Source organism: Antechinus flavipes, chromosome 2 (genome assembly GCF_016432865.1).
Source record: "Antechinus flavipes isolate AdamAnt ecotype Samford, QLD, Australia chromosome 2, AdamAnt_v2, whole genome shotgun sequence".
NCBI lineage: Eukaryota > Metazoa > Chordata > Mammalia > Dasyuromorphia > Dasyuridae > Antechinus > Antechinus flavipes.
Window position 1 is genome coordinate 524,552,791 of NC_067399.1, and position 144,179 is coordinate 524,696,969.

Consider the following 144,179-nt stretch of genomic DNA (forward strand, 5'->3'; position numbering starts at 1 on the left):
GAGAAATTGTTGTGGAGAGTAGGCTCACCTTCCTTTTCACTACCAGTAATAAATCTTAACCAATTACCACTATAAGCAAACAGATACAGAAGCCCTGGGAGTGGCAGCCATGTCTCCTTTATAGAAGGAGCCAACTCACTGACTGCCAATCTGTTGTCACATCCAGGGCAGGCAGCCAATTTAGCTAAAACTAAGTTCTCTGTTCCCTCTGGTAAAGGCTTCTTAAAGACAATAGGATTTTGAAAGAAATGATGTAAGCTTTTTCCTTTTGTTTTTTCCTGAGGCAATTGGGATTAAGTGACTTGCCCAGGGTCACACAGCTAGGAAATGTTAAGTGTCTGAGGTCACATTTGAACTCAGGTCTTCCTGACTTCAGGGATAGAGCTCTATCCATTGCTCCACCTAAGTGTCCCTACCATGTAAGCTTTTTAAAAACATAACTCAGATTTCTCAAAAATACTTGAACTTACTTTGTTTACAATGCAATGAATGAGTAGCAGTAATGGCTCTGCTGCTTGGAAGAGGTGCTTACTTTGTCTGCAGGAAGGCAAGAATTTAAGTGTTTTTGCTGGCAAATCCTCCTCTCCCCTACATTCTTTTTGCTGAGACAATTGGGGTTAAATGACTTGCCCAGGGTCACACAGTTAGGAAGTGTTAAGTGTCTGAGACCAGATTTGAACTCAGATCCTCCTGACTTCCGGGCTGGTGCTCTATCTCCCCTATATTCTCAATGAATGAATGGGTATAAATGTGTGGGGTGGATGGGATATCTCAGAAGCTAGGCTCCTTAACCAAGTGGGCTTCCTTCAGGTCTTGATCAGAAACAATACAAGAATAAAAACTACATAGTCATATTTGAGGAATTTGTGGCGGGGGAAGTGGGAAAGGAAGTAGTGAGGGGTATGAAATGGTTGGAGATGAGGGGTAGGGGAAGGAAATGAGAATGTAGGGGAAGAAGAAACCTACAAGCTGAGAGACCTATTAAACTAAAGGGAACATGGATTGGGTGGAAGGGAATGGGACTGCAGCAGGAGACAGGGAATTTACTGAGCAGTGCCATTTCATGGGTTGACTTAAAATTCTGAGAGGCTCTAAGGCTATAAGTAAAGTAAAAATTATCCTCTGGCAGCACCTCATCCCAAAGCAGCTACCCATTTAAAAATATAGCATATATTTTATTTCTCTAGTATTTTTTCTAATTATATGTAAAGATGTTTTTGATATTCATTTTTATATAAACATTCCTCCATCTCTCTTTCCCTTCCCCACCTAAGACAGTAAGCAATTTGATACAGGTTACACATAGGTAATCATGCAAAATGTATCCCTATAAGTCATGTTGTAAAAGAAAGAAAAAGGAAAAAACCATGAAAAAAATAAAATGAAAATAGTATGTTTTGATTTATATTCAGACTGTTATTTCTTGAGTCTTTTGGATTTGTCTTGGGCCATTATACTGAGAACTAAATCAATAGTTGTTCATCATAAAATATTGCTGATATGTGCAATGTTCTTCTGGTTCTGCTCACTTCACTTTGCATCAATGCAGCTAAGTCTTTTCAGATTTTTCTGAAATCCACTTGCTTTTCTTATAGCACAATGGTATGCCATTACACTTATATATTACAAGTTGTTTCAAGAGTCCATTTTAGTTTTTTTAATAATAATTTTTTATTTTCAAAATATATGCAAGGATAATTTTCAACATTCACCCTTATAAAACCTTCTGTTCCAAAATTTTCTCCCTTTTCCCCATCCCTCCTCTAGACAAAAGTAATCCAATATATGTTGTTAAACATATATAATTCTTCTATACATATTTCCACAATTTTCATGCTCTACAAGAAAAATCAGGTCAAAAAAGGAAAAAAAAATTAACAAAAAGGAAGTAAAACCCCAACAAAAAAAGTAAAAATCCTATGTTGTGATCCACATTCATTCTCCATAGCCTCTGCATGCAGCCTAGTGGAATTGGCTTAAATCATCTTGTTGTTAAAAAGAACCGTGTCCATCAGAATTGATCATTGTATAATCTTGTCGCTGTGTACCACGTTCTCTTGGTTCTACTCGCTTTACTTAGCATCAGTTCATGTAAGTCTCTCCAGACCTTTGTAAAATCATGTTGCTGATCATTTCTTATAGAACAGTATTTCATCACATTCAAATATCATGACTTATTCAGCCCTTCTCCAGCTGATGGGAATCCCCTCAGTTTCAAGTTTCTTGCTACTACAAAAAGAGCTGCTACAAACATTTTTGCACATGTGGGTCTTTTTCATGATCTCTTTGGGATACAGGCACAGTATAGGCACTGTTGGATCAAGGTGTATACACAGTTTGATAGCTCTTTGGGCTTAGTTCCAAATTAGAAGCCCATTTTTTCAAGGAGAATTTAAACTGGGATCAAAAGTGAGCCTTGCAACAGTTATTCTACTAGGTTTGTTCTCTTGAAAAAAATTACATCTAATTCCTAGATTCTCAATCAAAATTGCTAGGAAATTCAATTTTAGTAAAGATCAAGGTCAATTTCTCCCTCTTGTGGAACTCTTTTTCAGAAGGTTATTGTGAATTAATTCTCTTGTTTTTTTCTGTCTTTTCTTTTTCTTTTTTTGTAGTTAATAAACTTTGTGCAATTCTGATTATAGTTCATTGGTATTTGACTACTTTGTTCCTGGATGCTTTTTCTTTAACTTGAAAATCCAGAATTTAGCTTATGCTATTTCTGAATGGTTTATTTTAAGTAGTGAATTTGCTCTCTGGCTCTAACAGTTCTGGGCAGTTTTCTTACATGGTTTCTTGAAATCAGTATGAAGGGGAATTTATTGTTGTCTGACAACTATAATTTGCAGGGATTCCAATCTTGTTTTCAGTCAGTTCTTTTTAAAAATAGCTATCTCCTTGTTATTCTAATTTTTGAGTCTTTTGAATTTGTTCTAATATTTCTTGTTGTCTCATTAAATCACTGAGTTATGTTTCTTTTTTATTTTATTGACTATTGACTACTTAGCTCAGGTTGTTTGCTTTTTGCTTTAAAACTGTTTTAAAATAAAATTAGATTACTTGAAAAGAGGATAATCTTAAAAGTCTTGTTTCAACTCTTCCTGAATTTCTTCCATCTACTGTTGAAGTCCTTATAGCCCATCCATTTTTCCTGAGGCTCAGCTTATAATTGTTCAATAACTACCTTCAAAGATTTCATCTTGAGATTCTTTCTTTTAAAATTTTATTTATTTGAAGTTTTCCTACTTGTCATGTTTACAGTTTCTAGTCTTTAGTTTAGATTTTGTGCCACAGCCAAGCTCTATTATTTCCTGCCTTGGTGGATAGAGTGACTAGACCAAAGTCATGTCTCTGAAGCAGGATGATGTACTGGGTCTAGGTCCTTTATCTGTTGAAAATATTGAAAGAGATGTTTTTTAAATTCTTTAGTGGGAGTTTGCCTGGGGGATAGACCCCCTCCTTCTTCTAAAGCCCTAAACTGCAATTACAGTCTAGGCATGGAACCAGGAGCTAGATACAAGTTCTACCTCCCATAGTAGTTGGCAGGTTCTTACTACCTTCTGGGTCCTCCCTTGACTGTGAGTTGCACTTGTCTTATTTCTTTTTGTAATTACCTACCAGACAACCATGGCTTCAGATCCTGGGGTAGCCTGGCTCAAAAACTTCTAGTCTCCTAGGAGGGCTTTAGTTCTCTACCAGACTATCTGTAGGATTTCACTTTCAGACCCTGAGTCCTAGATCTCAGTCCTTGAAGGAGTTCCAAGTGAGTTAGCACTGACCTGTTTCATTGTGCAGTTATGTTTTATGTCTTTTAAAGTGGCCTCACAGAACATGGGACTGAATTCTGATCAATCTTCTAGGTCATTCCTGGAGTTTTGATAATGTCTTTAGTACATGACTGTGCTGTTACCTACTAGGAAGTTTTGATCCCTGGAGAATCCTTTGTTTCAGATTTCAGCTTTGTGCCATATTTGATAGGAGAGAAAAACTCGATGTTTTTCTTTGATCTTGATGTACGGTACTCTTCATTGTTAATAAGATTTTCCTCAGAGGATCTGGTTTTGGCCAAAACCTTTCACATTGCTACCTTAAGAAGTACAGAAGAAGTAACAATAAATTGTTAACTTGTCAAGAGTCTTAATGATAACCATCTTTGTCAAAATACTGAATGAAACTAATTCATTACTTAGTAGAAAATTCAAGAAGTGTAGATAATGGTGAAATCACCCTGATGATAAATCAGTTCAAACATCAAATAATGAGAACTAATTAAAAATGTTAACTACTAATTGGGTAATAGTGTTGCCATTCACATCACAAATTTGTTCTTTCTTTATGACCTTTGGGATCCAAAATATTATTAGATAATTGACTTTTTAGATATTTTTATCTTTCTCCTGAATTTTTAAGCAAAATGATATTATAAGACCACTAAATATGGTGATTATCAAAAGTTGATTCCAAAAAATGGGTAGATGATCAACAAAAATAATGCATTACCCATTTTCAAGAAATTCAATGAATAATCCTTCACAAGTGCTTTCTCAGATTCCTGTTTCAGCTAATAGGCATTCCCTATAAAGAAAAATCTCTCAGTTTTAAGTTCCTGTTGAATGGTAATAACTCAATTTGATGGAAAAATAAACAATTCACTGCTTTGTGTATATTATCTACCATCTATAAATTTTCAAAGAATTTTAAAATATGTCTTTAAATTCACTAATCTGAGCATACTCTTTGACATCATGACATTGCTAGGCCTATATCAAAAAGAAATCTAAGAGAAAAAGGACCATATGTAAGAATATTTATAGTAGCTTTTTTTGTGGTGGCAAAGGGATATCCATGAATTAGGGAATGGCTTGAATAAATTAGGGTTTATATATATAATAAGAATCGACTATGCCTTAAATTACTTGAGATCATTTCAGAGACCTGAAAATCGTATAAAAACAATTTAAAGGCTATCTTATATACAAACTTATTTTTTTCTGATTATACATAGTGATGAGAATTTCTTTTTTTTTTTTTTTTAAATTGGGGAACTGAGGAGAAAAAATAAATTTTAAAAATGGTCAACCATTAAATGCAAAAAAGCAATCTAGGAGTTTAGTAGAGAAAATGAGTAGAAGTCAAGACATGCAGCACCCTCTTTCTTAATGCAAGCATTTTGTGTCTTATTCAGAAAAGAAGTCAATTTAGTTACTGCATTTTAAAAAATATTATTTCATTATACTATACAGGACAGGATGCTCTAATGGTACTAAGGAATTATTAGGATTTCATTGCAATTAAGCTGTTACTTTCCCTTGTCTATATATACTTTTTCACCACAGATAATTATTTCTACAGGTCCTAGAACTAAGCATGAGGCATAAATATATTCGAAGCAAGGATCACATGAAAGCTTTGGAAATAATCACCTGAATTAAAAATGTACTGGTTACTGTTTTTCCTTAATTTCGGTCTAATTATAAAATTCCCTGACTCTAGATGTTCTGTTTTTGTTGATCAGATAGTCTTCTGAGCTATGATATAATATTCCAGATCTGATTTTAACTTCCCATGATTATTGGCCTTAAGGTACTGCCCTTAACAATGTCTATTCTTGAGGTTATGTTTTAGTCTTTCCTTTGCCTTGTCTTAGGTTTTTCAGAAGTGGTTCTTTACCCTGAGTAATCTGCTTCTACATATGGTCCTCAAAAGTACATTTAAATTTGTCCTTTGTGATCTATTTGTGGTCCTCAAAAATACATTTAAATTTGCCCTATATGACCTTTTGCAAGATAGAGGAGACAAGTATTCCTCCTGTAAGCCTACAGAAAAGGCCAGAGTAGATTCTGTGAAATCCATTACATAGTTACAGAAAGATTCTGACCATACACAAATGATTCTTCCAGCTGAATGATATTTTCCTTTATCTTTGGAATAGGAACATTTCTTTTGGAAATGTTATATTTTATCAATTTTACCCTCAAATCTGGCAGTTGCCCAATAAGAATGGAAGGTGAACATGAAGTAGGATGAATGGAGAATAGATTGTAAATGTCTATATGCAAGAAAATTAACACAGTCAAATAATAAAAGTAAATTAAAATTCTCATTGAAAAATAAGGCCCAAATACACATTTAAAAAATTTTTTGCTCATATATTTATGATATAAATAGTAATTTGTTTTCAAAGTACAATTTGAGAAAGTTATCAAGCATGGGATAGCAACTTAATATAAAAACTCTACAGTGGTGATTAAAGGAGAAATCAAACTGTTCTTGGCATGAATTCCTAAAAGGAAAGCAATCAAGGAACCAAATAAGAAGTGATGTAATGATGTGAATTATGCAAGGAATCATTAAAGCAGCATAACCTGCCTAGACTGCAATACTGTTTCAAGACTGGTATATGAGAAGCATTTGGAATAAAGTATTTGAAAAAGAAACTTGTAAAATATGTAAAAATTAAAGTACACATGCTTGCATAGGTGATAAGGAAATCCAAAAGTTTGTTCTCATTTTCAATAACTTAAATGAGTTATCACTTAAAAACACATCACACAGAATTAAAGACTTGTGCATATATTTCAGATTTCAACATTAATGTCAAAAATACATATTATGATTTTACACAGGATTTGTGCTACATTAGAACACTAGACAAATATCACTTTAGTATTAAAGGAAACATTAAATATTAAATAACTGAGAAATAAAATGTGTAAACACTAACCTAACTGGGGATTTTGCTATTGCAACACATCCAATGAAGTGGTTTAAACAGTACAAAAAAAAAAAAAAAAAAAAAGGATTAGGACTTAGGTCTGTGTTTCCAGTCTATTTGGAATATGTGGAGCTCATTCCAGAAATCTTAATGGTCCAGGGTCATAGGAAAGGATTCACTCTCTTGACTAATTTGGTACACTCGGTTCTATGCCATTTTTTGCTCTCAAACTTGACTATTGAGTAAATACTTCAAATTTTTACTTCTTTTAACATCGTGGTGAAAACTGAGGGTTTGTTGGTGATTCAGTGTATGATTTGAGTTCATATGCAGCACCGCTATCAACTTCCATGGACTTTCTAGAGAACAGGAGCCGAACATCTCTATGGAGGTAGATCTTTCCAGATTTAGAGCTCTGGAACCTAAACAGCATAAAATGAAATGCAGTATTTTAACATCATTTAAAAAGAAATGCTAATAATTTAAGTTGAATAACTATATTTTAAAAGCAAAAGAAAATTCGTTTTTAGAAGTACTTTGCAGCTGTTTATTTTAAGGGTAAAACACATTAAGCTTCTGAACTTCAAAGTCTTCAAAAATTGAGTGGTTCTGTGTTAATAATCAGTCATATGTTTACTTGCACTTACTGGACAAATCAGAACAATACATTTTTAAAAATATCCTTCTAGTCAAAAGTAATTTTTCCTTCAAATGAACTCCTACCATAAGCACAAAGTAGCACTTCCATGATATACTTTCACATTTTATTTTTAATTAAAGTATTAATAAGCACATTTTATTATGTTTATAAAATCCTACTTGTACCTCCTCAAAGCATCAAAAGACAGTTTTTTCCACATATAAAATGTTCAACCAGCCAACAAGAATTTAAAGCACCATTACCCTGGCTGAGTTCTTCTTTGACAAAGCAGGTAAGCAAATTCCTTAAGATGTGAAACCAAGACGGGAAGACAAAGACTACTTCCTAAGGTCTTTTAGCTCACAGATCTACTGTCACAAATGGAAAATTTTTTGTAATAACTAAGTTCATCTACTTTGACCCAAAAGTGTACAGAATTCCTATAATTGGAATATTCTTCTAAATCCAATCTGATACTCTCCATTTCTTGCTCCCTCAGATCTCATGAAGGACTTTTATTCTTGTACCTCTATAGTTAGCATACTATTATATGTCTACTACTAAAATATGTTCCCATACTTAGCACAATTTTATAAACTTGTTCAGTCATTCCATAGCTGATAGATATTCCCTCAATTCTTTGCCACCACTAAAAGAGCTGCTATAAATATATTTGTACACATAGGTCCTTTTCCTTTTTTTTTTTTTTTTTTTTTTTAAACTCTCTGGGATACAGACCCAGTAGGGGTATTGTTTGGTCAAAGGATATGCATAGTTTTATAGCCTTTTGGGCACAGTTCCAAATTGCTCTGCAGAATGGCCGAATCAACAGTACATTAGTGTTTTACCTTTCCCACATCTCCTCCAACATTTGTCATTTTCCTTTTCTATCATATTATCCAATCTGATAAGTGTGAGGCAGCAGCTCAGCCATTTTAATTAAGAACTGCTCCCATACTAAATGTGGTATGGGAATGATCATCTCTAAGGCTTTGCGAGCAAACCACAAATTAGCAGATCCTACACCAACTCTAAGAAGTCTTTAAGAATAAGTCAGGTCTTGGCTTCTTGTGTTGTTGCTCTTTAAATTAAACAACTGACTTAATTCCTTTTGAACTCTTAGAGGCACATGACAACATAGGTAGAATGCTAGGCTTTGAATATGGAAGATCTCACCTGAGTCCTGTCTCTTTTACATGACCTTATATAAATCACTTAACTTCTTAGTACGTTCAAGAAACTCTCTTAAAAGTCATGGGGCTCTTTTCAACAATGAGTTGATTCAGGCCAATTCCAATATACTTGTGATGGAAAGAGCCATCTGCACCCAGACAGAGAACTGTGGGGGACTGAAGGTGATCACAAAATAGTACTTTCACCTTTTTTGTTGTTGTTTGCTTACTTGTTTTTTTCCCCCTCACTTCCCCCTCCTCCTCCCCTTTTTGATCTGTTTTTTGTGCAGTGTGATAAATGTGAAACTATGTTAAGAAGAACTGCACATGTTTAACCTACTTTGAATTTACCTTGCTATCTAGGGGAAGGGGAAAGGGAGGGAGGGAGAAAAACACAAGGTTTTGTAAGGGAGTATGTTGAAAACTATCTTTGCATGTATTTTGAAAAATAAAAAGCTATTGTTGAGAAAAAAAAAGACTAAGTCACAGATGGTTGCCCAAACTATACTGATAAATAATTTCACTGTTAGGAGTTTCCTATGAGATGGATTTCACTGAGCCCTCAAAAGAGAAATCATCATCACCATTACCATCTTACCTTTATAACAACTGAGGGTTAAAAAACCACCTTACACATATTGATCCTCATAACAGAGTTAAACACACAGAAAGATTAATAAATATTTTTTGACTGAAGAAAAAGTCAAGAAGTGATGCTCAGAGATTTCTGAATGAACCATTTTATCAACATTTAAGCAACATTTTATTAACAGAGGTACTATACCAAATTAAATTTTATATACCCATGAAAGAACAGAAGAAGTTAAATATCAATATATCCAAAATGACTTCAGAGAAGAGTATCAAAAGAAAATAACAAATAAATCATACAGAACTAAATTAACACTTTTCAGTTACTCATACTGCCTCCAAACTGGGCAAACTGCTTCAACACTATCTTTTCTATAAAAATACATGACCATGAAATATTCATAAATAATAAACAATAAACTTCTACAGTTAAGTAATAAAAACAAAAGCTTTCATTGGCTACCTAGAATTTTTTTTTTGGGGGGGGAGCTGAGGAAATTCGGGTTAAGTAACTTGCCCAGGGTCATACAATTAGTATTAAGTATCTGAGACCAGATTTGAACTCAAATCCTCTTGACTTCAGGGCTGATGCTCTATCCATTGCACCACCTACGTGCCCCTGCCTAGAATTCTTAAAACTCTAAATTTAGTATTTTAAAAATTCAACCCATTTCATGAACTATCATTCATATAGATTAAATGTTTCCATTTCCATCTGAAAAGTTACCTCAGATGTATGAGGTAGCGTAGTAACTTTTCTTCATTATGTCGAATGTTCTCTTTATTAACACTTCTCTTCATTTCTTTTTTTGCAGGTACAGAAAAAGTTCTTTGTCGTAGGAATGTCTGATGATTGGCTGGCATATCTCGCAAGTCATATATCACAACAAACATCTTCACCACAGTCTTGTTAGGATTAAATAAGGTCTGAAGAAACAATAAGAATTATTTATTAAAGTTATAATAAAAAACAAATCTATACCAAATTTAAGGACTTATAAAAATAAAGTGATCTCATTGGCCTTCTATTCTCATTTGGAGGCTCACGTAAATTAAATCACATTTAGAGAAACAGTTCAAATTAATTTTTCCTCTTTTCACAATACTGAAATCAAAAAGGAGCCATGGAACAAAGCAATATGTTTTGAGACAATTTCTCATAGTCCCCAAATTGACTAATATTCAAAATTTTTTTAACCTTTGTCTGCATTATAGTTTTAAGAAATGTTTGAATTCTTAAATGAATAACATCCTCATAATTAAAAATTTCCAGCTTAATCTTTTTTAATCATTAGATGTCAAACACAAATTTTGCAAAACAGAATTCATTTTGATTACTATTTTCAAAGAAGAGCTTTAACAGAATTTTGTTCTAAAATAATAAAAAAATCCTTGAATTTCACTGAATTTAGATGTGGTTAGGTACACAATTTAAGTATAGAAACTGAAAACTACTGTACTTGAAATTTGTTAAAATAATTATTTTTATGTGAAATTTGAACTGGCTGCTTGAGAAAATGGCAATCAATATAATTATAAAAGATTCAAGGGGGCAGCTAATTAGTACAGTAGATAAAGCACCAGCTCTGAAATCAGGAGGACCTGAGTTCAAATCTGGCCTCAGACACAACACTTCCTACCTGTGTGACCCTGAGCAAGTCACTTAACCCCAATTGCCTCAGGGGAAAAGAAAAGATTCAAGACAATAAAATATTTTTCACATTTTCACTTCACACTGGATTATATTCAATTGTTAAAATTGCAGGATGATTTGATTAAACTAATTTTAATTGGCAATGAACAGTAGAATATGGCCAGAAATTTTCAGAAAGAAACTTTTTTAGTGATCTAAGCAAAAAATATCAGTGTGTCAATAAGTTAACTCGGTGCCAATACTCTTAGAGATCCCATCCATGGCACTGGATTTCACTCACTGAATCAAAATGAGAAATACACCAGTATTATGATCCAATTTTCAAATCCTAATGAATGAAAGGATAAAGACTTAATACACATAATAAAATAACTGTAAACCAGTAAATAAAATGTCTGAACATGAATTTTTACTATAGAGGTAATATAGGACATACTTCAGTTTCAGGCTTGAAAATTAGGCACAAAAGTTGATAGCCTTACTCTGGTGGGAAGTAGACTATCCTTATACTCATGTATTTTATCATTTTTATTTTATCAATATACCAAATGATGCTTTACACTGGTCCATATATCCTTAGTTCTATAATAATGTACATAATATTTTATGAAGTATTAAAAGATATAACAAATATTACTTATTCTCTTCAGTCCTGAAATAATGAGGTCAGTGAAAGTGGCTTGATGAAATATTAAGTAAACGAATGCCATTGGGCAGGAAAAGCCCTACTAAAGGCTAATTTGTTTTGATCCTTTTCCTGGAGGTATAAGTTTGTCTAGGATAGATACATTTAGGCCTGAATACCTCTAGGCCAAATGGCCTGCCATTGAATTGTCCCTAGTCTAGGAATACAGGAACTCAAATTGAATTTGGCTTATTATCCCGGAGCTCATTTGGAGAAAACCCAAATCTCTGCCCAGTAAATCAAACTTCCCATCTCAGAAATGTCTATCATTCAAAACTATTCAGGACTAGAAAAGTCAGTCTCCTGGGGAACGTTCCACAGGTCTAGAATAGAACCAGCATAACTCTAGCCTTTGGAAGTAAAGCAAGTAATTAATTTATTTGCCTGGGAAACGTTAAACTCAATGCCAATGGGCAAAACAGTAACATCATTTTAGTTTCTAAGTTTTTCTGTGTAAAGTTATACTATGGTATTAGGTCCTTTAGAACAGAGAGATTGAATATTTCAAACAGCCCACAATATTACGGAGGAAGGGTTGAACCAGATTAAAATGTCATTGGAAAATACTTAACAAAAATAAACACACTACAATATAATGTTAATTTGTGTGGTTTTCTAAGTCAATCTGTGGGTAGTAGGGATTTGCTGAAAGTAAATTTTCCATTTAAATACATTGTAAAATAAGATCTAATTCTAAAGCATTCACCTTGTTTAGTTTATTAATTCTTTCCTTTTATGGAGGTTCCCAAATGGCCATTTCTGTGGCAAAGCTGGAAAGCTCCGAACAGAGCTGCAGCTCTATTGTTACTTACCAAAATTGTTGCAGCAGCAGGAGCAGGAGCAAGTGCTAAGTTCTATATGTATGTGAGAGAATTATTATTGCAATTGTAGGCTATAAAACACATACCACTTGTATTGTTCCTGAAGGAGGTACTCGATAACCCCTTTTACCAAGGGACTCTAAAGTAATCACACCCTTAAAATAAAAGAAGATAAATTTAGTACAAAGTAATGGATTTATATTCTATGTGCAAAATATAGATATATATTTTATAATTATATTTGCAATGAAGGATCAGGTTTTCTAATGAAGACTTCACAACTTAATATCTTGTAATTCTTGTTTAAAATGATATGATGTGCTACATATATGGTTTAGTATGAGCTGCTAGATGTGAATCACAAGTAAGTCCCTTGGCCATAACAGAGAGAAAGCTTGACATCCAAAGGACATAGTCATAATGTTAAATAATGTTTTGCAATACTAAAAGCTGAAGAAATATTATTCTTTTGGTATATGATACAGAAAATTAGAGTCAATTGCTAAAATTTAGTTAGTTGGTTCAAATTATACTAGGATGCAAGTCATAAGAATATATGGTATTTTTAAAAAGAGGCATATGAATGCTATATAAATTTGATGTTTTGAATTATGGTCACATCCTTAAAAAATGAGTTAAAGCTTCTAATATTATCATGTTTTACTTTTAAAGCAAGGTAAAATGGATGCCTACTTTCAAAGTTAAGTTAATATTTTTGAGATATGTTTTGGTATATATCTAGTAAAGAAGGCAGTACATCTATGTAATGAAATGGAAAAAATTCCTTCACTCTATTCTAGATTCTTCAGATTGTTAAGTACAGAAATTAATTTTATTTCATAGCACTCCAACAAGATAAGGAGAATCTGAAGAGACAGATATTGGAGGTATTATCTTTTTTGCAAGAATTATAATTATTTTCTATTCTATAGAAGAACTAGGGTAAAAAAAACAGAAAAAAATAAGAAATTTCAGGTAAGTACAAGGAACAAATTATTAAACAACATGGTAACTAAATGTTGGGAAAGACCTATGACTATTCTTGTAAATAAATTTCAAAAAAAAAATTGGAGAACCACTTATCCTGCATACTTTAGTGATTCAACCATCTAAAGATAGGGGCTAAATTATCTAAGATCATCAGCTTTATGTTTTTATGATCATATGATAGTTTAAAACTCCAAATGATGACAAACATGTATACACAAGTATAAATAGTACTGGAGATTTCTTTACTGGATTGTGACTGGGGAGTCACAGACTTTAGGCCATCTGAACAATACATTAATACTGTAAAAATGTTTCTAGGAATAAGATACTAATAACATGCTAGTGGTCCCTGTTATATCTGTAATGTAATATGATCAATTAAAACAAAACGATGAGCTAGAAAGAGGATCAATTGATTATAATTGTGACAAAAATGAGCAATAACCCTTATGTTAATCAAAATGAGTTTTTAAAACAAAGAAGCACTAAATAGTACCACTATTATAGTAAAACAAAAAGAGCAATATATCTACTTTTAAAAGAAAATTAGAATATTAGGTTCTCCCCTTATTTCCAATCAAGTAAGGGGAAAAAAAAGCATTGTAACAGCTATATGCACACACATTATAGATTATATCCTCCAAGTTCATATTTTATAATATTCAGAACATATTAAATCTAGACTTGTGATTTCATTGGTGTAGAAAACCATCAGTGAGAAAACTTCCTCTGCCAAATCAGCTCAACAACTATGCTGCAACTTATATGTTAAGAGTTATTTGGAGCATTGAAAGATTGAATTGATTAGCCTAGGATCACTAAGCCAGAGAGAAGTCTTGGTGGCTTCAAGGTTGACACTCAATTAATTCACTGTTATGTTGCCACTTTCATATTAACACATTTTATTTAAGCCAAAACCAAATTAATTTTAGTTAATAGTTTTTATTATATCTTTACTACATATCTATGGATTACATGTACTACATAGCTACGTATGTATACAGAATAACATGTGTGTATATAAATATGTATATAAAATGTATGTGTGTGTAAACATATACATAATAAGCATATTCATTTAAATCACAATACTACTTATACTATATAAAAAACAAATGCTTGGTTGGTTTGTTGACCTATTAAAAACAAAAACTTACAGCCAAGCATTGTGTGTATACATATTTTTTAGCTTTGAGGAAAGACAAAACAAACCAACCTATGTTAACAATAAGGTATCTAGAATATAAAAGGACAAAATGAAATTAAGAGAAATAGTAGATTAATTGTTAAAGCACTATACTTTAAAGCAATTTCTAAACTGTATTGAGGCCAATGAGACAAAATTATTAGCAATTCACAATTGAGGGGCCGCAATAGAGATATTAAAGTAAATATATTCATATTCATAATTTTACTATAGTCTTATTCCAATTCCTCTATATGGTAAAATAATCTGGACATTTCAATGACTGTCAGTGGAGTGTAACCTGATAGCCCCTACACTAAAATGAAATGATTTTGGTACTGGCTTAATAGTTGAATATATATCTATTTCTGATGACCAACCTAACAAAGCTCAGAAAATACTCTTAGAGTGGCAGCAGTGACAATTTTTTTTTTTTAAACTCTTGAAAACTACCTGCTGAGTTTATAGAGGAATGATGATTTACATTGGTTGAGAGAATGTCTACACCAATGAAATAACATCTTTCTTATAATATGAAATATATACAAACATAATAAAAATTAGTGGTTTTGTGAACTGTATTTCTTACTAGTTAGAAATACACATACCTTTGTAACCTTAACCTACTAGATTTCATTGGATTCTATTAGGAATCATAGAAGATATGCCCATTTGAATGCTTTTTTAATTATCAATTTACTTTGAGATGGCATGCAAATAGAACTCAAACTTAAGCCATGCGAAACTTGCTCAGAATCCTTCAAAAGAATGCTTCCAAGTTATTATGGAATAGAAACATGAAATACTGAGCTGCAGAACAGAAACCGAAACCTCACTTTTCAATTTTGTCAACTATGGGAGGCTATTTTGATACAACAATTATTTCACCCTAAAATCACAGAAGTATCCACAGATGGTACACAAGAAATCTGCCAATTAAATGGTTTTTCTGTTTTTATAATTTTTCTTTCACTTCAAGCAGTAAGATTTGTTATTATATGACTTTATTACATGTAGAATCCATTTTTTTCCTTCCTAAAGCCTATCCTAAAGGTAAAAACTACATTAATTAACAGAATTTCAACAGTGACTTTATAACATAAAAATGGAAGAAAAAAATTCATCTAACCCTAAATGCCTTTTTTTATTTTTGATGGTAAGCTTACTATGAGAAACAAATTATAAAGCAGAAGAGTGCCTGGTATAATCACAACAAAGAAAACTGGATGTTTTTAAGTACCACTGTCAACAACTTCTTGAAGCTTGATATATTATCTTTCTCCAACTTAGAGATATTTTTATTCAATGATCTGGTATAATTTTAGTTCAATCAACAGGACAAAGTACAGGAACCTTGTAGTAATGTGGCTCAAGCAGTATGTATGATATGAGAAGAAAGGGGAAATTTACAGTATCTAGAAAACCTTAAATGGGGCAATACACCTAAATACAGTTACTGTGGACCAGGGAATCACACAGACCCTAGTGGATGCAATACACTCTTATTCCAAATTCATTCTTCTAGATTTTAATCCAAGTATTTATTTCTGCCTATTTACCTAATTACTCTTTCTAATTACCATTCAATGTGTTAAGAGAACACAAAAATATAATTTTCTATGAATTTACCCAATTAACTTTTTAATTCTACCATAGTATCCATTTGGCCTTGGGACTTTGTTAATTCAATACTTAACAATACAATGTTAAAAACATTGTAGTAGATACCTTGCTATCTTGTGCTCTTATTCTAGTAGCATATTTGAAACAAATCAAGTTGCATATCAAAATAGTATCACACACTTAATTGCTACTGATCTCAACTCCACTGTCCATTCCATAATAACAAGCTACTTAAAAGTTAATATGGGACTTCACCAATCCAACAATTAAGTTCTTTAAGGTGCTACCACATACAAGTCACCTATAGCTTTCTGTGGTAAAGAACTTGGAGATTCTCTTGAAGAGGAGGATCTCTGCCATTTTGACAGTGTCAGAGCAAAGCACAACTCTAGCAAATTGATTTAACAACTTCTTGCATCATTTTTTATAAAAATCTATAAATGTATAATTACTGGCATTGAGATCTTGAATAGGTAACCCTTACATTTGTTCCTATGAAGTGTTACAAAGTAACATCTTTTCTAATTGTTCTAAGTCAAATATGTCAAAGTCAAATAGAATAAGGACAAAGTAGGCCTGGAAATAAGGACCCCTGGAGGGATACTTAGTTTGAGACCAGCCCAGAAGTCATTTACAATAGCCTAGTGCCTGTGTCAAAAAAAGAACTAGGATTCTTAATCTTATGATATTACTATTACCTTTTTTCTTTTTAAATCTATTTCTATTTTAATAGATACCCTTCTTCTACTCTGCAATTTTGAGAAGTAGTATCCCTGTGCCATATTTTAATAGCAGATTAGATTTTTCTCAATACTTGGGAAAAAAGGCACAAGGGAGATAGACGCTCTAGTTCCACAAATCCATCTTAGCCACCAAACAGATTCTAGCTTGAACTTGACTACTGAGAACTCCAATATAATGTTTTAGCAGCACTGAAAATACAAGTAGGTCAAGATTGATAACCAAGAAAGAGACATCAGCAGAGAAATTTATCATAAAAGTTTGGAAAAACCCTGATTATCACACCCTCAATTCCCAAGCCTGACAGGAAAGAAACTGTAAAAGGAGGGATTCAAACTAGAACAGAATCACAATAAATAATGGAAAATGGAAATAAGTCGGAATGCCAGCTGGTCAGTCTAACTAGCCTAAAATTATAAGCAGTTTCAGTTGAGACATTTATAAAATAAATACAAAAACACGTGTGTGTGTGTGTGTGTGTGTGTGTGTGTGTTTGTGTGTATAAAATATATTTCAGGATCATACTCAAATCCATAGGAAGATATATATTGCCAGAATGATCTTACTGAAGAAGTACAGATATGTGCAACACTAAAAACATGCTCTAGCATAAACTTCAGTTTTCTGTTAGGAAATGAGGTATAATATATTTTCAAACAATGTACCAAAGAAACAGTAAAGCTACTTTCATAAGTGTTTTCATGAGTGTGCTAAGTTAAGGAAGAAAAAACAACAAAAGTCGTTTACTTGCCATATAAGGAGAAGGGGCATTATCGTCTGAAACACTGTAGAATGACACTTCAACAGGAAGGGTCATATGAGTAGGGCAGAAAATTCCACTTGCCCCCACTTCAGCTGTAAAACCATCAACAATGCCTAGAGGATCTAAGCGATAGTTCAAGACAGATTCCTGTAAAACAAAAATTATATGCACTAAGAGCAATTTAAATATTTACTTCATTTTCTTTTTCTAACTTAATGGAGTTATTTCACACTCTTCCTTTCATACTTCCCAAATCCCTGTCAAATTGTCTCACTAGCTGTTTCTTGAATGTGGCATGTCCTCTCTAGCCTTTGCCTCAATTTCCCCACAATGGGAATGAGTTCCTTCCTCCCCTCTTTGAATGAATGCTTTTCTTCTTTCAAGGAGCAGCTTAATGGCACAGTGGATAGAATGCCAGGCCTGGGGTCAGGAAGACTCATCTTCCTGAATTCAAATTTGGCTTCAAGAATTTCTAAGCTATGTGACCCTGGGCTAGTTACTTAACCCTATTTGTCTTAGTTACTTAACTGGTAAAATGAGATGGAAAAATAAATAGCAAACTACTTCAGTCTCTTTTCTAAAGAAAACTCTGATGGGATTATGAAGAGTTGGACACAACTGAACAACTTCCTTTAAAGCTTTAGGCATTATCTCCTAACCTACATAGTCATTTCTAATTCTCCCAGTGGTTAGTAGTTTATTTTCCCTCAAATTACCTTATAATTACTTATCTGTGTACATAGTGTATCCCCCAGTAGGATGTAAAAATCTTAAGGAGTTTGTTTTGTTTTACATTCTTATCTTCAGTGCCTATGTGATTTGTTAGCACTTTCTGTTCCCTTTTCTGCTACCTGTTTACTGACAATGCAGAAATAGAAGAGGGGAAACACAGGATTGGAAGTAAGTTTTTATGTTTGTGGGTTCATGAGTTATTATGAATAATGTTGTTATTTTTTCTTTGTTCTCAAAGAGGAACATGACATTAAGTCCAAATGAATTGGATTTAAGTGAGGGAGACTATGCAAGGTCATCTATCAGAACCATATGGGTCTAGTGGTCAGATATAGTGCTTATGATATCACCCTATATGGACAGATGGACGGACGGATGGATGTGCGCGCGCACACACACACACACACACACACACACACACACACAATCCCCCATGTCTGGAATGTATTTCCTCCTCACCTCCACACCTGGAAATCTCTAGTTTCCTTCAGGTATGAGATTAGATACCACCTCCTATAAGTAGCTCTTCTAGATTCACTGCCTAATTCTTCTCTCTCGCTCTCCTACCATAATCCTACCAAATTATTAGAACTTTCTCATTCCTTAAATTATCTTCAATTTACTTCTGGGTAGACATATGGCATCTCCTTAGGTAGAATGTAAAGCTCCTTGTAGGCAAGGAATACTTTGTTTTTGTCTTTGTATCCCCAGGGATATCAAAGATGCTGATTTGAATTAGAGAGATAGCATGTACTCAATAACTATAACAAAAAGTAGAAACAAAGTGCAAAGAATAGGTTCATTTGAAGTTCTATTTATAGATAACTTTAAATTAAAAAATAAACAATTCTTTTTAGAAAATATTGCTATAAATTCAAGATATGGCTAAACTTTAAAAATGAAGTTATGGAATTTTAACAAAAACATAATTGTTCAAATGAAAAGTTAATTTCGCTTTACATTTCACTTACGTATAATTTACATTGTTAAGCAGTTTTTCAGACGTCAAGTACAAATCTGCCATTCTGAAACTTGTACCATTTCCCCCAGTTTTACAGTCTGGGGTTAAAGAGAACAAGTCTAGTAGGTCTTCAAAATGGTAGTGCCTGAGGACCATATATCCCTCTTAAGACTTCTTTTCTCAAAAAAAAAAAAAAAAAAAAAAAAAAAAAAAAAGTTCTTTTCTCCAGGCTATACATTCCCAGTTTTTCATATGACTTGGACACAAAGAGCCTTTACCATTCTGTCTGACTTTCTCTGGATCTTCTTCAATTTATCAATGTCCATCTTAAATAAACTATGGAAACCTAGAACTGAACACAATAACCCAGAAATGGTGTGACAAAGGGAGAATACAGAAAGATTATATCACTTTATATTTGGAATGCTACACTCAATGAAAGTCAGAAATTAGTTTTTTTGGCCACTTACTACTCTATCATTTTATCAAGAATTAGCTTTTTTTTGGGCTGCCTATTACATTATATTAGATGGAGTGGAAATAACTGAGAAGGGAAGGATCTAAGTTAAAGGTCCCCAACTAGTCAATTTCAAAGGTCAGTTTGGACAATTGGTGAGTAGGGAAGCTATCTCTTAAGAGATTCTCTTCCTAAATTTTAAAGGAATTTCCAGTACAAAGAAAGGACCAACACTGATGGGTAAAGATTTCCTCACTTTCCCAGTTCCCCCAGCTCAAGAATTCATGGTTAGTAATACCTTACATATTGCCAGAGTGAGAAGGAAGACTTTGAGAAAATATAAAGTAACTCTTCCCTAAAGAACATTTGGGACCTTGATTCAAATAACATTGTTTAGGAGAAACTTCAGTTCTTAAAAATAAGTCAGATTGCACAGTACCTCAAAATTTCCTAGAAGACTGAGACTGGTTATGGGTGGAGCACTAGAACTCAAAAATGGTTTTCCATGGATATCTGAATCATCTTCAATATTTAAACACTGTTGTGGACTATAAAAGAAGATACAAAAATCACCAAAAAGTCATATTGTTTCAGGTAATTTAGTTATATAATTTTCATTACTTTTGTTTAATCGTGGAATTTGTTATATGGAGAATAAGCTTATTGTATATAAACTATTATCTCTGATGAAATAGCTTCAGATACTGAAATTTAAAGTAAAAATTTTACTTTTTATCTATATGTAACAAGCAATCACAAGTTACTTCCAAATTTCAGATTTAAAAATGGCTAGTCTTATATTTTTATAAATCTACGTTCAATAACAAATTTATTATAATAAATCTACTATCAATAGTATTTTTAAATTATTGACATATGTTGCTGTACAGATAGCTATTCCTTTTTGAATTTTTATTTATATTTATTGGTGAGAATATTTTTCTTTTTAATAGTTATTAATTCTAATTTTTAAAAATTAAATATTAAAAAAACTATTAACATACTTAATCTGTGTTGTGTAAATATGTGTGTATACAAACACACATATATATACATATAATATATATATATGTACACACATACATAAATTAAAACATCATTTTTCCAAAGATAAGATTATAAGAATAAGATTAATAGTTCCTCAAAAACCTAAGAGCTGAAAACTATAAATTCAAAAGTAGCGAGGACTTTTTTGTAAACTAAGTTCTTTTTGATTTGTTCATAAAATAGATTTGGGAGTATTTCAAATTTTGTAAAGAAATAAGATCAAAGTTTCTTAACCATTTTTTTGTATCATGGATACCTCTGGAAATCAAGTGAAGCCTATGGACCCCTACTAAGAATAAAGTTTTTTTAAACATTTGATAATAAAATACATAGGATGACAAAGGAAACCAATTGTAATCAAATAGTTATCAAAATACTAAAGAATAAAAACCAAGTTCACAGAATTCAGGCTAAGAATTGCTGATTTAGATGTTATATAAACTAACAACATTTAATTTAGCAACTCTAGACTCTTAATACCATGCAATGATCATGAATAAATCTGTAATGGTCCATTTAAAAAATGGTTCTTCAGAATACATAAAAACCATGGAGAGTTCAGGAATTAAATGCACAGACACATGCTTAACCATGAAAAAGAGAATCTTTTAATGACTTCTTTCTAATTATATAGGAATCACTGAAATGCTTTATCTAATATTAATGTCCTACACTTCAAACAATTGCTCTTTTTTTATCCTCCAAATGAAAATTTAGCAAATGTAGTTAGAGATTACATCTATTTGTACAAAGATGTTTTTTATTCCAACAAACCTAATACATACATAAACTGGAGCTTTGAAACTAAGAAATTTTTAAGATGCAATGTATCAGTATCTAATGAAAAAGTACACAACTGAAGTCTTCTGACATCATGAATAACCTAGTTAGGAGAGAGAGAACAAAATTATGGGAATGATAGAGAGTCAGGACATCCAAATGTGGAGGGGAAAAAAATCCTAAAGATCTGTTGGTGGGAATATGATAACTGTAAATTTACACATATAGAGAGTTATGAAAATGATAGAAGAAAAAGCATACTAGTAAGGTGCTGAACGTAATTTTTTTTATAGCTACAATCTATTGGATTTGGGCATTATATCTCAGGATTATCATGATCAATGTATGATGGGGTTAGCAGTCACTTATTTATTTCTTGCACACAATTCTGTAAAAATAAGATTTATATTGAACATTTACTTTTCCAGAAGGTATGAGTATTCCCCACTATGAAGTTGTCTGCAAAATAATCTGAATTATATACATGCAAATAAATGAACTTCAGAGTAAATACCTTCTGGATGACAAATTTTTCAAATGCAATAAAGAAGTATCCAGATCAAAGCAGCCTGATTGTGTTTTCCTTTGTGGAACCTAGAATAAAAACAACAATTTCAAATATTCATTAACAAGAAACAAAACATTACCACCACTCTACCACTCCCTCAAAAAACCACACAAGTCTTCATTTAGAAAAGTAGAGCGACTTTTAGGTAAAAAGGTAAGATTTTTTTTTTTAAAGTATCTCCCCCATAAAATTAAAAATTAGATGTTATCTATAGTCAATAATATTATTTCTGAAATAAAATTCTAATTTTGCTATTATTGAAAATAAAGCTAATTTTAAAATATTTAAGCTGTTTAACCACAAACTTAAGTCTAGCCTAGGCTTAGGAAACATAACTTAGGAAAGTTATAATCAAATTGAAACATTACGATAAAACAAATAATTTTGTAAAGTTTCTCATCAAACTAGGAAAAAATTAAAACAAGGGAGCTAAAATTATATAACCCTAACCTATTTGAGGATTTAATATAAGAATTGAAAAAGCCTACAGTATCATTTATATCACCATACTTAGCAGTAATGATTTTTCTCTATAACTCTAGTATTATGAGATATGTCTATATAACCTGAGTAATTTAAAGTACTTACATCTTTATATATCCCCATATCAAACACTCTATGACCTGATATTCAATTCTGGTTCTTTAAATATAAGTTTCAAAAAGGACCATTTTATCTTATTTTTAAAAAATGAAGTGTTAAGATGTATAAAAGTAGCAAAGGACTAAAGAAAAAAAATTAACAAAAAAGCAGAGGTCTAGAGGTTAGAAATAAGCAATATCAAAAAAGTATGTAGAAGAGATTGTTTGTCTTATAAATTAATACCTAAATCTAAATAGAGTCAGTTAGGGCAATCCTGAGATATAATGCCCAAAGAAATTCAGTGGGACTGAATTCTGGTCTATGAATATAAAATAACGTATTCATAGTATTTAGGAATCAAAGGAACCAAAAGATCATTTAAGCTAAACTTTTTCCTCTCTGAGGAAATTGGGGTTAAGTGACTTGCCCAGGGTTACACAGCTAAGAAGTGTTAAATGTCTGAGGCCACATTTGAACTCAGGTCCTCCTGACCTCAGGGCTGGTGCTCTATCCACTGCACCACCTAGCTACCCCTAAACTTCTTTTTACACATGAGGAAAATCAGGCCCAGAGATATTAAGTAATTTGCTCAACATTACTTTGCAGACACTAAATACAGAGCTAGGATTCAAACCTGGGCTCTTTAGTAGCAAGTCTAACATTCTTCCAATTACCCTCCTCACCATGATTAGTAAAACACATAGCAAGTCCAATATCTTCCAACACTCTATTTCAGGGCATTCTTAGAAGTTTGTAATACCATTTTAACCTTACTTTACTACCCACAGAGGAAGTAAACTCAGAGGTAAATTGTGCCATTGTCAGAGATGAAAAATGTTAATAAACTTATATGTTTAAATGAATTGAACAAGTATGAAGGGAAATTATGAATCTTTTCAAAAAAAATCTATTATAATCAAGACATTCTTTTCTTGCAACGATACTGCAAAATCAGATCTATAAATTTGGATCAATAAATCTGGAACCTTGATTGAAGCTTATTGATCAAATTTCATTACATTCTTTTCAACATCAGATATAATTATGTCATGACACAAAATTTCCAGTTAATTATCTAGTTATATTTTATATAAACAGTTCCTAGATGAACTGCTTATAATTTGGCCAAGATAATGTGCTGATTTTCTCCTAGAATAATTTGTTTTTTTTTTTTTTTTTTTTTTATAATAAATTTTATTTTATTTAATAATAACTTCGCATTGACAGAATCCATGCCAGGATAATTTCTACACGACATTATCCCTTGCAATCACTTATGTTTCCTAGAATAATTTGTAATAAACACATAATGTATAGCTTCCCTGGTTTTCTTCAATTGTGAGCTCCAAATCTTATCTTCTGTAAGAGGTCTTTCCCAGTTGTTGCCCTTTCTACCCAAACACATTGGGTTCATATTTCCTCTGAGGTTATTTTCCATTTATATTGCCTTACTTTGCTTATTAGAGTGATTAGAACAGTGAGTGACACACAACAGAGCATTTAACCAATACCTTGATTGACTGGCATCTGTTTTGAAAGCTATGGACAGTACTGCTATTAGAAGCTACAAAATCAAAAACTTGAAGTCATAAAGTGGATCAGAGATCATCTAGTAAAAGTTTTCATTTTACAGAGAATAAACCCAAAATGGGAAAGGTTAAATGACTCACCCAAGATCACCTAGGTGATAAAAAGCAGAGCCAAGACTTAAACACAAGTCCTCAAAACTTCTATTTCTGTGCTTTTTGATATATGGAAATACAACTTAATTAACAAGGATATTCTCTTGGACTATTATAAATGTCAATTTTAGTTGATTCATGGGTCTATTGATGGACTTGATCATAAATACTACACAATCATAGTTTAAAAAAAAACTCACATTGAGAAATAACTCACTTTAAGGAGTAAGTGCTTTCTCATTTACTGTTAAGTAAGTGTACAAGTTTATTATCATCTCCATTTCACAGATGAGGACTGAAGCTCAAAGGAGCTACGTAACTGCCCATGATTAAATGGTTAAAATAGCCACTTAGAGCTGGGAGCTAATCAATTATCTTAATGATACGTCCTGTACTCTGTTCACTCATATAAAGTGATGATTCTGCAATACATAGTCTAAGAAATCACTTATTTATTTATAATAAGAGTAAACAATCTCTGTATGTAAGGATCTCAGGATACTGGTTGCTTGACCAACTTTTCAACGTTGTCGCTATATAATTAATTTCTGTAAGCACAGGACTTGGCAGGTTATAGGCAGAAGCTCTACTGAGTTAGTGCCACTCTCCCTCCTCAACCCCAGTAATAAAAATTTATTAATAATTCCTGGGATAGCTACTACCTTCTCTCCATCTTGGGAGGAAACTAGTTAGAAAGGAAATCACTGAGAAATCACTCAGTCCTTTAATAGGCCTCTAGCAAAATACAGACAGGGGATTAGAAAAAGGAACATTTGTCATTCTTCCTTTAATCAACAAGTTTGGGAAGGTGATGGGTGGTAGTAGAGGAAAATTCCATGATAGTTGGGTAGACTATCTGAGAGTGGAATGACATTGTCTATGGCTACCCAGCTTTAACAGTAGCCCATTTGTACTGCCAGGTAAGGTTTAATATAAGTAAAAAACATGACTTGTATATAAGCTTTATTTCTGTAGAAACTACTCTACACAAAAACTTCATCCCAGAAATTATTAAAATATACAAACTATATTGGAACTCAAAAGAATAAAATACTAGCAGGAACTCAAGCAAAATAAAAAAACAAATCACGATGACCCTGCTATAATACACAATACAAATCTCTATCTCCTCTGCAAAAGGATCATGGTGTAGGACTTAGTGTATAAATATGAGTATGCACATGTTTGTGTGTACTAAGACTTAAGCTTCTTTTCAACAATGAGGTCATTCATCACAATTCCAAGAGACCTTTGATGGAAAGAACCTATATCCAGAGAGAGAACTATGGAGACTGAATGTGGATCAAAATATAGTATTTTCACCTTTTTTTTTGGTGGTTGTTTCGCTTGCTTGGTTTACCCCAGCCCCCCTTTTCTCATTTTTTCCCTCCTTTTTGTTCTGATTTTTCTTGTATAGCATGACGAATATGGAAATATGTTTAGAAAAAATGCACATGTTTAATCTATATTGGATTGCTTCTTGTTTATGGGAAGATGTGGGAAGAAGCAAAGGAGAAAAATTTAGGACACAAGGTTTGGCAATGATGAATGTTGAAAACTATCTTTACATGTTTTCATTTTCTAGGAATAAATTTAAAATTATTTGGTCTATATGCTGAATAACAAACTAGAGAACTTACAGGACTTGAAAGAAGAGGCAATCCAGTTTGAGGATGAAAGGCTTTGGTTGAGGTTCCATCTAATGAATGAAAATTATGTTTCTGCCAAACACTTGAATGCTTCACTGATATAGTTCTCTGTAAGGAAAGAATAAGGCTTTAATTCAAGCTCAATAACTGTCAAAAATCTTTAGTTTTAAGACTCATTTTAGCTGTGGTGAGCTCTGGTATTTTGACCTTAAAAAGACAGACTTTCATAAATATAATATAAAAGAGCTATCACCAAAGTATACAACTATAACTATTTTCTTCTTTTATTACTATTACCACTAGACATTTATATAACATTTTATGGTTTGTAAAATGTTCATTCTTTTACTCAGTAGAAGATGGAGCTGTTTGTCAGAGAACCAGAAAATTCTTACACTTAATACAAATACACTTGATTTTTGGAAATTGCATCTACCTAATCACAATGGAAACACTACCAGGTACAAAGAATGTTCTTTATGGATAAAGATATAAAAAAGTAGCAAATCTGAGGTCAAGTTGAGATTTGTGACAGTTAATAATTTTACAAAACAGGGAAATACTGAAAAAGACACATTTTAGAGATTCAGATTCTTTTCCCATAAAGTATTTTTTTGGGGAGGGGACACGTAGGAGACATCACAAAAGAGGACCAGAGTACTCTTTAAAAAAAAATTAAACATCATTCTGCTTAGGTTCAGGACAGTACAGAAACAGTTAAGTAATTGGGTTTTTCTGTTGTTGCTGCTGTATATTTATTTTTTGGGGAGATGAAGGTTTGATCTGTAAATACTTCTGAAAGAAAGGAAATTTGAGTTGAACGTGGCTTTTAAATACAGATCAATTCTGACATATATATAATAATGCTAGATCAAGAAGGAAAGAATATAAGACTGAAACACAGAACTGTGAAACCTAAATTTTAGTCAATAGTTTTGTCTGCCTCTCCTACCTAAATGAACATGCAGAATTCTACTAGAACTCAGCTCCTTATAAATTGTGGTTTACAATTCCATCCGGAGTTTCATGACTGAATGTGGATATCGCTAAAGTATAGCTTATTAACAGTAAATTTGATTTGCATATCTATTTTATGTACCTATATACTTAATCATGTAAAAATTTCTCACAAAAAGAGGTCACAAGTAGAAAAAGTTTAAGAAGCTCTGTACTAGAACTGCTTAGTGTGTTAATTTGAGTGTATTTTCTGAGTGCTAATCTTGTTTATTAAATGGTAATGGGCTCTAATGAACAGTAAAATAAGCAGCAGCAACAAGTCAACATAAAGAGCTACATGAAACAAAGCACCTGATCATTTTGCAAGTTAAATCTATTTTATGCCATTTTAAACCTACAGACCACCCATAAAAACATTTTGAAATTCTGATCAGAAAAGAACTGCATATTACATCTTTTGAGAGATGACATTATCTTTCAAAATTTTTTTTAAAAAATCAATTTATTGAATTTTTTTTAAACCATAGCTTTACTCCCTGACCTGATCTCTACTTACTGCTCATCCAAAATAAGCTATTTCTCCAGGAGAAAAAGATTACTTATGAAACTATTATTAATGACTATTATTAAATTCTACATATAGGGTAGAAAGAAAATTTAAAACAACACTTTTTTATATTTGTTTTGGATTTTTTTTAAAGGACATGTGATTTCATCATAATAGAAATCTCTTAGTGAGGACCTCTTGTCAATACAGTGAAGCACTTGTTCTGGTGGTTCAGAAGTGGGAGACTAGTGGACTTGTTCAATGCCCAATTCCCGGGTACATGTCAGAGGTAGGATTTGAATCTACATTCTCTTGAGGATCACTATATGCCATGGTACAATACTTTAAACAAAAAACAATGAGATTTAAGAGTAAGGTTTTGAAATTCCAAATATTACCTACCAGCACCTCTGTATTTTTCAGTCGTTCACACCTAGAGGAACAGTCTTCTCTAATTTTTCTCTGAAAACATTTTTGAGATTCTTCATCTGCTGGGTCCTCATTCTCATCCTGTTCCGTTTTGAATTGCTCTAACTTACTTTTACAACATTTGAATGTCTCAGTGTCCTTTTTCTGACAGTTTTCTATGCTAACAAGTTGAGTATTTGGCTCACAAGCCTTCGATGTTTTAGGGTCTTTGTTTGGGCACCTGAACTCATGTTTATGCAGATGATCAGCTGCTGACAACACAAGAGATTTCACTGAACTGTCAAGTGTCTTTGAATCATCTAATTGGTGGTTGTGAAAAAAATCTGGATTGCTAGTCTCACTTTTTACTGTTCTTTCCTTATGTTTATTTTTGCATATCTGTTCATCAAAATTGCTAGAATTTAAATATTGTTTATCAACTCCACTACTAATTTTGTGATCTTTAAACTGACATCTGGAAAGTATGTTTTCTGATTGGCTTGGTGATTCTAGTTTAATTTCTTTGCTATATGACATATTTAAACAAGACAACAAATTTGAAGATCTATTTTGTGTTTGTTGAAATGTACTTTGGATAGTTTCACTAGGATTTTCCTGATGTGCATTTCTTCTGGTTTGAGTTTTTAAAGGTGTCTTTAATTCATTACATTTAAAAGAACTAAAAGATTTATCAGTAATTATTATACTTTTGCTTTCATTATTGTCTCCGGACAAGGACAAATCTTTATTAGAGAAGGAAATAGAGTTTTCCTTGCTTTTCTTTAATGAAGTTTTGTCTTCATATGAACTCCGAAAAACTTTTGAATGAACAGAATTGGAGTCATTCATGTTGAATGAATGCCTGGGGATATGTGATGCAGAAGGGTCGCAATGAATCAAGTGCTGGGCAATCCTTGCAATAATTTCTTGGCGTTCTTGAAGTAGAGAGCCTATCAAAGGATTAGTCTCACCAATAGATTGGTGAGAATAAACATTACTGGAAACATAAGAATCACAGTGAAAGTTTTCTGGTTTTAACTTTATTTTTCCTTCACCATTGTTTTCTGAGGATGTATATTCTGGGCTAACAAAGGAAACTGAGCTGTTTTCCTTATTTTTCTTTAATAAATTTTCATTTTCATATGAATTCCGGAAAATTTTTGAACTAGAATCTTGCATGTTGAATGGACTCCCAGAAACACGTGAAGAAGTTGGATCACAATCAATCAAATGTTGAGCAATCCTTGCAATGACTTCTTGTCGATCCTGAATTAAAGAGCCTATTAAAGGATTGGTTTCTCCTGTAGGCTGCCGAGAACTATGGCTACTAGAAACATTGGGATCACCCCAGGACAAAGATTTTAAAGTTTTCACTGATGTTTCAAATGATTTTGCATCTCCTGTAGCATTAAAGCACTGCACACTTGATTGAGATGTCCCACGGTCAGAATCATGACCAACACCTGAACAAGGTTTGACATTTTTGATAGTTGTGTTAAATTCTGGAGTTATGGATTTTTTTGCACGTAACAAACCTTCAGGTACTAAAGTCCAAGTCTGTTTGCTACACAGATGTGAACTGCGCATATTGCACTGCTCTACTTCCTTGGAATTATAACGTTGATGGGTTTTCAGTTCATGTTCTTGAATTCTTTTTTCATAAAAGTCAATGTTAGTGTGAATACTACAGGTCAAGACTGGATAACTAGATTGTCTAGGCAAGGACTGAACACTGACTTTCAAGGCCACATTGTGAGAAACATTGGGAACAGGAAATACATGCTCAGTGGGAGTCTGGGAAAAATTCCACTGTAGGTCAACATCAGCAGCACTGATTCTGAAACAAGATAGATAATAAATGTTAAAATTAATATCCATAAAAGTTATATATTTCCAGTTACCTATCTTATATCAATATACTATCAATTATCAGAGAAACATATTTTGGAGTCATTTAATTCTATGACTTCCACTATTGACTATTTTTTGTCTATTGAGCAAACCCCTTCCCACTACTGCTAATATTTTGGTCTACAAAGAGAAGCTACTTCAATGAAATCTAGGTGATTCAACTTAAATATCCCATAATTTCCCTCCTCTACTTTTTAAAACGTCCTAATTTTAACATCTCTTCTCAACTGTTTGTCCAGTGTTTTTCAAGGAAAAAATATCTCTTATTTTTTGCCAAAACAAAGTCCCTCAACAATTAAAAATATTTCCACTTCCTGTTTTTTTTTTCACTGCCCTTCCTCTAGCAAACAAAAAAAATTTTTCATTCCTATAATGCCTTTAATCTACCTCTTTCCATTATTCTTTCCCACTGTATTATAAACATTCTTGGATGTTTCAAAATTCTTCTCATTTTTTCTAACTTTCTTATTTCTCCTCTTTTGAATCACCAAATTACTTAAAACATAAACCTATACCTGATAAGCATATTGCCTTACAACCTGTTGGTCACAATACACTGCAATATGATTTCTACTCCTTTCACTTTTTCTCACACATACAAAAAATCACAGCTAATGCCAAAATAGTCAAATCCAATACTCTTTTCTCCATTCTCATTTTCTTTGACCTACCTACAACATCTGACATGTTTAACCAAACATTCTTTCTGGATATGTATCACTTCCCTTGCATTCCTAGATATCGTATTTTTTCTGGCTTCTTCTATTAGAGCTCCTCTTTCTTCACTGTCTTCTCTTTCTCTTGCACAGGCTTGTAGAATCATAAATTTGGAGTTAGAAGGAGCTGCTGAGATTATCCAGCCTATTATCATACCTTAATTTTACCAATAACAAAACTGAGACACAAAGAGGTAAAAATCATACAGGTAGTAAGAGGTAGAGTCAGAATATGAATACATGTCCTTCTCACTCTAGAGCCAGTAATCTTTCTACATAGCCGTCTCACCACCTGGCTGCAGGAGACAGTGTAACATCCTTGGAAAATTTGCGTTCGGGTGCTGCCTCAGATACTTCCTAGCTGTGTGGCCCCTGGTAAATCATTTACTTTTTATTTGCCTCAATTTTCTCTTCTGTTAAAAAAAAGATAATAAGGCACCTACCTCCCAGTAACTGTGAAAAGCAAACGAGATAATACTTGTATAATGCTTTGCGAATGTGAAAGCTCTATGTAAATTCGAAGTATTTATTATTAATGCCTCATACTTTCTGAGCCATTTAAAGTGTGTGTGTGTGTGTGTGTGTGTGTGTGTGTGTGTGTGTATGCATGCATTTTAGACAGGGATTCTTTACTTTTTGGTGTCATGGACCTCTTTGGAAGGCTGGTGAAGCCTATGAACCTCTTCTCAGAATATATGTTTTTAAATGCATAAAATATGTAACTTTACAAAGAAAGAAAAATTATTGAAATCTGGCTACCAAAATGTAAAATAAGTACAGACTCCAAATTAAGAACTGCTCAATCTGTGTTTTTAGCCCTCTTCTCTTTTGGATATGTCATTCATTCCCACAATTTCAATTATAACTTTTTAAAAGGTGATTTTTTTTTGATCCAACCCAGCCTGACTTATTTTCCTGAATTCATTATTTCTCTCAGTGGTAAAACTTATTCCTTAAATTTTCCAAGTTCAAAACCCTGGTATTATCTTTACACTACTTTCCTCATATTCCAAATCCAATTCTTGGTCTACTTTCACCTTTCAATTTGGTAAATCTTAGCCCAAATCACACAACATTGCTTATGTCTCTGCATATCAATTTAACACATACTACAGTCAATTGAGTATTATGTTATACATTCCTATAAGACTGTAAGCCTCATTAAGACAATGAATATCTCTTAACTAATCTTTATTATTCACCTTGTGTTTAATTCATACTCACAGATTGTTAGAATTAAGAAGGAAAACTGAAAATTACTAAATTCCACTCATTTTACAGAATGAAAACTAAAAACAAAAATATGGATGAGTAATTGACATATCTAATGTCAAATAGCTAGTAAATAAACATTTATTGTTAATTTTAGAGATGCAAAGCATGTCATTCTGATCAAAATAATATAAAAAAACAGGAAGGGTAGTGAGTATCAGGGATAGGGGAAGATTAATGAGAAGAATTAAAAATATTTTATTTACTACTAAGTATAACTGGACTTGGGGCAGCTAGTTGGCACAATGTATAGAGGGCTGGTCCTGAAATCAGAAAGACTCCACTTCCTGAGTTCAAATCTAGCCTCAAACATTTCTTAGCTGTGTGACCCTAGACAAATCACTTAATTTTATTTGCTTCAGTTTCTTCATCTATAAATGACCTGGAGAAGGAAATGGGCAAACCAAGAAAACCCCAAATTGGGTTACAAAGAGTCAGATAGGATTGAAATGCCTCAACAATAACAATATTTGGACTCAGATCTACAGAGACCAAAATTTTCAAAGTTTCAAGTTAATTATCTAAGATGTCAATTAAATGTTTCTTCAGCAGCTTATAAAATAAGATTGCACTTGGAAACTCTCCAAACTGTTCATACTGAATTTAGTTTGCAATAAATAAATAAATATTTATTAATGTGTCTAACTCATCTTTTGAAGGAAAGAAACCATATAAATAGGTAAAATTTCCTAATCTTTGGAAAAGAAGGAAACTTAAAAATAAAAAATTAACATGTTATTCAGTAATAGACCAATGGAACTAAATAGATATTGTCTATTTCTACCTCTGACTTACCTGTAAAGAATATTTCGTGGAATAGCACCATGGGAAACACTCAGCCAAGCACTTAACTGAGAAAAAAAGACATAAGAACGCACAGCCAATAGAAGGGTCTTTTCTTCAATAAATCGATCTCCATTTCTAAGTAAAGAAAAAATAATCAAATCTTTGAAAGCATCACACAGCAAAATGCTGAATTTCAGAAATGTAGGTTTTCAAATGAATCAAATTTCTGCAAATAATTATGTTAGAACAATGGACATAATCTTATCAATTTTACCTTGATAATAGCTCTCATATTCATCCCCCTTCTCTCCACTCAAAGTTCCTACCCTAGCTTAGATCCTATCAATTCTGCCACAGCCTCATTGTCCTTACTACTCTTTCCTCTTTTATCCATTCTCCACAGAACTACCAAATTGATATTACTTAAATATTGAACGGATTCTGTTATTACTCTTAATCTCTATTCTAGAGGTTTCTATCATCTTCTAGGATAAAATACAAATATCAGTCTGGAATGTAAAGACTTCCAAAATATGGCTCTTACAGTCTTAGTCCATATCACTCCCCAATACCCAGCATGCATTCTCCACTATAGTTAAATTAGTCTGTTAGCGGCAAGCTAACACAATCTTTTGCTTCTTGTTTCCAGATCTTTAAATATGGATGGCCTTGGATGGAATGGCCCCTCTAGATTCCTAAGTCTCTTTCAAAGCACAACCCAGATGCCCCTTCTTACAAAAGGCTCTTCCTGATTCTCAGTTTGTTAAATGCTATTTCTCAGGTTATAGAACTTTGCAGATACTTTGCATTTATTTCCCTGAGCTATATTGTATCCTCTCCCTCCTTTTTCCCTGCCCCCCTCTCCCCACCCATAGATTTTGAAGTTACTTTAAAATGGGAGCTGTTGAATTTGTCTTTGCATGGCTTACACATCTAATATAATGGCTTACACACAGCAGGTATTTTATAAATGTTTGTGGAGTTTTAAATGTGTGGGTGGGGAGACACCAGCAAATTATCAAACTACGTAAGTATATTGAAAATCTTTCTGGAAAGGATGCTACATACATAATTATAAACACATATAAAGACATGACACACTATCAATGAGACCTAAAAAAAAAAAAAACTAATGGAAAACTCAGAATTTAGTTCTATTTAAAAGCAATTTAAATTCTACCCCTCTAATTGTTTTATATGGAATATAACGGTAATTTTTATTACATAATGTTAAGTTCAAAAAAGCCTAAAGTTTTAGAAATAAAATTCAATGATTTTCCTTAGTCTATGAGTTTGAATTTAAAATCACAGATAGTACTTCTTTGCAACTATAATATAAAATAAAATTATAATTAAAATTGGTATTTTGTGACAGTGCAAATAGCAGTATTTTGCCAAAAAATTATCACTTAAACTATGGCAAGAAATTCGTTGTTAAAAGTGTAGATATTATACACATATATTTTACTTTTTAATTTCTGAACCAAGAACAAATAAATGAAGTCAAAACAAAGAAAATAAAATTCAACAACTTACTGTCGAGGAACGGGTTCCAAGATCCACCTTTCTAACAATAATGCATCTTGTTTAATTGCAGGATCATTTAAATCATTTCCCTCTGTGTTAGGCCCATCATCACTATAGCAGCAGTCTGGAAGTAGCATCACTTCTACCATAACTGGAAGATTGTTTTTCCAAAGCAACATAACCTCAGATCTGGTTCGTCTGGCTTGACGACACTTAATTAAATGACACAATTAAATAAAATGAATATAAGCAAAATATTTTTTAAAAACAAGATGTTATATGTAAAAAATGATTAAACTACACTACTAGATAACTACAATATTTTTATTTCCTGATATAAAAATGAAATTGGATTCGAACTGCCTCAAAACAATTAGTCTGGTGCAGGAATTACAACTGTAGTATTTCCACAGAACAAAGTAAATTTCTATTATGTTAAGCCAGTAGGTGAAAATTTTAGGAAGGGAAGGTTACTTTCCTTTCACAGAAAAAGTACAGGTTTTCTTCATAGTACCTCAATGAACTCTGGCTAGAATAGCTTATTCAAATAATTATTAAAGATGGAAAATGCTATTTAAAGTATTACTCACCCAAACCTGGAATATTTAACATTACATTTAAATGAATCAAATACTGGGGAAAGCAATATGATTAAGTGGCTAAAAATCTGACCTTGGAGCCAGGAAGTCTTGGGTGCAAGCCTCCGCCTCTTATTCATAATGGCTACGTTGGCCAAGTCTTGTTACTATAAAAAAGATGCTGCCCTTCTTTGTAGAGGAATTCATTAGGTTATTCCCTATTCTATTTAAACACTGGGAAATAGACTTTAAACATACATACTAAGCAAGCTATTTGCCCATATTAATTTTATCCTCATATTTTATGTAATAAATTGTACATTTTATTACACTTTAACAATACTATAGCAAGAAGAGTTTATGACTCTATGATAGATAATATATTATCTTGACAGATAATTCTTTACTTTGTAAAATAGGATAATGTATTATTGTAAAAGTAAATCTGCAACAAAAATGAACAAATTTTTAGCTTAAATACTCAGATTGTAGCATATATATAGCTCTACTATGTAAGCTAAATTCTCCTCTTGTCATTCAGAAAGACAACTTTTGATAAATCTTTTTCCTTACAGAGAACAGATGGATGAAGAGACTATTTGTACTGGATCTGTATTTAATAAAAGAGACCTAAGCCAGGGGGTCCGAGGTATGATCAAGGACCCAGCCAATCAGCATAGTTGTTGAAGACTGAGAGAAAAGGGAACAAAATGGGTAATCGTTTCCCAAAATATATATATTTTTTAAAGTTTAAAAGGTCAATATATATAGCATGATACAATATTAGAAACAATAATGTAATAAGAGATCTTTAAAAGGATCTAAGAAAAATGGTGACCAGTATAAAACCAAAGTAATAACATATTTATATAGTCATACCTGGGCCAGTTTATCACTGCATTCATGTTTTGCTGTTACTGGATAACTTGACTGAGTTGGAGGGCAATGAAAGCTTTCCGTTCGACCTTTTACAGAACATTCAGGTGTTCGGCCTTCTGTAATTAACAAGGCCAGAGAGACCAAGAATTCCTCTGCATCATATTCAAAGTATTCATCTAGTGTATCTGTTGTGGAAAAAAGTTTTCTATCAATATATTTTAGAAAAAAATTTAACTTTTGGGTAGCATTCTTTAAAATGCTTTTAATAATATGTAAAACATTTCAATATCTATAGCATTACTTATTTTCAGCATAAGAAAGTAAACATATCTCAGTTCCAATTCTATAACTGATTTAATGTATTATCCTATAGAAGTTATTCTTTGTGTGCCTTAATCAAAAAAAAAACAAACCATTTTATGTATCTACTTACTATGAACATGTTATATATGTCACAAATTTTCTCAGACAGTACCAACTTAAAATATTTTTTCTTTTATCCCTATAAACCATCAAAATTATGCAAGAAATGCCAAAATTTTGGCAAATAAGTTTTTTAAGGTACAGAAGGCACATTTTCAAAAGAATTCGATAAAAGTGATAACAAGTCAACTGATATAATAATAAAAATATTCTTAAACTAAAAAAGATAGAAAATCTTTTGATTTTTGATTAAATCAACAAACATTTATTAAGTGCTTGCTATATGTCAAATATCAGATGTGGTGAGTGTGTTAGGGATATTAAAAGGGGGGTAAGAGGGAAGAGATGGTCCTTGCATTTAAGGACATTTTATCCTCATCACATTCTAATATGGGGAGGTAGCGTGCAAATAATTATGAACATTTAAGATACATATAGTGTAATGGGGGAGGGAAATTCCAGATGGAAGGCACTATGTGGAGGTTGGGGGAAAGACAAGGAAAGACTTCTGGGGAACTGATGATAATAGACCATTATTGCTAAATTTGTAAAATGGAAAAATCATATGCACAGAACCGATAACTGAACCAACAGGAGAGAACTAGATCATCAAGAGAGATAGTATAGAAAAGGAAGAAAAGAGGTTCTAGGGCCTAGGACAGAGTTCTGGGTGAACACCTAGTTAGTGACTTGACTTGGATGAAGAACCAAGAAAAAAGGCTGAGAAGGAGCCTTCAGATGAGAAACAGGGGAGAGTAGTATCAGAAAAAGCAATTACTCATGAAAAGGCACATATAATACCACCTATAATATAATATATAATGCAGATCTATGTAGTTCAGGGAGAGGAGACACTGTTTAGCCAGCCTAACATTGTAACATTTCTATTTGTAAAGTCCAGGAGAATTGTGTTGTGTTTGCTAACAGAAATGCCTATGTAATTGTGGTAGCAAGGCAAAGCTAACCAATTCATGTTGTCTTGATTTTTGGTTTGGAAAAAAATAATTATAATTATAATGTATTAAGTTAGAATGATATAGGCTATTGTATTATTGGAAGTAAAATAAGTATAAAATAAGATGATATCTCTGCCCACAAGGAAATTATTATCAAGTTGAAGCTTATTTGTGCATAAAAAAGTACCCAAAAGAGATGATAGTGAAAAGAATACTAGATTTTCAGTCAGAAGATCTGGATATAAAACCAGGTTCTGTTCCTCTCTACTTAACCTCTGAATCATATTTTCCTTTTATGTAAAAGGAAGGAGTTAGAATAGAGAACCTCTCTAAGGTCTCTCTATTGCTTTAAATATACACTCCTATTAAACTGCATGAAGCATTATAAAAACAAGTGCCAAACTCGTGTTTTAAAAGTCTAAAGAATACCATGGACTGGGTTGGGATTCTGAAGCAAAAGAAACTACAATCAGGTCTTGGGATGATAGGCAGGAATAAGGCAGATAGGAGACGGAAAAGATAAAGTAGAGACCTAGAGGCAGGGATATACATGATATGTTTGGGAAAAAAGTGAGTAAAATCTGACCCTAAAGACCAACTAGTTAGGCACAAGAGTCTGAGAAGTTAAAACTGGAGGGCTAGATTGTGAGCTTTCAATGCTAGCTAGCTAGGCTCAAGAGACTGGACAATGGAAAATTACATAAGATTGATGAGCAAGGAGTGATTGATTAAAGTAATATTTTACAGAGATTAATGTAATGGTAATATTCAGGATGATTGGAGCAAAGGAAATTCAGAGAATTGAGGAGATTTGATAATTGGTTGAATAGGACTATACAATTTTATACCTGGAAGCAAATACAGAAGCCATATAGTTCAATTCCTCTCCATTTCACCCCCTGATCTTACAAAGAAACCATGGTCTAGCGAAATAGTGACTTTCCCAAGGTCATATGACAATTTGGAACCAGAATCTCAACCTAAAATACAATATATCCCTTCCAATACAAGTTTCTACTGTTTGGACTGAAAAGATTGCAGGGATTTAAGGAGTAGTGAGGAAATGAAGAAAGAATATTAACTATATATAATAATATTAATCACGCCTCCTGAATCACTGTCTTGTTGGGGCAAAAGGGCTTACATAGCTCAATGAAATTATGAGCTATGTACTGTGCAGGGTTATCTAAGACAGATCATAGTGGAGAGTTCAGACAAAAGGTGATCCCTACTGAAAAAAGAAATGGCAAACTATTCCAGGATTTTTGCCAAGAAAACCCCATGGACAGTATTGAAATGATTTTTAAAAAATAGGCTACCTGAAAATGAGCCCTTCAGGTTGGAAGGTGTCCAACATATTACTGGGTCAGAATGATGAACAACTACAAGTAGCAAAGACTGAAACAACTGGATCAGAGATAAAAGGAAGCTCAGTTGGGGATGTGTCTGGTGACAAAAGGACAATCTGCTGTTATAAAGATCAATATTGAAGGAGCAGCTAGGTGGCATAGTAGATAAAACTACTAGCCCCGAAGTCAGGAGGACCAGTGATTGCAAATCCAGCCTCAGATACCTAATACTTAACATACTAGCTATATAACCCTGGTCAAGTCACTTAACCCCAATTGCCTTGCCAAAAAAAAAAAAAAAAAGATCAATATTGCATAGAAACCTCTAAGATCAAGGCCATCTAGATATAGTCAAAGAGGAGATGGAAAGTAAACATCAACATCTTGGGTTGTCACTGTAAATGGATGGGAACAGGTGAATTTAATTTAGGAGATTACTATATATCCTATTTTGGGCAAGAACCCCCTAAAAGAAACAAAGCAGCCCCAATAGTCAATAAAAGGGTGAGAAATGCCCTAGGATATAATCTAAAAAAAAAAAAAAAAAAATGACAGAATGATAGATGTTCAAATCCAAGGCAAACTGTTCAATATCACAATAATACAAATCTACACTCTAAAGTTTAGAGGGGTCCTCAAACTTTTTAAATAGGGGGCCAGCTCACTGTCCCTCAGACTGTTGGAGGGCCGGACTATAGTAAAAAACAAAAACTTTGTTTTGTGGGACTTTAAATAAAGAAACTTCATAGCCTTGGGTGAGGGGGATAAACATTCTCAGCTACCGCATCTGGCCCATGGGCCATATTTTGAAGACCCCTGCTCTAAACACTGATATGAAGAAGTCAAAATTGTTCAATTCTAAGATGATCTACAAAATCTTCTAGAAATAATACCATAAAAAGATGTCCCATTATCATAGGGGATTAGAATGTTAAAGTAGAAGATCAAAAGATAATTGAATAACAAACAAATCTGGCCTTGAAGTACAAAATAAAGCAGGGAAGAGACTACTAGAGTTTTGTCAAGACAACTAACTGGTTGGTCCACAGCACTCTTTTTTTTCCAACAACCCAAAAGGCACTCCACATGTGGACATCACCAGATGGTCACTACTGAAATCAGATTGATGTTGTACTTTACAACCAAATGTAGAGAAGTTCTTAAAAATCAATTAAAAAGAGTGCTGACTGAGATTCAGATCATTTATTTCTGACTGCAAAATTCAGACTTACATTAAAGAAAATAGGAAAAAAACATTAGACCATATAGGTCGTATGACCTAAATAATATTCCTTATAAGGATGAAGTGGAAGTAAATAATAGGAATTAAGGATTAGATCTGATAACTGAAGAACTATGGACAGGAAGCAATATTGAATAGGAGGCAGCAACAAAAATGTTTGAAAAATGAAGAAAAAGATGAGCAAGAAAACTGTGTGGTAAAAGTTTTTTACAAGTACCCAAGGGAAGGAGGAAAGCAAAACATAAAAGAGAAAGGGAATAATATATTCAAATGAATGCAGAATTCTAGAGAATAAGAAATAGAGGGTTTTCTTAAATGAGGGGAAAAAAAACTAGAAGGAAAATAATCAAATGAGAAAAACAAAAAAAAATTCTTTAAAAATGATATCAAGGGAACATAATACAATAATGAGCATGATAGACAAAAATGATAGGGAATTTAACATAAGTAGAAGAGATTAAGAAGAGGTGCAAAGAATACACGGAAGACCTACAGAAAGAAGATTTTAACATCACTGAAAACCATGATGGGTATGGTTACTGATGTAGAGTTACATTTCCTAGAAAATGAAGGCAAGTAGGCTTTAGAGAACCTTACTAAAATAAGGGGACAGAATCACGGTGGAGCTATTTAAAACCTTAAATGACGATCCTGTTAAAGTGCTACGCTCAATGTTATAGTCAATTTGGAAAACTCAATAGTGATTCCTGGATTGGAAAAGATCAGTTTATATCTCAATCTTAATGAAGAGTAATGCCGAAGGATGTTCAAATTACTTAACAATTTATATTCATTTCATATACCAACAAGGATATACTTAAGATTCTGAAAGCTCGGCTTCAGCAATATATGAATAGAAAATTACTAGAAGTGCAGGCAGAGAAACTAGAGACCAAATTGCTACATTATGGAGAAAGCAAGGAAGTTCTAGAAAACAACTATTTCTGTTTCATTGACTAAAGCATTTGACTATGTTTACAACATAATGTGGCAAGTCCTCAAAGAGATGGGGATACCAGATCATCTTATTTGTTTCCCAAGGGACTAGTGATGGATTTTCTTCTATTCATGGGAAGGAAAAGTTTAGAGTGTGAGATATTATAGTGGAAGGTCTCAGGTAGCAATGGAGTGGAACAAACTGAAGGCATGGAAAGAGACAATATGTAAACAACTATTTACAAACACGTTATATATAAGAGAACTTGAGATAATTAACAGAAAGAAGGCACAGAATTAAGGATCAGAAATAGATTTTTGTAGATCTGAGGGCTTGAAGGGAAACAAGGAGATAGAGATTATTAGAGTATGAGGGGGAGAGAGCATTCCAGGTAATGAGGACAACTAGTGAAAATGCCTAGAATTGGGACAAACTATGTCTGTTTTACAGTTTTTCTCAAGGACAGCCTTATTTTTATAATCTAAAAATTATTGGTATAGTATTCTCTCTCACTAATGGAGGTCAATGACCCATGCTTGAGTAAGGAATGGGGAAGACCTAACAAGAGGGAATAGAGAGATACAAGGTTCTTCTAGCTTCCAGCTTTGAGAGGAATGACTGTTCAATGCCAATCTCTTTTCAGCACGCTAACTCTGGGAAGATGCCAATGTGAAAGGAACTGGTAGTCTCTACCATGCCCCTATCCACAGCTTGGTATACTAGAGACTTAAGGAAATTTTCTACTTGGATGAGATTTGGGATTCTCTTTCTTCATTGAACTGAAATAGTTTGCTCCAAACTTTATTGGGGGAGCTCCATCACTCTACAATGCCTGGTCTTTATTTTTATATGTATACCTTCTCTACTTGGATAAACAGGTTTCTTTGTTAATTGAATCCATTATGGAACTAATATCTGGTGAGAAGAGAATCAAACCTTGGAGATAATGCTTCAGGATTCCTTTTCCCCATTAATGACTAGTGATGAGGAGTTTAGTTAGAACATTAATGTTACTTCCCCCTCTTGACAGAACTCAAAGTCTCCCTTAGAGAAGGGTCAAGTGGAAACAATCTCAAGAGATGTCACATTAAGAGAGCAATATTACATAATTTGTGCAAAAGTATGTACACACTTAAAAAAAGAATCTAACTATATTACCACAGCAATCAGTTGCTCAGGACCACAAGGCTGAGAGAACTTCAGAGACAACTGATCCTTCAGAAGTAATTGTTATTTTTGAGCATTTCCAAAAGTTAACTAAGTTTGAACACAGTGCCTAAAACACTGTAAGAATTTAATAAATTTTTACTGGCTGACTTAACAAGTATAGAGGAAATAATAAAAACTGTTGGGTAATTGCTTCTGGCATTTTTATTTTTCCTGACAGAATATATCCTATTCCTGGGGCCTGACTCAGTTTCTTTGTCTTCATCCTTTTTTCTTCCAAATGGGAATAGGGAAGGGAGTAGTAGTTTTTCCTACCTGTAAAACTTTTCCATTATATTCATTATAAAGGAGAGCATGAAACTAATCTTGAGAAAAGATGGAAAGAAATCTAGATTATGTATCTTCAGAAAATTAAGAGAAATTTCTCTATTTCTCTTTATATATTTAAGCTTCTCTCTAATCAACAATGCATATTTAATTACTAACATAAAATATGGTGAATTTTACTGAATGTCCTGATAGTAATAGTACTGGTTTAAAAAGAGCCTCTTTTTAATTTCCAAAGCAACGTCATAGAGTCTGTGAGAAACATGGAAACTTCTCATTTATTATGTAAACAGTAAATAAAATAAACACAACATTAAAAATTCCCCAATTTCTAAATTCTCAAAACAGTAGATATAAAGAAAAAGGCAAGAAACTTTAAGAAACTAGCCACTTGTTACCTCCCCTACCATCACTTCTTATTTGAGCTTCCATCATTGCTAATCCACTTCCCCAGACCCAAAATATGCTGCCCACCTCACCCATCTCAGATTTCCTTCCAAGTCTAACAACCAGCTCCTTGAAGTCTTGCCTAATATATATATATTTTAATACTCCTCATATATCACATAACACTTTGTCTGGACCTGTTTCGGCATCTAATAAATGTTTGTTGAATTGAATTAAACATTCAAGGCATTCTACCTTGAATGTTATAATATATACTTAATTCAACAAACTTATGTTAAGAACTTATTATATGCAAGTCACAGTAAATACAAAAATGAAAAACAGTCCTCATGGGATTTACAGTTTAATTAGAAAAAGGGAATATGATACACAATATATATTGTATGTATGTAATTAAAGTATGTAATAGGGTTAACAGAAAAAGAAAACAAATATACATTCTATTTTTTGTGCCACTAGTTAAATAAAACTTGGGTTTTGTATGAGAAATTTTAGCCTACTTTGTTCAGCTTACTACTGGTAAAATATATTCATTAGACTACTACAGCCAACTTATGATTCTTTTAGATTACTAAAAAATGAACACTAATCTAAAGTAGAGTTTTTAAACTCTACAAGGTTCTGCAATACTAAGCTTTTCATCCCAGACAACTTGAAATGAAGGCTAAGAGTTTTAGTTGGTTGCTTTAAAAATCTACACATTCTTTTCAGACCAAACATAATTTCCTGATAGTGGAAGGCTAAAGTCACTCAAGTATCAACAACATTCTTAGTGCCAGAACAATTCAACCACTGTATTAGAGGCAGTCTTTTAAAAATGTTTAGAAAAACAGATATGGGAAACTAAGAAAAGAATAAGAGGAAGAATAAAATAGGGAAAGACAAAAGGACAATATGGTAGGAAAAATAAAAAGGATAATTCCAATAGAAATGATAGAAGGAAAAAGAGTGGGGAGAGAAATAGGGAGAGACTGAGAGAAAAAGAAAACCAAGAAAAGTCCATATAACTGAGAACTTTCTTCTAAGCCTTCATTTTTTAATAAAACTAACTCATGCCAGAGAGGCCTTTTGTACATGTCCTCCTTCTCAACCTTATAAAGAACCTGACAATTTTTCTACATAAAGAGTGCTATAAATGGCAATTAGGTCAAGATGGCCCACAAAAGTTAATCTATCCCATTATAAAATCAAAATAAAGTGATTTGTATTAAAATTTAATTTCTATGGGACTATACAAACTAAGATACCAGAAGTACAATTAGCCCATACCCCCAAGGCCTCTAGAAAACCTCTCATCCTGCAATGAAAGAAGATTCCTTCCTCCTTACCTTCCCTGCCCCCTTAAATCTCTTTATTGTTCCAATGATGAAAAAGAAGTTATTTCTTTATCTCCCTCTTCAGTGGACCCAGCTTCAGAAGGGACTTCTTTCCACTAATGGAAGCAGTAGAAAATCCAAAAGAAACAGCAAAAACAAAGGACTTATGCCAAGATGGCACATGATGGTTAGCCCATCATATAGATAGGTTAGTTTATAAATGGACTATATATCCTTAGAAACTGCTTGCACCAATTATATATTTACATTCAGGGGATATTATGGACTTAGTTAAGAGCCTGGGTAGTATATAAAAGGTACAAGTATTTTAAAAATAATTCTTAGACTTCATAACTGTTTTGATCTTAGAATTTGAAAAGATAAGACTTTCAGAAATTGTGTAGTAATTAATATAGTAGAAAACGCAGTAGGGAGAAGTTCAGGAAACCTGGGTTCTAGTACAGCACTGTCAGTAAGTATAACCATAACTCAATATAACTGACAGTATAAATACTGAAACTCTCTGGGTCTGTTTCCACATCTGTAAAATGTGGGGATTGTATTTTGATAATCTGAGATCCTTTTTAGCTCTTTAATTAATTCTTCAACAAAAACTAATTAGCAAAAATAGGTAACTATAATTATTGCTATATTTTCTGAAGTAAAGCTTGTCCCTAAAAAACTGGTGAGAAAATGTACCTCTCATGGGGGTGGAGAGAGCAGTGAGGAGAAGAGGGAAGAGAAGAGGATTATTTGTGGGGGACATTGATTATACTGACACTACTGATGTTTGTTAGTTATGCTCAGGCTACTTTCTCCCCCCCTTTCCTCCTTTTTTTTTTTTTTTTTTTTTTTTTTTTGTTAAGGGAAAGCTTGATGGAAAGAAGGGATAAATTAAAAAATAAAAATGATATAAATAAAATATATTAATAAATTATCAGCTCTACTTTTCATTTAATATTAATTTATTTTTTTAAACTGAAAACAATACTCAAACTAAAAGCTATTAATGAAAAGTTAAATTTTTAAAAAAATTTGTCAAGTAAGTAAAAAAGTAAAATTCCAAAAAGTGTTCTTGTTGGAATTTTCCTTCTGAAATTGATTAGGCAACTGGAACCTTCTCATTAATACAATATTTGCTTTTTTGATAGGTAAATTTACTAATTGTGTAATCACAAAGTATACAAAAGGCAATCATGTCAGAGTTGAACAAGTGCAATTTCTTCCTAAGAATTTAAATTTATCTGTTGAGTATATTCTCCCAAAGGTCATGAAATGTATCTTTGTTGTGTTTGCATAATTCAATGAAACAATGCAAAACAACAACAAAACAAATTACAAAGATACTAAATACTTATCAAATCACCAAAAAAGAGCATAATCAATAACTGTGACAATATCAAAGAAATCTTACTTAAGTTTCCTAAAAAAATTTTAGGAAGTCCTTTTTAATTCCCTTCATCAAAAAGAATAAAAATAACAGACAATTAAGATAACCAGCCAGATTTTGGCTATTGAGAATGTTGTTGAAAAGATGGGCCTCAAGTTTCCCAATCACATAATTAGGACATGAATTTTAAGGTGGGTCAATGTGATATATCAGTATCTCTATGTCATCAACAAACCTTAAAAGTGAACTAGACTTTGCTCTTTGATTTTTGCCAATTTACGTGAGCATTTCTGGAGTGCATTTTAGATTCTTTTTGATGATTTTTTTACTAATCATCATTTAACCCTGAAGTTGCTAAATGTTGATCATTTGTTAAATACTTAGTATATGTGAGACATATTGAATAATCAGTCTGGATCTTGAAGTTGGAATATCTGAGTTCAAGACCTCTGACAAATATCAGCTATGTGACCTTGGGCAAGCTGCTTAAACTCTCTGAGCAAATAATAATAATAGCTAAAATTTATAGAGAACTTATTATATATGCCATGCACTGTGCTAAAGTGCTTTACGATTATTATATTATATCTCAAAGGCTTTAAGTTGCAGAGAAGGTACCAACCTGCATAAGGAGAAGGGAAGTTGCTTCTTTAGGCATAATCATAGGACCAGTACTAATCCCCCTGTAATTCATTGTTTTTTCTATCCTTGTCCATAATTCAAATGATATTCCTAGAAGGGAACTACAACACAAATTGAAAAAGTATCTAATGTCATCCTTTAATTTTCCTAATAAGACACCTATTTCAAAGATTGCTAAGAGGAATTTAGCAAACTGCAAATATATTGTTTTAAGGATAAGGAGGTTAATTAAGTCAATCAATTACCTCACCCATTTAAAGTTATTAGATGCTAAGCCTAGTTTTATTAAAGTAAATCTTTATTCACAAATTGTGATTAAGACCTGGTTATATTCCTTATTTCAACTAAGTGCAACAGGAAGTTCAGAGAACCATAGAAAGCTAAATTTGAACAACTAATATGGTATCAGCAATATTAAAATAGAAAGAGAAGAAATAAGTGTCCCTTGAGAGCTGTAATATCTTCAAAGAATATTGAGGGGGTTAAATTAGAAAAACAGAACTACTAAAGGGATAGTTTCATTCTGAGGAATTTAAAAGGATAAAGCAAAAAGTAAGGGCATTTATTTTCTCTTAATAAAGGTGTGCAAAAATATACAACATGGAGGAAAAAAGGGAGTAGACATCAGATGTACCTCACTCTTAACCTAAAATAGATAATGAAGAATTGGTGTATGAAATATATCAAACTGAATTAAATATAGATATACTGGGAGCGGCACGTATTGAGAAGAGGAAGGTACTGACCAAGGGAAAGTCAAAGGAGAAACAAATTTCTGACTTTGGAAGGGGAGAAGGGAATAATTAAAGAAAAAAGAGAACTAGAATCTAAGAAAGAATGGCTAGGAATCTAAGGGGATGTCTATCCATCGTGGTAGATAAATGTACTAGAATATTATTAAGTTATAGAAAATAACAAAAGAGATAGGCCCTTTTCAAACTCACCTTTCTAATTAGTAGTAGAACTCAATTTTGCTTACCATCTCCTTTCAGTCCCAGAATATGGAGGAGATGGAGATTTAATAATAAAAAATGTGCTTTATCTGGGGCAATAAATGATACAATACTTAGCCAGAGAACTGAAGAACAGATGAGAATGCAGAAAGGGGCCAGTCTGTATCCATAGCAAAACTAGATACCCCCTGTACTCTTAATTTTACTCAAATAATTGTTCCCTGTATAGCTTAGATAAGTGGGTGGCTTAAGATGTACCAGTTCTCTCTTTAACCTTACCTTTTTATTTAACCTCCACTTAAAACATTATTTGAAGAAAATTTTTTTATTGAGAGTTTCAGCAAATTTTCCAAGGTCACAAAGCTGGGCAGAGGTCTTAAACCCCTATCTTCCTGACTCCAAGGTAAGTCAGTGGACACGCCTAAATGAATAAATTACACATTTAAATCCAGAGAAAGAACTATGGAGTCTGAATGAAAATATACTATTTATTATTTTCATTCCCTCCCACCCCCATTCTCAGTGTTTCCTCCTTTTGTTCTGATTCTTCTTTCATAAAATGACTAATGTGGAAATATTTAATATGATTGTATCCGTATCACCTATAATAGATTGCTATAACAGAGTCAGAACTCAAAATCTTATAAAAGTGAATGCTGAAAACTATCTTTTCATGTAAATTGAAAAAAAATTACTATTACGTAAGAGGGAAAACATTAAGCAAGAATTAACTCTGTAAAGAAAATTACAATCCCCAATTTTAAAAGGGCTCATGGAAATTTTTTTTAATTTATGGGAAGAAATTAAATTAGCATTAAAAGATGCTAAAGATATTAAGGAAATATTTTTAATATGCTTAAGAAAGGAGAACACAATAGGAAATGAAAAAAAAATCTAATAAAAGCAAAAAACCCCAACAGTTTAACTAGAACAAAAAAAGAAACAGAATTATAGATTGTAAAAATCAATATTCAGAAATAAAATATCACTGATTCTCAGACTAAGTAAGACACATCTAGACTGAAATGATAGACGTAGGGGATAGGTTAAAACATAGTAACGTCAAATTTACTAACATGTCAGAAAAATTTGAAAAAAAATCTAAAAAAATTAATCCAAGAAATTGTCAATAAAATTTTCAATAACCAAGTGACAATATAAAGAAAGAATTCCCAGGGCTCAGAAAGGGAAGAGTCCAAGATTCAATCTTAGATATATTATAAATTTTAATAAATCAAAAATGTTTCAAATTACCAAAGAAAAGATAGAAATGATATGCTAAGGAATATCAAATAAGATAATGATGGATTTCTCAAGAAAGACAAAGAATATATAAAAAATAATATAATAACTGATGATAATGAATTTTATGAAGTCCCTACTATGTACCTCTACTATGTTAAGAACTGAGGATACTAAAAGAAAGAATAAAACAATTTCGACTTGCAAAGATCTTACATTCTATTTTTAAAAATAGTTTATATATTCCATAATAGTCAATAGCTCTCACAGTCACCAAAAACACCTCTAATATGTTCTTATTACCACTGAGGCTTGAGCAGGCTAAAAAAAAGAAACAAAATAAAACTAAAGCTCTCAATACCTACCTGCATAATCTGTGAAAACAAAGTTCCACTTTTCTATCTCTGACTGTGTATCTCAAAAAGTTTGTATTCTGAGGGGGAGGCAGAAACAATATATAGGAATATATGCAGCAGGAATATAAATAAAAGTAATTATAGGGGCAGCTAGGTAGTGCAGTGGATAGAGCACCAGCTCTGAAGTCAGGAGAACCTGAGTTCAAATCTGGCCTCAGACACAATGCTTCCTAGTTGTGTGAGACCCTGAGCAAGTCACTTAACCTCAATTGCCCCGGTGGGGGGGTGGGGAGGAAGGGAGGAGAGAAGAATAAATATAAAGTATCTTATCAGTTCCATTCATTCTGGACATCTTCAACACAAGATGGGATGGATCATAATAGTGGAGTGTTTCTTTCCTTTTTTTTTTTAAAGCTTACATGTTTTTCTTCTTTTTATGCCCCCCTACAGTCACTGATTAGGAAAAAAATAAAATAAATACAACTGTCTCTATTAAATTTAATCTTACTGATTTTGACCACTGCTTGAATCTTAAAATCTCTGTTAAATTAGTTATTCCATACAAATTGAAGAACAAATGGCCACCAAATACATTTTATTTTGTATTTTTTTGTGTGTTTTAAGCGAATTTGCTTAAGTTGACAGTTTTCAGGAAAACTGTGATAATGTATATCCTTCTCCATAATGATTACTGAGTTAATGTAGTAATAACTGAAATGCACTCCTCTTGTATTTTAAAAATAAGATGGAAGATGTAATCAGGAAAGCCTCTTACCCATCTGTCTCAACTGCGCTTTAGAATTCCTAGAACCACTCTGTGGATGCAGGTGGCAAATCAGAGTAAGATTTGGCCTTTCTTTACTCATTCTATGGTTTTAGGTTTTGGTCTGACTCTTGCTTTGGCACACATTCTGAGAAGCACCATTTTTAGGCTTTATCAAGAATTTTAAAATATTCATTTGGATCCTGGTGGCTTCCAGTGAGGCTCAAAGGACCTCAGAAAGCTTCTCCTACAATAGGAATTCTTAAACTCTTTTGTGTCACAAAAGGATCCATTTGGTAAAATAATGGACCCTTCTCAAAATGTATTTTTAAAACTCATAATTGAATGGAAAATTTTCACTTAGATTTTAATGAAAATAAAGTGTATTTTTCCCATTCAAATTTATGGATTCCTTAAAATCTCTTCACAGACCCACACTGTTCAACCAAAATGTTACCTTTACATTGTCTCTAACAAGAGTGCTTTAATGCTTTCCAGAGGAGTAAACTGAGGCAAATACAAGTTAAGTGACTTGCCCAAGATCAACACAGCTGATAAGGACTGTAGACTGTAGTTGAACTGAAGTATTCTTGATTTCAAATCCAGCATTCTACCCATTGAGATACTTAACTAAGCCTTGTAGCAAGTTTTAAGTGTTCAAAGAGACAAGGGGAAGGAGGGGGAGAAGAGCAAGTTCCAAAAATGTGGGACAGCTGGAACAAAGTATACAAAGGCAGGAGACAAAATACTAAATTCATAAAAGAATGAGTAAGCCAACTGGGTTCTCTTCTACATGAAGAGAAAAATAAAATTAATATAGAGAGGTGGACAGAAGCCAAGCCAGACATCTTACATACCAAACCAGGGATCTACAATATTGTATCTAAATCATCTTCCAATTTTAGTTAGCAAGTTTGGGACTTTAACAAGGAGGCAGATAGAAACAAAGTATTCTGTCCTAGAAGGTTCATTTCAATTTTACTACCAAAGTTATGAGGCTAAAATAGCTCTGAACTTTGTTTCTATAGTGAATAAAATAGCAAGAGCTATCATAATATGCAATTACTGTTTATATATACTGGCCAAATTAATAATAGCACAAACACAATTAAAACTTTACCCATATTAGCCACCTGATTATACACAGCAATAGAACACCATTTTGGCACAAAAAAGTGAAACTCATTGATGACACAACTAGCTTGGTTGCTGTTCTTAGAAGAGCAATTCCTCCCACACACTTGGAAAGAACAGCAGTTTGACAACACAGAATGGCTTTGAAAATTACCAAATATCTTCAGTGTTTAAATATTAAAATTAGTTTGATATTTGTAAGTATATACATATACACATTATATAAAATTAGCTATGGGTAGATTAGCTCATTATGTGATTCTTAAAATACAAAGACTTCCTTGAACATGTTTATCTTATTTCTTAAAATACAGCTTTTCACAAAAGTAAAGCTTAAGTTCTCAATTGTATTTAAACATGAAGTAAATTAAAAACAAAGCGACCAAATCTCTATGACTTCTTTTTTACTAAACAGGACATATAGCAATCTAAAGCAGTTCATTAACATAAATCCAATTGTTTTCTTCCCTTGTATATAGGATTTTTAAAATGCCCAATAATATAACCTATATGAAACTTTTTGATGTTTCAGAGAAGAGGGAAGTGAGGGAAGAATAGAGAAAATTTAGAACTCAAAATATTTTTTAAATGAATGCTAAAAATTGTTTTTACACTTAACTGAGGGACAATATGTTTTAAATGGACAATAAAATCCAATTCCAAATATTAAAATAACTCTGAAAATAAAAAATATATTAATAGAATTGTTAGGTTATTTTTTGTCACATTTCTTACAAGGGTACACCAAAAAGGGATTCCTTCCCCTTCTCAGTTCTTTGCTTTAACTACAAAATAATAGTTATTTCTCTTCTGACTATGGATCTACCTTATCTCCAATTAGGTTCACATAGAAGGAATGAAGACTTTAGCTCTCCTAAAAACTACAGAAAGCCTTGCTAATGGTACAACAATCTTTTGTAATCCATAAAATAGGAATTCTTATAGATATTTTTTCAAAATAATAACAACAAAACTCGTTTATTGCTCCTCTTAAGGTTAAAGTTTATCAAATACTTAACACACACACACACACACACACACACAACACACACACACACACACACACACGGGAGGGAAGAGAGGGAAAGTGTAACTTTCATTTAGATCTACACCCAGTGAGACAAATATTGTGGGAATCAGTGTTCACATTTTGAAGACAAAGAAAACTAATTACAGGGGCTAAATGATTTGTCTTTTTGTCTAGATGACACAATAGCGAGAGCAACAGCCCTTGAATCAGAAGTACTAAGTTCAAATCTGCCCGTAGACTTTACTGGCTGTGTGACTAGTAGCCAAGTCCCTTATTCTTGTTGCCTCAATTCCTTATCTCTAAAATATGCTAGAGAAGGAAATGGACAATCACTTCTGTATCTTTGCCAAGAAAATCCCAAATGGGGTTACAAAGAGTCAAACATGATTGAAATTAATAAACAACGAGCATTTATTTTATAAACAGCAAGTGTCAGAGGCAAGATTTGAACTAAAGTTCTATTGATTTCAAATCTACTTTTATTATACAGTAACCCAAACCTAGCTAAGTGAAAGTAATTTAAGGTAAATACAAATTTCCTTATCTTGGGAAACTTCTCAAGTTAAGTTATGTTAAAAAATGGAAGATGATATATCTACTCAGGTAAAACATCTTATTTTTTTAAATGCAGCAATCCATCATGATCACAATTACTATTTTACATCCATACAGATTTGGCTCTATGCTTTTTTTGTTTTTTGCTAAGGCAATTGGGCAATTGAGGCAAGTCAAGTGACTTGCGGGTCACACAACTAGGAAGTATGAAGTGTTTAATGTCTAAGGTCGGATTTGAACTCAGATCCTCCTGACTTCAAGTTTGGTGTTCTACCCACTGCCCCACCTAGTTATCCAGGCTCTGTGCTTCTTAAAGCTCCAAATTTTAAAACTGGTTTTAAAGACAGAAAGCATTAAAGAATACTTTGGGTTTTTATTCATTGAGTCTTCTGAATCCAGAGTACTTTCACATAGTTTACTTCATTATTTTTCTGATTTCTTCTGCTCAAAGGGGAATTAGGTATTAAAGAAAAGAAAATCTAATTATGTTGTGATTTTCTCCCAAGCCATCCAAACAATAAAATTTATAACCTAAGGTCTTAATTTTTCATTTCAATACTCAATTCCTAAATCACAGAATATCTTTTCACTATTTTTTCTCTTTTCTACTTAATTACAACAAAAAATTTAGTTTCACTGAATGACTATAGAAGTTGTGGCCTAAAGTAATATTTAGCCATGTACTCCATTAAAATTTTTTTTCTCATTTGTATTGTGTTTAAGGCTTTTGAAAATGTTCTGCTAGCTAATTTAAAAGCAAGAAAACAACCTCTCATAACATTTAATGGTCATTACTGCAAGATCATGTTGCTAAATGTCCTTTAAAATGGCTAACTAACCTAGTGGCAGACCCCCCCCCCCAAAAAAAAAAAAAAAAAAAACCTCCACCTAAAAATTATTTATTATAAATTATTTGAACCAGGAGAACACTATACACAGCAAGAACAATATTATATGATGATCTATTTTGATGGATATAGTTCTTTTCAACAGCGAGGTGATTCAGGCCAGTTCCAATGATCTTCTGATGAAGAGAGCCATCTACACCCTGAGAGAAGACTGTGGGAACTGAGTGTGGATCACAGCAAAGTATTTTCACTTTTTTTTGTTGTTTGCTTTCATTTTCTCTTTTTCTTTCTTGATCTGATTTTTCTTGTGCAGTATGATAATTGTGGAAATATGTATAGAAGAATTGCACATGTTCAACATATATTGGATTACTTGCCATCTAGAGGAGGGGTGAGGGGAAGGGAAGAAGAAAAGATTTGGAATACAAGGTGTTGCAAGGGTGAATAGTGAAAATTATCTATACATATGTTTTGAAAATAAAAGGCTTTAATAAACAAACAAACAAAGAAATAAATAATCTCAAAGCCCAATTTGAACTGTTTAATTTCTATCCTGATTCTAAAAAACTTTCTATCCATTCTAGTGAGTTAATTTCTTTTCTAAATTTTGAACATTTAATTATGGATCATTAAGGTAACATGAATTTTTGACTAACTTGACTTTTTTCTCTGACTTACCTTCAATGACTGCCTGATTACTACATGACAGTTGGACAGATGGTCTTAACTATGGTGTACTTTCCTAAATAATATCTCTATAAAATCAGCTGTTTCAATTTTGTTTTGTTTCTTGGAATAGCTTGAGAAAAATTCAAATAGAAACTTTTAAATGTAACTCTGTCAGAAGCAGAAAGCTGAAAAGTCGATCAGAAAACTGCACTGGAAACATAGATAAGCAGAGGCTATCAATAAGGTGGAGGGAAAAGATATAATGATACAAAGAAAAGCTAAATATTTCTTAACAATTTAGTTAGTACAAGAAGTCAAAAGACATCAAGGCAAATGTCTGTATAAATGTATCGAACTGAAATGTAAGCTTGTGGTTGAACTATCTTAGACCATTACTAAGGTATTAATTATTATATAATTTTTTATAATTATTATACAATATTAAGTTGTCCTTCCTGAAGAACAGTTTAACATGGTTTTATTCCTGCCTTTAAAATAGTAATCCTGTTTCTTTGACAAAGAGACCTAACTGAGTTTCAATGGATAAATGATGGACAGAAGCACTACACCCAAAGAAAGAACACTGGGAAACAAATATGAACTATTTGCATTTTTGATTTTCTTCCCCAGCTATTTTTACCTTCTGAATCCAATTCTCCCTGTGCAACAAGAGAACTGTTTGGTTCTGCAAACATATATTGTATCTAGGATATACTGCAACATATCTAACATATATAGGACTGCTTGCCATCTAGGGGAGAGGATGGAGGGAGGAAGGGGAAAAATCGAAACAGAAGCGAGTGCAAGGGATAATGTTGTAAAAAATTACCCTGGCATGGATTCTGTCAATATAAAGTTATTATTAAATAAAATAAAATTAAAAATAAAATAAAATTTAAAAAAATAAAATAAAATAGTAATCCTGTTTAGAAGCATTATTCTTCCCATTAGAAAAGAATCAACAGTAAGACTCAATGTTAATGCAATTGCTCTTTGTACTATTTAATTGGATGATCATGGGACCACTGTTTCAGGCTTCATACCTGTTAGAATTTTTCCCTGGAACTATATTCAATTGAAAGTTGTTATTAAGAAAAAACAAACAAACACTTATCCTTTGTTACAAATCTATGCAGAATTTAAATGCAAGAGCAGAGATTGCAGAGCTAGTGGAGTAGCAAGAAGCAATAGAATGAGTCCTTCCTTTTACATCTCAAAACTCCTGCAAACAGATATAAAAAATTCATCATACCAAATCCTGATGGGAAAATATAAGAAAATGTGAAACATGACTCATTTTTCTAGATCAAATTGGCATAGAAAGACATACTGGAGATAGGATTTTGATAGGTAAAAACAAAGTACTCCGATGAACAGAACATGCTATGTAACAGATCAAGATGAAATCCACCTCCATGGACTGCACCTCTAGAATCAGTGACAAAATGAAGTGCCACTTGATAGCTATGTTGCCCTCTATACAGTTCCAGGACAGATTCACCCCTGGACCAGGATAGTATTCCAGAGTCAAAATAAGGCTCCGTTTCAGTTCTTAGCCCAATCTGAAGCCCACAGGGCAGAAAGCCCAGACCAAGTCAGAACATGCAGTTATACTAATATGATTCTGTACAGTTTCTCAGCTAGCTGATACAATCTGAGTCTAGCAGTAGTCTGCTCTTATTCATATACAAATCCAGATCAGGCACTTGAAGATTTCAGATCTCTTGATCTGAGGTAGCAACCATACTTTTCCTTGGTTAAGATTAGAGATAGCTAAGTGGTGAAGAGTTTTGGACTAGGAGTCAGGAATGCCTGGATTTAAATCCAGACTCAGATACTTACTAGTTGGATGACCCTGGGCAAATCACTTAACCTCTCTCAGCCTCAATTTCCTCAATTCTAAATGGAGATAATAACCTACCTCTTAGGGATGTTGTGGGAAATCAAATGACATAATATGTGCACAGTGTCTGACACACAATACCATATAAATTCTTGCTATCATCATCATTATCTTATTATATAACGCTATTTGGGGACCACTAGTGGCTTGCAGAGCCTTACTCTAAGATGTCTCTGACATCCTGGATGCTAATGCAACCCTCAATAATAGCTCAGATAGATTCTGTGGATCAAGTTTGAAGTCAGGAAGTAGGCTGGAAGAATTAAAAAAAAAAAAAAAAAAAGAATCCCATCATAAAAAGTTCATCATAGAGACAGGAAGCTCAAGGTACAAACTCAAAAGAAAATGACTTCAAAACATTTATAAGCAAAACCGTAATGAAAAAGATAGCTTGAACACAAATTCAACTAGAATTCCTGAAAGAAATGAAATGGGAGTTTTAAAATATTCTTTATAAATAAAATGAAAGTGCTAGAGAAAAAAAGAAAAGAAGTTATGGAAACAATTAGCAACATAACTAATAGTTTATTTCAAGAGATATGAAAAATGTTGCCCCAAAAAACAAATTTCCAGAAAATTAGAATGGATTAAAGAGAAACTAATGACTCTACAGGACAAGAAGAAGTAATATTAACACAAAGCTAAAAGACTTAAAAAAAACAGAAGAAAATCCAAGATATCTAACAGCAAAAACAATTGACATGGAAAACAGACTGAGAAGAAAAGTTATAAATGCTTGTACCATACTGCCATGAGCAAAAAAAGTCTAAAGATCATATTTGAAAAAATCTGCCAGATCTCAGAATCAGATGGCAAAATATGAAATAGAAAGGATTCACCACTGTCTCCTAAAAGAAATTTTAATGGTAAAATTATAGCAACGCAGCATAACATTATACTCAAAACTCAAAATCCAAGTCAAAAGAAAAAATATTGCCAGCATCCAGAAAGAAAGGATTCGAGTACCAGCCAACAACAGTCAGGATTAACATGGTTTAACGTTATCAACCTACTGGAACAGAGAGTTTGCAATATGATATTCCAGAAGGCATAAAGATATAAGCTTATAGCCAAGAATAATCTGAGTACAATTTTATGATGGGGGATGAGGGTATGTCAAGATAGCACAAGCAAATATCTAATGAAACAGAATATTTCCAAGCAATTTTTTCCCCTGAAGTAATTGGGGTAAAGTGACTTGCCCAGGGTCACACAGCCAGGAAGTATTAAGTGTCTGAGACCAGATTTGAACTCAGGTTCTCCTGACTTCAGGGCTGGTACTTTACTACACCAACTAGCTGCCCCCCAAGCAATTTTAATGGAAAGATCTGAGCTGTGTGGAAACATTGAAGTTCAAACAGGAATTAAGTAAAACATAAAAAAGTAAAAATGAATAAACAATGATAAAAAACTAAACAAGGATAAAGAGTTTATTTTCACATAAGGGGAAATGATACAGGTGTTCCCTCTGAACTCTATCATCATCTGGGGTCTTAGACAAAGCCTCAGAAAATATTCTGTCATCTTTTGAAGATCTTAAAAGAATGGAAAGAGACAGGAAGAGAAACAAAATGGAAATAATAAGGAAAATTAATGAAAATTACCTCATATAATAAACGGGTGAAAAGAGATTATAAGAATAAGGAGAAAGAGATGGGGGAGTGACCGACATATCAACCTCACTTATCTGAACTAAAAAGAGAGAAGATTATACAAACATAGACATAGACAGATAGGTTCAGAAATACATTTCACTCAAGAGGAAAAAGGGATAAAGAGGAATTAGAAGGAGTTATTTCAAGGAAGGAATCAGTCCTAAATTTAAAGCTCTTTTTGAAGGGGCAAAGAATGGAAATTTTAGAAGAATAAGCTGAGGGGAATGGCTGGCAAGTTATGGCATATAAATGTGATGAAATACTATTGTGATATAAGAAATAATGAATGGGTTGGTTTTAGAAAAAATTTGGAAAACTTATTTTAACTGGCAGAGCAAAATGACCAAAATCAAGAGGAAAATGTATGCAGTGACAATAATATGGTAAAGACAAACAATTTAAAAAGAATTAGAGACTGATTAATATAATAACCAACCACAATTTAATGATGAAACATGCCACCCAATTCCTGTTAAGAGAGATAAAGGATTTAGAGAGTAGAATGATACTTTTTTGGGGGATACAACCAATTTGGAAATTTATTTTTGTTTTAATTATTTAAAAAAAAAAGGTTAGATGTGACAATGTTTACAAACCATATTTTCAACTGTTCTTCCTGAAATGTATAGTTAAATAATTTTTATAAAATATAAAGTATTCTCTAATTTTGAATTAGTCATAAAAATTCTCAAAAAAATTGTGACAATTTATAAAGTAGAAAATAAATGTACATAATATGCTAAATAAATGGAGAGTATTTAAGACAAAGTTGTAAGACCAAAATTGTAGTCCAAAATCTATTACTTAGGTGAATGACCTTGGATACTTCTTTAAATCTCATTTTCCTTCCCTGTAAAATGTCAGGATTGGATTAGATGGATCTTTAAAGTTCCATTTAGCTATAAAATCCTGAGTTGGCTAAACTGTATGCTCCTTAAAGACAAAATATTCTACTGCCTTTGTATTCGTAATACCCAAACAGTACTTAGTAAATTTTTTTTGTACCTTTTTGAAACAGAGAGCTCCAGATAAGGAATTTATTCTACCAATGATAATCTACAATCTTTCTACAACCTATAATTTTAGAGATGTCTAGAATACTAAGAGAGTAGGTGACTTGCTAACCCAGAGTCACATAGTGACAAAGTGTCAAGGAACCCAAACTTTCCTGATTTAAGGAAGACTCTCTATTCATTATATCACATTGCCTCTCAGAGGATAAGCACTTAAAATTATTCCTGATTGAAGAATTTTATAACTATACTTTACTCAAAACTTAACTCTTAAAAAGTATTCTCTGATTGGCAACCAGCAGCAATTACTTCTTTTTCCATTTAAATTAATCTTGTCAGAAAGGAGAAAAATAAAAAGTCCTTTCACTATATTATTTGAAATAGTAAAATAGGAGAGAGAGTGTGATGCAGTGAACAGAGCTAGCCTTGGAGTTAAGATTAACGAAACCAGTTCTAATTCTGACAACTATTAGCTGTATGTCTATGGATAAGAAATGGAAATTTCAGGTACCTCTCAAGACTCTTAAGTTACAAATGAACTTCTTATGTGCATTGCTGAACTAGATGGAAATTCCCTACACTAATTTATAGATCCGGTTCTTTGCCACCTCTCTCTAAAATGTACTATATAAAGAACAAAAGAAAAAAACACCAAATACTTATGTGACCTCAATCATGTTAAAGATGTTCTGACTGCAAATGACTTAGTTTAGAATTACAATTAAAACTGAATCAAAAAATCAAATTATATTTCTGTTGTTGGGTACTTTTTTCATGTGAACTGCATCTCTGACAATGTCAACACATTTTGCTCTTTTCCCATTCCCTTTATGCCCTCCTTGAATTCTCAGTTCTTATAAGAGCCAAGAATTGCTCTCATCCAATTAACTAACATTTATCACTATGTGATACCTGTTTTTGAAAAGGGAGAGGCCTCAGAGTCTTTCCTGTTTCAAGCATGCTAGCAAAAGATTCAAGTGTGTAGTCAGTTATCCAGTCTACTATTTTTATGAAGCACAATTTATATCACAAAGTCTAGACCCCAAATTTTGAATTTCATCAGTAATCCCCAAATTTTCTATTATCCAGATTCAAAGCTATTTCTGCCTCTGGACCAAGGAAATGAAACTATAGAATATCATGTACCCAAGGAATAAGATCAATTATCTAAAAATATTTATGCACAAATTTCCCTTCTAAAGGCAACTTGTTCACAAAAAAATAAGAGAAATTAAAAGTTAATAGAATATGTCTTTCAGAAACCAAAAACTTTTGACAAAGACATTCATTTTTTCCAAGAAAAAGAAACAATGACCTACAGTGCAATCTCATTTATTTATTTATTTGGCTTAAATAAAGAGACCAAAAGCATAAATAATTTAAAAGTCATATTTGGTTTTGGAATATATTTATGACATCTACAGTTAGTTGAATATTGTTATGTTTCATAGTCTGAAAAATCATAACATTTAAATAAATAAAACCACTCTTAAGAAAATAATTTGTTCAGTTTTTCTGTCTTGTCCCCTTTATTTGCTCTCTATTCCTCTCTACATTTAGTGATTAAAATTGTCTCTAAAGCTAATACAAATCATTAATCTAAGGAGAACTGTTATCAAACTTTCCTGAAAGAGGAAAAAAAGGAACTTATTTTTCAAATTGTTCTGCTGTGAGTTAAAGATGTCTACAAAGTAATAAAAGCAGAACAGATAGTATCAATAAACATTTGAAAGAAGAAAATATAGAAAATTTACCCACAATAAGAAATTTGAATTTCCCAATAATCATAGTATTTATACTATAATTACTAATTCCAGTTCATATTTCTCTACTACATTAGAAGTTAAGAGTTTTGTGAGGGGGGGAAATAGTGAAAGAGATCCTGAGCAACCTGTTCCTGGTGGTCTTAAGTCTATACAAGGAAAATCTTTTATAATATGGCTCCTTCCCTTCTAGTATTCTTTCCTTCACATATCCTGTGTCTGATGACACTGGCCTTCTTGCAGTTCTTCGCATATGACATTCCATCTCCCCCTTTTCACTGGCTGTCCTCCATGCCTGGAAAGCTCTACCTTCTTATTTCAACCGTCTGGTTTTCTTCAGTCTTGGCTAAAGTTTTACTTTTTGTAACAAGTCTAATCTAGGGTTCCTTAATCTTAGTGCCTTACATTCTCAGACTATTATCAATTTATCTGATATGTATGTATCTTGTTTAGGTGTAAGTTTTTGCATGCAGTCTTCCCTTTTAAACTGTGAGCTCCTTGGAGCAAGAGCTGCTTTTTTTGTATTCTCACCATTTAATACAAGGTCTGACACATAGTAGGCACTTAACAAAAGCTAGCCGACAACCTTAAGCAATGCTGTCTGTGACTAGAAATTCAGTTACTACATATGCATGGATAACATAATTCTGAGTAGAAATGCTTCATATTATTTTGTATATATGCTATACTCTCTCTAGAAAACATCTCATTTTTGCCAACCCAAAACTAAATAATGATGCCAGACATACTTTACCACTCTCCCATCACAAGCATCTAGCAAAGCATATGTTATAAGCTGAACACACTTTAATAAAAGTTTGTTGATTGGATGCTTGGAAGAAACATCACTGTTTTTCCGAACATCTTAAAGAAGGAATAAATAAATAAATAAAATTTCAGAAATAAATTTAAACAGATCTTTGTCTTTCACTTAAAATATCTACGACCTAATATTTTCAACGCTCCCTTCAAACCTTTCCTTTATCTGACACTTGTTTTAATGAGGGGAAAGTGAGGCCAGTGACCTTGCACAGCTCTCCCTCACTTAGATACAATTCATTTGCATGTCATGATATCCCCTCCCTGATTCCTGGTTCTTTTGGAGAACAAAAGACAAACAACAATAATAAAAGATAATTTAAAAGCCAAGCTGTTGTTGCTACAAATGAAATCATTCTATAAATTCGTGTCTGCATATTTAAAAATTTGGAAACAATTTTCTAAATTGTTTTTTAAAAAGGTCACTGGATTTTGAATGTGGTCATTAAAACTATAAAAATGTAATACCTTCCAGTTAGCGTTAAAATCATTGTCAGAAAAGATGGAAACCTACTACCTGATTTAAAAAAAAAAATCTTTCCACTGATAGGGACCAAAAAAATAAGTGTGATGACCTAATGAGGACACTCAAAAAAGCACTTCTTCCATTTGAACTTATGTATGGCTATGATTTAACTTTTCCAGTTATCAGACACCTTACTCAAACAAGGTATGGAAACAAGTCTAAATTATATTCAAACCTTAGAATCCATTCTATCAAAATGTTAAATCAAGATTCTAAAAAAAGTAAACCAATCTAATCACATCACTAAAATACTTTAGTGAGAGCAAAAGGGTTTTTAAATTAATTTTTAAATGATTTTATAATTATTTATTTTACCTTTTTGTTTTCCTGTTTTAATTTCTACTTGAAGCCTTATAATGTATATTTAATACATGTATATTGGGGGTACATAGTGAAAAATTTTTTTATTGAGAGAATATGTAATCAAAAAACTTTGGAGGCCACTACTTTGGGTCCAAGTCTCATAGAGATAGATAGATAATAGAATAATATAATATATAACATCATCTAAGACACTGAAGACAAACAGTATCTTAAGGTCAGGGGAAAATATATTAAGAAGTAGGACTGAATAGGGTCTGGTCTACCAGACGACAGTCCTATCCAACAACTTGAAGGACTATGCATGATCTAGATCAAGGATTTTCAGCATGTGTTGGAGGGGATTCCAGTAATTTAAAGGGCATTTTAAAAGTAAAATTAGATTTTTTTGTGAAATACTACTTTTTTCATATTTTGAGTTTGCATGAATATATTAGGGACATATACATGGTATGTGAGAGTTGAAAAGCAATTTAGAAATCATCTAATATAGACCCCTCATTTTACAAATGAGGAAACTAAATAAAACCCACAAAAAAGTTAAGCTATTTGCCCAAGGTTCCACAAATAGTAAGTAGAAAAAGGATCTGAATCCAGACTGTCGTTTAAATCTTGTGATCTTTCTGCTATACTACTACACTATTTGTGAATATACTTTCCTTTTCTTAGCTTTTGTAATTTAATCTATAAAATCAAGAATTTGGAATAATTAAGCTCTAAACTACCAAGCTCTAATTCTATGATCTTCTAGCTCCAAATTATATATGCATCTTCATTCTGAAAAAATATATTTTTGCTAACTGCAGTAAAAATCACACAAGATAAAATATCTATAAAGTATAAGATACAAATGTATTGCCATATGCAGGCAGGCAATTTCATTTTCTTTACTGTGATTCAGATGTGAGATAAAATAAAAAGGAAAAAAAAGGAAGAATGTTTACAACTTCACTACTTTAACATAAATATCATTTTCCTGATCTCCTCTTTAACATGAATTCTTTAGCTACAAAGCAGAATTTTATTTTCCCAAATGAGGCAATATATGTAAAGAACTCTGCAAAACTGGGTTATATATATATACTTTTTAATCATTAATTATCATTAGATTTTTTTACCATCCATTCCTTCAAGCAATCATCATCCTACATAACCTATCCTTTTCATGGTCTCAGAAAAAAATTGGCTACTCATTCATTACTTCTACTTCCTTTTTTTCATTCATTTTTTTTAAACCCCTTGTGATATGACTTTAAAACTCAATCAACAAAATCTTCATAAATTACCAAACATGTCTTATGTTTGCCAAATCAAAGGACTTTTTCTCAATCATCCTTCTGGATCTCTCAGTAATTTAGGCTACTCATAGGCCAATTTCTCCATCCTAAATACTCTCTCTTTTGTTTTAACAAAACAAACAGGGTATCTGACTATTTCTTAGTATTCTTTCCGGATCTTCAATCACATCCCAACCACAATGTGGTTATACCCCAAGGCTCTGTCCTGGACTTTCCTTTCTTTCAACACTCTCTGGGCCAATTCAACAACTCCCAAAGGTTCAATTATCATAGTTATTTTCCTCTTCTTCCATTCCCCCCCAACCCAATTCCTCTTTTGAACTGCCCTATTTCTGTCAAGGGCACATTATTCATCTTGGTTGGAATCATTCTTGAGTCCTCATTCTCCTAAGTCATATCAATTTTACCTTCACAATGTCTCCTACAACATAATTCCTTCTCTCCACTTACACCATAAACAACCTTAGTTCAAGCTTTCATTATCTCAACAACAGCCTAATCGGTCTGCCTCAAATCAATCACTTCTCCAATTTATCCTCCTCACAGCTGCCAAAGTGCACAGTTGTTGCCTGCTCAAAAAGTTCTAGTGGCTTCTAATTACTTTTAGAATTAAAAACAAACTTCTGTAGCACTTAAAAGTCCATCACAATATAGTTGCAACACACCTTTCTGGTTGTATAAATTACTCTTCTTCAAGGACTCTACAATCCAGACAAACTGTATTTCTTTTCATTCCACAAATATGATATTCCATCTCCTGTTTCCATGATACTTTGCACAGGCTGCCCTCATGTAGGGAATACACTGCTACTTGACCTCTATATCTTGTGATTCTTAATTGTCTTCAAAGTCCAGCTCAAATGCCAGCCCCTGTTTTTCCTAATTCCTCTCCAGTTAGTGACCCCACCCCTCTGAAAGAATTATATTGTATTTTGCTTATAAATAATTGTATACATTGTCTTCCCAATAGAATGTAAGCTTCTTAAGGGCTAGGACTGTTTTCACTTTTGGTTTTGAATCCCCATCACCAAGCATAAGATTCTAGCATACAAAAGGCAAGTAACAAATGCTTGATTTATTGCCAGAGCAGATTTATGAACATTTTACTGATGAATCAAGACTACACTTCAAAAACCCCTTAAAACCATAATCTAGTTCTTAAAAAACGTTTTTCATTAAGTCTTTGATTGTCCATTGTATTTATATTTTCTGTTGTAACCTCTAGTGGGTTTCTAGATAAGTGACAGAACATACAGTATGTTTTTCTTTCTTACCTAATAAAAGTGTTAATGCCTTTTATGCCTTATTGGAATTTAAGTAATGCTTTTTCTGTTTTCCTTTACATCTGTGGTAAGCTGAAAAGTAAAGAGTCAAATTCTAGAGTTAGCCATTTAAACACAAACCAGGAAAAATAAGAAATAGTGCTTTGGTACAGTGTCCATGTTATAAACTTCCCAATTTATGTTCAGATTTGTAAGCAATTTTTTTTTAAAGTAAAATATATTCTCTTTTTCCTTTATACCAGTAAGATGGCTTTGAATATGGTTTTTTTTTTTTTTAAATACTCTCTGTATCAATTTCCCAAAGGAAATAGGCAAAAGAAACATTTTTAAACAATGAAACAGTATGGAGACAGTCTTTTCATCAAAACTGATGAGTTTACAAATGTTATAAACTAAAGAACTTAACAATCTTAATATCTGATTGATGAGTGTTTATAGCACAAAATGGATTGCTATCTGCCCAGGTGAGACAGTCAGGCAATTCTGATATATAAGTAATTCACACATTTTTAATGTCATTGTTGCCTCCCTAGGATTATTTCATTCTTTGTATTTGTATTTCTAGTGCTTAACATAATACCTGGCACACTGTAGGTACTTAATTCTTGATATTTTAAAAGGAGGGCTAAATTAAATTTTCTGTTTTAATTCTAAAATAATATTCCAAAAATACTGATTATTGTGCAAATTGTGGTTTTCCTAATATCATTATCTAGTCTAAGTGATTTGGGAAGGAGTCCTAAGGCACCATAGCTGAAGACAATTTATACATAAGTTGATTCATTTTAGTTTCTGTATTTCATCAGGTCTCATGAAACTAAACATAGTAGTGTAGAAAAGAACAAAATCAAAATAAAGAAAAACTAGATAGAATCCAGACATTTTAGGCCATGAGCCTGAAATTTCAAGACACATTTCAGTAAAAATACCACTGCTGCTAAAATAAACAAACAAAAACAACAACAACAAAGTTTTCTTTTGCCTATGGTTACATTATCTCTTCTTTTTGACTACTAAAAAATTACATCCCATCATAGGACAGACATGATTAATAATAACTTTCCTTCTCTTTGACCATATATATGTCATAGTATAGCCTTATCTTAGAAATCCTAAGGATGACTGGCATTTTGTCTCCATGTAACTTCCATTTCAACTCCTTACAATTCTAGTTAATAAGAGCTAATAATAATAAATAAATCCTTTCCTACCTTACAGGCAGTACTAATCCAGTTTTATTTTGCCATTTCCCTGTGAACTAAGTAGACTATCATGCATACCGTATATACTTGAGTATAAGCCGACCCAAGTATAAGCCGAGGCCCCTAATTTTAACCCAAAAATCTGGGAAAACTTATTATATCAGTAGGTTTAGGTAGCGCACCGGTGCCCGCAGAGGAGGAGAGCGGGTGCCAGTATACGTATGTAGAGCGGTTGCCAGCATTAGTATACAGTCCGGTTACCGACTGTGATACTACAGGAACAGCCGCATCACCATAGCAATGGCAGGCCCTGTAGTATCACAGTCGGCACTCGTGCTGTATACTACACAGCAGGGGGGCATTCAAAAGGATATTTACACGTTTTATCTAGTGACTCGAGTATAAGCCGAGGAGGGGATTTTCTTCCCAAAAATTGGGCAGAAAAACTCGGCTTATACTCAAGTATATACGGTAACTTATTATTCACTTTTACATTTGAAAATTCTACCCAGAAACAATTCTTCAGCTTCAACCACTGTTCTTTCTGGCAATATTCTTCCTAATATATTTTCAAAGGATTTTGGAATTTGTAGTTAAGGAAGTATGTCACATAAGGCATAAACCCTGCTATCAAACTACAATTTTAAGATTTGGCTTCACAATCAAGACATTCTATTTTGACAAAAAACAGGAACCTAGTCCTCAGAATTTAGCATGTTCTGCTTCCTATTGATTCCAAGCTCAGAAACTTCATATAATAACTAACTTTCCATAATTATTCTCAAATATGACTTAATTTAGTCTTAACATTTTTCTTCAAGCAAAGTTGCAATGTTACTTAAGGGCCCATTCAATTTAAATATACATGTCTGTTTCTACTCCATCCTATTTAGGCCTAACTACTAAGATTAGTTCCCCATTTTCAAAAATGTTGAAAATCCTAAATTAAAAAAAGGGGCAAAGGGAATTTTTTTTTAACTAAGGAAAAGAGATTTATATCTTCCACTAAAGTGCTACTTTCATTCCTTCTCATGGAAAGGAAGTGATCCTGAGAGTTCAAAAGCTATAGTAAATAGCAGAGTAAAGCTTTGACAGCTTCCACAGAGCTGAAGCATGCATAGAAAGGCTCATCACCCCCATTTAGCCACTCAACAGGGAGCAGTTTAACTCATTACAACTATTTAATTAACATGTGAAGGTGTAAAAATTATGACTATAAGGGAGTGCTCTGAATTAATAAAATCACAGTTCAAACTTTTGAAGTGAAGAAATTTTGTTACAGTTTAATTTGGCTCTCCTAAAAGAATTTGGACTTAGTTCATTTGGATAAATGTCTCTGTTCTCTCTATACAGCTGGTCTATTGATATAGCAAATTCTGACTGTCCACTACATACCACAATCTACTAAGACCACTTCAATACTAAGCTATATACCAGGGATGCAGCATCAAATATCTTTAGCATTTTAGCATAGACACTGTGCTTATAAATTATCTTGCACATAGTCATAAAGGTAGATGGTAGCTATCTCTGAGAAGAATCTGTCATACAAAATTTCATTGCATAATCGAGAAATTCAAGGTAACTGGCTGGCATAGCAGACTGAATGACAGTCCTAGACACAGAAATACTTGAGTTTAAATCCCCACTCAGTGACTTTGAGCAAATCACTTTACCTCTCTGTTCCTCTGTAAAATGGTGACAATGATAGCATTTACCAAAGGTAAAGTGAAGGTATTTGTGAAGATCAAATGAGATAATGGTAAAATGCTTACTATAATAACCTGGCACAAAGGAGATGCTTTATAAAATGTCTTGTTATTCTTTCTTTCTGGCACTTTCTCAGAGCACACAAAACGTTATAAAAATACATTTAATATTTCACTTGCACTCCAGACTTTGAATTTTCTTTCATTTTATTACCAATTTTTATACACTGTTCTCTTAAGTCACCAAATTAAATTAAATTTTAGCCTAAGTATAACATTTCATTTTATACTATAATTTCTTGACAATTTTTAAGGTCTTTGATGTATATTTCAATCTTTGGTATAACAAAGTATGGCAGAATGGCAGAATTAAATTTAGAGGTTAGGAGAGAAAGGAAGGTGGTTGCTAAATACAATATTCTGCAAAAATCTCAGATTTATTGTTCTTCTTGATCCATTCTAAGCTGAAACTAATCTTTAGACAATGACTTTTTGCTCAAAAATAAAGTATTTTTTCCAAGAAAAACCAAGTGAGTTTGTTATTAATAGAACCCCATCCAAAACAAACAAAAAATACAACTTTACAGAAAAAGATTACTAAATGTTAAATTTATGTAGCTAGCTACATAAACATACACTTGTGTTTAAATTCTATGTCTCAAAGTAGATTCAGATTTCAAAATTGTCTATAACTTTTCTTATTTATAAGACATCACAGGACTGAAAGCTAGTAGGAACCTTAGAGATAATCTACTTAAAGAATTATTTAAATTTTTTTCCTTTAAAGTTTAGGGATCCAGAATTTAACATTATAATATTAAGCTGACAAGGCAATTTTGGCATTAAGCTTGCTGTTGTTGGTAATAACTTATCTAGATTATTACTCACTAATAATATTTTAAAAGAAGATATAGGTTCCTATGATCTATCCTCCAAGAAGCTAGCAGGTCATTACTGTGGGCAATCATACCAAGTTCACCCTTGACATATCACTATCTGGGTTATTCTGAATAAATAGTTCCATTAAGTAACTCCGAGGGGCCATTTCCTACAGAACCCTAACGTATACCTGCCAGTCAGTTCTAGCTCCATTTACACAAAAGCCAACTGCCATAAACTGTTTATAAACCCATGCAAGACAAATGTCTGCCTGATTATCTAACTTGACCTTTTTTCTTTGCTTTTCTTCTTTACTTGTTTCATTTCGTCCCTCTTTCTTGATCCTTTTCCTTCCTTTCTCCTTTATTTTAGTTACAATCTCCTGTTCTTGTACCTCTCCCATTGCCTTACTTCTGAATGTGCCTTGATGACATCAAGTTTTTGATGACATCAGCCTTAACTTCTGTTATTCTACTCCATCACCCATGCAGTGACTTCACATTTTTTCCTCTTATAATTTTGACTTAAAAATTTGGTAATTTCAACAAGGTATTGCCAATCATCCCTCGGTTCTTTGAACCCCTTGTTTTGATGTTGCTCCTGCCTTGCTAATTTCTGGTTTTATTAGCCTACCATTGACTTTTTCAACTCTACTTTAGGAATAACCTACAAGGCTAAAGGAAAAAAGCCTTGATACTGTGGGGACTTGGATATTACAAATTCATAACTATCTAATCTCCAATGAGGTCTTGCTGCCAGGAAGTTCTAATTCATTTCATTACTTACTTAACCCTTGGGGCTCCAATTTGTAAAATGGTGTTCAACTAGATCTCTAAGATTGCTTTCAGCACTAACATTCCATATTCTAAGGCACCCACATATTAATACCTAGCCTTTTACTCTACCTTCCTCTTCTTTTCACCCTACATAAATGACTTCTAACACTTTAATTGAAAGATTTGTTTGTAAATCTACAATATCATAATAGTTTTGCCATTATAAATTAAATACATTAACAATTTAGAACAGAAATAAGTACTGGTATCCATTAATTCCATTGGAATAAAAACAAGTTTATATTCTGCTTTGTTTATTCAAATGGTTCTGGGAAGAGATGAAAGAGATTATGTCCTAAAGTTTTGGTGTTGGAAAAAAAACCTACCTTCTCCCGACTCTTGACTTCCTCCTTACAACCTCAAGAGCCAAAAGAGAAGTAAAATATACTTTTAAATTGAATAATTAAGAATTTAAATTTGCCCAAACTAAAATATAAACATTAAGACCATGTTTAGCTACATTAGCATATTTAAGTAATATGCAAAAAAACCAAAGAACATTTTTACTAGTCCAAGGTTCTGTGGCAAAATAATCTATTTAATCTTAAGTAAAGAAAAACCTACAAAACTAGAAAATCATTCCTAGTTAAATAAGGAACTATCATTTATAAAATTTTATATGTTGTACTTAGTATTTAGTTATAAGCTAGTCTTTGAGTTACAGTTTTCTACCCTATTGGGAAATGTTGAAACCAATTTCTAGCAAAGAAAAGCATTTCCACAATAAAAGTTACCCTGAGGATCAAAACCAAAATGATGCATAGATAATATGGAAAAAAGCATAGATTTTCAAAAGCATAAGCAAACACATATAAAGGGTACTCTATAAACATTTTTAAAAGTTCTTTATTGGAACTTTTGGTCTAAATTGGTCTAAAATTAAGTCCAGATCAAGAAGTATTTCTGATATTAGTTCTATAAGATAATCATCTTCATTACAAAGGGCTCTCTACTTGAAATACAAGTAAGAAAATACTGCAAGAAACTATATATAAAAGAAATTTTTCATAATGGTTTCATGTAATAGACAGGATTATATGTGATGATCAGAAAAAATGTTGAGCAAGCTCTTATTAAGAAAAATAAATTATTTTGCAACATTTTTCCCCCTGATAGGGATCAAAAAAACCAAAGGAAAAAGTTAAAAAAAAAAAGTTTTTAAAATAAGAAGTTTTCCTTTGAACAGATTTTCTTAAAGCCAATTCCTTTAAGACAAAGAATATAAATAAGTAAAGCAATTTGTATAAGAGGAAAAAAATTAATGGAGTGTTCTGTTTTAAAGCACTTATACACAGACAACACAGATAGACAGGTATGTAGGGAGAAAGATTTATAAGCATTAGGGTAAGACAGAATGGTACAAAAGGACAGTAGATTTGAAATCAAGAGTATTTTAGGTCATTTTTCAGAATCTGTTTTTTTACTGCCTTTACTTCAGACTTCACCTCTCTGGACTTCAGTTTCCAAATCTATAAAATGAGGGGATTATAGAATGATAAGGTTCTTTCCACCTTATCATAATCATATGATAAATACTATCTCAATCAAATAGGAAAAACAAGATATGAAGAGCAGAAAAAAAAAAGGTACAAAAAACTAGGAATAGAACATTGTCAGTTACTTTACTCCTTTACTCTTAAGGACTTTTCTTGCATCCCCAAAATGAAAAAATAATTTAAAATTATTTTTTAAAGATTTGTGTATGAAATATATAACATTAGTATTTTATAACCTGGCCTTCACTTCCCCAAAATAACTTCTCAAAAGATGTTTCTATCATATTATCTATAGTAATTTCTACAATTGAACCAATTGGTCCAGATAAAATCTCTTTTTTAGAATCTTAATGTTTCTGTTTACAAATACAAAAAAAAAAAAAAAGCCAGTTAGGAAACAATAAATCTTCTTAACACTACTATTCATCACTTAGATCCAAGTTTCAAAGGCAAATGACAATAGCACTATTACTACATTTGACAGGATTACAAAATAAACAGAATTATTTGGAGGTCTTGATATGACAAAGTACTTTTAAATGTTATTGAACACACAGCATCTTCAGCCTTTTGGTGCAGGAATACAGTCTAGGACTCTCCCAAGCACATTCCTTCTGCAGCATGGCTGCAAAGCTTTTATGAAATAAAGAGTCTTTTTGACTTTCTTTCCTGCTTTACATTCTCCATCTTCTGTAGCATATGAAAAAAATTGTTTTATATGTAGAAATAATCACATCAAATGAAAATACTCATAAAAGCAAAGACTGGGAAAGTTTTGTTGGATTCAGTTTAAATTTCAGCTGGAAAAATTTCATTAAGATGAAAAAATATTAGAAATATGATATGGTTGTGGCTGATACTTCTAAAAAAAATGATCAAACAAAATTCTATCTGATTCAAAAACTATTTATTACATTTGTTTTTTTTCCTTCCATAATTATTTTGAATATTTAGTGCTTTCTTTTTTTTTCTGTGTGACACTACGCAAGTCACTAGAGGTTAATAAATACAGCTTTTTTGTTCAACTAAAAAGCTGATATTTCCTTCTGTTCAAAAGATGGTCCACATCTCAAACTGACAAAAGTAAAGATATGATGGATTGCTCAAGTCTCAAGATCTTATAATGTCAAACTATTTAATAATATTACAATAATTTATTTGAATGAACAATATTTAAATGAAAAAATAAAATTGGAGGGTTATATGTAAGCTAAAGCCTGTGAAATAAGATGTATATAGAATATATTTTTATATTTATATAATGAGCACTTTTTTGGATGCCATTTATAAATAAAAAATGTTGTTTTATTTACAGTTCTTTTTCTACTTAGGAAAAAAATATGGAGATTATACATCTTTGGTTGTGTCAAAAAATGAATAGAAAAAAAAACCCTGGAAGCAGGCAATTAAAAATACTATTAATATCCTATTTTTCTTTATATTGGGCAATTTCACAATCTTGGCTAACTGGGATTGGTTTTCGAACCTGTGTTTCCTTTAAGAGAGACAAAAAAATTGACTTCAATTAAAAAAAATCATTTATACAGACATCAATTAAAGAGCTCACAAATGGATAGTTTATAGACTAGAAAGAACTGAAGAATGAGTTCAAATAATTTGTCTAAAAGTCACATATTAAGTGGGCCAATACTAACAAACAGTAGGTGCACACAGGGATCAACTTGGACAATGGAAATGTTTATTTCAGTGCTGTAAGAGGGATCAATCTGGACATGGATTCAAATGTGTATTTGTTATTTCCTATGCCTGTGTATGCTTGGACAAGTAAATTCACCTCTTTAGGCCTCGGTTTCTTCTCTGGTAAAAATAAAAACAAAATTATTGTCTTTGAAGTAGTTTACAGCTCCAAATATGGGACTGGGCTGGGGAACTTAAATTAGAAGATCTTTAGTAATGAATTGCTTTAACAAATTAATTTGTTTGAATGAATTTTAAAAACTGTCACAAAACAATTTCTTGTACTTGATAGCTCCAGTAGTGGGCTCCAGAGTATATGATGGCAATTTGTGGCCTTCATCCCTTAGTTTGAATACTTTCCAGAAATCTTAATTACACTATAATCTTCATAAAAAACTATCTGTGGATCCTATTAACATAAACCCTTTTCAAATTATTAAAAATAACAGCATTTGACTTTTCTGACTCAAATCAAATATAGCAGAAATTCAAAGTCAATTATCAAAAACATGAGGTCTGCTTTTAATTTTATTCAACTTAATTTTAAAATTCCCAACTATCCCTAACACATGTAACAATTTTTTGGTATTTCTGTTCCCCAAGTCTTACTTTAGATTATCCTCCCCCATTTTATTCCTAAAGGAAGTATTTAAAAGTTATATTTATCTGATAATTGCATATGTCAATATTATATTTCTATCCAAATCTAAATACAACTAAGTAAACATTTAAAAGACTACTTCTTTAAATTTAGTTTAGAAATATTAACCTTTTATCTGAACTGTTCATTGGCTATAATATTAAAAGATTTATAATAAAGAGATAAAAAGCTATAAAATTCATTATAAAGAACAGGAAACAGCATCCCTAAAAATCTCCATAAGCTAACTTTGAACCATAATTGTGAGATTCAAAAACAAAGAAAGCTAAAGAAAAATGTAATTTATCTTAAATTACTTTCTTTAAACAAAATAGATTTTCTAAAACCAACGATTAAAGCTTTTACCTTCTTTCTTCCCTCATAATATTTTCTTGAATTTCTTTCACATTGTTTCATTTAAATATATACCAATCTATACAGTTCTTTCCTTCCCTATTCACATTGTTCAAATCTGCATTTTAATTAAGTCTTTATACATTCTGCTAAAAGGCTCTGAAAATGATGAAATTCCCTAAGTTTATTCTTTCTTTCGGTAAGGTAATTCAGATACATCTTTATTCATTAATGTCCGTGAAACAACCACCACAACAGTTAGATAAAACAAAAATTAGGATAAAAATAAAGCAGTTAAAATCACTCCATTACACACCTTCTGGGTGAAGAAGTCCTTTGTTTCCACAGTAAACCATACTGGAATTCTTGTGTTAAAGAAGTTGCCTCTTGGCTTTAAATAAACTATTCTGTCAGTATCTGAGAGATCCAGATGTCTGCAGTGGTTAAAACAAAATGCTCCGCTTTGGGTGCTTATTCGGTTTCTCTCTCTCTTCCACTCTCCCTCTCTCAGTGCAAGATATTTTTCACAAAGGCAGCAGAGTAAGAGTGCACATAGCAACAGCTCTCACAGCTGATTGGATGAAGGGCGTGCTCAAACCCTTCACTGCTCACTAGGTCCACTACAGTTTCCTGTCTATTTGGCAACACTATCAAGTTTTCTTTTCTCTCTTGTGAACTCAGCTGTGTTTGGGCAACTTAAAAGGAAAGAACAGCAGAACAACAACTACAAATTATGGTGGTATGCACCATTAAAAGCAGTACCTTCAGTTGTTTTCAGGAGAAAAAAAAGAAACTCTTGTTTCAAACAATGTTTTGCATAAAACTTTAGCTAGAACAAAGGTAGTGGGGAGAAGCAATTTGCTACTTCATATTTCAAGCAACATATGACTTATAAAGTAAAACTCTTTAAAATATGAACAACAACTAAAATTATCCATTAAAAATCAGTTTCCAACAAACTGAGTACTAGCTGTTATTTTTAAAAGAAACTTATTTATTTCCAGATAAGCACAACCAGTTACATTTTTAAAATTCTTGCATCTAAACTGTAGGACTGAAAAACAAGAGGAAAAAGACATTTTAAGTTGGAAAGATAGTTAATTGTGTTTAAAAGAAAGTACTTATTCCTCATCTTCAGTCATCTAGTTTGATTTGTCTTTAAAAAAAATTTAAAGCTTCACTCTAAATGAATGTTTCATTCCCTTTTGTTAAAAATCACACAACATATCATAAAAGAGGGCCTCTATTGAGAGACTGAACAATCTGAGACCAGGGTTTAGTAAATTTAACTCATACCATATCCCCAGGAGATGATTCTGTTTTTACCCCAAAGGGCCTAGTAGAAAGAGCTAGAGAGAGAAAGAAAAGAGAAGTGATGCTATTTAATTATATGCTGATTTATGCCTTGGCAGGCCAGATATTAAAAAAAAAAAAAAAAAAAAGTTAGGATTGCTGGAGGAAAGAGTAGGAGTGGACACCTAGCCACAAAGAACACATAATTAAAAAAGGATTTTCACCTTTCATTCTACAATCAGACAGTCATTTAGAATAAACACTACTTTTTTAACATGCAAGTTACTGGGAAGATTAAGTCTCATTCACACCTTAATGTAAATCATATTTTTCATGACATCTACAACTAAGGGAAAATACATTTTGGATTTGAAAGGATCCTAGGACTTTGTGCAGCCAGAAGGAAAACAGATCCAACTCAAAAGAGAAGTTAGAAGAGGTATTCATGATGAATACATTTGTCTAATGTTGGGGTAACATCTGTATGTTGAAGACACAGTTTAAAATGTCAGGCCTAGTTTTGCATTCGCAAATGTTTTCTTTAATTCAGCACACTCTATCCAGTCCATGCTAGTCCAGTCCAGCTCTTTATTTCAACCTGCTACCTCAAGAAGAAAAGAGGAGGGAAAGGGAAAAAAAAAGTTTTGTGATTGAATCTTCAATCTTTGACTTTTCCTTTCTTAATATTAGTAAATTACTTTGAGATCCCTTTTTGATATGAAAGATTTGCCTGCACAGATATGTTATTAAAATTTAAAAATGGAGGAAAAATGCTTTCCTGATATAAAATAGAACTTCACATGGAAACTACATCCCAAGGAGAATAAATTTAGGTTACGCTATGATAATTTCTAGACTACTCCCAAACAACATAGTATGTTAAACAATTATATTATATATATATATATATAAACAAAACTAGTTATAAGCTAGTAATAAATGTGAAAGGATGGAATAAAGCAGAGCTTCTCCTCACCTCCTCCACCCCCCCCACCCCCCAATCATGTTCCAAAGAACACTGGTATACTGAACAGTGTGAACAATAGTTCTGGGAGAATATCAATACTAACAGTTTATGCCTTCTAATAAATTAAGTATGAGAATATTGTATTTAAGAATATTAACACTTATACTAAGAATAAACCAACCCATAATAAAAATTATCTTTTGTTTCAGCATTTCCCTGACCTTATTTTATTCTATGATATTCCTTATTGTAAAGTCAATATTTATTGGTTCTATTAATGTTTCAAGTCCCAAAGCATTCATTGAAACTAGTCTGGAAAACACTAGTGTCAAAATCAAATAGAAACTGATAAATATAAGCTGCATAAGTATAAGACTTAGAAAACCTCAAATTAACATTATATATATTGTATAGTATTTTTATTTAGCTGGTTAAACATCTCCCAATTACATTTTAATATGATTTCAGCTACAGTGGAGTTTTATTCTATATTATATATATGCCCTATATTTCACTATACTATTGTATACTATGAATAAAATTAATTGTAATATCAGAATTATAATTAAATGCAACTAATAGAAAATACAACCAGTAGTTTTATTGGAGTTTTAACCATCTTATAGTTTTCTAACAATCTTAGATGTAAATTGAATGTAAATTTCTGTAACTAGTCACATACTTTCCATCTCATTGGGAAAAAAAGGCAAGGATAAACTATAGTATTAATCAGAAAACAAAGATCATCTATTTAACAGATGTAATGAACAATCTTTAAAATATCTCAGGAAGTTAAGGTTTTTGTACTGTTTATCATTATTCTCATTTTGAATCATCTGCAATGAATGTCATAAGTCCCAGGCTGGCAGCCCTTCTAATTCTCATTCTCAATGAATGTCTTAAGTCCCAGGCTGGCATCCCTTCTAATTCTCATTCTCTTCTCTAAGAATAATCTCAAGTTGTCTCCCAACATTTTTAAATTCTGGAAATACAAATCATTGTAACAGATTAAAACATAATTAGGAAATAAAATTTAAATTAAAATCAATAAATACAAATTACACACAATTTAAGTTTAATATTTAACTAAATATTCTATTACCATGAATAATTGAATCTTGAGTGTTAACTTTTCTAGGTGATGAAAGAACAAATTTCAGAACCCATAAGATTTGAGCTATGGAACTCTAGGTAAATTGTTTAACTTCTTAGTGCTACAAGAAATTAACTCTCTAAGAAGTTTCTGGAAAACTACTAAAACTGTTTTTATACATAAAGTTTCCTCATTCAAGAGATCCCTATACCAATTTAATCACAGATCCAATCTACTCCATCTTTCTGGTTTCTGACACCAACTTTTGACTTCCAAAATAAAGAGGAAAACCATTTGAAAAATTCTGTATGAGAGTTTTAAAGTGATAACCCAGGACTACACAGAACAAAGCAATAACAACATGATTCAATCAATAACATAGGACTCAATCTTCATTACATTTAAGTTAAATACAAAGGACTACCCTGGTAGTGTTTTGTTAAATTTAAAACACAGTTCTTCCTTCTAGCATACAGTAAAATTGTAGAAGTGGTACACAAACTATCAGTCTCATTCTTTTGCACCATTTTGATTAAGGGAATAGATTATGTTTTGAAGTTTTTTTTTTCCTGTCTTTACATTTGTTGATTTTGTTCAAACAAAACATGAATAACAACCAACACTTTAGTGCTAATTCTACAAAATGGAAAAGGATAGAGTCTGCATTTTGAACCTAAATCCAGTCTGTATAGCTACTTAATCCAGCTGGTTAGGACAGGTACTAATGTGCTCAATATATAAAATCCTGGAAAGATCATACAAATTAATTCTTGGCAAAGCCACAATCTCTCTAAGCCTCATCTACAAAATGAGGGGGTTAAATGCTCAAAAAATTATCAAACAGCATACCCTTTGATCCAGCAGTGTTACTATGAGGCTTATATCCCTAAGAGATCTTGGGGAAGGGAAAAGGACCTGTATGTGCAAGAATGTTTGTGTCAGGTCTCTTTGTAGCGGCTAGAAATTGGAAACTGAGTGGATGCCCATCAATTGGAAAATGGTGGAATAAACTGTGGTATATGAATGTTATGGAGTATTATTGTTCTGTAAGAAACGACCAGCAGGATGAATACAGAGAGGACTGGTGAGACTTACATGAACTGATGCTGAGTGAAATGAGCAGGACCAGGAGATCATTATACACGGCAACAACAAGACTATATGATGATCAATTCTGATGGACATGGCTCTCTTCAACAATCAGATGAACCAAACCAGTTCCATTTGCGCAATAATGAATAGAACCAGCTACACTCAGTGAAAGAACTCTGGAAATTGAGTATGAACCTCTACACAGCATTTCCAATCCCTCTGTTTTTGTCTCTGTTTTATTTCCTTCACAAGTTAATTGTGCATTATTTCAAAGTCCAATTCTTTGTGTGTAGCAAAATAACTGATGAATATGCATACATATATTGTATTTAACATATATTTTAACATTTAACATGTATTGGTCTACCTGCCATCTGGAGGAGGGGATGAGGGGAAAGAGGAGAAAAATTGGAACAAAAGGTTCTGCAACTGTCAATGTATTACTACTCATGCACATATCTTGTAAATAAAAAGCTATTTTAAAAAATGAGGGAGTTGAATTAAATGGCCACTAGATCTTTTATAGTACTTTATGTGTAATCCTATGTTTTATTTCATGAGTACCTAATCAATTTGATTTAATGAAAGACTATTTTCAATGCATTGCTTCAGTTGTGAAGAATAAAAGAACTGATTTTTCCTCTAATATTATTCACTTTTGATTTTTTCTGGCGTTTCCCATATACTACTGGAATAATAATACTAGTGGACAAATTCAATTCTGAATTCAAAGTTATTTGCCACCATGTCTATATACATATATATTTGCCGCCATGTCTATATATATAGGTCAACCACTCTGCTAATAAAGAAAGCACATTCTTACATATATTTTAATGGATTTAAATGTGTACAGTCATATTTCAGTTATTAAAATAACTAAAATAAACCAAGAAATCTTTTCATTTCATGTTTATTATGCACATGAAATGTATTGTAAACTCTAGCACCAAATCAAAATGATTTCATCAAACTAAATTCATGAAGGCACCTGAGGCTTGACTTTCTAATGTTCTGAACCATGAAAAATCTGACAATACTTTGCATAACCTACGTTGTTAGTTGGAACTTGTTTATTAAATCTTAAGTCAAGAGAATGAAGAAGAAAATGTACTCTGCTATTTTTGACATCATTAATATTACTCAAAATGACCTAGAACAAGGGTTATTTATAATCTAAGCTTAAGGACTCCATGTCTTGTACAGTGCCTAGTGCACACTGTTGAAATTTAAGAAGTGTTAATAATAACTAGTAAGAATGAACTTTTAATCTTATGCTTTAATATCACTATTGCATAACTGTCTTTATAAAGTATTCAGTTTCATCATTAAATCAATGATTTCCCCCCCCTAAAAAGTATAGAAAAAAAAAAAAGGATAGACAAACAAACATCTTTTTGGATGTCTATTACTCTATTATTTTTGAATGTCTATCATCTCTATTATTGATATTTAGCAATGATCCTCAGCTCTATTAAAAATGTTAAAATTGATAGAAATAATGTGGCAGGTTTTTAAATTTTATAATGCACATTCAACAACAAAACTTAATAATGAAAAACTGGAATTGTATGAATTTGTAAGTTTAATAGTTTTATTCAATTAACAACAGACAAAGATCTGTTAAACATCAATGCTGCTCCAAGCATAAAGGCTAGTCTCTAAGCATAAAAGACAATAATCAAACAGTTCCAGGCCCCAAGCAATTTACTTTCTAAGGGGAGAGACATGTACATATATAAACATACACAAAATAAAAACAAGATAATTGATGGAGAGTGAAAGCACAAAAAGTTGGAGGTTCCTACAAAAGATAGAGCATACGATGAGTTTATGATGAACTAGATGAAAAGGAAGTGAATTCCAGGAATGGAGGGACAGACAACAATGGAAGTCAAGTAATGGAGTTGTCCCATGTATAACAGCAAGTAGTCTAGTTTAGCTGACTTGTAACGTACATTAAGGGATGTGATATATAATTAGGATAAAAAGATAGAGTGGAACTAGATTGGACAGGGCTTTAACTGCCAAGTAAAGGAATTTGCATTTGACCTTTACAGTAATAAGAGTTTATTAGGGGAGTCAGGATCATACACCTACTTTAGAAATATCCTTTTGGCAGGAGAGTGGAGGATGGGATCAGAGAAAAGGGAAATTAGAATAAGGGTTTTTTAACCAGAGTATACAATCCTCTAAAGATTCTGAGGACAGGGCATATGTGAACTTGGATGGGGGAAAAGAATCTGTATTTTAAAACAGTTGGTTACCTTTGTAATCCTACATTTATTTTATTTCATGCACTTAAAAATATAATTTTAAGACAGGCACCACCAATTTCACTAGATGGCTCAAAATTGTCCATGATACAAAAAAGAATTTAGAATGCTTGAACTAGAGCATTCTCTAGGTAATAGAGTAAACAAGTTAAGATACCTTCAATAGGAATGTGAGAGAAGAAAAGGACTTGAATTAGGGTTGTTATGATTTTAGTAAAAAAGAGGATTCATGTAAGAAATGTCGTGGAGGTAAAATCAACAAGACTTCTTAACTGATTGGCTATATGGGATGAGGGAGAAGGAGAAAAATACCAGTATGACTCCAAGGCTGTGGCTTGAAGAATAACAATATACTTAACAAAAATGGAGGGAGAGAGGAGGGGAGAAAGGGATGGGATGATATTGTACACACTGAATTTGAGCTGCCTCTTGGACATTCAGTATTTTAAGAAAGACCAGAAATGGCTATACAGATCTAGCAATGAAAATCAAATAAGTTTTGAGGAAAATAGGGTTCCTTCTAGAACCACCTAAAAATAGTAGAAGACCAATACCAAGTTGGAGATAAAATCAGGTGTGTAGCATAGACATCTCTAGGCTAACTCTGTAGAAATAGTCTGGGAACTCTGGGGATAGCTGGATTCCAAAGTGGTCTCACCCCCAATTTTAGGAATGTTCACCTCCTAGGAGCCTGGGGAGTTATGGATCTGAATCCAGGAAGACTAAAGGAAGGCCAGCAGAGCTGTGCTGCAGAGTTGCAACCCTGGGTGAGAAGAATGCAGCACACCGGACCAGTGAGTGCAGAGGCAGTGGGCAGGGCTGCTGCTGGCTGTCAGCATTGCAGGAAGGTAGAGCTTTTAGTTGGGGGTTTTAAGCTGGCAGAAAGAGCTGAAGTGAAGCCAGATGTACCCTCCACACACACATTAGAAATATAATTACACTAATAAGTTTTAATTTAAAAAAAAAAAAAAAGAACAAATCCAAACACAGAAACTTACTATGCTTCATTTTCAAAGATTCTGAAGTAACATTAAGTTACTTCAAAGAGTAACAATAAGTTACACACCTAGAATTTATAGAAAAATTCAAAAGAGACTTCAAAAATCAAATGAAAGAGATAGAGGAAAAACTAATGAATGAATAAAAATAAAGTCAATCAACTAGAAAAAGAGATCCAATTTAAAGAAGAAAATAATCTTTTGAAAATTAGAATTTGGAGTGAATAGCCAACAAAACTATTAAGAGACCAAAAAATAACAAAACAGAATGTAAAGAAAGAAAAAAATTAAACAGAAGGTGAAACATAAGAAAAACAATTGATCTGGAGAACAGATCAAGAAGAGAAAACATAAGTGTAGAGGGCAGCACTTTGGAGAAGTATACTTCAAAGAAGTATACTTGAAACAAGGTTTTAAACTCAGTGGAATTGATGAGACAATGGTTATCTAGCTTACATATATATACTTAGTATTTAGCATGGTGATTTAATAGTTCTACAATTGATATAATTGTAATAGGGTATTTAAACTGAGGACAAAGTCATCCACAGACATTCTTTGATTATCCCCATAGTGACTCTCCTGTCTCCTGCACGATGGGGAAGACTGGCAGATTGGCAGACTGCTGGAAGAAACTGGGGACAGTCAGTCAGACTGTGAGTCAGACTATAACAGATATACACTGTGAAGGAGACAATAAAGACTTTGGACTTTATTCCTGACTTATTCTCATGGTGATTATTCTGCTGAGGCCAAGGCTGGTCTTAAGGCCCCCCAGAAAGCTAGCCGAGACATTACAATAAAACTGGACTACCAAAAACTGTGACCAAAACAAACAAAAAACCAAGATATAATAATACAAGAAATCAAGAAAATGATTCTAAAGTGATAGAACATGAGGGAATAGGAAAAAAAAATCCACTGATCACCACCTCAAAGAGATCCTACAAGGAAAACACATAGGAACATTACCACTAAATGTCAAAAAAAAAAAAAAAAAAAAACACAAATCAAAGAGAAAATTTTACAAGAACAAACGATCAAACAAAAAAATTCAAATATGCTGGAGCTACAATCAGAATTGTACAACATTTAACAGCAACTACAATAAAAGTCTGCAGATCCTAGAATATCATATGTCGATAATCAAGAGAACTAGACCTGCAGCCAAAAATATATCCATCAAAACTAAGTTTAATATTGAACAATAACAATAACAAAAAAATACTGGACATTCAATGAATTCACAGGTTTTTCAGAATTTTGTCTCAACCAAACCTGAACTCAATAAAAAAAATTAACATATGAGTCAATATCAAAAATTAATATCAAGGGACTCAACAAGGACAAACTGTTTTGTTTCATAAGTGGAAATATAAACCATATGTCTAAAATTGACATCAGTAATTGGGTAGTTCAAAAGAAAGATTGTGGCAGTATATTTTGACTCTAAAAAGCAAAACTGTCTAGGAAAAGGTGAAAATAGTAATTATGCTATACAAAGGAGGTTTAGAAGAAAAACTAATACAGAGGCATTAGATGAGGGTAGAGAGTTGGTAGTTCTGAAAACCTACTCACATTTGCAATGAGTTAAATAGGGAACTTTCTCTCTATATATATACACACATACACACACACACATACATAAATATACATATACACACATCCTCAAAAATCTAAAGAAATAAAGGAGTAGGGAATAGGATAACCTGAGGTACAGTAGGATATGTAGTTTTGCAGCAGTGGGACATAATGTATAGATAAGGAACTCTCTCTCTCTACACACACACACACACACACACACACACACATATACACACATACATAAATATACACATACATACACCCTCAAAAATCTAAAGAAATAAAGTAGTAGGGAATAGGATAACCTGAGGTACAGTAGATATGTAGTTTTGCAGCAGTGGGACATAATGTATAAATAATTGAGAAAGAGAGACCTGCTTAGAGAAAGTGGGGAGTTTTAAAAAGAGAAAAAAAAGGACATAAAAAGTGCACAGCAGAGAACAAAAGAATAACCTACAAGGAAGCAAAGAAAAGATGGGCAGTTGTGAATAAAATGCTTTCTTGAAATGGAAATTTGTTACATATTTTGAATTCTTCCTGATATTCTGCTGGATACATAACAATATTTCAAGTTTTCCTTTTCTGTCTCTATTTTGTTTTGTTTGTTCCGATTTTATATTTTAAAAAAATGTTTAAAGAAGAGACAATCTTTGGAAGGGCACCTATAGCACAACATGAATGATAATCTAGTAAAAGATATGAAGATATGATATGAAAAATGGATCCTTATATAGGTAGAACTAAAAAAGTGGTATGACAGAAAGCAAAGGATTTTGACCAGGAGAATTACAAAAACAGGAGTATACCATTAGTCTAATTTAATTTTTTTGGCAATGCCTCAATTTTTTTTCAAGATCACATTGGACTATTAACTTTTAATTTCTCTTATTCTTTTTTGGTTTTGTAGACAGTTTTTTCTACTCTAATAGAAATTTGTGCATAATTTTAGATAATTGGTCTTATTCCTTGGATACATGATATTCTATAGTTTCATTTCCTTGGTCCAGACTATAATAGGCTCTCCAAAAAAAAAAAAATAGAAAATGATTATCTTTACTTTCTTATCTAATGCTGTGAAAAATACAATCATCTAGAAAAGATTCACTAGATAATCAGTTTAAAAGATACTAGTTTGGGACTATAACAAAAAGCTTTACAAAGCAAATGAGCCATATGTTGTATCTTAAAGAATGTTTAAGATTTACACAAACAGAGACTATAAAGTAGGAGGATAGGTGGGTAGAAGGAGAAGGAATATTCAAGCAAAAGCATAGAACTTGAAATAAACATGTCACAAGACTGGGACAAAGAAATTTTACTGATGGGGGGAGGGTCTTGTTTGGGGAGTAAATGTGAGATAGATAATAGAGATGTTTATAGAAAATCTTTTAAAAAATCAAAAAAATTTGGCTTTAATATGATTTTTAAAAAATCTAACTATTGTAGGGTTTTCCAAAAAGGAGTAATATGATGAAAACTATGTTATCAAAAAAGCAAAACCTCAGCACAAAATAATTTAATTTTGGGTTTACTGTAAAAAAAGATTTCAATTATGATATGATATAACCAACAGATTCTTAAATATTAGGGGAAAGGGTCTAAAGGGCCAAAATGGTGCAATCCCAATACTTTGAAAGTAAACTCTATATCCATCCTTAGCCTTAAGAAAGGAAGCAAGAGACCAAAAGGGGAAGAAAGTAAACAAAGAAGGTGATAAATATTCTTTGAGGTGGTGCTCACCTGAAATTGAAGGAAATTTTTTTTTTAATTGCAGCAAAGAAAAGGATTGTGCTCCCTCAAATCTTACTTGAGACCCATGAATAAATGATCATTGACTGTTATTTTAGGCCTCAGTTGAGAAAGAAGGGGAAGCAGCATCTTTAAAACCTATCTCCATAAAGAAAAACCATCATTCCTAACAAGGTAAGAGTTTACATAAAGCTGTCCTACCTATTCTAACTCCAATTCTGTTTTTTACAAAGTGGGTGCTATTGTAGTCCTCGGCTAAGTCTTATCTTTAAACCTATTTTGCAGTGGTGTAGCCAAACTACACTGCAATTGTCAAAAGGATGTTTACTATCTCCTAACTCCTGGCAGATATTCTGGATAATGAATTAGCAGAACTCAAATTGCATTACAAATCAGTAATCACCTAAACTTTGGCACTTTTTTTTGTGGCAAAAATTAGAAATTGATGAAATGGCCACCAATTGGGGAATGGTTGACCAAGCTGTGGTATGACTGTGATGGAATTAATGCTGTGTGATAAGAAATGATGAGCAAGATGGTTTCAGAAAAACATTGGGAAACTTACATGAATTGATGCAAAGTAAAGAAAGCAGAACCATGAAAACTTTATACACAATAAGAACAACACTGAACAATGATCAATTGTGAAAGACTTTGCTACTCTAAATCAATACAATGATCCAGGATTTTTTTTTTCCAAATACATGTAAAAACAGTTTTTAATACTCTTTTTCTAAGATTTTCTGTTCCAAATTTTCTCTCCCTTTCTTCCTCACTTCCCCTCTTCCCAAGACAGCAAGCAATCTGATACAGGTCAAAATTGGTCCAGTTTTGGGATACAGGTCCCAGTTTAATGGGTTTCATTAAACACATTTCCATATTTGTCATGTGTAAGAAAAATAAGACCAAAAAGGAAATAGAAACACAAGAAAGAAAAAAGCAAACAAAACCAAAAAGGTAAAAAATATTATTCTTGATTGGTCTCCATAGTTCTCTGGATGTGGATGGTCCTTTTCATCCCAAATCTATTGAAATTATCCAAGAAAATTTTTTTCAATATTGTTAACATGGAAATGTTTTACAATACTCCACATGTGTAACATATTGCTTTTTCAATGGATGGGAGAGGGAATAGAGGAAGAAAATTAAATATTCAAGAATGAATATTAAAATTACATATTATATTTTTAAAAATCGGTACTAGTTGAAGATGACCAGTAAAGATCATATACAATATAGAGTAGCCTGCTGTTCCATGAATTCAAAGAACCAAGCGCTGGGAGTAAGAATTTGTTATGTGATAAAAACTGCTGGGAAAACTGGAAATCAGTCTGGCAGAAAAGTAGATATAACCATTAACACCCCCCCATGCCAAAATAAGTTCCAAATGAACTTATGACATCATAAATAAAATAGGAAGAAAAAATTACCTTTCAGAGTTGAATAGGGAAAGACTTCATGACCAAGCAAAGGAGGGTCAGAAGATAAAATGAATAATTTTGATTTACAAAAGTTCAAGTTATCAATAACTGTATTTTCAAAAATATATATAAATCACTAAGAATGAGAGAAATTGAAGCAACTCTGAAGTTCTACTTCATTTCTAAGAGATTCACAAACTTGTCCAAAAAAATACCCTAGCAATTGTCAAAATATTGGAGAGGCTACAAGAAAACAGCTACGTTAATACCCTCCCCCATCCCCCCGTTGGTGAAACTATGGATTATATCCATTGTATATACCCTTTGACCCAAGCAGAAATACAATACTACTTACAAGTCTATATACTGAAGAAATCAAAGAGGAAAAAACCCATAAATACAAAAAGAGAACCAATTTTTGTTAATTGAAGAAATAAATTTAATGAAAATATTTAAAATTAATCATTTTACACAAAGATTTCAATAGGTTTGAAAAATCTATAGCAAATACAAATAATACATTGATAAAATCATACTTTGACAGATCCACAATATAGTCAATATGAACATTCTCTCCCATGATATAGAGCTCATTCCTGCTTTTTTATCATGTATGGTTTTTAGAGATATTCTCTAACAAATCCTGCAGATAAAAACTAAATACAATGACTTCCTATAATCCAATTATAAACTATAATAATACATAAATTAACTGGATAAAAAAGTGTATGAAGTTTTAACTGTCAAAGCTAAGACATATAATATCACTGTAAAAATATGCAATGTTCAATTATAGAACCTCTCAAAGATTTCATTCACTTTCACAGATTCAACTGCTACAAACAACTACTCCCCATTCTATATATACAAATCTGGCTTCTCATCTTTCATATATTTATTTCAAGAAAAGAATTGTGGGGCAGCTAGGTGGTGCAGTGGATAGAGCACCAGCCCTGAAGTTAGGAGAACCCGAGTTCAAATCTGACCTCAGACACTTAACATGTCCTAGCTGTGTGATCCTGGGCACACCAGTTGCCTCAGAAAAAAGAAAAGAAGAAAAGAAAAGCATTGTGGCAAAGAAAAAACATTGTATTTCTGGTCATTCAATATTTGTTATATCAAAATGTAAATGTGAAGATAAAGGAATTTGATATAAAATAATGCATTTCAATATGAAATATGAGGATTTTTTTTATCATCTGTTAAAAGTTTGGATTAGCTGGTAACTACCTCAAATAATGTAAAACAAAATGTAAACAACAATATTGTTACTATTATTTTTCGCTTTAATCAGAAAATTTACACTAAAGAGAATATGCCTTGCATTAGCATTTTAAACACATATCAAGTATATATGAAAAGTTAAGCCTTAATAAAGAGTAATATTCATGAGAATGCTGAATAAGTTATGGTATGTATATGAATCTAATGGAATATTATTGTTCTATAAGAAATGATCACCAGACTGATTTCAGAAAGGTCTGGAGAGACTTATACAAACTGATGCTATGTGAAGTAAGTAGAACCAAGAGAACACTGGACCCAGCAACAACAAGATTATACAATGATCAACTATGATGGACTCCACTTTTTTCAACAACGAGGTGATTCAGGGCAATTCCAATAGTCTTGTGATGGAGAGAGCTATCCCCATTCAGAGAGAGGATTATGGGGGACCGAATGTGGCTCACAAAATAATATTTTCACCTTTGTTGTTGTTTGCTTGCTTTTTTCTAATTTTTTTCCCCTTTTGATCTGATTTTTTTGTGTGCAGTATGATAAATGCAAAACTATGTTTAGAAGAATTGTACATGTTTAACCTATATTGGATTACTTGTTGTTTAGAAGAGGAGGGGATTGGGAAAGGAAGGAAAAAAAATTGGAACACAAGGTTTGCAATGTTGTTGATGTTGAAAACTTTCTTTGCATGTATTTTGAAAACTAAAAAGCTATTACTATTTTAAAGTAGTATTTATAAGTGTACTCTTAATTTCATTCTTAATTTCAGCTAAATAGCCAAATGTTCTATTGGTTCCAAATCTGAAATAACTTAAAAAACTCAATCAGGGCAAATGTTTTCTATCATTCCTTCTTTTAATGCTGTACAAGTTAAATCTTATTTAATTTTCTGTTACAAAGTCTCCAAGTTATAACAAAATGTGTTTTCTTTGTGTTGTTGCAACAAAATTCATTCTTACTAATTTTATACCTTTTTTTAAAAAGTTCTAATTTGCACAGTAACCATGAAATAACTAATTTTAGAGCACACTATGATTCAAAAACATAAAAGCAGACAATTTAATATCACTTAAGTATAAGTCACTTCCTCCTTTCAATAGTTTCTCTGCATTTCTTTAAATCAGAAAGCATTTGAAGACATGATCCAACAAACCCCAATCTTTCACTGTAGTTTCCCAGTTGAGAAGAGTAAGCTGCCATTTGGTCATCTATAAATGGCTTCAGAGGGCTGAAGGATAAAGAAAACAAGCGCTAGCCCCTCATCTGAATATCAGTTTTCCTTCAGACTCCCTACGGAAAGCTAGAAGACTAATTCCATTCATCTAAGGACAACAGTATTTTCTAGGAGGCAGTGACATAATAAAAGAACATTAAGTCTGAGAATCAGAAAATCTGGGTTCTAGTTCCAGTTGTTCCTGGAGAACAATATTTAATCTATTTCTTCATCTAAAAAAGTGAGAGAGAAGTTAGGGCACATTATTTCTTCTTTGAAGTCTTACTTTAAGAGCATGGTTTCTTACTACAAAGTATCATCACCAAAGAGGAGTGGACAAGGTGAAGGTCATAGGTAAAAGGAAAAAAGGGTCCAAATCAACAGCCAAGGAAAGCACCAGAAAAATCTTTAGGATTACTCTGGCATTATTTTGTCATTTTGGAAAATTCAGGGATGAAAAATGTTAGTTCAGCATCATTTTAAAGCTCTAAAATTACATATTCTGTAACTTATAATTTCTAAGAATCTACTGCATATGTGCAAATTCAATATCTCCTTACAAAGTAAATAATTTAAGTAGCTAATTTTCCTAAAACCTGTAATTTTGTGTTAGCCTGGCATTGATGGGGTCTTCCACTTTCTATTCTATATTGTCTATAGCAGCGGTCCTCAAACTTTTTAAATAGGGGGCCAGTTCACTGTCCCTCAGACTGTTGGAGAGCCGGACTACAGTAAAAACAAAAACTTTGTTTTGTGGGCCTTTAAATAAAGAAACTTCATAGCCCTGGGTGAGGAGGATAATCGTCCTCAGCTGCCACATCTGGCCTGCAGGCCGTAGATTGAGGACCCCTGCTAGATAGTATTTAATAGAAGGAATTTAAATTTCTGAATTCCCCAAAGATATAGATATGGGGGGATATATATATATATATATATATATATATATATATATATGTGGGGAGCAGAACCAGTATTTCCTATAGTATTTTTCCTCAAATAAAATTAAGTTTATATTTTGGAAGTGAGGCTTCTATGCTTATTTATTAAGCCAGGAAACTTCATATCAGTATTTGCATGTAATTCAGATTACTGGGATAATCTCCAAAACCTTGAATGTTTTGTATCCTAATTACTGGAAAAGTTGCCCTTCTAATAGTTGAATTTAGCTACAGAATTAGACAGTACTCAAATTTAAATTTCAGGAGAGAGCACGAAGAAAGCAGCATTCTTTGGAGAGGTCTAGATTTCATTTCCTTTCATGATCTAACACAGCTTCAGCTTATATTACAGAATATAGATTGAAATTCACTCCTTTGTTCTACCCTCCTGGATGAAATCAAGTTTGCTATATAAAGAATTCATATTTTCTTTGATTTTATGAAAAGTATATCTCTACCTACCTCAGGGCTTAGGGGACTATGAATAAAAATCCTGAAAAATCCTTGAGAATTTTAGTAAAATTTATTATTTTCATTATCTTACTGGAAGACCTAGGGAATGTCAGATGAAAATATATTAACATGAACAAATGAAAGTTCTATTATTTTTTCAGAGTTGGGGACTCTTAGTTTGGAAATTACACTTCCATCAACAGATCCACCAAAAGGAATAAATTCCTTTAAAACAAGAATTTTTCTAAGTGAGACTCAAGAGAAAGTGAATTTTTGACATGGAAATGGACTATATACAGATATGGACATTGGCATGAAGGTGAACAAAATGAAATAAGATTGTGCTCTAAATATTTGTAAATCTGTTGTCTGAAATTAGAAAAATATTTTTCCATAGCAATAATCTTATAAATAATAATAAAGTTCCATAGACCTGTTCACAAAACTAGTAAGTTAACAACAAAGTACTAGTGGTCTGTGTTTTCTGAATGGGTTGATTATAATCCTCATAAAACTGATAACACTTTTACCTCCAAAATTACCTTTAATTTATACTGAATATCATGAACATGTTTTTATATGTAAATTATATTCCCCTGTACAATATGAGCTCCTTGAGGGCAAGACCTATTTCATTTTTATCTCTGTATAACCAAAGCCTAGCTCTGTGCATAGACTATAGGTACATAACAAATAGGTATATAATAAATGCCTGCTGAATGAGTAACTCATGACACAAATGCAACATTAGACAAAACATCCTTCTTGTATCCCCCTTCTTCCTTAATGTTCATGTCCCCAATTCCCTCAAGCTACTTTAAGAACTGTGGTACCCTCCTCATATTACACATTTAATGCTTCAAATTGCCTTTCCTTTAACCATCAAAATTCTCATTTTCCCAGTCAAGCTTATCTTATCTAGATGCTTATCGAGAAAAGCAACTAAATTTAACCACTTTACACCAAAGAAACAAATAACTGATACCTAATTTAACCTTTTCTATTCCTGACATTTTTATTTTGCAAGGCAATTGAGGTTAAGTGACTTGCCTAGGGTCCCACAGCTAAGTCTGGCATTTCAAAAATATATATTTTTAGTCTAATTAGCAGAATTTCAGTCAGTATAAGAAACGAAACTAAGTATTTTTGGTCATGTAGGTCATCTCAACTAAGCTGTTATTGCTTTTGACAATTTCTTCAATTTTTCTACTTCTGAGTCCAAAGATTCTCTATAGGTTTCAAGTTATTTTGATACTGGCTCCCAGCCTGTCTGCCCCAGCCAGGATTTCTACTGGGGAATCAGCAAAGGATGAATTTGGTTGCCTCATTTGTGAGTTGGGGATGATAACTAAATTACATGCCGTACAGAGTTATTTGAGGATCAAATGAGTCAATATGTATAATTTTGTTGTTCAGTTGTTTCTGTTTTATCTGACTCTGTGACTCCATTTTGAAGTTTCTTGGCAAGGACACTGGAGTAATTTATCATTTCCTTCTCCAACTCATTTTACAGATGAGAAAATTAAGGCAAACAAAGTAAGTTTCTTCCCCAGAGACACACAGCTAGTAAGTGTCTGAGACTGGATCTGAACTAAGATCTTTCTGAATCCAGGCCTGGTGCTCTAACCATTGAGGAACCTATCTGCCTAATATGTGTAAAAATGCTTTGTAAATCTTAACATGCTATTTAAATGTTGGTGATTAATCATATTGCTTAATAAGCACTTATTAGTTCTATTTTACAGATATATATATATATATATATATAGTAAAGCACAAAGAAGCTACTATAGCCTGAATTGTGTTACTAATTATTAGTGGTAAAGCTGAGAATAGAAGCTATGACTACTAAGTCTACCATTATATTTAGTTTATTACCTATTTCTTTCTATTGTTATTCTTTCATTTGTAAGCAAGTTTTTAATATTTTAAAGCAGAAGTAAGGCTTCAGAAAGTTTTCTTTTATCTAATTAAATTTTAATATCAAATCTGTATATATGGATTATTTTACAATAGTATTTTAACTATTAATTTTAAAAAGTTATTTCCCAAATGGAAAGAAAAATGAAACAGTTGGTTACTCAGAGATTATTAGGTGTCTTTAGTCATTATTCAAGGAAATTTATTTTAATACTCTTATCACTCTTTGGGATTATTTTCACAGAAACCATTCTGTTTAATTTTATTAAAAAAAAAAAAAAACTTTAGAAATCAATACTGTTTCCAACCACTCTCTTTTTCTCTCAGTTTACTAAAAGACAGTTAAAGATGATCAACTATTGTCTAAGTTAGCTTTCTGGTTAAGCAGGAAGTAAGTTTTTTATTTAACAATTCAATCTCTCAATGGAATGATAAAATTTTAATCAGATAATATGTAAGAGATTAGAAAAGGCAACAACTAGGCATTAATTACACACAGGTTACTTATACTTAGTAACAATTTGCAGTCTACCTTGATTATAATTAGTTTCAGGTTACAAATCAGTTTTTTTCCCCCTTAAAAAAATAAAACAAAAACAAAAGCTATGTCAATATTAAAAACAAACTACATATAACTTAATGATTTATATTATAAATTTTATAAATCTTTGATTCAAAGGAAAAATATTCTATATACATGGTTAGATAAGACACTAGAGATTGAAAAAGGAAGAAGAGTAAACAACTTAATTCTTAAATACTTGATTTTTGCTCCCCTTCCCTTGATGTCACAATGGCCAGACCCCTGAATTCTTCTCAAAGGAGAAATCAAGCTTGTTTTTTTTTTTTTTTTTTAGTAATGCACATGCACATTAAGAGTCTCAATTCTCCTATCATCTTTTCCTCAGTTCCCCAAGCATCTTATTTCCTCATCATTTCAAAAGAAATGACAGTTTTCATTGTACTAGATCCCTTTCTTCTTACTAGATGACAGGTCAAAACATCAGCCAGGGACCATCTTTGTCAATCTCTTAAATATTTAAATGGCAAAAGATACAGTGAGCCAATGATTACTTGACAGTGCCTATATAACAAGAGCCATCAATGCAAATGGATAATAGACCAACAGTCAATTTTTGACAACTGAATAGAAAAGTGAACATTCATGTAGTTGAACTACCTCCTTTCTATCATGCCACCCAATAATTTCCTAAGTCTCATATGAAAAGATAATTTTTCTAGTCATATTTTTCAAATACTTCTAATTTTCAATTAATGTTTGGCCTAAATTCTTACTGTTTTCTACCTAATTTTTGATCCTAAAAGGAGAGATTAATCCATTATGTTAATTGAATTATTTGTCAATTTATGAAAAAGCTTTCCTGATTTGACTTTATATTTTCTTTATCTCTGTCTTCTAAAATTTCTGTTGCTCTATCTTATGAAAAAATTTCACAGACAATTTAACTAATATTAACACTATGCAATTTTTCTTTCTCTTCATCATTTTCCAATTCTTATTTCTGTTGATCTCAAAAGCTCGTGAGTAAGTAGTGGGTTTGTTATCAGTATCAAAGAAAAACAATTAGCAACTCTATGGTATAATTTCAAATAACCTAGTGATTTGTTAAATGGCTTATACCAAGTTTTATCTTGATTACTGGCTACAAATGAAATTCTCATTTTCATTTAATACATTTCACTTGTTTGCTGAATTTCATATGAATTACATATTTCATACTTGAGAGGCAGATATGCTTAACCAATCCTTTCAAAGAAAAATAATTCTAACAAAGTAAGAGATTATTATTACAAAGCCTAAGCTGAAAGTTTAAAATAAATATGCTATCATTATCTTTTGTGGACATTAAATGATAATTAATCCATGAAATATGTATTACCCATATTGTTATACTACATACTTATTTGATATTTCTGAATTTTTACTTTTTAAATGAAAGAATAAATCTTGTACTATTTTAAAATATTCCTTTTTATAGACAAAACCATTAAGTCCTATGAAAAATAAATTAGTTCTATAAAGACATTTTTTGTGCAGATATTTCAATTGGAAATTAGTAAGGCATTAAATATTTTAAGGTTTTTGCACACAGATTATATTTTATATTTGTTGTACCAGAGAGAGCTTTACGTTGTGCTGTACATACAGAGGAGGTACTCAATAAATACTTCCTAATTGATTCACTAATGGGAACAAAAGTATGCCAATATACTCTAAAGTATATGGCAGAACCATATTCCTTACTTAATCTTTACATCTGTACAGCTCCAGGCCTTTTAATCACCATCATTCTTAACATCTAACATTCCCAGATATGATCTGCATCAAAATCCACATTTGCATGGAATAACATATTGAAACTAAAACAATATAGAGATAATATTACATAGAAAATAATTTTATCCAAAGTTCAAGTATCCTAATGCTTTTATAATTTCTCAGCAATATCTTTTACTTTAACATTCAGAGCCAGAGCACAGAAAGCTATGAATGACCAGTTACTTCCTATAAATCTATAAGAAATAAAATCAAGTCACTTGATTGCTTCCTATTATTTGAAAACATGTTCTATATTGGATAGTATATAAAAACATTTGTGTTTGTCTTACTAATGATGTGTTTTTAATGTGAATGTTGATATTCATTAAAGATATCCTCTAATATCATATTGTGATGCAGTGACCTTGGGTACTCAAAGTTTATGCCGACAAAGGACAATCTCTGGCACATCCTACTAAGCTGGAAAGACCTTGAATATGAACTTTTTAATGGTCTGTACAGATGGACTGGTCCTTCAAGGAAAACTGTGTTTGGAAAGGCTCACCACTAGACAATTGTGCAATGGAGAAAAAAAAAATTTAAACTACATCAACTCATTGTGGGTTGCAGGTCACAAAGTGGCCCATGGCTCACAACACACCTAAGTGCAGTCCAAACGAGACAAAGTTGTAACAAAATAAATGAAAATAGAATACAATATAATACAGTTTTCCAAGTCAATCTGTGGTTCACAGATTTTAGGGGCTTGTTTCTACTTGAGTTTGATGTCATTACTGTAGACCAGCTACACAGAAAATCATGGATTCAGTGTTTTAGCCTCACAGTACAAACACTGCAGACTGCCTAAAAATACATGAAATAGCTGGTTGGTAAACTAGCAGCTTGACTTTTTCTTCTTATTGATCAATAAACTGTTTTTTAATTTCCTAAATCCAAGTTGACTTCAGTCTATTTATTTTCATGCTGTTAAATTATCACCATAAACAATAACACTAAGACAAAAAATAAAAACCATTAAATAAAAGTAAGAGGGACATTCAAGTAGCCAAAATAGATTGTCGCCAAGTCTATACATAAAAACTTATTACTATTCAGAGGAGAGAGATCTTTAGACTTTTATTCAAAACTTTACTTACTTATTTTAGACATTTTTTTTTTTTAAAACAAACTTGTGTCTGTTTCTCAGGCTATAAAAGGTTGAAAGTCAAAAGAAGCAAACTTGTTGGCAACAATATTCAGCAAAAACCAATATGGACAAACTAATAAAGTAAAACCACACACACATACAAAATGCCTAAGGCTTAGTACAGTATAAAGTATACTTAGTATAAAGCCAAAATACACTGAATATCCCAATGCCTCACTGAGCATAAAAATTGGTGTTAATGATGACAAGGAATCAATCAAATGTTAAATTATAATCAGTATACTCTAAGAAAACAGGAAATCTATCAGTATAGTCAGTATCTATAATCAAATTAATCCAAAATTGTACTTAAATCTGATAAGATTCAGTTATCTGGAAAAGTCACTAATGAATGATAAATCATTCCCCAATGCAGATGCTACTAGATGAAGGAAGCTTTATTGTAATCTATTAATGTATTTAAATATTGTCTATAGCAGGGGTCCTCAAACTTTTTAAATAGAGGGCCAGTTCACTGTCCCTCAGACTGTAGGAAGGCTGGAGTATAGTAAAAAACAAAAACTTTATTTTGTGGGCCTTTAAATAAAGAAACTTCATAGCCCTGGGTGAGGGGGATAATCGTCCTCAGCTGCCACATCTGGCCCGCAGGCTGTAGTTTGAGGACCCTTCTATAGGGGTAGACTCTATAGAATAAAAATGCCATATATTCAATTTCCATGTTTCTTTACTGTAAATTCTAAAGCTAGATATCAAAGAAGAGTTAACTATCACAATGCAAAGGACTAAATATATTAACATTCCCAAGAAAACATTAATAAGTAATCTTAAACTGAAAATATTATATGTAAAAAACACATTATAATCAGATACTGAATTTCAAATTACTACAATTAATATCACTTTAAAATGAGTTTAAAGCCAATATTGACTGACTTTATTTTCTTATTTATCTAAGGGGCAATTACTGGCCTTTCCAAAATCTAATGTAATTGAACATGTAAATATGGTGTTCTGAAAACAAGTTGGTAAGCAAAAATAAACTATTTCTTAAGATTTCACAAACAAAGCACTGATATTCAAATATTTCCAAACACAAAACAATTTCAGTGATCTTATTAACTATAGTTTTCACTATATGTTACATTTTTGGAATAATATAATGTATATTATATAGTAAAATGAAAAATACAATTTCTGATTGGAGGAAAAAGAACATAATGGGAAAATCTACTTTTTAACTGATATCATGATAATTTATCAAACTTAAAGTCAATACAACCTAAAAACATAACACACTAGCAACCAAGCATTAATATCATCATAAATTTACAAGCAACTAAGTAACTAAAATAAGTCAATTCACTTCCAGGATAAGTCCTCATGTTTGTGAATTAAACAAACATGCCTAAATTCTATAAAAACTGGTTTGTTATCAACCTCAAAAGTTAAAAGAGTTTCTAATCTTTAAGTTCCTTGAAAGGCACTGACTTAACTCTTAAAAATACAAGTTTGTAAGGGAAGTTATAAATTTAACTCTAGGGATGCCAACAGAGGTTCCTCATGTATCAAAGTTTTAAGGAAACAATATTGTACTCTATGCTCAATTTCACATGGCTTGTCTTTGAAATGCAAAAATAACCATCAAAAGTATAAATTAAAAGAATAATGTAATAATGCTATGATAAAGAACTTTCTGCTTTATCAAATTTAAGACTATTTTTCAATAACTTCAGAATAAAGGGTGGATTTGTTTATTTAAAAGGGTTTAACAGAGTTCAATAGCTTTGAGAAATGAAAATGATTCTAAATTGTAGTGAAATAACCTTTAAGACCATTCTGTCCTGACTGATATGTTTTATCACCCAGCAGCACTCTTAAAACCTAGTTTAAAAATACTAGGTTCATAAGTGTTTTTATAGATGTTTCACTCATCTTTGAGATTCTAATTGCTCTCACTAAAGGCTCTATGTATGTGCCTTGCTTGAGTTCAGCTGTAACAGAAACAGAAACAATAATCACATTTTTAATACAGGAATAAAGAGCCTTCCATGAAATGAGGTTAACACTTCTAAAATTAAGATTTTAAAAAAAAGCCCTTTTTAAATAAATCATTTACCTCGGTCTGGCTTCATTTTCCCTTCAATTCTCAGTCAGGATTCTAGATAAGATACTCTTGTGGGTTCCTTCTTCAACAGGATCGATACAGCAGCTCCTAATTAGATTTTAAAACTGAGGGGGGGGAAATAGAGGAAGAAAGGTAAAATTAAATTAATCTGGTACTAAAAAGATGGATCTTGCAACAAAATTGTTAGCAGTTAGGCCTCTTCCTGGCACTCATTGTGGTGACAGCAGCAGCAGTGGTAAGTCTGAAAAAAGCAAAACTCTGCACCGCCTTCCCCACCTCTTCCCCTCCCCCAACGAGTGCCCCTCCCCCCCCCACCCCAGACTTCCCCGGCCAAAGTGTCCTTCATTGACACAGCCTTTCTGTACTGAGAGGGAGATCTATTTATAACTTGAAGGTAGAGTGGGGGGGGGGGGGGGGAGGAGGAGAAAGGGGGGGAGTTGGGAGAGAAAGAACAATAATAAAAAACCCAAACAACAAGCTAACTAACCCCTTGGAAAACGACGCTGGCCGGAGCCGAAACCTCTGGGAATGGCTGGAATCAAGTCTTCTACCTGTTTCCCAGAAGGGAAACCCCCTTCAAGCCCTCCAACCCCCGCTTACAAACAGCTCTCCAATATACACACACACTCTCCCCCTCACTTGTGTAACCCCAGTCTAGAACAACCTTTCCTTCCACAGTCCCCCTCCCCCAGCCAACCACAGTCTACTTCACACAATGAGAGGATCTGAAAGGGCCATCCTCGACTTTCTCTCAACCCCGCCTCCCCCCCAGCTCACTAAACAAACTCCTCCCGGCCCGAGTGGACCTCCGGCCAACTCTCTTTCCCCTCTGTCCAGTCGGTCCCCCTCCCGTCACTGGTCGGAAATCAGATTTCAGAGGTTCATTTAGGTCCCGGTGCCTACAACCGGGCGCTCGCTCCACACCCCGGTTCTCGGGGTGGGGTGAGGTGTGGGGGATGGCTCTTGCCTGACCACTCAGACCCCCACCTCAGGCCTCACTCCCCAGCTTCCCTTCAGCTCCCAGTCACTGAGCGCAGCGCTGGCCCCCGCTGCCGCTCCAGGAGAGCGGCTCTCATGGCGCTCTGCTCCAGCTGCCCGCTGCCTCTTTTCCTCCCTACCCCCTCTTCGACCTCTGCTGACTGACGGACTGAAGGACAGACGGACAGACGGACTCTCCGCCTCTGCGCCTGGAGCCCAGCGGGTTACATCCCACCTCCCCCTTGTCCCCGCCTCGCTCACGCTCACTCGCTTTAAACCGAAGGCTGACTCCAAATGGAGCAGGGGCCCACAGCAAAGTCAGGAGGAGGCCCCCGCGGCTGCCTCTAGGGACAGTGGGGGCCAGAGACTGACGAGCCCTCGGCTCCTCGGTTTCCCTTAATCTCACCCGCCCCCCTGCGCCTCCTCTTTCTTCTCTCCTCCCCTCTTCACTCCTCCTTCCTGCCTGTTTCCTCTTCCTCCATCCCCGGCACCTCGCCTCAGGCTCCCGAGTTCTCCTCCCCTGCCCTGGCCCTCCGGTTCAATAGGTCAGGCTAGGTCACTCTTTGGACCCAGTCGGGGTCCGCCCGCCTCGTTTTTCTTGTCTAACTCCCCCAACCCCCACAAGCTCTCGCACGCTCAGCTTTCGCTCGGCTCTCTCCAAGTCTCCCCTCACACTCGGGCTTTCTCCGCTGTTTGCCCTGTCAAAACACAGCCCAAGTCACGTGTCCCAACAACAGCCAACCCATCCCTCGTCACTTCCTCCCCTAGTGGCTACCACCGAGCCCCCGGGACGGCGCCGGGTTGTTATAGCAACGGAGCAACAGGGTAACAGACTACCTGAAGCGGAGAGGAGGAAAGGGGGAAGGTCTAAGGAAACGTTTCGACGTAGGTTCCCCTCCTCCTCCTCTACCTTGCGTAAAAAAGGGGCGGGGGACTAGTGCTTCGGCGAGGGGACACAACGATTGGAATGCGAAGCCCACGTAGTCCTCGACTCGCTCGGCAGGACTGCCCTGCCCTTCCCTCAGCTCCTTCAGCCTAAGGACGCGGAGCGCGTGAGGGCCCTGGGACTCCAAGAACTTTGCTGTCCAGATATTGACATAGATAAATAGGAAGAAGTACTGGAGTGAGACTGTTCCTGGACTCGACAGATAATTATAGTTTCCGCCTCCTTCACGCAACACTTTAGCAGAGACCCTTCTCCCCTCCTCCTCCGCCCCAGCGGAATGCGGGGTCCTAGGAGGAGGCAATTTAAACGCACTCCAAGCCCACGTATTGGTACTTTTATACCCAAGCTGAGAATCTATATCACCCCCACTCCCCATCCCCTAAGCCTGCCTACCAGTTTCCCTCTAAATCACTGATGATTTTTTAATAGGACAAACTCCCTGGCTCTCGGGACACTCGCTGGTCCAAAAATAAATTTTTACAGCTCCCAAAACACTGAGTCATGCCAGGATGACACTTGACACAATGTTATTACATTGCTTGGCGAGATGTAATTGTGTTGTGGTGCTATAACAATGTGACGTGATGACATTTCAGGTGCTGTGGTGTTTGTGTCATTGTGGAAAGCAAGTTGAATAAGCAAGATAAGCAAGCATTCTAATTTTTTAAAAAGAAAAATAAGCCAACCTAAGTGCTGCTGATAGCAGTATCAACCCAAAGTGTTTAAGACGGGCAAGAGATCTTTTGAGCTTGTTTTTTATGTGAACCTGTAAAGTAACATAGAGCTCAGATTTACAATGCTTTATAGTCTCACAAGTAATAGGTTTTTAAAAGAATCATGTAGTCGTGTAATAGAACCTTATTATTGTACAGTAACAGGGCATCACTTGAAGTTGAGTTTTTTTGTGGGAGAGGTTTTGCCTCAGGAAATATTTATATATCAAAGATATGTTACAAGATACATGAAAAAACATAATCAAACAAATTCTGGATGAATGCATTTTAAAAGTGTTAAAAATTGGTATTTCAATCCTTAACCACATTTTTAAACTGTCTAGACTAATATAGAATAATCCAAATACTGAATTTTTCCCTTTTCAATAGAATATTGACATTGTACCTATTCCATTGCTGCATAATTTTAAATTCCAATGATTATGAGAACTTTGAATGTTATATGATGGAGTGTATGTATAAAACTTAAGGTTTTTTTTTTGATTTGGGATGGGTTTTTTTGTTGTTGTTGTTGTTGTTTTTATTATCACCTGGTCCCTCTTAATGCTGGTGCCTTTGCACTATGATTAGCACCAGTTAAGACTTTTGGAACATTTGTATTTGTTTGTACATAATTGTATGTTTTTTCCCCCATTAGATTGAGAACTCCTAAAGGGTAGGGAATATTTACCTTTCTTTGTATTCCCAGAATTTAGCATAGTACACAATAGAAGGTTAATAAATGCTTTTTGATTTGACCTCTCATTTAGCTTTCATAAGAGAAGACAAAAAGACTATGGTTAAAAATAATCTAGAAACCTAATTTTAGCTTCAACCTAATTTCCCTTTTAGACTATCTATCTTTAAGAGGCGGAAAATTTTTTGCCTCAGCTCCTTTCCTTTCTCTTATCCCTTCTAGAAGAGGATGTCCTCACAATATTAAAATAGCTAAAAGGATAAGAAAAAAAGGCATAGATAATCCACAAATTGACTAACTATTGCTTCCCACCCTCTACACATTTACCACCTATATGGGGACATAAGTGGTTTCTCAGTACTTTCATTTGTCTTAGACCTAACATACAGACTTAACTGAAAATCTTCATTTAGTGAAAACACTGAATAAACATTTTTAAAGTATGCTAAAATGTAGGTTATTTAAGCATGACAAAAAGGTAAAAAAAAAAAAAAGACATTTATAGAATCATAGGATTTTAGCTTTGGAAGGGTGATTACATATCATCTACTTCAAAACTCCCACTTCTAGGAAATTAAGTGATTTGTTAAGGTCATAAAGCCCTAAGTAATAGAGCTGAGATACAAACTCAGGTTTTCTGCAGCCAAATTCTGGACCTTTTATATTATACCATGTTGCCTTTCTTTGTAATTAATTATATTTTAAAAAGAAATTTAAAAAGTATTTAGGACCACCAGACTTAGGTGTTAGGAAAGATTTTAGAGTCTAATCTAATTTCCTTTCATTTTACAAATAACCAATAAGAACCAGAGAGCTTAGATGACAGATGGGTAATAGTAAGTAGAAGAGCCAGAATTTAGATCCAATTCTTCTGGCTACAAATTCAGCACTCTCATTCAACCATCTGATTTTAGATACAGAAAAACCTGATGCCTAGAGATACCCAATAACTTGCCCTTATAAATGTTAGCTGAGTGTTGGTACACCCATGATACCAAGAGTTCCGTTATATATATAGATCATCTAAAAAATGTAATTCTTAGGCATTTCTGTCATCCTTTTTTTCTTTAGTGGTAGAACTAAGCCTAAGTTCTAGATCTGACTTTAATTCCAATGTTCTTTCCAACCCATCACTATTAAGTACATGATGAGAATAAGGTGTCCCTGAAGGAGTCTTTCTTTTACAGAAGCACTGACATGGACTGTCATACACCCTCATATATACAAATGTATTAGAGTCAGGAATGGTCTAAATATGTGAAAACCTGAGATCTCTTTAATAAATGTGTCATACTCAAAGGTCCTATTAAGATACCTCACTGGAGCAGAGGAGGCTGCCTGCCTTTTGGAAAGAGGTGCCAGTAGAATAAAGGCTCTGGTACTTAAATTGGAAAGACTTTGAATATAGTCCAGCAACAGATTGTATCTGTTATTTGAAAAACAGTTTAAGAAGAGCATCCAGGACAACTACTTCTTCACTTCCTACCCAAGTGCTCTCTTTGATTTTACTTTCCCTTCATGCCCTATGTTACCCTCTCATCAGGAACCTCTTCATCTTAAAAAATTTTTTACTTATACCTCATTGGTCTATCAGCACCCTATGCTCCTCTGATTGTAAGGTAAAGTTAAAAGCTGCCCTCCTTTCTTTCCTTCCCTTCTCCTCTCTTCCTCACCCTTCAGCTTTCTTTTGGGTCCTCTTTTCTCTATTAGATTATAAGCTCCTCAAAGGCAGAGACTGATTTTCTAATATCTGTATCTCCACTGCGTAATGTCTGGCACATAGTAGATGTTTAAGAAATGTTTGTTAATTGACTGATGATAGGGATAAAAGGAAAGATATTCATCAGAAGATGATGCTAAATGACCACTTTTTTTGGTCCATGACAGTTCAAGAGAGAAACAAAAATACAAAATAACACCCAGTCTTTTCTAACCTTTGTCTGCTGCCACAGTGATAGGATAAAGAAAAAGATGGCAGAAAGGCCTACCAATCACATTTTAGACCATCTATAAATATTAATTAAACTCTTGGTATCATGGGTGTACCAACACTCAACCAACAGAACCAAACTATATCCATAATGACATTCTTGCTACACAGAGAGGGGCACAAGAAGTGCCATAATCCCTGGGATACCTTGTCATCTCATTTTGAAATAACTGTGGGTGAACAATGAACAAAGAGAAACCCACAAGGATAGCTGAAACATAGCCATGAAATTGTTGGAGAAGATAAAAAGAAGCATGATAATAGGCAAATAACAGTGGATTTGGAGACTATGCATCTAAAGTCTAAGACATAAGCTTGAATCTAGACTCAATAATTTCGTTTATCTTTAGCTAAGTCAAACCACTTTCTCTTTGGACTTCAGGTTCCTCATCTGTAAATTTAGGTCTAATTCTTAATCTTACTACTGTGATGGATTCTTTTAACAGATTATGTTAAAGGTCATGGATGCCTTCTCAGAATGTTTTTAAGTACATAAAATAAAATACACAGGAATACAAAGGAAATCAATTATACTAAAATTAAGATACCAAAAAAAAATTTCACAAATTCAGGTTAAGAATTCTTGATCTATAAAATCTCTAGAGGCTTTGACAACTCCAATATAGCATGATTCTAAACAGAGAAACTTGAGGAAGAACTTGAAAAAATATTAAGTTACATAAACATTGTGGTTATTTTTCAATTGTATCCAACTTTTGGTGACCCCATTTGGGGTTTTCTTAGCAAAGATCCTCAGTTTATTTTACTGATGTAGAATCTGAGACAAATAAGGTTAAATGACTTACTCACAAAGCTAGTGACTGAAGCACAAATCTTTTGACTCCAGGCCTGACATCACTATAAATGTAGGAACAAGGAAGTATGCAGCCCCTGCTAAAGATTGCAAAATCAGAGGGGCCAATTTAAAAGTCCATTAAAAGTCTACAATCTACATATATCATATTTTAACAACAAAATTAGAAGACACTAGACATAAGTGTAGAAAGACCACTGAACTATATCAGGATACAACTTTTTTGCTTGAGTAAAGTGAGATGAAATCTTTTTAAATTGTGTCTAACTAATATTGTTTCTTGTGATTTGCAAAGGATGGAAGAGCATTAGGAGGGAGATTAAAAGCTCAGCTCCATTTTCCAAAGATAAAGTCCTAGAAATATCTATCTTGGTATCAGTGAGGTACTGATTATTAAGTCAAATGAGTCTTCCCCATCATCATCTTTACCTTCATATTCAAGCAATTATCAGACTTACACTTTTACAACATTTCTTACATCTATCCCCTTTCTTTCATTAACCTTATTTCCAGCCTTTCTCATCTGTCACACTTGGACTATTGTAATAGCCTCCTAACTGGTATTTCAGTACTGTATTTTTTCTCCAATTCATAATATAAAAGCCAAAATAATATTTCTACAATACAGGTACAACCATAGCATTCTCCTAAACTCCAGTTGTTCTCTATTAGAACAGTGGGAAGAGTACTATCTCTGAATTCAGAGCTGGGTTTATATTCCACATCTGATGCATTAATAATATCTGGGTCTTAAAATTCCTTAACTATAAAATGAGAAGCAACTAAGTGATTCAGTAGTTAGAGCACCAGGCCTGGATTCAGGAAGACCTTAGTTCAACTATAACCTCAGACACTTACTAGCTGTGTGATCATGGGCAAGTCACTTATCCCAATTTGCCCTAGTTTCCTCATCTGTAAAATAAGTTGGAGATGGAAATCAAACACCACTCCAGTTAGTATCTTGGCCAAGAAAACTCTACATAAGATCTCAGGGAGTCAGACATGACTGAAATAATTCAAAAACAACAAGAGGATTAGATTAGACACCTCTGAAATCCCTTCCATAGATCTAGACCTGCAAAATCAAACAAAAACCACTCTGACTGGGATTTAAAACCCTTTACAAACTGGCTCCAAATTACTGTAGTTCCTCTTTTTATAGAGGGAATGAAGAATACAGCTAGACAAAAGCCTGTAACACAGGAAATCACCAGTATATCCTGATCCAAGAACAACTAGAGGTTTTGATTGTTCCTAAAAAAGACAGGTAGTTCCCCCATTTTATCCTTCTGAAGAAGAGAAAGAATCTCAGCAAGGAAGTAAGCATGAGCAATCAGCTATGGGACAATGTGACTTCTCCACTAGCTAGAGAAGAGATGGATAGGAGTGGATGGGAGAGCAGCTGGCTCCCAGAGCCGCTGATGTAACTATGATATAACCACTGATGGAGCAGCTGATCTCTTAAACATTGACAAAAATGCCTAGATAGAAAGAGGATGGACTTTGTGCAAAGGCCAGCAATGGAGAAACTCCTATCTCCCCACCATCTCCTTGGCACTCAGCTTTCTCCATGAGCTTACTTCCTATTTCTTAAAAAAAAAAAAATTGTTGATTTCTGTATAGGCCACAAGTCTTCGAAACAAGCCTCTTTGTCTCAAATATACTTCATTGTGTGGATGGGTGGGTTCTTGGGAGGATTAAAAGAGGACATAGAGAAGGAGCTTATGGTCTGCTCTGAACAAAGACAGAAAGCAACTCCTAAATAGTTGGGATATCAGCTAGGGGCTCAAAACAAATCAAGAAGACTTTTATTGAAAGCATATTAATTCTTGTGCTGCACTTGTGCCGCAAAATAACTATGGATATGTATACATATATTGTATTTAACATATACGTTAACATTATTTAACATGTATTGGTCTATCTGCCATCTAGGGAAGAGGGTGGGGGGAAGGAGGGGAAAAGTTGGAACAGAAGGTTTTGCAAGGTCAATGCTGAAAAATTGCCCATGCATATATCTCACAAATAAAAAGCTATAATAAAAAAAAAGAAAGCACATACTAACTCTCCCAGCTCTAAATTCAGAGCCAGTACTCTTCTTCCCACTGATTGGAATTTAGGAGAATGGTATGGTTGTATCTGTAGTTTAGAAATATTACTTTAACTTCTAATAATATTATTATTAATCCAGACTCTCCTAGATTTCCTTAGGTAAATAAAAGAGTCCATAATAAGTATGGTAGGGGAAGAAGGCCTAGAAAGTAGAGAGTTGCTTCCTTCCACAACATCTGTTTGAGGTACCTCAAAAGTCCTTTTATTCTTCACCTAAAGTTCAAGGAAATACTCCTCCTCCTTTAGGAGAAAAACCAAAAGAAATAACTTGGGGGATGGGAGGAGGAGGGAGAAGTCAGCCTTAGAGGAAGGATTGGAAACAGACTAATTGAGCTCACTTGAGAATAGGAATCAGAAAGGGGTAGGAGATCGTGTATTTTCTTAAGTCATAATTTCCCCAACACCACCTCGGACAGATTACCTTTTTAGTTTGATGGTACCTTCTTCCCTTTATAAACTCTACAATTTGGCCAAATTCACCATTTTGTCCATTCTAACACATAAAGTCCAATTTCCTATCTCTCTGCTTCTATTCACAATCTCTGCCATTTCTAAAATGCCTTCCTTCCTTCTGCCTCTAAGTGTCCTTCCTTTCTTTTAAAGTTCAGTTCAAGCATTGTCTCCTACATATGGCCTTCCTTGATCCAAAGAGTGGATCTCCCCTCCCCCCCCAACTCCGCAATGATAATGCCATGGTACCAAATTACTGTATATTTAAAAATGCAGCTATAGCCTTCCTTATGGAACCTAAGCTCCTCAAAAGCAGAAAGACTGTTGTCCTTTGTCTCTATGACCTAGCACAAGGCCTGGCACATTGTGAACATTTAAGAAATGCATGCTGATTGACGAAGATGAAAACACCATATTGGATATCAGTACAACTCCAATCTCATATATGTTAAAAAGCTGTTGACTGAAAAAAAATGGAAAATGAATTATGTAAAGGAGTTGATTGTAAGGCTCTCTCATCATTATTCCAGAGAAGTGGAAAGTTGCCTTAATCCAAAAACTGACTAATCCAGCAAAGGGCTGATTTTGTTCAGTGTAGATGTATGGCAGACAAGTACAACAGCAATTTACAGAACAAACAACTGCAGAATTCTGAAGAGGGAATGATAAGAGATTTTGAGAAGTATTGCTTCTCAAAACAGCATAAGAAGGAAAGGGAGAAATGATCTGAGAGAATTTTAGCACAAACTCCAGCTAAACTAGATCATATTGAGAGCAGATGCAAATGAAGCTATAAGGAGGACAACAAATTGACATTAATTAGAACAGGTCTGCCAGCACCTCTTATCTATTTTCATCACTGACAATGTAAAACCCCTGCAATTGAACTCCATCTTTCTTGAAAGAAGCTTCAAGGTGTAAGTGAAAGGACATTGGCTTTGGAATCAGAGGTTGAGGGTTAAATCCTGCCTCTGATTTGGGAGAAGTTAATAACATTAGCTGTGTGAATTAACTTCTCAAGGCTGTGGTTTCCTATTCAGGTAAATGGAAATAATCTACAAAACCTAACTTAACAGAGTTGTTATGACAAATGAATCCTGAAACCTGAAAGCATTGGGTTAATGTGCTAAATAGTTACCTATAATTGGTAGCTAATTTAGAGTGCCAAGCCTAGAGGAAGAAAGATCTGAATTAAAATCTAGAATCAGATATTTACTAACTGTCTGACCCTAGAAAAGTCACTTAATGCTATTTACTTCAGTTTTCTCGTCTATAAAATGACCTGGAGAAGAAAATAGCAAGCCACTCTGATATGTTTGGCAAGACCCCAAATGGGGCCACAAAGAGTCAAACAGAGCTGAAATGACAACAACTCAACAACAATAATTACTACTACAAAGAAAGTGGTGGTTGGTGGAAATCATCCCTGGTCCTAATCAACATTAGAAATCTATACTGAACATGTGTAATTTATATCAGATTGCTTGACGTTGAGAGGAAGGAGAAAAAATCTGGAACTCAAAATCCTACCAAAATGAATGTTGATAACTATCTTTACATGTATTTGGAAAAATAAAATACTATTGAGAAAAAAAATCTATACAGAAGGGAATGTGATTTTAAAAGCAACCTTTTGGGTGCCAGGTTTTAAATGGACACAAGCAGTTGAGCAGCTTAGCCTCTGACTACTTAGAATTTCAGAGCTCCAAAGATGCACCATCTAAAGTACTCAGCACAAGGCCTAGCACATAGTAGGCTCTGTATAAAGCTATTGTTATAATTATTCTCCATACAGATCTGAGCCAAAGTCACTAACCTGTACATGATTTTCTACACCAGGCCACATCTTCACGGTATTGCCTAAGAGAAAGAAAGTATAAAATTACCCATTGTGCCTGTTATCTATTTATTGCTCAACAAAACAAAACAAACTGAGCAAGTTTGGCCTTTTAAAGGCCATTCCTCCAACAATATGCCTTCCACAAATGTTAAGTTTATATATGGATTGCATGATAGTTACAACCACAGAAATCACAATGTTCAATGATCTTTCAAGTATCCACATCAAGCAAATCATAGAATAAGCAAATGTATGCTCTTACAAAAAAGTAATCATACAGAATCATAGATGATGTCCTTTGTGACTCTTTTTTTTTTTTTAGAAAAATTGCTTATAAATGGAGAAATTCTTCCTATATTCCTAATTGTGGATATTAGGTTAATTACATGAAGCTGTGAAAGTCTTTGGGCACTCCCTCCTTAGTGTGATCTGGAGTACCTCCAAAGAGATCAGCCTCCTCATCTGCACAGGAAAGAAAGTATAAAGTATGTAAGTATGTATATTGCCCAGATTTTGACACATATGGCTACCCCACTAAGTTAATCTATCAGAACACTTTGTGATACAATTAGGGCCAGAATTGAATACATCAAAGGCATTTAAGTGGACTATATGTGAAAAAACTGCAGTGCTCTTAACAATCCCAAGCAGCAGCCTGCAATAAATTTTTTTTTTAAATCAATATCCCAGTGATGTTATACGCAATCATGGAATAACATGATCTGTGGAGGGAAAAAAGACTAAATTACAAGTGTCCCAAACAATAGAAAGATACATAGACCAAGAAGGCTACAACATATTACCAATGATGATTTGAACATGAAAAGTGGTATAAAAGATGTAATCAGTGACAGGCTTGGTTGGAAAAGGAGATGAGCTCATCATTTAGTAAGAATAAGAGATCAGAGATATACCACTCAAGGATGGAAGCCCAATACTATCAACAGAACTCCAGCATGTAGGGGCAGAGAAAATGTCCACAGATCTTTAGAAAGACTTATGCAAGGATTACACAGCTGTGGATGGATGCAAGCTATACTGCTGGAGGGCATATGCACACTAATGAGGTCACAGATGTCCAATAATATGTCATTTGTATTTATGGATTTATATTGTTTATAAGCATATTCTCTTGCTTTTCAAATTTCTCAGAGACTAGGGGTCCTTCTTAGATACATCTCTCACTTCATTATATCTTAGTTTTCAATTCAAGCTAAAGCACATTCATTCTCTTAGTACAGGCCATATCTACCTGAAATGCTTTTCCCATCTTTCCTCTATATAAATTCTTCTGTGTTCAGGCTCACATCTCATCTTCTCCATCTACTCCAGTTCACTCTTATACTTTAATTCAAAGTATTCATAATCATTTATAGTTTACATATTTATAATCAGTAACATATAGCTTTACACTTATTTTGTACGTTCACTTATTTTTCTTGACTTCTTACTATACTGACCCCTATATTTAAGGGACTCTCATACATTTTTGTGCATTTCCTTTGGGACTTAGTGATGTGTGAGTAAGCCTAATGATAGAGTTTTTAAAATGTAATCTTTCAATATTCTCTCATTTTAGAGAAAACCTCTCTGAACACAAGAAAAACACCAATACCACCACAATAATCATGCAAAAAACCTTCCTTCCCCTGCCTCAGAAGTCCATTGACCGACCATTTAGTTTTTTTTACTGGCTAATCATGTGCATCTCAAGATAGAGAGAATTCAAAGCATCTCTGTCAAAAGAATTCTTTTTGTCATGCACCAAGGCTTTAACAATACATTATTTTGGCAGACTGTCATGAACACAAATAGTGACCTCCTTACTGCCTTCCCAGAAAGTGCTTCTGGGTTGCTGTGACCCAATAAGGCATCCTCCATTAGCCAACCAGGGGGTGAGCTCCTCCACTCTTATCTGGGATACTTCCCCATGATGGAAGTCCTTCTATCCTAGCAAGACCAACCAGAGCTTCTGCTCCCAGAACACTAGCCTTTGAGAAGCAAGGCACCTTCTTGCCAAGGTGAGGTCTTGGAAGGGGGCTGGGCTGCAGAATTACCTCACATTATCATCATACCTTCGTGCCAAGATGAGGCACTGGAATAGGATTTGGGTGGAGGACCGCTTTGCATCATCATCCCATTAATTGTTCAATGCAATACAAAGAGACTTCTAGCAGTAATCTCTCTCTCTCTGGGTGTTGGCCAAAGTGGGTAATGGAAGAAGCCTACATATATTGTACGGGGTGGCACATTAATATAGGGGTAGTGTCTGATTGCTGCTGAAAGCATATTGGAAGAATACTGCAGAGCCATTACTGAAAGAGCCAAGAGAGCAAGTATGAGTGCTGGATTTGGAGTCCTAGGACCTGGGTTCAAATTCCATCTCTTCTACCTGATTTGAATGTGACCTTGAGCAAAACGTTTCTTTGGGTCTCAGTTGTCCTCATCTCTAAAGGCAGAATAGGGCAGCTAAGCGAAACAGTCTTCCTGAGTACAAATCTGGTCTAAAATCCTACTGGGGTCCTCGAACTTTTTAAATAAGGGGCCAGTTCACTGTCCCTCAGACTGTTGGAGGCCGGACGGTAGTAAAAACAAAAACTTTGTTTTGTGGGCCTTTAAATAAAGAAACTTCATAGCCCTGGGTGAGGGGGATAAACGTCCTCAGCTGCTGCATCTGGCCCACGGGCCGTAGTTTGAGGACCCCTATGACTCTGGATAAGGCACTTAATCCTGTTTGCTTCAGTTTTACATGTATTATTAAAAATGAGCTGGAGAAGGAAATGGCAAATTGCTCCAATATCTTTACCAAGAAAACCCCAAATGGGGTCACAAAGAGTCAGACACAACTGAAATGACTAAACAACAAAAAAATAAGGGCATTGATGACCCCTTAAAGTCTTTTCCAGTTCTAAAACTGTTATCCTCCATTTGGTAATTAACTGTAATCTCTATTTCCAACTGTACAATTTAAACCCAGTTCCCAATATTTCATTCCCTCTCCTGCTAAATTTTTCCTCCCTCTTCCAGGACTGTGTACTCTAGAAATGAACATACATGTGCATGGTTTGGTTTATATGAAAGCCTCAGAAAGAGCTGCATAAAATCTCCAGGTCTTTTTCACATGTGCAAAAGAGACCTCCCAGTATAACTCATGTGTTATGAATAAAGTTCAACAGAAACGTGTATCACATCTGTGATAAATCAAATTGCCTGCTTGCCTGGCCTCCATCAGAACCCAATAGCTGAATGGAACAAAAAAGACAATTGTAGAACTGATCCCAAGGCTCTACAGGACTGTCTCCCCGTAGTGCTACAAAGCAGATGCAAGTTACGCTACCTTCTCTAGCCTAAAGTAGAGCAATGAAATTCTGCACCTGCAGATTTTGTTCCACCATTCCGTGCAGTTGATTGGTATTTCAAAAACATGTTCGGTTGTTAATAAGAATGTTACAGACAATAGAAAGAACAAATATGAAACACTCTTTGCAAGAAGAGAAAGACAGCATTGTTCAATATCATTCACCGCGTACCTTCAGAATAGCCCACAGCTGGAAATTCACAGTATCACTGCTCTGCATCAAGGCAACGCTTCATTCTATCAATTCGAGTATGTTACCAGTCAGTGCAGCAGAACAAAATTTCTAAAACAGTCTTCAGATTTATGTGAAGGCAGCTGGTGGTATAATGGAAAGATAATGGGCCAGGAGTTAGGAAGCTTTGAGTCCAAATGTGACCTCACACACTTAGGAGGTTGTGATCCTGGGCAAGTCACTTAAACTGTTTGCCTCAGTTATCTTAATTGTAAAATGGGGACCAAGTGACATAACATTTGTAAAAGGTCCTTAGCATAGCTCCCAGCACATAATAAGTGCTTTATAAATGCTTATCCTTTTCCCCTGCCTGAGCACATTCTGGACTCTAAAGTCCAAAGGAACTGGACAGTGCTTGTGGGGATATCACAGGAAAAAACCCATTAACTGTGATCTGTTCTAAAGTATACAAGCATAAACCAGCACAAGGACTTCCTGGAAATTGTCTTTCCTGGAACCATTATACTTCAGAAAGATATTCTCTGGTTTACTGAGAAAATTATTCATTAAAATTGCAAAAAATATCCAGCTTCTTTTTACAGAGGAGGATTTGGAAATGCAGTCCAGCTTCTCCAGGAGGTATGCATAATATTTTTAAAAAATTCACATGATCTCAGCTGTAAAGCCTTCTCATTGATCTCATCAGAATGCAACAGGTCAGTATTACACCATGTAGCATTTCCAAGATAATCTCTGTACATTAAATGGGAGATATACCTGAGGTGTACCCCACATAGGGGATTTATAGGGAAAGAAGACAGGCCTCTGAAAGGATGAGGAATAACTAGATAAGGAACCTATACAATGAAGGGAATTACCCACACCCCAATGAATTTCAGATCCACCAATATATAGAAGAAGGCTATACTTCAGTGCCTATTAACATAGCAATACCATCAAGATTAAACTGGTTGAGATCAGTATTAGGAAAGGGAACCAAACAGTATTTATACAAGACTGAAAACATTAAAAAGAATAATATATTTCAAAGAAAAAGGATAAATTTTAGACTAGTGCCAGCAATTAATTAAATTAACAAAAAAGCTGGGGGGAAAAAATCTAAGCAACACATTAGCCTGTAAGAATGGAGGGAGAAAGAAATCGGTTTTCAGGAAACAATGAAATATCAAGGTATTGACACTGACACAAACTACTTGTTCAAAACATAAAGAAATATTTCAATCAACAGTTATCAAATGCCTACTATGTGCCAGGCACATAGTGTTAAATTCTGGGGATATAAAGAAAGGCAAAATATAGTCTCTGTCCTCAAGAAATTCACAGTCTAAAGTGAGAGACAACATGTAGAATAATATATAAGAAACAATTTGGGGGAGGGGAGGTGTAAGGATGGTTCTAGAATGAAGAGGAATGAGGAGAGGCTGGAATTAAAAAAAAAAAAAAAAAACAAGGAATCCATGAGGCAGAGATGTGGAGGGAGAATATTCCACAGATGAGGGACAGCCAGTAAAAATGTTCATAGTTGGGAAATAGAATGTCTTGTTTTATAGAAAGGCTAAAATTAAATGCCAATTTCTTTTCCAACAGAGAAAAGATGGCCTAGAGGTTAAAAAACAAATAACCGCCTATTGTGGATTTTCCACTCTCTTTAGCCTTTTATTAGCAGTCAGAAAATGGGAATTTTTTTAGGGTTCCTAAAGCCTGATACCTAATGTTTGCAGAATATCTCCTTAATAAGGTACCCAAAACTTATATCCCAAAGAGATACTAAAGAAGGGAAAGGGACCTGTATGTGCCAAAATGTTTGTGGCAGCCCTGTTTGTAGTGGCTAGAAGCTGGAAAATGAATGGATGTCTATCAATTGGAGAATGGCTGGGTAAATTGTGGTATATGAATGTTATGGAATATTATTGTTCTGTAAGGAATGACCAGCAGGATGAATACAGAGAGGACTGGTGAGACTTAAATGAACTGATGTTAAATGAAGTGAGCAGAATCAGGAGATCATTATATCCGTCAACAATAATACTGTTTGAGGATGTATTCTGATGGAAGTGGATCTCTTTGACAAAGAGAAGATCTAACTCAGTTTCAATTGATCAAGGATGGACAGAAGCAGCTACACCCAAAGAAAGAACACTGGGAAATGAATATAAACTGCTTGCATTTTTGTTTTTCTTCCCAGGTTATTTATACTTTCTGAATCCAATTCTTCCTGTGCACCAAGAGAACTGTTCGGTTCTGCACACATATCTGTATCTAGGCTATACGGTGACATATTCAACATGTATAGGACTGCTTGCCATCTGGGGGAGGGGATGAAGGGAGGGAAGGGAAAAGTCGGAACAGAAGTGAGTGCAAAGGATAATGTTGTAAAAAAAATTACCCAGGCATGGGTTCTGTCAATAAAAAGTTATAATAAATATATATATATATATATATATATATTATATATATATATATATATTATATATATATATATATATATATATATGAAATAAAATAACTTAGCAAAGCCAAAAAAAAAATAAGGTACCCCAAAACTCAAAACAAGTGAATTTCTGATTGCCTTAGAAGACATAGTTTTAATCACTGTTTTTTGTTTTTGTTTTTGTTTTTGCTGAGACAATTGGGGGTAAGTGACTTGCCCAGGGTCACACAGAGAGGAAGTGTTAAGTGGCTGAGGTCACATTTGAACCCAGGTTCTCCCGACTTCAGGGCCTGAGGTCTTTCCACTACACCATTTAACTGTCCCTTAACTACTGTTTTTGATGGAAAAATTTTCTCCCTGTTATCCTTAAACCACCAACCCACAATGAAAATGTGTGAACTCTCCCTTGGACATTCTCATCTACTGAGCATAGGGGAAGGGACAATTTTGTAGAAAGATGACTACTAGAAATTCTCATGTGACTTTAGTTTGAGCATTATTTACTACAATATTATGTTGGCTTGCCCATCCATTTGTAGGTATCAACAAGTCTGGGAAAGGAAAAAGCATGGAATTAAGTCAATGGTCTAATGAGGTTGGAACTGATATTCTCATTTGGTGGTTTGGCTTGTGCATTATTTACCACAATAGTTTGTAGACCTGGTCATCTTTTATTTATGAGGGTCAACAAATCTGGAAAAGGAAATTGTATGGAATTAAGCTGATGGTCCAATGAAGTTGGAATTGAAATTCTCATGTGGTAGTTTGGTTTGTGCATTATTTACTACAATAGTTTGTAGACCTGGTCATCTATTATTTGTAAGGGTCAACAAATCTGGGAGAGGAAATTGTATGGAATTAAGTCAATAGCCCAATTAGGTTGGAGTTTTTCAATAATTCTATCATGAACAAGAGGCAGTATAGTGGGTCTTGCTTCTTAGAACCCCTGGTCAAAGATCTAAAATTAAATTATATATAAACTGATCATTCACATAGACACACTACACTCCTTTTCCAGCCCCCCAGTCAAATTTTTTTTTTTTTCCTTTTAGGACTTTTTAGCAATGAAGATTACTCTTCCTGACTTCATCCTCAGTGCCATTTTAATTTCCTTATATGGAATATCTGGTGATAAATATGGTAGTAAAATCCAAATGTGGTGATTCCATTGTTATTGATGATGAGAAGAACTCACTTTAAGAAATGCTTGAAAATCTGCTTCATTTTACATAGCTGTACTACTTCCCATTTCATTTGTAAATGTTTTTGGAATAGCCTGGTTTAATTAAATACCCTACCAGGCTTTCTCCAAGCTTCCTTCATTCTCTGCTCATTTCACTGTTTTATGAGTTAATATTGGTCAATCTTTTACTATCCTCATTCAAAATGGTTTGCAAATAAGTTTATATAAATTAGTGTTGCCCTTTGAGTACTATGACTCCCTACTTGGCAAATAGATCAAGTGTTTACTTCTTAAGGTGTCTCTTGATTTCCTTATTATGGCAATTATTTACAATATTTAAACAAATCCAAGAAATGGTGGTAATCAGATTTAATTTTTAAAAATCTATTTCCCAGTTTTTAAAGTCAACCACTTCATGAGTTTGCTGTAGAATTGAAAAAAGAGAAAGTAGTTTGGATTTGTTCTTGGAAAATTATATAGCACTTTCACAATATGTTCTCATGACACAAAAACTCATCTCTTTAATACCAGAAAAAATACTTATCTCTGAAAAATCAAGATTTCAGAGAACAATGAAGCGGTGGGTATAAGTAGGTTGCATCATATTACCAATAATGATTTACCCACAAGTAATAACATAAAAAGTCATTAAGGCAAGTAAATAATGAGACAGCTAGAAGGCACAGTGGATAGAGCACCAGCCCTGAAGTGAGGAGGACCTGAATTCAAATGTGACCTCAGGCACTTAAGACTTATTAAATGACCCTGGATAAATCACTTAATCCTAATTGCCTTGCCAAACAAAACAAAACAAAAAAGTAAATAATCAGAAAAAGAGGTGAACAGTTATGGATCAAGAATGATATAAAAGAGAGGAATAGCTTAAATGTTGCTCTAATATAGTGGAATATCTGGGATGGATACCATCAGGGGAGCTTCCCCCATTATCCCCAATGGCAAGTTCTGCAGACAAGGTGTGTCTCAGCTCGAAGATTCATTGATCCAGTGGGATCTCTTAGTCACAATGGCAGCAGGAGAGAGGAGCATCCCCTGGGCCAGAAGGCATGGCTCCTCAGGAATGACTGACCCCTGGGCCAGAGGCTTGCAGAGCTGACTCTCTCCGTGAGGCTTCTAGGCCCAGTCCTGGAGCGGGCTACCTCTTCTGCTCTGGTTTCTTAACCTAAACACTGATGAGGGAGGAACAGTCAAGAGTCACTGCCCTGGGGCGCCCAGGGATTCCTGAGCAGCGACTAACTAGTGAAGATTCCATCCCCCCACTCCCACGGCTCTCACCATGACTTTTGGAGGAGTTAAGAATAAAAATACTAGTCACAACAATCTTTAGTATTTATCATATTGTCGGGCACTATACTGTGCGCTTATTTGATTCTCACAACTCTGAGAGATAGGTACTATTATTATTCCCATTGTATAGACAAAGAAACCGAGGCAAACAGATTAAGAGATTAAAATTACAAAGCCAGTTAGTATCTGAGGCCAAATTTGAATACAGATCTTCCAGATTTCAAGCCTTAAAGGAAGACAGCACAGAGCTGAGCGCATGGTTCATGATTTACTGACATTAGTCAGATCCTAATGATTCTCCCCAACCAAAAAATATCCTTCTTTTATAATAAAACAAACAAAACAAACACATTGGCCATTGGTCTGGCAATGCACATACATCATGCATCACAGGATGGGCACATGATTCAATTAAGGTAATTAATGTATGTAAAGAATTTTGTAAGCTTAAAAGTAATCTGTCAGCTACTGGTAGTTAATAGAACTAGAATCCAGGTCTTTCTAGACAGAGGAGGATGATTTTTGCATTTAATCCTAAAATCAATAAGACTCAGGAGTTTATTAATTAAGGAATGACATAGTCAGGCCCATGCTTTAGAAATATCAACTTGGCAGCTGTAGGTGGAGAGTGGACTGGAGAGGGAAGAACCTGGGATTCAATGAATCCAATTAGGAGGTTACTGCAATAGGCCCAAAGTGATAAAGGCCCATGTGGGTGAAGAAAACAGTCAGGATGGGAGCATATCATATAAGGTATGACATATCATAGCATGGAAGTAGGACTGACAAGACTCGACAACCAATAGGATATAGGAGCTGAGGGGAACAGAGTTCAGAATGACCCAAGATTATAAACGTTGGTGTCGATAAGAAGGGTAGTGGCCATAACAAAGATGGTGATGAAGAAAAAAGGGTGGATCTCAGGAATAAGAAGTTCCCTTGGAGATATGCTGAATTTGAGATATCTACGGAAAATCTAGAGGGAGATAGATAATAAATAATTGGTGATATAGGACCAGATAGGCTGGATAGAGAAAGAGACATTTGCAAAGAAAAGGTAACTGAACCCACTGGAACTGATGAAATCACTGAGAGAAGGTATAAAGCTGAAAAACAGAGAACCAAGGAAGCACCTCATAGGCCTCCCAGTCTAATTAAGAGATTGTTGCTAAGTCGAGGAGTGAGCAGGTTCATTTGCAAAGAGATGCAAAGTGACTGAGGATGGGGAAGCAACAGGTTTTGTAAAAAAGAGAAAAGGATAGGGGAGGAGGAAGAGAGAGATAGGACAATCACTTGTCAGCTATCTGAGTTCTAGGGTAATATTTCTTAACTAAAGAAAAGATTGAAGAGAAAAATTTGGTGGTCACTGAAGATCTCTTTACTAAAACACTTTATTTTTGAGAAAATAATACTGCTTAAAAATTAAAATAGAAATTTACAATATTCTACTAGAAACCGATTATATTCCATAAGAGCTAAGCACATGAGACAATGAAATATATCCATATTACCAAGAAAATGGCACTGAAAAGAACATGAAAAGAACTGGAAAAGAAGGGAGTCAAGAGAGAGAAATTCTTATCTTGATTCTATTATTAAATAGCTGTGTATCTCTAGACAAATCATTCCACCTTTCTTAGCTTATCTAAAATAAGGACATTGTATTCTTTTCCGTTCAAACATTCCCTGATTCTCTGGTTTATTCTCACTGGCTGCGACTCCAAGGGTAAGATATTCTTAACCTTCAATTAATGGAGGGCTTAGTTTGAAAGTCAGAGTAGGTGAGAAGGTTAAATCCTTATTCTGATGTCTACAACTTTCACCATAACCGAGGAGACCTATTTTATGTTATAAATCTCCAGAACTGCCTTTAATATAGAAATATCAAGTCTTTTTTTTTTTTTTACCCAAGGGACAGAGTAGCACAAAAATGCACAAAATAGGTTTACAGGGACTCTAGATTTCTAGAACTTTTGCTGTGTAAGACAATAACACAGCTCCTAGAATGACAGCTTCACATCACAGCCTACTATTTCCCCCCAGGGATATTCCCCCTCCATGATTACTGGAGCACAATTAAGGAAGTAAGGTCTAGTAAAAATGCTGCAGGTCAGGATTCTTATAATTCCCAAAGACAATTGTTGACAGTGAGATGACACAATGTAATATTGGATTTACTGCCTCCCTTTGCTAGGGATAACCCAAAAATTCAAAAAAATCTCTCATCTGTAGTTTTAAAGATCTATTTCAAAAATACATCTATAGAAATGCAAAGTATACATTATTTACAAATTTGGCTATTCCTGGTCACATGTTGACATCCTAAAAGTAGCCTTGTCATTGGTTGGCTTGTCATGCTCACTAGAATACAACTACCCCTCATAGTGTGATGTCCCAAGGTCACCGATTTGGATCTGGAAGCAAATTCAAAGGTCATTTATTTTGTAGACGTGGAAAGTGTCACATTGGTAATCAACAGCAAAAGCAGGATTCAAATTCAGGGCCTTTGATTCCAAACCCAGAGCTGTTTACACCAGGACCAGGAGAAGCTAGATTTAGATTCCCTCTCCCTTGGAGAAAAGGGGGGAGGAAGGAATCGTCTCCACCTTCCAAAACTTCCCTCCCCATTCCTCATTTTTATGGGGGGGGGGGGAGGGGACCCTGGATCTATGTCCATCAGTACAGGGACTCTCAGTTCTGTACAAGTATAAGAACTCTTCAGAATAGAGAGATCCCTCCTCTCCCCAGATCCACAGTAATAAAATCTCAGAAAACTGCCTGGAGCTCTGAGACATCACTCAACTTGTCCCACAGCCAGCATGGGTCAGAAACTTGAACTTCCTGTTGTTGTTCAGTCATAATCAATTCTTCTCGACCCCATTTGGGGTTTTCTTGGCAGAGATAGTGGACGGTTTGCCATTCCCTTCTCCAGCTCATTTTACAGATGGGGAAACTGAGGCAAACAGGGTTTAAGTGACTAGCCCAGGATCACACAGCCAGGAAGTGTCTGAGGCTGGATTTGAACTCAGGAAGAAGGGTCTTCCTGATTCCAAGCCCAGTGCTCTGCCTACTGTACCACCTAGCAGCCCTGAAACTAGAATTTGGGTCTTCCTGTGGTCCAAAATCAGTCCTGTGACCTCCCTCTTTTTAACCCCCCCTCCCCCCAATTGTATATCATTGGGAAAAGGTGGGAACATTTTATTTTAACCTGATTATTCCACAATTAGAGAATAAGAGCTTAAAATGTAAATGTGTGGTGGGTGTAATTCAACAACTCTTAAATTAATCAGGCCAAGAGAAGTTTGCTAGGGCAGGAGGGCTGGAAGAACACCAGGAAGGGGGAAAGGTCACATAACCACCTGGAAGGTAAAAGAGCAAGAGTTAGGGACATTGTTCTCTTCACATTTTTACCCAACGTGGACCCCGGGGTCAAACAGAACCTGTGTGGCTTGGCAGGAACATTGCCCTGGAGCGGTGTGACACAAGAGGCTGCTTTGCACGATCTACAATTATGCATAGTTTGCTTAACCCCCCCACCCTCCCTTTTTTTCCCCTATTTTTATAACCAGGCTGATTTCTTAAAGGAATTTCATTCCCAGAGGATTTTTTCAAAACAACATCTATGTAGCTATATGACCTCAGTCATGTCCTTAAAGTGATTTGTTTCTCAATTTCCAGATCTGCAAATATGGTCGCAAATTTTAGCTTCTTTTGTAATCTCAGTGATTAGCAAAGTGCTTGGGACATAGTAAGTGCTTAACAAATGTTTACTGATTGATTGACATCATGGAATTTATGGGATGGTGGACAGCTAGGTGGTACAGTAAAGCATCTGGGCTGGAATCAAGAGGAATCCCCCAAAAAAGGATTTATGGGAGGTAAATTTTGTATGTTATGGACATGAAGTTACTTTGGATATTGGAAAAGCTGTATAGGAAAGGAATCACAGTGTTGATGAAAATTCTAGAGCAATATTAGTTTAAGGGTTTTGTTTATTCTAAAAAGCATTACAATAAATTTAAGAGATTAAGAATTTGAAGTCAAGGCCCATAAACTTGATTTTTAAAAATTTATAACTATATCTTAATTAGTTTCCATTGTAAATTATGTACATAAAATTTTAAGCATTTACAAATATTTAAAGAAGGGTTCTATAGGCTTCACTAGATTGTAAGACACACACATGTAAAGGTAAGGACCTCTGCTTTCAAGATTATCTAGTTCAAGCCCCTAATTTACAGGTGAAAAAAACTTGAGAAATTAAAGAGGAAATTAAAGTGCTCTACCTAGGGCCATATGAGTACAAAATGGCAGAGCTGAGCTATTAACCAAGACTCCAATTCCAGCATTCTTTCTAATGTTCCATCTTTAAGCTTACAAAAAAAATTTTTTATACTAGTAACAGCTAATATTTATAACAATTACATAGCCCTTCTTAATTTTTAATATTTTTGTTGTTATTAAATGGATTTTTCCCAATAGAAGTATTAAGGAACCTGTCTTTCTTCTAGGGGACAGCTTTCCATTGTTCTCATTTTTCAAAATGCACTTATATTAATACAAGAATATAACCTGAAATCAAGAGCCTGTTATTAGTCAATACCAAAGACCAAATCATTACTTATTTTTCTTTTAATCCTTATCAAAAGGATTTTTTGTTTGCTTCATTTGGAACCTCAGCCCAGTGGTCAACAATCTCTGGTCCATGGGTCAGATTCGGCCCCACAGATAAGTAACTATACAACAGCTGCTTCTCAGGGTCATGTGCCAGGGAGGCACCTCTCCTTTGAGAGCTTTCCTTCGTTCAGAAGGAGGAATGTGAGATCACTGTGTTAAAGAATGAGGACGATGCAATGGACATCAATTTCAAGTAATGTAGTCTCCCTCATCCTGAAGAATGGATAGTTACTGCCTTCATGAGCATGAACTATCCTCATGAAGGAGACAATTGTACAAACAATTGTAAGGGGAACGCTAAGCCCTTTCCTATCCCTCCAGCTGTAACTGGCATGAGGGAGGGCAAATGCAAGATGGACGGAATCATAGGCTATTTATTAGAACTAAAAGGAACCTTAGAGAGATAATCTATCCAAGCCTCATAGTGTAGGAACCTGATGTTTGGAGAGGGGTGACTTGTTCAAGTGGCAGCCTGGGACTGAATCCATCATCCTACTGTGTTTTCCCTTTTCCTTGTCGCTTTCCTGAGAAATAAAGGCAATAAATTCTCTAGAGCACGGAATAGAGAAGAAAGAACTCCATTTGAGAGTCAAGAAAAATTGGATTCTAATTTATCTCTCATTCTTAGTCTACTTCATTAACCTCTGAGGGTCCCCAGGCCATTTTCTAAGACCAAAAATTACAGATGAGATGTCAATTTGCATAGGGGACTGGAGTTAACATCCTAGTAATTGTATGAATCACTGTTATTCAATCTTGTTATTCTCTTCACAATCCCATTTGAGATTTCCTAATCAAAGATATTAATTGGAGTGGTCCGCCATTTTCTTCTCCAGTTCATTTTTTAGATGAGGAAAGTGAGGCAGAAAGGGTTAAGTGACTTGCCCAGGATCACATAGCCAGTAGGTGTCTGAGGCCAGATTTGAACTAAGGAACATAGTCCCTTTTTAGCTCCTTTAAGCTTCAGTTTCAAAAGAAAGGATTAAAAAAAAGGGGGGGGAGGAGGGGAAGGAATTAATCAGTTAATTTCTAAAGTCTTTTCTATACCAAAAGTTTTCTATTTTAGATTATAAATTAGCACATTTTCCCCATAATGTTTCTTTTATGATTTTACTTTCATAAGTAACTGGTCCAGAACTCAGCTCCCACCGCTCCTACTTGAAAAGGAAAACTTCCAGGGTTGAGATAGATAGAGCTCTGAACTTGTCAGGAGGATGCGAGTTCAAATTTATAATCAGACACTGTGATCCTGAACAAGTCACTTAACCGGTTTGCCCAGGTTTCCTTAACTGTGAAATCAGATTAATGGAACCCATTTCACAGAGTTGTGAGGATCCAATGAGAAAACATCTGTAAAACACTTAGCACAATAACTGGCACAGTAGGTGCTATAGAAATGCTTATTTCCACCCTTAACCATTTAGAAAATAAATTAGCCATAAGGTCATTTAACTAGAGTTAGAACGTTCAATCCTCTTATTTTACACATAAGAAATTTGCCCGCCCTCCCAAACAAATTAAGTGAGTTACAAAAGGTTACAGGGGCAGTAATTGGCAGTCTGAATTCAAATTCAGGTCTTGTGATTCCAAAGCCTTGGACAGGAGATCAATGAAGGGTTTTCATTGAAAAGCTGAATCCATTTCTAAAAGATCCACTGTTTTTGCAGTTTTAGGATGAGGACTTTCATACCTGTACAAATTTCCTATTATGGAAATATCCTACAGCAATGCAGATTAGCAATTCATCTCCAATTTAGAAAACTGTATGAGACACTGAGAGGTTAAGTGAGCCGGATCCCGGAATGTTCCCGAGGCTGGATTTCAGCCCAGGTTTTCTTTATAACTTCAGCCTTCTCCTCACTCTACCACTTAGCCTCTGACACTTGGGAACCTGAAATCTGAACAAGGGATTTCGCCCAAGCCTCTGCCCAATCGCCTTTCCAGACAAATGTAGTCCATGCTCACATTTTCACGTGAAGGATTCATCCCAGATGACTGTCGTCACACTTGCCTATAAACTAATCAATAGACATAATTTCGACCTGCATTTCCTAAATCTGCTGTCCCACAAGTATGGGACATGAATCTCTTTCAGTTCTATCCACCTCTGGCGAAAATGCAAAGCACTAATACATGCGATAGTTCAGATGAAGTTCGGTTCCACTAAGAAAACCAGCTTGCTTTATTTTATCCAAGCTTTTTCTGCTTTTTCCCAAAGCTGCCGATTCAAAATCATTTTGTTCTGAATATATAATCCAAAAGCTACAGAAATCTTCTCATCTTCTTAACTTGGAGTTCAGAGATCCCCAACAGATCTGGGGGGGTACACAGCAGCTACCATCAAAACAGTCCTCGACATCTCCAATTCATTCAGTGGAAGAACTTAACTGAAATCTCTTACTCACCAGGTTGGGGAATTGTAGATAACGCAGCTCTGTCTCGGCAAGTGAAGAAAGCCAAGAAATAAGGAGCTAGCCGACCCTCGAGGCTCCCAGCTGTAACTAGGAAGAGATGTACTTAGACTGAGCAGTGTGGCTGTGGGAGGAGCCTCGTGGAGGGAGGAGTCAGAGGCGAAATGGATCAGTGGGGCTGGGGAGATAAGCCTTCTCTGCACGTGGATTTGCCTGGGATGCTGCAAACGCGACCAGAAAAAGAAGTTTCTGTGGTTCTTCCTGAGCTTTGATTTGATTAGAAGCTTTCAGACCTGATCCTAACTAGCCTAATGATGATTTTAGGATATATCTTTTTAAATTGAGGGGAAAATTTTAAAAAAAAATTGTTTGAGGAGCACCTAGGTGGAGCAACGCACTGTCCTGCAGTCGGGAAGGCTTATCTTCCTGAGTTCAAATTCGAACTCCAGCTGTGTGACACTGGGCATCCCCCCAAAATAAAATAAAGAAAGAATAAAATAGAACGTGTGGTATAATGGAGCAAGAATTGCTCTTAGATTAGGACGCGGGGTTGGGTTCAGGTTCTGTCTTTGAACTTTAAGGACTATTATTTTAGTCAAACAATTTCATTATTTTCCAGTGGTTCCCAGGCAACTCTCAAAGATTAAATTATTCCTAGGGATGTGGTTCTCGCTGAGGACCACAGACATCTGGGCGTTACCATACCAACGGCTGAAAACGTGTAACTCTCTTCCTCCTAATTTCAGATCCAGTTTAGAAAAGGACTCTACCCCATCTCTCTGGGTCCTTCCTCTTTAGCCACAAGAGCACCAAATCTGATTTATTATGATGACTATTTTTATTTTGGAAATGTCCTTCTTTGAAAACTTGGCTTCTTCTGCCTCTATCCTTTCTAATCTACTATCAAGCTTGGTTTATAGAATTAAGAACTGGAAGTAATCTTAGAGATCATGTAGTGTCCAAACACACCTCATTTTTTTTTTTTTTTAACAAATCAAGAAACTGAAGTCCAGAGAGATCAAACAACTTGTCCAGTCTGAAAAAAAGTAGTAAAGCTCACTTCCAGTACTAGTTGTGTCCTAGGGTGCAAGGGTAGTGGATTTGGAATGAGGTGACTTGCATTTTAACTTTTGCTGTGACTATTATAGAAGCAACTGATGGCTCAGGGAATAGAAAGCTCTAGATCTCTCAGGAAGATCTGAGTTCAAAACTGATTTCAGATACTACCTGTGTGACCCTTCACTTCATCTCTGTTTGCTTCAGCTTCCTCATCTATAAAATGGGGATAATTGTAACCCCTGTCTCCTAAGGGTTTTTGTGAGAATCAAATGACAATAATTGTAAAGCACTTGACACAGAGACTGACGCAGAGAAAGCACTATATTAATGTCAGCTATTATCATTAGTTTCATGATTGTATACAAAGCACTTAATGTTTCAAAAACTCAGTTTCTCATCTGTAATGTGAAGATAAAATTAGAATATGACCTGGATGTGTTATTTCATAAGGAACTCTTAGAAGGGAAAACTCTCCCTTCCAGTGAAAATTGGCACCTTCTTTGTAAGTACAAATCTAGAAAATTGTCTAGAGAATAAAGAGATAAAGTCACAAACACTGGGGCATGTGAATTGGAATAAAGTCATTAATAGGTAGTAAAGTCAATAATTGAATCCTGGTTTTATTCCTACAAAAGGCAGCTCTCTATGCACTGCACAATCCTTCCTTTCTATGACAGATAAGGTAGCATTGGGGATCTAGAGACTTAGGTTCAAGTGCAGCTTGTGATACATATGCTCCATATAGACCCAGACAAGTCAATTAACCTCTCAATACCCCAGGCAACATTTAAAGTGTAAGTCGTAGAACTGTATCTGACCCAAGTTAATAGTAGATGCTTCTTCATTGTCGATCCATCAATGAAATCACAGATCCAGATTAAAAATAAATTAATCTGAAAAAAAAGAAAAGAATGAAGGGATGTACAAAAGCAAGCAGTAAATTTGCACTAGAATTATACTTAAAAACTTGTTTATTCATGTTTGTGGCAGCCTTTTTTGTAGTGACAAGGAACTGGAAACTGTAATGGAATATTATTGTTCTATAAGAAATGATCAGCAGGATGAATGCAGAGAGGCCTGGAGAGACTTACATGAACTGATGCTAAGTAAAATGAGCAAAACCAGGAAATCATTGTACACAGCAACAGCAAGATTATACAATGATCAGTTCTAATGGACATGGCACTTTTCAAAGTGAGATGATTCAGGCTAGATTCAATGGTCTTATGATGAAAAGAGCCATCTACACCCAGAGAGAGGACTGTGGGAGCTGAGTGTGGACCACAACATAGCATTCTCACTCTTTCTGTAATTGTTTGCTTGCATTTTGTTTTCTTTATCATTTCCCCTCCCCCCCCTTTTTGATCTGATTTTTCTTGTGTGGCATGATAATTGTGAAAATATGTTTAGAAGAATTGCACATGTTTAACCTATAGTGGATTACTTGCCTTCTAGAGGAGGGAATGGAGAAAAGGGAAAAAATTTGGAAGACAAAATTTTTCAGAGGTGAATGTTGAAAATTATCTATGCATATGTTTTGAAAATAAAAAGCTTTAATAATTTAAAAAAATTGTTTATTTCAACATATGTTCTTGTTGATGGTCTTTAAGCTTAGAATTTCAAAAATAAAGAAAACTGCTTCCATGACACATCTTACAGTGTGGTTTCAAGGAAATTACTTTATAAACTATTAATGTTCTGCTAGTTTAAGATGTATATGGGATTCCTGGCTCTAAAAAAGGAAAAGAGTGAAGGTAGGTTAACTTTCCTAAAGGAAAAAAAAAATGGATGGATGAGCGTGACAGGGAGAGTAGGAAGAAAATAAAGCCCAAGCATTTTTTGTAGAGCTGTAATTATAGCTGTATAGCCACAGTGCTTTGTATGGTACAAAGCATATGTTTGTATGTACATGTATATACATATATATATATGAAATACAAAATAAAATATACAAAATAGATATTATACTTATTTTATGTAAAATTTATAAAAATTAAAATGTTAAAAATAAAAATACAACATACACTTATACATACATATATATGTTATATGTTTATGTTTTTGTTTTGATTTGATTAAGATCTATAATTTCATCCATTTGGTGACTTCTCTCCATAATCATGCTATTTTTCTAGAGTGATAGATTTAGGGTCTAAAAGGAATGTAGAAACTAGTCCTCATTTTCCAAAACAGAAACTGTGCTCTATCCACTGTAGCACCTAACTGCCCTCTTCTCCACTTGGAATAGATAGCAGTTGAAATCCCTTCCAATTCTAAAATTCTGTTGAGTTGTGAAATCATGACTGAAAATATGCTGTTTTAAGACTCCCATAATAGACACCTGAGGCGAAGATTCAAACTGTCTCATTTTAAACCAGTGAAGTTACAGCTAGCAACGGGACATCTGTACCTTGCTGTAGCCAACTTAACTGTAAAGGGCAGCTTTCCTAGACAGGAAAACAGCAAGGTCAGCCCGATCAGATATGCTTGTCTCCTTCAGTCAGTTGGAAGTCCCACAGACAGCAGTGGCTTTGGGCCAATTATCAGTTTTCCATCTCTTTCACTTAAATTCACTTTGCAACGAAGGCAAATTGGAATTAGATGTTTTGAAAGTCCTTGAGCCGGGCATGGTGGTGTGCACTGGTGATGTCAGTTACCTGGGTGACTGGATGACTGGAAATGGTAAATCAAAGCAGCAATTCTGAGCTGGATCTGGGGTGCATTTATATAAGTGAGTCCCTGGATCCTTGGAGGAGCCAGAGGCTACAGAATATAAAACACACAGGACTATGAAAGAAAAAAATTATATTGAAAAAAAATCTAAATATTAAGTTCATGGATACCAAGTTAATAATTCCTTCAGTTTAAAGTATCTCCTCCAACTGTTTTGCTGGTATCTGGACTTCATACAAGTCAGGTCAACGAGTATTTATTAAACACTTATGTGCCATCGCTGTGCTAAGATGCCTTTTATTTCACAATCAGAGAAAAGGCTTAGGCTGCCAATATCAACTGATCAAGAAAGACAGGCTAAGGCACTGTACAGGCAGGATCATTCATTCAACAAGTTGTGATTAAACCTCAAGAAGGCTTTTGATTTGTGAGAACCATCTGATTCTGAAACAACAAAGATCAGAGCAGAACCTTGAAGAAGAACCAATTCTTTCCCACTCTCCATATCAAGGAAGCAAAGCTGTTTCTCAAAAAGGCATTTTTGTTTGGTTAGCAGATTGAAGACTTTTGTCATCATTCTGATTCCACTTAAACATCATAAAGATTTATGACTATTATAAATAGACAAATGGAAAAATGCAATCTCTAATCTCAATCACTAAAAATTAGAGAAATGCAAATTAAAGTAACTGAATTTTCTTTTCATACCTATCATTTGGAAAGATGCTCAAAAAGGAAAATAGTAAATATTGGAGGAGTTATGGGAAAGCAGGTACACTAGTAGAGCTATGAATTGATTTAACCATTTCAGAAAGTAATTTAGAATTATGCCTAGAAAGTTACCAAATCATTTGTGTGTGTGTGTGTGTGTGTGTGTGCGTGTGTGTTTATGTGTGTATCCTATTTGACTTCACTATATGGCCTATGTCCAAAAGAAATTTAAAAATGAGGAAAAGGATATATTTAAACAAAACTATTTGCATTAGCTTTTTTCATGTTAGCCAGTAATTGGAAACTAAGGGGGCTAGCCTATTGAGGAATGGCTAAACAAGCTGTAGTATATGAATATAATGGAATATTATTGCCCAAAGTGATGAGATGGACAATTTCAGATAAAGTGGGAAAAATGTGAACTTTTGCAGAGTGAAATGAGCAGAACAAGAAAGTAATTTAGCACTGTAGAGAAAAACAACTTTCAAAAACATTAAAACATTAAAACAATGATGAACCATGAAACTAAAAGAAGGAAGATGAAGTATGTTGCTCACCGCTTAATAGAGGTAATAAATTTAAAATACAGAAAGAGATATAAATTTTCAGACATGACTAATAAGGGAGTTTGTTTTTATTAAAGCATTTTGTTTTCAAAACATATGCATAGATAATTTTCAACAATCATCCTTGCAAAACCTTGTGTTCCAAATTTGTCCCTCCTATCCCCCCCATTCACTCCCTTAAATGGTAACACAATATATGTTAAACTCGTGCAATTCTTCTATGCATATTTCCAGTTATTATGCTGCACAAGAAAAATCAGATCAAAAAGGAAAAAATGAGAAAGAAAACAAAATGCAAGGAAACAACAACAAAAAGGGTGAAAATGCTATGCTGTGATCCACACTTAGTTCTCACAGTCCTCTCTCTGAGTGCCGATGGCTCTCTTCATCACAAGATCATTGGAATCACCTGGCTGTTGAAAAGAGCCACATCCATTAGAATTGATCTTCGTATAATTATGCTGTAGCTGTGTACAATGATCTACTGGTTCTACTCACTCAGCATCAGTCTATGTAAGTCTCTCCAGGCTTTTCTGAAATTAGCCTGCTGACTGATCATTTCTTACAGAACAATAATATTCTATCACATTCATACACCATAACTTATTCAGCCATTCCCCAACTGATGGGCATCCACTCAGTTTTCAGTTTCTTACCGCTACAAAAAGGGCTGCCACAAACATTTTTGCACAGGTAGGTCCTTTTAAGGGAATTGTTTTTTGCTAGACTGTGATAATATACATTAAGGAATATTTTTAAAATTTGCTTAATGGAGGAATTCAGTCAATTAACTAACATTTATTAAGTATCTATTATGCATCAGGGCAGTTAGGTGGCACAGTGGATAGAACACAGATTGGAATCAGGAAAATTCATCTTCCCAAGTTCAAATCCAGCTTCATATGCTTCCTAGCTATGTGAACTTGGGAAAATCACTTAATTTTGTTTACCTCAGTTTTCTCATCTGTAAAATGAGTAGGAGAAGGAAATGGCAAACAACTCTAATAACTTGACCTAGAAAACCCCAGTGGGATCACAGAGAGTTGACACAACTGAAAAATGATTGAACTGAATTATGTGCCGGACACTGGATACAAAGGAAGGAGGAAAAATAGTCTCTGTTCTCCAGGAGCTTATATTCTAATGGAGGACTGAACTTGAAAATAACTATGTATAAACAAATGGTACTTCAAAAAAATTGAGAATAGTCTCAGAGGGGAAGGACTAAGATAAAGGAAAACTGATAAAGATTTCTAAAAGTAGGTAATTCTCTAGCTGAAACTTGAAGGAAGCTAGAGAAGCTAGACAAAGAGGAAGGGGGATAAATTAAAAAGTATACAAAATAATTTTAAGTTTAAAATAGAGAATAGATTGAGGGGGGGAAAGCCAGCACTGGCACTGGACAAAATTATGAAGTAGTTAAAATTTATCTTCTGCTCTCACTCCAGGTATCCCTTTCTTTCTATTTTTAAACTATTATGTGTTCTGTTTTTGGCACACCTCATAAAGCCAGTATCTTCCTTGTCTAACCTTGAATAATAATCCTAAAACTCACTTAATGGAACTATTTTGATAGAAAGACAATGGAGTATACAAAAAAAAAAAAAAAAACACTGGACATGAAGCCTTGACAAATCTGGTAGCAATTCCATCTCTGACAATTACTAACTATATGACCATGAACAATTCTCTTAAGCTGGATTTGCTTCTGTCTTTTTATCTGCAAAGATGTGTTGTTATACCTGGGATATAGAAATCTTAAGCTTTTTTTCTTTAATAGATCTTTTTGGCAATCTGCTGAAGCCTATAGATCCCTTCTCAGCATAATGTTTTTAAATAAATAAGACAAAATACAATTACAAAGGAAACCAACAGTACTGAAATATTGTTATCAAAATATTTTTAAAAACTAGTTTAAAAAAACATTGAGTCCTGAGTTCAAATATATACTTCACATTATTGTAAGTGTAAAGATATGTTTCTATAATGCTTTGCAAACTTGAAATACTATGTACATTATTATTATTTGTAATTTACAATTTAGTATGGCTCTAAATCAAAGTACTACCTTTCCCAGGGGTATTTGCGTCTTTCCATTACTTAATAAGGAATCCCTAGTATATATACAGAGACAATTAAGTGACATACTTAGAATACTAGACCTAGAATTAGGAAAATCAGAATTCAAATTCAACTTCAGATACTTACTAGTTATGGGCAAGTCATCTATTTGCCTCAGTTGCTGATCATATAATGACAAGGAAATGGCAAACCACTCCAATATCTTTTTTTTTTTTTGGCCCTTCTTTTACTTACTTATTTGTTTGTTTATATTAAAGCTTTTTATTTACAAAATATATGCATGGGTAATTTTTCAACATTGACCCTTACAAAACTTTCTGTTTCAAATTATCCTCTCCTTCCCCCCACCTCCTCCCATAGGCGGCAGGTAGTCCAATACATGTTAAATATGTTAAAATATATGTTAAATCCAATATATGTATATATATTTATACAGTTATCTTGCTGCACAAGAAAAATCGGATCAAGAAGGAAAAAAAACTGGGAAAGAAAACAAAATGCAAGCAAACAACAACAGAAAGACCACTCTGATATCTTCTCAAGAAAATCCTATGTATAAGTCCATGGGGTAACAAAGAGTCAGACGTGACTAAATAACAACAAAAGTACAAAACAACTTATCTTTTTCTTTCAGGGCTTGGGATTTTACCAGCTACTTTCAAAATCATGGGAAAATAATATGAAAAACATAATTGGAAAAGTGCATAGGAAAAAGTCGCATTTAAATTTTATACTTTATAGATGAGGAAACTGAAGCCAGAATGGTTGTGACTTATTTAATGTGTTTTAATCTAATTTAATTTGTTGTTACACACTTAGTTAGCCACAGAATTAGAATTAGAACCTAGAACTGAACTAGCTCCCAGTTCAATGTTCTTTTCAAAGCACATTCTTGAGAATTCTTAAGCCCCTTTTGAGGTCTAAATTATTTTCATAATAAAACATTTTAATTTCTACTACAGTAAATGTAATTATTATAACCCACAAAAACAAAAGTTCTTTGGAGTTCTTAGTAGTTGGATGTAAAGGTATTTTCAGGCCAAAAAGTTTGAGAATCACTGGTCTACTTTAGACCATTTTTCCAGTATTCCAAATGTAAAGTATTACCCAGGCATTTGGAACTGGTAACATCACTTCTGGTTTAGGAGTAAGGATACCCGAATTATATTCCAGCCTGTATCATTAACCAGCTATATAACCTTGAAGTCATCTATTTCCTCGTCAGCATAAATACCTGCCCAAGATTATGAGAAGCTCAAATGAGAAAATATATGTGAAAATGCTTTGAAAAGTCTAAAGTGCCCGTACAATTTATTGTTGTATTATTCTATTTGGGAAATGTCAACAAAGGTAAATGAGCTGATGGTAAAATACATACAGAACTATTAAGAGTCTCCAGTTATTTGAACTGTTTGAACATGTACAAGGATCCATTGGTGTAATTTTTAATTGACTCTAGGTGATCTCTTTACTTTCATGTAAATAACCTCAATTTGGATTCAGAATTGTAAAACTCAACTGCAAAAGTCCATCAGAGGTGCAACTCAATAGGTGACTGCCTCTCGTTCTTCACTGTTTGAAGAATGTTTGACAGAATTTCTTTCACTGTGACCTATCATTTCTCATGGGTGAGCTGTATGATAAGAACATCTTTCATTTCAAAGGATTCTAATAATGAGCCACCATCTTTTCAAATGGACTCTCAACAGTACAATTTTTTAAGCATTTGCCCTATGTTGGATACATATTCATTACTTTGCTCATACCATTTATTTACCTACAAAGCATATTTGTAGCAACATGAAATATACTTCATCATGGGTCATTTTGTATTTTCTTTACTTCATGAACATGGTCAGATAGTTCATGAGACCTTAGAACTGGCAGGGAATTTTAGAGGTGAACTTCAATCATTTAATTATACAGATGAGGAAAATGAGATCCAGAGAGCTACTTGCCAAAAGTCACACAACCAAGTTTCTTAAGTGAGATTCAAATCCAAGTTTTTCTGGGTTTCTGTGTTTAAATATATTTGAATAAATATTTATGTACTTCTATTTATGTACTTACATATTATGTCAGAACATGTCACATTAATGAATTTCAAATGTATGTGGATTTTTTAATTTCCCCAAAGCCATTCCATTGACAGCATAGTAAAGTGGATCGAGTACCAAACTTGGAATTAGGAGATCTGAGAGAATCCTTTATCAGGCATGTATAATCACAGGAAAGCCATATAGCTTCTCTGTACTTACATTTTCCTCTTCTGTAAAATGTGGGAGTGGGAGAGTCAGGGGAGATGACCTCTAAGATCCCTTTAACTGTAAATCTATAAAGCTTCCAGAGCCTTAGTTTTCTCATCTGTTAAAAGGATAGTTATAGTAACAATAATAGAAATATTACTTTCATTTTCCTACTTCCCAGAGTGAAAAAGTGCCTGGCAAACCTTAAAGTGATCTATAAATTGTAGTTATTATTATACTCTCCAAAATATGAATGGTCCATGTGATTCAACTATAAAATATTCTTTAAAAAAAAAAAACCAAACCTGTAAAGGTGTAGCTCATGTTTTTTAGCTAAACCTAACTTTAAGTAACTCTTTTCAGAAGAAGACATAGCATGTTTTCCTTCTTACTGATCACTCTGACAGAAACACTGGTATTATTGCTAGATGGAATGTAGTTACTCTAATTGGAATGTGACTATGATATCCAGACAGTACACACTTCAGTCTTATAAAACAATCATTATTTTTTGCTTCAGTGCTTTAAAAAAAGAATATTTTATGAATTAATTGTCCCTGGGGATATAACTGAATTTGAGTTATTTTGATATATGTTTATAAAAATTCAATAACATAAATTCAATAATTTAATTATTCAAAAAATCAATAATTTCATCAATGTGGATGCTTCCTATATATTTCTGGATCACAACTCCTCCTTACCATAGTTTTGTTGTTGTTCAGTTATTTCTGACTCTTCATGATCCCCTTTGGTGTTTTCTTGCCAACAATACTTAGTGATTTGCCATTTTCTTCTCTGGCTCATTTGACAGATGACAAAGCTGAGGCAAACAGCATTAAGTGACTTATCCTGGGTCACACAGCTAGGGTCTGAGGCCAGATTTGACCTCACAAAGGAGAGCCTTCTTGATGCTAGGCCCATCAATCTATTCACTGTACCACACATCTCTCCTACATTTCCCCTCTTATAATAGATTGGTTTTTTGAGTTGCTCCACCATTATCTATTGTCCAACTTTGTAGTGATGAACCTCTTTGAATGTAACTTGGTTGGTTCTTAGACATTCAATACATATTCCTTTCCAAGGCCCATAATTGAAATCTTTAAAGGCCCGTTTAGGAATGGATACCTTTACAAACAAAGGTTACCTCCACTTCAGGATGGAGTGAGAGTAGAATTTAAGGAGATAAAGAAGTGATACAGTATATTGTAAACAGCACTTGATTTGATGCCAGAAGACCTGAATTCAAATCCTGTTTTTCTAATTGTTTGCTACTGTGGAAGGATTTGTATTGAAGCTTCTATTTTCTAAATTGTTGGACCTGTGATAGGGCAATGCTTTCATACTCCAAATGGAATTTCTCAATAATATTTTATTTTTCTGTAGTCATTCATATAGAGCTAATCTTAGTATATCTTAAGAAGTGAGTATTAGAACATAGACTTTAACTTGATATTATTCATTGGCATAGGTAGGCAGTTGGAAAGCTCATGTTTTTCCCCAATATAAATATCTCCATGGGCCTCTCTTTCCTATCTATGAAATGAGGAAGTTGAACTCTGAGATCTTGTTCTCTTCTCAGTCTATGATTCTGTGAAAGACAAAACAAATATATTTGAGATGTTTCAATCTGAAATTCTGAGATTAGTGAAATTGAGAATTTCTTGGGAACTGTTATTTGAAAAGAAAACAATTTTTTCGTTCATTTAAAGCTGCATAAATACATTTGTGACTTTGGCAATTATCTTCCATCCTGAAACTATGAGAAAAGACAGTCATTCCAGAATTTGTGAATACAAGTTGACTGACCTTAGATAAAGTTTTAAGAAGTAGGTTCTACCCACAACCTTCCAAGTGTCCAAAGCTTTATTTCTGCCCAAAGTGCTTTGCTATCTTACTCAGATCCTATACTTACTTACTCAGATCCTTACTCTTCCCTATAATACCTCAAACTCCAATATTATTCCATTCTGACAATACAAATGATTTTAGCTACTTGTCAAGAGGAGAGTATGAAGATTTAATGAATTGACACTAAAACATGAATACTTGGATACTCCCCTTAATCTCTCCTAGAGTTACTTTCATCAACATAAAACAATCTCTACTTGGTCACCAGCTTTCAGTACTATCTTATTGGTTCTATCATTATTCTAAGTATGTTAATCTTATATTATTGATATATTCCTATGACAAAAGAGACCTTGGAAAAAAATAGGATCTATATTTTATGCCTCTTTTCTGTCTTCCAGAAAGCCGATGAGTCTATTCTTGAATAATGTCTAAATATTAAGATTTGAGATTGCTATGAAAGATCAAGATCACACCTTTTATTTTCATTTTCATTTTTGGTTTTTTTGTAGACAAGAAAAATGGCAGGTCACTCAGCCACCCAGATAGCTGCCTCCAATATTGTCTTTGTAAGGAGTTCAGTTTTGATACTGTGAGTAATTACAGCAATACAGTGAGATAACATATCTCTGATGTTTAGGATATCACCATCTATATTTTCAAATCTGGCTGAGATGATATATTATAAGTAATATGAGTATTTATGCAATGTACATAGTGTCCCAAAGGCTTTAATAGCAGATCAATATAATCTTTCAGGGGGAAAACCCTAAAACCCAAAAGAAACATTTAAATATGAAACCCTTGCAGGCATATGGGACAATCATGGGGTTCAGGGACAAGAAAGAAAAAGTTTATGCAAGTTAGAGAGGGGAGAAAGAATTTTTCCACCTTACATGGCTTATAACTGCACTAAGATTTTTGGGACATCCTATATTCATACGTGAGCAGCTAAGTGGTACAATGGATTAAGTGCCAGCCTCAGACACTTACTAGTTGTATGATCCTGAGCAAGTCTTAACCCTATGTGCCTCAGTTTCCTCATCAGTAAAATGAACTGGAAAAGAAAATGACAAATCATCCTAGTATCTTTTCTCAAGAAAATCCCAAGTGGGTCATGAAGTCAGACATGACTGAAACTACTCAAGAACATCATATTTTCCCAATGTTAAAGTGCTCTGCAAATGTTAACTATTATTAATATCATCATCATTTTTTTCTCAAAAAAATCTGTGATTTCACTGGCATAGGGAACTTCCAGTGAGGAAATTCCCACCATCAATGTGGATTGGCACCAAGTCTGCAATTTCTAGGCTTAAATAATTGTCTGAGACTTGAAGAATCAGCCTGGGACACAATATTAGTCAGAGACAGACTGGAACCCACTATCACTATCATGTTGTAGCAGTGCAAACAATAGGCAGGAAGAAAAGGAAGGAAATTAATATTTTATTATTAAGGAGCTACTGTGTGCCAGACTCTGTGCTAAGTGATTTGCAAATGTTATCTCATTTGATTCTCACAGCAATCCTGGGAGGTAAGAATCATTATTGTACACCTGTTTTACAAGAAGGGAAACTGAGGCAAATAAAAGTGTAGTAGGGACAAGAGTCACACAGGTAGGATGTGTGAGAAGTCAGGTTTGAACTCTGGTGTTCTTGACTTCAGCTCCAGTGGTCTATTGCCAGTCTCCAGTGCCAGATTCCCCATTGGTTGTGGCTTTTTAAAATTTTTTTGCTGAGGCAATTGGGATTGAGTGACTTGCCCAGGGTCACACAGCTAGGACGTGTTAAGTGTCTGAGGTCAAGTTTGAACTCAAGTCCTCCTGACTTCAGGACTGGTGCTCTATCCACTGCCCCAACTAGCTGTCCCTGGTCATGGCTTCTTTGAGGGAACCCAGCTCTGGTCATCCTCCATGTTGGCCAGAGACACAGATAGAAAGATAGAGACAAAAAGAGACAGAAAGGCAGTGAGACAGAAGCAGAGCCAGAGAGAAATACAAAGACACCTATAAAGAGAGGGGGAAACAGAGAGAGAAAGCTCAAAAACCTTAAATCTGATTCCCATAGGGTAGAGACATAGAAGAACCATTGTTTTTAGGCTGGTAACATCACAATCTGGAGACAGGGAACCTCTGGGTGGGTTTAATGGCCTGTTGCCATGATGTTCTGTGCCAAAAAGGAGAATGACTAAAACTTGCAATCCCTCCCTTAAGGTGGAGTCAACTGATTTCAAATAAGTTCATTGCAGTATGGAGTTTTCTCAAATCTCGATACTACGAGCTAATCCTACCACTTGAGCTGGTTTTCATCCATGTCCTGGAGTGTACACATGCCACCGGAGAGCAGTAATTGTGAGGAGTCTTTGTAGATGGATTGACGCTTTCCAGTTCCCTGAATCACTACAATGAGTCATATTTAATTAACATGTAACACCTACTTCCTCTGGTATGACATCAGACATACTTGATGAACTTGAACTTCCACAAGGAAAATAAACAAATTTTGGGGAAAAAAAAAGATTGAAAGAAAAAAAATAAGGGCAAAGAAAATTAGAAGTAATATCTGCTGAACAAAGAGCTCATTCTTTGCCCTGAATTTTTTAGCTTTAAAGATTAAGAGAGTGTCGAACTGAATGAAATAGTTTTGTGGAACTGAGGATGTTGCCAGGTGATGCTACATAATAACATAATCACTTTTGAATAAAAAAGGAATTTTGAATACTTTAAGATTTTAGCCTTAAATATTTCTTAACCTAGGTCAGTATCTAAAATTGTGTGTGCGTGTGTGTGTGTGTGTGTGTGTGTGTGTGTGATTTCAGCAATATGGGGAACTCCTAATGATAAAACTCTACAAATGTTTTTATTAAGTTGTATTAGTCATGTATGACGCAATTTCATTTGGGATTTTCTTGGCAAAGATACTGGAGTAATTTTCCATTTCCTTCTCCAGCTCATTTTATAGATGAGGAAACTGAGGTAAATAAGGTTAAGTGACTTGTTTATGGTCATATAGCTTGCAGTGTCAAAATTAGGTTTGGAACTCGGTCAGATGAGTCTGCCTGACTCCAGACCTAGGGCTTCATCCACTGAGCGCCAAGCTGCCTCAGATATTATTCAGTTGTGTCCCACTCTTCATGACTCTATATGGGGTTTTCTTAGCAAAGATTCCAGAGTGGTTTGCCATTTCCTTCCCCGGTGGATCAGGCAAGTAGGGTTTAAGTGATTTGCTCAAGGTCACATAGCTAGTGAATATTTGAGTCAGGGATTTCCTGATTCTACATCCAGCACTCTATCCACTGAGCCACCTAATCTATCAATGCCTGTCAAAAATGCCCAACTATTTATAGGTTTAGAATATTGCCTGCAGCATTAAGAGATCAAGTGATTTGCCTAGGGACACACAGCCATTATGTATTGTAGTTGGGCCTTGGATTCACATCTTTTTAAAATAGCTTTTTCATGTTATTTATGGAAAACAATAATTTCATATTGTAATTTTTAAAAAAATTTGACTTGGAAGTAACCAGACAGTGCAGTGAATAAAGCACTGGAGTGGATTCAGGAGGATCTGAATTCAAATCTGTCCTCAGACTGTATGACGTTGAGCAAATCATTTAACCTCATTTTCTCCAAATGAAAAAAATTTTTTTTACTTGACTGCAGTAATGAGGGATTAAATATTAATATGTTGAAGAATTTAAAAGGGAAGAAAGAAAAATGGAAAAGACAAAAGGATTGCACCAGCCTTTTAGAAAGGTAGAGGAAAGAGAGAAAAGATGAGATAGAAATAGATAAAATTACACAGGAAAAAATCAATTTTCATTTATTTTATCTCCATGTTAAAGATGAAAGTACCTGAAGTGAATAAATTTACTAAGTTTTGATGTGAAAAAGATAAAACAGCTTGATTTACTATGAGGGGAAGTACACTCAGATCCAATCCAACAGACATTTGTTAAGTGCCTACTATGTGCTGGGCAGACAGCTGAATGGCTCGGAGTCAGGAAGTCCCTACATGGATGTTTGGTCTCAGATACTTCCTATTTGTGACCCTAGGCCAGTCACTTAACTCTGTTTGACTCAGTTTATAAATGAGTTGGAGAAGGAAATGGCCAACCACTTCAGCATCTTTGCCAAGAAAATCCCAAATTGGGTCACAAATAGAGGGAACTGAAATGAAAACAAGCCCCTGGGAATAAAAAGAAATGCAGTCTCTTCCCTCAAAGATCTAATCTAATGGGGAGGAGGAGGAGAGAGAAGAAAATACACAAAATAAGTCAAGAAGTGGATGGGTGTGAATGGATCATCTAGGGAGTAGAAAGAAAAGGTAGGGCAGCAGTGTGGAGAGAGCCTCCAATCCTCGTGTCTGCCCTCTGTACTGGGAGGAGTTTGGTACTCTACCCTCCAGATGGACGTAGATCTGTCGAGACTAGAGACAGCTGCACGGGGATGAGATTATAGGTGATGAGTTTAACCTGGAAGAAGCATCTGGTTCAATGTGGAGTTGAAAAAAACATGGCAGGGCAGCAGATGCAAAGTGGATACTCAACTGATTATGGGATCCATTGGGAAAAGAAAGGAAGTTAGAGGTTTAATTCTTCTGGAGGCCAGTTGATACTTCTCCAATTAATGACAGATTGGATCCCTAACATTTACTAATCATTCGCAGCACAAAAGTGAAAAAATAACTCTTTTATAGCTCTTTACATATGTTATCTTTTTTAATCCTCACAACAATTTTGTGAAGTAAATGTGAGTCTTATCCCCTTTTTCAGAAGAGGAAATTTAGGCTGTGAAGTTAAGTAATTTGCCTAGAGTCACACATCTAGTTTATGACTAAGACAGAATCTGAATTCATATTTTCCTGACTCCAGGTCCAACACTCTACTATGTTACCTAGGTGCCTAATAAAATATGTGATAGGTGTTTTTTAAATCTTTGTTGAATTAGAGTGAATCATGAAGAGTTTCTGAGTCTCTGAGATCTTCCTTCTTTACATATGTTTTAGTTTGTTATTCCTTCCAAAATGGGTCCCAGAAATACTCCAGATGTTCTCTAACAAAGGCAGTTCACTGAGGGACTATCATCCCCCTCCCTGATCTGTGGTATTTCTTTTGATCAACCTCATCATGCTTCAGACGGAGTGAGCCTGTGAAATAGCTTATTGAATTTTAAGTTTTCAGACATCAAAAAGGTAGTAAAAGCTTATTTAAATGCAAAGAGGAAGAAAAGGGGGAAAGGAAAGATGGAGCCTGTAAGGGGAGAAAAAAATCAAATAATGAGGTGTCACAACTTCAAAAAGTTTGAGATTTATAGCTATACCTGATTTCATTGAATTTATAAAATCCCTTTTAATCCATTTCTCCTTTTCCTCTCCATTTAACTTCCAGACCCCCAGCCTCATTATTCATTATTTGTAAATATGGACTTTAAATTAAGAGGAAATAAATGGCACAAAATAGGAAAATGTTTATTGCAGGTGTTCATATTATCATGTTCTTATAATAGAGTCCAAACCCAAGAAGGGCCTCCTCAATGACAGTCATGATTACTCAAAAGGAATCATAGTAGCAGTCCACCTAGGTAAAAATAAATGGACAAGACCAATACTTTTTGGTCATATACTCTTATAACTTATGTGAATGTTGTTATTGTTGTTGAATCGTGTCTGATTTGTTATGACCACATTTGGTGTTTTATTGGTGAAGATATTAGAGTTGTTTGCTGTTTCCTTTTCCAGTTCATTTTACAGAGAAGCAAACAAGATTAAGTACATACAACTAGTACATGTCCAAGGTTAGACTTGAACTCAGGAAGATGAATCTCTCTGATTCTAGGTTCATCACTATCCACTGCACCACGTAGTTAAAGCATATGAATATACTACTGTTCTTTTTTTTTTAATAACTTTTTATTGATAGAACTCATGCCAGGGTAATTTTTTACAACATTATCCCTTGCACTCACTTCTGTTCCGATTTTTCCCCTCCCTCCCTCCACCCCTTCCCCCAGATGGCAAGCAGTCCTTTACATGTTGAATAGGTTACAGTATATCCTGGATACAATATACGTATGCAGAACCGAACAGTTTTCTTGTTGCACAGGGAGAATTGAATTTAGGAGGTATAAATAGCCCGGGAAGAAAAACAAAAATGCAAGCAGTTTATATTCATCTCCCAGTGTTCTTTCTTTGGGTGTAGCTGCTTCTGCCCATCTTTGATCAATTGAAACTGAATTATCTCTTTTTATCGAAGAGGTCCACTTCCATCAGAATACATCCTCAAACAGTATCATTGTTGAGGTATATAATGATCTCCTGGTTCTGCTCATTTCACTTAGCATCATTTCATGTAAGTCTCGCCAGTCCTCTCTGAAATCATCCTGCTGGTCCTTCCTTGCAGAACAATAATATTCCATAACGTTCATATACCACAATTTACACAACCATTCTCCAATTGATGGGCATCCATTCATTTTCCAGCTTCTAGCCACTACAAACAGGGCTGCCACAAACATTTTGGCACATACAGGTCCCTTTCCTTCTTTAGTATCTATTTGGGATATAAGCCCAGTAGAAACACTGCTGGATCAAAGGGTATGCACAGTTTGATAACTTTTTGAGCATAGTTCCAAATTGCTCTCCAGAATGGCTGGATGTGTTCACAATTCCACCAACAATGTATCAGTGTCCCTGTTTTCCCACATCCCCTCCAATACTCCACATTATCTTTCCCTGTCACTCTAGCCAATCTGACAGGTGTGTAGTGGTATCTCAGAGTTGTCTTAATTTGCATTTCTCTGATTAATAATGATTTGGAGCATATTTTCATATGTCTATAAATAGTTTCAATTTCTTCGTCTGAGAATTGTCTGTTCATATCTTTTGACCATTTATCAATTGGAGAATGGTTTGGTTTCTTATAAATTAGAGTCAATTCTCTATATATTTTGGAAATGAGGCCTTTATCAGAACCTTTGACTGTAAAAATGTTTTCCCAGTTTATTGTTTCCCTTCTAATCTTGTCTGCATTTGTTTTGTTTGTACAAAAACTTTTCAATTTGATATAATCAAAATTTTTTATTTTGTGGTCAATAGTGATCTCTAGTTCTTCTTTGGTCATAAATTCCTCCCTCTTCCACAATATACTACTGTTCTAATAATTATATGCATTATAAAAGATATACAAAAATTGGAAATCAAGAAAGGATGAGTTAAAGATGAAATAATATCTAATCATAGGGTCAGTTGGGAGCCACTGAGTTAGGAATTAGGAGAATGACATGGTCAGATCTGTTCTTGATGAAAATGACTTTTGTAGCTCTGTAGAGGATAGATGAAAGTGGAGATAGACCGAGACAGAAACCAGTTAGGAGTCTATTACAATAGAGGTGATTAGGTTTTGAACTAAAGTGGTAGCTGTGTAAACAGAGAAAAAAAGACAGATGTGAGAGATGGTATGGAAGGACAAATGACAAGTTTTGGCAATTCCTTATAATTAGAGGGGTTAAGTGAGTGAGGAATTGAGAATTACACCAAAATTGTGAATCTGGTGGAAGATATACATAATAGAAAGCTCAAGTTCTGGTACTGATACCCATGAAATGTAAAAAGATATTGAGATGATGGCAAAATATCATCTTAGAAGTCCCCCTTTTTCAGTTTCTTTTTATGTGTTATCTTTCTCCATTAGATTATAAACTCCTTGAGGAAAAAACTGTTTTACTTCTGGGTCACCAGCATAATCAGCATAGTGCTTAACACATATTAGGGGTTTAATAAATGTATTGATTCTTATTCTATTGTGATATTCAGAAATGGAAGGAATATTCCTAACAAAGAGATCATATATTCACTAAAATATTGAAGGTGACATTATTCTTAACTTTTATTCTTATATTAGAAATTATTTTATTTAGTTCAACAGATATTTCCGTTATCACTACTAGAAAAAGAACTAGTCTTTTGGGTTGACAGTGACCCATTCATCTCCGGAGAATCCATATTATAAATTAAGACTGAATTTCAGCCAAATATTGCCAGTAGAAAGAAAAATTAACAAATTAAGGAATTATTCCCTTTGTTTACATTTTATTGTGGCTAGTCTTTGGTTTAAATAAAGCCTGATGATTTTGATCAGAGGTAAAGATATGACATGTTCTGCTGTGATTAGTTTCCTGATGTGAATTCTAGATGTTTTTTTAAAGAGCTTTAACCAAAGCTGGAGCTTCTATTTGAACAAATATATTTGGAAATAGAAATAGCAACTGAAGAATAATTCCGTTTTTTCTAGTTCTTTCTTAATTTGGAAATTCAATTCAATAAACATTTATTAAGTTAATTCTTTTTTAAAAAATAATCATAACTTTTTATTGACAGAACCCATGCTAGGGTAATTTTTTACAACATTATCCCTTCCATTCACTTCTGTCCCGATTTTTCCCCTCCCTCCCTCCACCCCCTCCCCCAGATGGCAAGCAGTCCTATACATGTTAAATATGTCACAGCATATCCTAGATACAATATATGTATGCAGAACCGAACATTCTCTTGTTGAACAGGAAGAATTGGATTCAGAAGGTAGAAATAACCTGGGAAGAAAAACAAAAATGCAAATAGTTTACATTCATTTCCCAGGGTTCTTTCTTTGGGTGTAGCTGCTTCTGTCCATTACTGATTAATTGAAACTGAGTTAGATCTTCTCTTTGTCAAAGAAAACCACTTCCATCAGAATACAGCCTCAAACAGTATTGTTGTTGAGGTATATAATGATCTCCTGGTTCTGCTCATTTCACTTAGCATCTTCATGTAAGTCTCTCCAGTCCTCTCTGTATTCATCCTACTGGTCATTTCTTACAGAACAATAATATTCCATAACATTCATATACCACAATTTACTCAACTATTCTCCAATTGATGGGCATCCATTCACTTTCCAGTTTCTAGCCACTACAAACAGGGCTGCCACAAACATTTTGGCACATACAGGTCCCTTTCCTTCTTTAGTATCTATTTGGGATATAAGCCCAGTAGAAACACTGCTGGATCAAAGGGTATGCACAGTTTGATAACTTTTGGGCATAATTCCAGATTGCTCTCCAGAATGGCTGGATGTGTTCACAGTTCCACCAACAATGTATCAGTGTCCCTATTTTCCCACATCCCCTCCAACATTCCCCATTATCTTTCCCTGTCATTCTAGCCAATCTGACAGGTGTGTAGTGGTATCTCAGAGTTGTCTTAATTTGGATTTCTCTGATCAATAATGATTTGGAACACTCTTTCATATTAGTGTAAATAGTTTCAATTTCATCATCTGAAAATTGTCTGTTCATATCCTTTGACCATTTATCAATTGGAGAATGGCTTGATTTCTTATAAATTAGAATCAATTATCTCTATATTTTGGAAATGAGGCCTTTATCAGAACCTTTAACTGTGAAGATGTTTTCCCAATTGGTTGCTTCCCTTCTAATCTTGTTTGCATTAGTTTTGTTTGTACAAAGGCTTTTTAATTTGATGTAATCAAAATTTTCTATTTCTATTTCTAATTCGATAATAGTCTCTAGTTCATCTTTGGTCACAAATTTCTTCCTCCTCCACAAGTCTGAGAGGTAAACTATCCTATGTTCCTCTAATTTATTTATAATCTCATTCTTTATGCCTAAATTATGGATCCCTTTTGATCTTATCTTGGTATACAGTGTTAAGTGTGGGTCCATGACTAATTTCTGCCATACTGATTTCCAGTTATCCCAACAGTTTTTGTCAAATAATGAATTCTTATCCCAAAAGTTAGGATCTTTGGGTTTGTCAAACACTAGATTGCTATAGTTGACAATTTTGTCTTGTGAATCTAACCTATTCCAGTGATCAACTAATCTATTTCTTAACCAATATCAAATGGTTTTGGTGACTGCTGCTTTATAATATAGTTTTAGATCAGGTACAGCTAGGCCACCTTTATTTGATTTTTTTTTCATTAATTCCCTTGAGATTCTTGACCTTTTGTTCTTCCATATGAATTTTGTTCTTATTTTTTCTAGATCATTAAAATATTTTCTTGGAAGTCTGATTGGTATAGCAGTAAATAAATAGATTAGTTTAATAAGTATTGTCATCTTTATTATATTCGCTCGGCCTATCCAAGAGCACTTAATATTTTTCCAATTATTTAAGTCTGACTTTATTTGTGTGGAAAGTTTTTTGCAATTTTGCTCATATAATTCCTGATTTTCCTTTGGTAGATAGATTCCCAAATATTTTATGCTATCGACAGTTATTTTGAATGGAATTTTTCTTTTTATCTCTTGCTGTTGGATTTTGTTGATGATGTATAAAAATGCTGAGGATTTATG

General features: G+C 34.0%; 1 protein-coding gene across 4 annotated transcripts; it reads right to left on the reverse strand.

The window, feature by feature from the left end:
• Nucleotides 1-1,646: 1,646 nt before the first annotated feature.
• On the reverse strand, nt 1,647-107,073 carry ATOSA (atos homolog A). Of its 4 annotated transcripts, none has more exons than XM_051980677.1 (13): nt 97,021-98,250; nt 96,525-96,637; nt 35,621-35,805; nt 34,173-34,375; nt 32,646-32,771; nt 27,946-29,788; nt 26,031-26,147; nt 22,073-22,152; nt 20,171-20,279; nt 17,570-17,728; nt 12,365-12,433; nt 9,846-10,045; nt 1,647-4,087 (listed from the first exon to the last, which is right to left on the reverse strand). In XM_051980677.1, exons 2-13 carry the CDS (start codon nt 96,538-96,540, stop codon nt 4,084-4,086), a joined length of 3,111 nt encoding a protein of 1,036 aa, XP_051836637.1. In that variant the 5' UTR covers nt 96,541-96,637; nt 97,021-98,250; the 3' UTR covers nt 1,647-4,083. The 4 variants fall into 4 exon arrangements, with proteins under 4 accessions (XP_051836637.1, XP_051836636.1, XP_051836635.1 ...); XM_051980676.1 differs by lacking the exons at nt 1,647-4,087; nt 97,021-98,250 and adding exons at nt 6,129-7,137; nt 107,050-107,073; XM_051980675.1 differs by lacking the exon at nt 1,647-4,087 and adding an exon at nt 6,129-7,137 and having other exon boundaries at nt 97,779-98,241.
• Nucleotides 107,074-144,179: the final 37,106 nt, after the last annotated feature.

Bases quoted from the DNA above. Each gene is read 5' to 3' on its own strand.
- ATOSA (XM_051980676.1), bottom strand. The intron at 32,772-34,172 runs GTAAGTTGTTGA...TTCTTTACTTAG, and splicing joins TTGGAACCCGTTCCTCGACA to AAATGGAGATCGATTTATTG. The intron at 10,046-12,364 runs GTATGTGTTTTA...TTGTTTCTTCAG, and splicing joins CTTCAGGAACAATACAAGTG to ACCTTATTTAATCCTAACAA.